Below are 144,179 nucleotides of genomic sequence, written 5' to 3' on the forward strand. Positions count from 1 at the left end.
TGACTTCAGGGCTGGTGCTCTATCCACTGCGCCACCTAGCTGCCCCTAGCACCTGCTTTTTTAACTTCACTTGATACATAGTAAATTTTTTCCATCCTCTCAGTTTCATTTTGTGTCTTTTATTTTTTAAATGTGTTTCTTGTAAGCAACAGATTGTAGAATTTTGTTTTCTTATACAATCTGTTGCTCTTTTTCACTTTATTGGATTATTTAATTCAGTTACATTTAAAGTTATAAATGGTAGGTTTATATTTTCATCCATCTGTCTCTAAAATTGGCATTTTTCAAGTTAAAATTTTTTTCTCTTTCTGCTATAAAAACAGTATTATTTTTCTTCAGTTTCTTTACTATAATCTTTTTTTTTTCTTTAAGGTGGCCTTGTTTTCACTGGGTCTCTTCCCTTTACCCCTGGTCCCCACTTCACATGTTACCTTTTCCCTTTAGGATTTCATTTACTCGTTCTTTTTTCTCTGCTGTTTTAATCTGGTTATGTATTTCTTCTCCCTCTTTTTTCCTTTCTGTTAGTCAAATACATACCCTCATAGTCTCCTCCCCTTTAGCTAGTCTTGTTCATAGTTTTTAAATTTTGTTTTTGTGCCCCTTTCTAAAAAGGATTTCTCTTACTCTTCATTATCCACTTTCTCTTTCTGTTTTCTCTAGCCCCTCATTTTCTGATTCATGCCCCCTATAATTATCTGGTCTCTCTCTTTGTCTATATTCTTCATGTAATCAAAGCTCCTAAGGTATCCATTCTAGGCTGTCCCCTCTGTGGCCTGTGAAAGATGAAATGACTGTGGAAACAAAGGTCCAAAGTTCTGTGAATTTCAATTTATTAAACAATGCATGCCAATTGCTCAACAAACCAGGACCAGGCTTCCTTGGCTTGGGCTGGACCCCAAATATAGGGGTAGACAGACTTTTATACATTAAAAAAATTATTCAAATAAGGCTAATTAATTAAAAGGAACCTCTACACCATTAGGTAATCTGATTTCTAATTAAAGGAAAGATTGGGGATTTTCCAAGTTGGGAGAGGAAAAGTGAACAGCTGCAATTCCCTGAATTCAGAAAAAATGTCCTACTCCCCTAAGTGTCTGTAAACAATCAAAGGAACACAAAAACAATACCTGATTGATCTGTAGGGGCCAGTTTTCAGATAAGACATATGGGTTGTTCGTCATTCTTTGGATCTGAGTTTCTGATCAGCATAACCTAGGTCCTTAGTTAAGGGTCTCTAAACAGCAGGTAGAGGTGGTCCAGTTTCCCAGACACACAGGGCTATATTTAAACAATAAAATAAGGTTTTCTCCCAATTCCCACACTTGATTTTTTTTCTCACAAGACATAAATTGGACTAGACCCATAATTGAATAGAAAGGGAACTGACTTGCTCTAGAACTGAGTCACAAGTTGGAGTCATTGTGGTTCACTCAGTTCTCACAATTAACCACTTGCTGTCCCAATCCCCTCCATTTCCTCACCTCTAGGCAATTTCTTCCACTGCTTGTAGGGTTTAGTCCATGGATTCCCCTTTTCCATTGTGCCTTACTCAAAAACACTGCCAAGTATTGCACGTATCAAAGAGGACACTGCCCCATGGCAGGGCCCCTTCCTCCCTATTGATCTATACCTCTCTTATTGATCCTTTTTTTTCTTCTAAATTTGCCTGAAAATCTCCTCCCTGTGTCCATGCTCTTCCACTTCTCCAGGTGTCAGTTGCCCTTAAGGGTTCCAACTTTCTCCCTCCCAGGACAAGTAAACCTTTAAGCCCAAATCCCCCAGGCTTCATCCATTGTTAAGATCTTCATCTCCTTCACCAACTATCTCTCTTCACCCACAGGAACATTCATCAGTGGAGCCCTTTCCCACCTCCAAAGTCAGGCTTCCTTTCTTTCCCCTTCTTTCAATCTTTCCATCCTACTCCTCATCTACTCCCCTGTAGGCTTTTCTCTTTCTGAGAACAGAAAGGTCACCTTCCCCTCATTACTAGCCCTTGATTAGACCCCAGTCCATTACACACTCTTCTCTATCCCCCCTGCTCCTCTCCCTCTTTTTTATGTACCCTCCTCCCATGTTGTAACGTAGTCCCACAAAAGAAGTATTCACCTGTAGGCAGTGTTGTGAACATCTGTCCACTATGCCCCATCTGCTTCTTCACTGTTGTTACCTCTACCAAATTTCTGCTTTTACAGTCTCCTTGCTTACATCTAAAGAGAAATTTCTTATTTGTCTCTGTTATCACTCTGTTGTTGTTAATTACTGTCCTTGCCTGTTGCATTTATTCACTCCTGTTGCATTTCTGTTGTTTGGAGTGTTTGAGAAGCAAATACTCTTTCAGTTCTGATTTTCATTTTTTAAATGCTTCAAAATATTTTTGTTATTGAACGTCCATCTTCTGTCTTGTATGGTTAAGCTCAAATTTGCAGGATGAGTCACTCTGGACTATTCCTTGAGCTCCATTGCTCTTCAGAATATATTATTCCATTCCCTCCTCCTTTTTCTAGTGGGTGCAGAATAGTTTTGTTATTCAAATGTCCTCTCCTTTTTGAATTTACAAGTATTTCTCCTGATGGGTCCTAGAATTTGTTGTTTCTAAAATGAATTGTTACATTTAACCACTATATGTTTTGGAGTTTCTGACCTAAAGTTGTTTGTTTGTTTGTTTTCTAGAGGTGATCTGTGAATTTTTTCAATTGAAATTTCATTTTCTAGGTTCAGAAGTTCTAGACAGTTCTATTATTTCCTTCATTATGGTGTTTTTTTTTTTTGCCTGCCACATTCTTCTGGAAAACCTATGATCCTTGGGTTGATCCTACACAGCCTGTCTTTCAGATCAGCATGTTTTGCTTGCATATGGAGCACATTCTCTCTTAATATTCTTGCCTTTTGCTCCTCTTCTAGGTTGTCCTTTGCTTCTGTGTATTTGCATTCCCAATCTATTGTTCCCTCTTTTGTTTCTTTGCTGAGGCTTGCCATTGCAGATTCGTTTTCCTATTCTGCTCCTTGTTTTTGTGGAGTAGGGTATAAATTCTGCTCATAATTCTCTTTTAAACCATTCAGGAACAGCACGTTGTGCTTCTCTGTTCTCCTCACATTCAACAGGGTCCTGTGTCTCTTTAAGTGTTGCATCATTTTCCTTTGTTTTGTAGTATTTATCCATGGATGCCTGAACTTGTTTATTATATCCAGAGGCCATATTTCCTTCTGTTGTTACTGTTTTTTCTGTTGATTTATTTGCTTATGTTCAAGGTCTTTGGGATTCCTTCTTCCTGAAATCTTTGGTAGCTTCAGTTCTTTTCCCCCACATTTTCATTATTACTCACTTCCTGATGCCCTTCCCTCTAATTGTGGTTTCATAGAGGGCTTGAGTTCAACAGCCTAGATCTCTGCCCCAAATGACTTTTGGCTGGTCAGCTGGATGCTGGGCTCTTCCCTCAGGCTTGGAAGAATGCTGCACAGTTCCCCAAACGCATGGTGTCCTATCTCGGTGAACTATCTCACTACCTTAATTCCTCAGTGCTCTGGCCTGGCACCACCAGTCTAGAGCTTTGCAGTGCTAGTGCTTCTGGGCTATAGACCCCAGGAAGCCTTTGTTCCCAAAGGGCTGTAGCCAAGCTGCCTGTCAATCCCCAAGCAAACTTCTGCAGCCTGGAGCTGGGGTCTCCCCAGCCTTGGAAAAAGGGAGGGGAGCATGGAGTACAGGGATGGGTTTTGATGTAAGCCTCCGCCATGTCTTGGGTCTGCTAGTGTATCCTCAGTGCTGGTACCATGGGAGGTAGGGAAGGGGTGCTGAGTGAACTCAGGAGTCAGTGAATGTGATGTCCCTTAAGTCTTCTGTTGGATTCTGGGTGTCCTAGCCCTTGGATTCAGCTGAAGTTGCTTTATTTTTGCTGCATAATTTCTGTTTTATAGAGTCCCAAGAGGTTGTGGGGATTAGAGAAACTCTCTAGTCTGCCATCTCGGTATTCACATGACCCAGAGAGAAAAATGCTCTTAAATGATCAATTCTAACTTTCTTAAGTGGCCATTACTGAAAAAAAATCTAAAAATTTTGAGGTAAAGATTGAGGAAGAAAATTAGTTGTTCTTAAAGAGCTGTATTTATATATTGTGTATTTGTAATCTGTTGCCATTTGTAGTCAAATAAGGATGGAACAACTTAGCAGTCAGAGGTTGAGTACTGTTTGTGTATGGGCAGATATTTCTTTGCATTTAAACTCCAAATCATTGGATTTTAATTGAAATTGAAAACTTCTTTCCTCTTTCTCTCTTGAATTTCCAATGAAAGGGATGTACAAACACAGGTCAACATTTACCTCATGCTTTGCAGTTTCTTGTGTATCATTTGATCCTCACAACAATCCTGAGATATAGTTTTAAGCTGGTGTAGTAGACGACTTGGGTTTAAGTCCTGGTTCTCTTCTCTTACCAGTTGTGTGACCCTGAGCAAGTCACTTAACTTCTGATTCTCAACTTCCCCCTCTATAAAATGGGCATAAATATCCTTTCCCTATCTTCCTTAGAGGGTTCTTCTAAGGAAAGCACTTCATAAACTCCAATACATTTTAGAAAAGTGAGCTCAAGCTATTATCCCCATTTTGTAAGAGGAAACAGTTTCTGAGTGATTATGATTTGCCCATGCAGCTAACAGACTTGAACTCAGATCTTCTAATTTCTAGTCTCATATTCTACTTCCTTGGGGGAAAAAGGATAAATGTATGAAACATTTATTGCAACCATATTATGTGCTTTTAAAAAATGCCATAGGGCAGCTAGGTGGCGCAGTGGTTAGAGCACCAGCCCTGTATTCACGAGGACCTGAGCTCAAATCCAGCCTCGGACACATAACACTGTGTCCCTGGCAAGTCACTTAACCCCATTGCCTAGCTCCCCCCCCCAATGCCATACTCTCCAAGTGCTTTGGATGCAAAGGTTAGATAGCATAAACTCTTTTTTATTGTGCTCAGGTATCTAAAGAAAGCACCATCTGTGTAAAAATAAACCCTCAAATCTGTAAACCTCGTTCCCCATTTATTTTTTGTTTCTGAGAAATACAAGATATGAAAATCAGTTTACAGTTCTGGCACAAATGCTCATGAAGCAGCAAGCCCAAGCTCTGGTATGTAACAAAATAGCCATATACACACATCCTTTTCAGTTTAAAAGAGTGTAGAATTTTCACATCAAGAAAAATATAACTAGCTATTCCCTTCTTTTTAGACTTAATAAAATATCAAATCTATTGTTACTGCCCCACACCATGGCTATAAGCAGGGAGATTTAGGATAGTTAGAGTTACATCATGATCAGTGTATACATTAAATGCAATGCCTCCTGGGAATGATAGAGGAACGAGAAAGATACAACTATCAAAAAAAGTACAAATTTTGAAAGTTGGTCACAAATGGACATCCATTTTTTATTGAGAACATGACACAACAAATTGATTAAATCTGTGGTTCAGATAATGGTGGGGGGAAAAAGTTATTTTAGTATCCATTTTACCTGGTAGAGACACACAATCTACTTTTTCTCTCTTTGTATCTTCACCAAAATAATACTTTTGCCATTTAACCTACTGAAAAATCCTCTTGAAAGGCTTATGCAGAAACTGTCAGTAATACACTGAACATAACCAAAGAAAGAATCTGCAGTAAACATGTAAAAATTAATGTCATTAGGATGTCAACCTGCGAAGCTCACAATAATATAATATTTTAGCTTTTCTTCTATCAGCTGTGCAAATTATTAACCTGGACAAAAAAAAATGGTCAACAGGGATTTTTCCTTTAAAAACTAGGAAAATTTTTTTATATCTCTCTCCAAAATGAATGGTTCTCTAAACTTCTTATAGAACTTTTAAGACTGAATGCAATTAAAAGTTTTAAAAATAAATATACATATAATAAAACAATGCAACCCAAACCATTCAGAGCCAAGGACTCCAGAACTGAAATTCTTGTAATAAACTGTTGCAGATCACATAGAGAAGACCAGCTTTTGAGTATAACTATAACTGAATATCTTTTACCATGGGCACAATTTGCCCTATTTGCAGGCATAAAATGAGATCTCTGAAGGAAAGGGACCCTAAGAAGGGGTGCTATCAAAATAATCTGGCTCAGGAAACTTTTGAAAGAAAAAGGCTAATGTTATGAGAGTTATTTGCCTACCTGAGCCAGCTGGGAAAAAACTAGAGCTATAGCCTTTAAAACATTCTCATGCTTTGGTTGAGGTCAGATCCTTTTAATGGTATAGCTGTATGTTACAAGGAATACATATGTAACAAAGAAGCCTGATATTTCCTTGAAATACCACAGATCTGCTGTCATATGCAACTTTGCTTGGTCTAAAAGTCATATCTTTAGACTATCCTGGATGCCACAACTAAGAAAGTATTATTCTCACCTTGTCTAATGTTATGAAGTCACTGCAAGCAAATTACATCAAGCTATCATGAATTAAAGGCATTCAACACCATTTTATTTTAAAATTAAGCCAAGAAGTTCCAAAGATCGAGACCAATATATTTACTTTCCTCCCAAGTTTTGCTACAAGTATATATGTATACCTATATGTATATATGTATATATACACATACATATATAAGATTTTTTAAAAAACAAAATCCTTTCTATGTGACCACTAGAAGAGGCCTATTTCCATAAAAGTGAATACAAATGGCCTCACTACACAAATGCACCTAGGAGAGGATGTTAGAATGGAAATGCAGACAACAGCCCTCCAATTGAGAAGAGCTAATAATGGCCAGTATGAAACAAGCAGCATTTGCTAAAGCTCATCATAGGCACTTACTATGAAAGTCCATTAAATGAACAATGGTCCTGCTCATTGGAAACAGCATTCCTGGGAGCAAGGGGGCTCTTAGAGATAACAGCTTATAAAAGCATTGTGAGGGTAGGTTATGTAGGCATCGTTAACATATGGTGCAAAGGTAAGGCCCTCTCATAGCAAAGTGTGGGTTTTCCTAATAAATTTATAGAAAAGTGTGGCATTGGTTTTGTGTGTTGTCTGGTTTTGTGAACAGATGCATCACAAATCACGGGACTTACCATCTCAATGAATGATACCCTAGGGAACAAAATTTATCTATTCAATCTTCAGCCTTCATGAAAGTTAAGCATATGCCACTGCAAGAATTTCACAACTTGTGTTTTAATTGACACAAATTCTCTTATTAAATTTAATTTTTTTATGTATTACAGTAGTATCTTAGGTAAAAGTGAAAGAGGAAAGGAAATGAATAGGATAAAAGGGAATATATGAATTTCAGGTTATGGCTATTTAAGATATTGTAAACAATGAAGTTTCTAAAATTTTATTTTTTCTTCAAAAAACCATTTTAGAAGACTGCCTTTTCACCATAGGTTAGTAGAGGGAAATTTCCCAAGCATTTTAACCTGGACAGAAATTTTTTAAAACTCTTTAGGAAATACTTGTCTTTTAAATTATGCCTTGTGTTACCACTCTGCTCTCTACCTCCCCTCACCTCCTCTTACCCCCAATTTGTAGCTGTGGTCATATGGCAAAATTTGCTTCCATTTGGGATCGTTGAGAGATAAGGCTGCCATCTAACATTTTTCCACCAGGAGCATACAGAAGCATGATTGCTATACTGTAAACGGGTATCAGTTTAAACCTACTGACAATGGGAAAAAATTGTCATGAATCAAGTAAGCTGAGTTTTGAAAACCACCCTAAAAATTGGTTGAGACCTAAATAATTGAAAAAATCTTCATGACTTTATGTGCCACAAAATTCATTTTTGGTCTCTATCACCACCAGGGGTAGGGGGGTGGGGAAAGAATAAGAGAAAAGAAATACAAGTCATTATTCAGAATTACCAAAAAGTAACCCAGTCCAAATTCCTATTTTCTCCCACTTCTTACAGTCCATCATTTCCCACACCATCTCTCCACCTCAGAACCCAGAGAATCAAAAAGTCTTCATTCTCATATTTGCATAGTATTAATATTTCCTGGAATTGTACTTTTGTCTTCTTGCTTTCATCCAGGTTCCCGAAGAAAAAACAGCTGCTCAAACTCCATGCATACAAATCCCCTTGCATTATAGGTCAGATCTCAGTAAGCAGCAAGCTGTCCAAATTGTTGAATAACCATTCTCTGCTTTTTGGAATGACGATCAAGCTGTTTTGTCCACAGTTTCAGACTTTGCCCTCTGGATCATACATCGTCGGATGATGCTATCAAAACTTCCAAGGTAGAATAAAGCAATAGTTCGGAAAAGACCCATGGTGACTATCTGAAAGAGAAAGTGGAAGGATGGGGTGGAGATGGGATGCAGGGAAGTGACTGAGAGTTTTCAGCTCATTCAACAGATCATTTCAAAAGTATTTTCCCCCCTACACTTAATAGTATTTTATTTTTTTCCAATTACATGTAAAAATAGTTTTCAACATTACTTTTAAAAAATTTTGGGTTCAAAATTTTCCCTCCTTCCCTTTCCCCTCCCCAAAACAGCAAGCAATCTAAGTTATACATGTACAATCATATTAATCATATTTCCACATTAGTCACATCAAAAGTGCTTTTAAGGGCATCCCTACATTGGACTGGATGATTTTCTCAGACACATTCTAATCTGCTTTAAATCAAAGAAAGCTCTACTAAGAACCTCAATTGTAAAAACAACATTCACATAAACTACAATGCATTTGTGACCTCTGGTCCTCTGAGATTCACTGTATCTCCAGATTTATCACCCAATCCCAGTCCTAGAGCTATGAGCCCACAGGTCATTCTACCTCCTTTCTCAAGGAATTCAGTCCCCCAATGTCTCTGTCTCTAATGTAAATCCTGCCTTTTTACCAGGAGATATCCACTCATACTCTCTAATTCCCCAAGTCCCCCATCTCTTCAACTCCTTTGCCTCCCCCCCATTCCACTCTACCTCAGCTCTACAGAGGAATGGTCACAGCCTTCAGCTTTGTCATCACCCACTAGTTTTCCACTTGTATGAAGTAGCTAGGTAGCACAGTGGACAGGGCACTGAACCTGGAATCAGGATGACCTGAGTTCAAATCCTATCTCAGATACTAGCTGTATGGTCCTGGCCCATTCATTTAACTTCTCAAGCCTTAATTTCCTTATCTGTTTGTTTGTTGTTTGTCCTTTGCTCTCGAAGAAGACCAATGACATCAGGATGTGATGGGTGATGTCTTAACTTGTGAGTGAATTAGATTTAAGTGAGGCAGAGCTGTGCAAAGTCATTAGCTTCACTCTCTCCTCCGCAGTCACTGGAGTCCATTGCCAAGGCATAAGTCAAGATGACCGGCAATGGTCCAGCTCATGTTCAAGCATTAAATGCCTGATACATAAGCATGCGTGTTTTACCAAAAATTTTATTTAAGTATTTTTAAAGAGTTGAAGCACTACAAAGGCCAGCTAGGTGGTATGGTGGATAGAGCACTGGCCCTGGAGTCAGGAGAATCTGAGTTCCAATCTGGCCTCAGACACTTACTAGCTGTGTGACCCTGGGCAAGTCACTTAACCCCAATTGCCTCCAAAAAACAAAACCAAAAACTTACAAGGAGCCTAGGCTATCTTTTCACTGTGTCCCCTCTACTTTGCAGCATCTCCCTTTACTATCTCCCTTCTCCCTGTTCCATTAGAATGTAGGCTACATGAAGGCAGGAACTTTCTTGCTTGATTATATTAGGATCAGCAGCACTTAGCACATGGTGCCTGACACATGGTGAGAGCTTAATAAATGCTCTGTCTAGCTATCTACCTTTCCAACCTGTACTCTGCAGCCCAGCCAGATCAGCCTGCTTGCTGCTCCTCACACACAATACACCTTCTATGATTTCTACACTTTTATGCTGGCTGGATGTTCTTCATGCCTGAACTGTACTCCTTCCTTATCTCCATCTATTAGAATCCTTTCTTTCCTTAAAAACTCTGTTCAAGGACCACCTTTTACATGAGGCCTTCCCTGACTCCCTCAAGCTGTTAGTGCTTTTGTTCCAAAATTACCTTGCATTTATTTTCTATATACTTATACACACACACACACACACACACACACACACACACACACACACACACAGAGATGATAGAATATATGTTCCTTCAAGGTAGGACATGTTTCATTTCTCTCTGTATCCCTGGAGCCTGGCACTTAGTAGGAGCTTAATAAGTACTGGTTGATCGTTAGATACACTGAATGAAGTATTAGGGTATTAAAGGCTCATTCTTTTATTGCTATGCCAACCTGTCATGAAGTCCTTCTGATTCTTCTTACAAAATACCACTTGGATTTAGGGGGGCAGCCAGGTGGCACAATGCATAGAGCACAGGGCCTATATGTCCTAGAAGACCTGTGTTCAAATCTGGCCTCAGATTAGCTGTGTAACTACTGATACTACTGTTAAAATAGCACCTACCTGAAACAATATTTGTAAAGTGCTTAGCATAGTGCCCAACACATAGTAGGTGCTTAATAAGTCTGTCCATCTGTCTTTCCTTCCTTCTCTTCCTCTCCATCTTTAGTGATACCACTGTGGTCTAGCTCTCCTAACTGGTTTTCCTGTCCTGGACACTCTCCACAACAATACATCCTTCACATTGCTGCCAAATCAACATTCCTAAAAATACTACATTCACCACAAATACATGATTTATAAGAACCTATGGTAGCTTGCCATTGCCTATGAGGATCAAGTCTCATCTCCTCCATCTTATTTTAACAACAACAACAATAAAAATACATATGGTTTACATATTTATGTATGGTTTAGAATTTACGGAAATAAATTATAAAATTTATATGTACCCACTGTATATATATGTTATCTCATTTGATCCTCACAATAATCCTGGAAGGAAGGTACTATTATATTGTTATCCCCATTTTACAGATGGAGGACATTGAGGCACTGAGAAATTAAGTGACTTGTCCAGGATCACACAGAAAGCTTCTGATGCTGAATTTGAATCCAGGTCTTCCTGACTCCTGAGTCCAATACTCTTATCCACTGTGCCACCTAGCCAGATTTTCCAAGCACTTTATTATCAGCTCCCCATCAAAGTATTCAACCTAATTTTTTTACTGTTCAAACTTAGCCACAGTTAAGCCAATCTCTTCTGGGTTCTCCCAATACAAATTAATTTGCATTTTTATGTCTTCCTAATTCTACCCTCCTTGGTGTCCTCCGTTATCCTCTATCTAGAACCAAATCTAAAAAGAAAACAGTCCCTGCCCTTAAGGAATTGAACCCCCCAGGCTACATAGCACAGAGCTGGATATGTGGAAGGATTCCATACATTTTGTTGTTGTTCATTTCTTTTCAGCGTGTCTCCCTCTTCGTGACCCCATTTAGGGTTTTCTTGGCAGAGATACTGGAGTGGTTTGACGTTTCCTTCTCCAGCTCATTTTACAGATGAGGAAACTGAGCCAAACAGAGTGAAGTGATCTGACCAGGGTCATACAGCTAGTAAGTGTCTGAGGCCAAATTTGAACTCAGGAAGAGGAATCTTCCTGACTCCAGGCCTGCACTCTATCCACTGTACCACCAACCTGTGGCATTCCATACATACTTAATGAATAATCTAAAATCATCTAGTCTATCTTTTCCCCTACTCCTCCAGTCCCAAAGTACATTCCCTTTTGGACAGGACCACACCTCAGTCACTCCCAGTGAATGGAAACTCCCTTTCCCTTTTTAAAAGACCTTCAGAAAAGGGATTCCATGACCACCTCCAGATAACCTATTCCACAGTTTCTTATAATGTTTATTAGCAGTGAATTTTCCCTACTTAATGCTGTCACACTGTAATTTAAACCTATTTCATTTTTACATTCCTGACAGAAACAGAGAAGAGCTAATCTTTCCAATAAGAATCCTTCATATACTGCAAAGCTGCTGTGATTGATGCTTTCCTCACCCCTCAGTCTTCTAGGCTTAAAAATGAGATACTTTCTTTATATACTGACCCATCCCAAACTTACCTGCTGGAGACCTTCCGTAATAGAAGTTACTGGTGACATCCCACAGGTCAGTGAGGACAGCATGTATCCATCTGAGCCAATGGAACTATTAAAATTTCCCTGCTGGAAAATAAGAAAAGGAGAGGTTAATGTCAATAGCAAGAAGATATTCCCTACTCACTCCCTTGCTCAAATTAATGCTGACCTTGGCTGGAGACTGAATTCACAGTTATTGACTCCTACTTTGTTAGGCAAGCTAAGGTATGGACACACGAGCCTTTTATGCAGATAAGTCTTTGGCTGGCTCTGTGGACACTGGCCAAATGCAGAGAACCATTTAGGGTTACTTTAAAACATTGGGACCATTAACCCTACACTTGAAATAAAGTAAGATAAACAACCTCTTTCCCTGCTAAGAAATAGTTCTACTTCTCTTTATAAGTTTTAGCAGTGGTCACCCTTCTTGACCTCTATGCAATGTTGGCAAATCCCTCCTTCTCCTCAATATCCTCTTCCCCTACAGGTGTCATGACACTGCTCTCTCTGGTTCTCTCCTTTCTGACCAGTCCTTTACAGGATTCATCATCCATGGCCTGCCTTCTCTGTGTGGGTATACCCCAAGGCTCCCCTAGCTGGGCCTTCTCTTCTCTCTAGAGCTACACTCTTGATGACCTTATTAGCTGCTTTGAGTTCCACTATCCATATCTATGAAGATGACTTCCAAATCTATATATACAGTCCTCGCCTCTCTCCTATGCTCCAGTTCCCCTTCACCAAGTGCCTGCTGGACATATACTTGGATTGTGCCATAGGCATCTCGAACTTGCCATGTTCAAAACAGAACTCTTGATCTTTCCTTCTAAACCCATCCATTCTACTGACTTTCCTCTTCAGCCAAGGGCATCTCTACCCTTCCAGGCACCTAAGTTTGCTTCAGCATCCTCCTCAACTCTTCACTTCCCCCCCTCACTCACCCAAACACCCCTCCCCTATTTCCAATCCACAAAATCTTGTTAATTCTACCTTCCTAACATCTTTTATATCTAACCCCATTTTTTCCACTCCCACAGCCTTCACCATAGTTCAAGCCCTCATCCACCTCTTACATGAATTATTGCAATAGTTTCCTAGCTTTTCTATCTGCCTCAGGTATCTCCCTTCTCTAATCTATTTTCCACACAACTGCCAATTTGCTATTACTAGAGCTTATGCTGGACCTAGTCACTCCCCTGCTCAAGAAACATCAATGGTTCCCTATTGCCTCTAGAATAAAATTAAAACGCTTTTGTTTGGTATTTGTGGCCCCTGACAACCTGCTTTTAATGTACCTTTCTAGACCAATTTTTTTTTTATTAATTCCCCTAAACATTCCATATTCTAGTTAAACCAACCTGTTTGTTGTCCTCCATTCATGGAAAGCCATTTACCACCACCATATCTTTGCATAGGCTGGCTCTTATTTCTGAAATGCTATCCATCCTCACCTCTACCTCTTGGGATTCCTAGCTCCCTTCAAGGTTCATCTCAAGGGCCACTCCTGCAAAAGGCTTTTCCTAATTATTTCAGTGGTTGGTGCTCCTCTGAAATTACTTTGAATTTTAAAAATTTGTTTTTATTTGTACATGGGCTGCTTTCCCAAGTAGAATATAAGCTCCTTAAGGGCAGGGATTACTTCATTTTTTATTATATATCTATCATCTACTATATTGCCTGGCATAGAGTAGATACTTAATAGATGCATATTGAATGGTACTTTACAAAGAATTCTGGATTTGAAGTTAAAGGATGTGGGTTCAAGTCCCAACTGGCTTTGCCCCTTGGACAAACCACTTAGCCTCTTCAGGCCTCAGTTTCCTGTCCTGTGAAATGGCATTGGATTAGATGACCTCAAAGGTTCTTTCATCCTTAAATCTATGATCCTATGATTCTAAAATGCTGAATGACTCACAAACACTTTCTAATCAATTTCACTGTCTTGATTTTTCTGATTAACTCAAATCCAAGATAATTTGATAGCTATATTACTATAAGCCCTCTCTTAACAGTGAACTAACACCACTACTTTAGAAAACCCATTTGCCAAGAGGAAATGAGATACCCTGAAAATCCACTACATTTTACAATTACTAGTTAACATTCAGGAAAATAGTAATGGACAACAGGAGGAAGAAAGAGGCAGTAGGCTCCTGGTGAGTTAAATAGGACAGTAAACCTCTGAATAATTAAAAAAATGGCTTTAAAAAGGAAGAAGCAGATCTATAACATGTGGCATCTATAGTGTGCATGATTTTTAACACCTCATAAGCTTCTCAAGTTTCAGATTATATGAGAGTCTTTTTAACAAACTTGGATTCTCTAAGGACTATATTGGTAAACTTGCTTTTGATGTCAAGAAACACTGTGCTCAGAATTCTGTTATGAGAGTGTTCAAGAGAGAAAGAAGGAATAGCATCTGACATTAAACATTATGAATTCTATTCCCCTGCTAAGTTAATTCAGTTCCATTAAAAACTGCATATAATTATTTATGTTTTGAAATAAGCTCGGGGCACATATCTTTTCTAAGTGTGTGGTGCTGCCAATCGAAGCAAAAGAAGAAAAAAAGAGAGATTTTACTTACTGTGGCATCTTTGACAATTTGTTTCGCCACTTGTTCTGGTTTACAAAGTGATGAGGTCTCTGAAATAAGCTGAGTCTCTAAAGGCTTAGGAAGAAAAAAGTATATGTGTCACTATCAATATAATACTAATTACATTAAAGGCTGAGATTACTTTTTCTAGGGAAATACTTTTCTAGGTTTTTTAATGTTCCCCTTTTGATTAAGTTCTTATATTCAGGAAAAGGTCTGAAATTTATGAGTGCCTCCTCCTTCATCATAACAGTAAAATTCTCCCGGGGTGGGGGGTGGGGGTAGTAGAAGTAAAGTGATGCCCAGCTTTCTCTAGGACATGTATTTTGTCACCCCAGTTGGAGAGGAAGTACATGGTGCATACACAGAAACCGTCCTTCTCTGGACACACCCCTCTAGGCTGCCAATTGACAGGTAGTACCTTGGACAGAGGGCAGACTGGACTTTGTGGCTTAGAAAAGTTTTGTCTGAAGATTAGCACTAAGGTTCTCATCATCTTCACTATGAACAGGCTTGGATGACAGTCTACTGAGCCTTATCTGTTAGCTGAAGACTTCAGCAAAGAGACAGTTCAGTATCAGTCCAAGGAATCTTATTAGGATTCTTAGGAAATAGGGGAGGAGTCTTCTTATGAATCACTAATCAGTCCATAGGAAACTATTCTTTATCCCTATTCCTATATTAACTGATGAACAGATGACCTAATAAAATTTTAGCTTTTGGGTCTGTCAACAATGAGACAACATATGTAAAAGGACTTTGCCAAACTTAAAGTGCTATGTAAATACTAGTTATCTATAAGGGGCCCATTCTTCTAGTCGAGCACCTTGCTTTCTAGCACATTTAATAATTTAATATAGTCATTAAGTGGTGCAAGTGGGTAAAGAGCTGGAATTGGAGTCAGGAAGATCTGAGTTCATATTCGGCCTTAGACATTAGCATGTGACCCTGGGCAAGTCACTAAGTGGTGTAGAGCTTTGGACTTGGAGTCCCAAAGACTTTGTATGACTCTGGAAAAGTCACTTAGCTGCTCTGTGCCTCAGTTTCCTAGTCTATAAAATAGGAATGATAGTAACACCTCTCTCAAAACTGTGAGGATTAATTGAGTCCATGAGTTCTTTGCAAACCTTAAAATACTTTATAAATGCAAAATAGGGATAATAGCAGTATCTACTCTACAGGAATGTTTTGAGGATCAAATGAGATAGCATATGTAAAAACTCTGCAAACCCTAAAGTTCTACGTATAGTACCTCATGCCTCAGAGCTCCTAGGTTCAGATACCTTTTCCCAAGGACTGTAAGCTCATCAGGATTGAAAAAGATCTCAGAGGTTATCTGGTCTGACCCATACCTGAACAGGTCACCTTGAAAGGCGGTCCTAAGTTGTGACCAAGGTCATTTATTGAGATAAGATATTTGCATGAGACAAAACAAAACAAAACAGAACAAACCTAAGACTACGTATGCTTGGAACGGCATTATTTATGGCATCAGAATCAATCTGATGAGAATACGAACAGGGATGTTTGGAACAGAAATGCCCAACACAAGCACTATGGCACACATACCATTAAATCATGGTGTGCCAAACTCGCAAAAGCAGCTGCATTTTATGATTGAAGGTAACTGAACAATTTGAACAATAACAATGTTCTTTATGAAGTGTTTTGAAAGAGAAAAGCCAAGTCATAGGACTGAGGTAACAATTCCTGAGGTATGGGAATCACACTAAGATTGAGATGCTGGCTCTTTGGAGGGTACCAATCCTTCTAGCTCACTGGCACTAGAGTTAGTTAACTAGTTCTCTAGCACACACTAGTGGTTATGGAGTTAGTTAACTAGTTCTTTAGCAAAACTAGTGACTATAGAGCTAGTTAACTAGTTCTCTAGCACACACTAGGGACTATAGAAGCTAGTTAACTAGTTCTCTAGTAGATACTAGTGGCTGTGGATTGAGTTAACTAGTTCTCCAGTACACATGAGTGGTGATATCTCCCCAAGCACCCAAAGGACCAGTGGAGAATTGTCCTCACCCACAGTAGCTGGTGCAGCATTTTGCTGGGGAAAAGAAACCCCATTTAAAGATTTATCCTGGAGGCTGAGTAAAAATGAAACCATCATGCACTGTTATCCCCATTCCAGGAACAAAAGTCTATTTACCCAATATTATAAATCTGTTTAGCAGAGCTTCTCTAAAAACAGATTAATCTGTTCTACCTTAAAACAAGACATCTGGCTTAAATTTAAATGGTGGATGAAATGAGAGAAAGAGACAGGGACAAAGAGATCAAAGACAGAGAGAGAGAGAGAGAGACATAGAGAAAGAGAAAGAGACAGAGAAAGAGAAACACAGGGAAAAAACTTCTAAACTATAAATATATCTTACAAATGGTGAGGTCATGGCATGTTAAGTGCTAATTTTCTTCTGAAGATCTTAAGAGTTATTAAGCATTCTTTTTTTTTTTGCTTTTCTTGGTTTTTTATTTTTATTTTTATTTATTTATTTTTTTAATATAAATTTATTTATTTTTAGTTTTCAACATTCACTCTGAATTCCAAATTTTCACCCCATCTCCCCCCTTCCCCCACCCCAAGATGGCATGCATTCTGAATACCCCTTCCCCTAGTCTGTCCTCTCTTCTATCTCTCTCCCCTTCTCTTATCCCCTTCCCCTTCTATTTTCCTATAGGGCAGGATAGACTTCTGTACCTCATTTCCTGCATTTCTTATTTCCCAGGAGCATGTGAAAACATTTTTTGTAAAGATATGTTTTTAAAACTTTAGGTTTCAAATTTTCTGTCTTCCTCCCTCCCCACCCACCCTCATTGAAAAGGCAAGCAACTCAATATAGGTTATACATGTGCAGTTATGCAAAACATGTCCACAGTAGACATGTTGTGAAAAACTAACTCTATTTCCCTCAATGCTATCCTGCCCTCCCATTTATTCTATTCTTTCTTTTGACCCTGTCCCTCCTCAGAAGTATTTACTTCTGATTACCCCCTTTCCCATTCTGTCCTCCTCTCTATCATCCCCCTGCTCTCTTGTCCCCTTCTCCCCCTATTTTCCTGTAGGGTATGACAGATTTCCATACCCAATTAAATGTGTATGTTATTCCCTCGTTAAGCCAAATCCTATGAGAATAAGATTCACTCATTCCCTCTCACCTTCCCCTGTTTCCCCTCTACTGCAACAGACTTTTCTTTTCTGTTTTTTTTTTGTGTGAGATAATTTACCCCATTCTACCTCTCCCTTTCTTCTTCTCTGAGTATAATCCTCTCTCATCCCTTAATTTTATTCTCCAGATATGACCCCTTAATCTTCAACTCACCCTGTGCTCTCTATCTATCTACATATACATACATATAATTTTTTTCCTCCAACTACCTAATACTGACAAAGGCCTCATGAGTTATAAATATCATCTTTCCATGTAGGAATGTAAACAGTTCAATCTTAATAAGTCTCTTATGATTTCTCTTTCCTGTTTACCTCTTCATGTTTCACTGGAGTCCTGTATTTGAAAGTCAAATTTTCTATTCAGCTCTGGTCTTTTCATCAAGAATGCTTGAAAGTCCTCTATTTCACTGAATGACCATTTTTTCCCCTGAAGGATTATACTCAGTTTTCCTGGGTAGGTGATTCTTGGTTGTAATCCTATCTCCTTTGCCCTCTGGAATACTATATTCCATGCCCTGCGGTCCTTTAATGTAGAAGCTGCTAAATCTTGTGTTATCCTGATTGTGTTTCCACAGTACTTGAATGTTTCCTTCTGGCAGCTTGTAATATTTTCTCCTTGACCTGGGAACTCTGGAATTTGGCTACAATATTCCTAGGAGTTTTCCTTTGGGATCTCTTTCAGGAGGAATCTGTGGATTCTTTCATTTCTATTTTGCCCTCTGGTTCTAATATATCAGGGCAGTTTTCCTTGATAATTTCTTGAAAGATGATGTCTAGGCTCTTTTTTTGATCATGGCTTTCAGATAGTCCAATAATTTTTAAATTCTCTCTCCTGGATCTATTTTCCAGGTCAGTTGTTTTTCCAATGAGATATTTCACATTGTTTTCTAATTTTTCATTCTTTTGGATTTGTTCTACTGTGTTGTGATTTCTCATAAAGTCACTATCTTCCAATTGCTCTATTCTAATTTTTAAGGAAGTATTTTCTTCAGTAACTTTTGGACTTCCTTTTCATTTGGCCAATTTTGCTTTTTAGGGCATTGTTCTCCTCACTGGCTTTTTGGACCTCTTTTGCCATTTGGGTTAGGCTATTTTTTAAGGTGTTATTTTCTTCAGTATTTTTTTGGGTCTCCTTTAGCAAGCTGTTGACTTGTTTTTCATGATTTTCTTGCATCACTCTCATTTCTCTTCCCAGTTTTTCCTCTACTTCCCTTACTTGCTTCTCAAAATCCCTTTTGAGCTCTTCCAAGGCCTGGGACTGATTCATATTTTTCTTGGAGGCTTTGTCTCTGGTTGTATATTTTGATCTTCTTTTTCACCAAAGTAAGATAATATAGTCTGACTCTTTTTGCGCTGCTTGCTCATGATCCCGGCCAATTACTTGAGTTTTAAACTCTTTGTTAAGGTAAGAGTCTGCTTCCAATGTGGAGAGTGTACTGTCCCAAGCTTCAGGGGTTTGTGTAGCTGTTTTCAGAGATACTTGTAGGGACCTGTAAATTTTCAGTTCTTCCAAGGTGGTATGATAAGGGGCGAGGTGTTTACTCTTTTCCGGGCCCGTGACCACAAGTGTTCCTTTCTGTCCCGTAACTGTGAGGAGGGGCTCCTCTCCACGATCACTACAAGCTCCACCACGCCAGCGCTCCTCCTCACCCCAGCACCCCGCCCAGAACTGTGACCCAGATCCACACAAGGGCAAAGCAAGAGATTCCTGCCTCTGCACTGGCAAAGAGATCCCTGCAGTCCCTCTCTGATCAGCCACTGTATTCCCCCTCAGTCTGTGGGCCGGAAGCTCGGGAAGCAGCTGCCCCCCTCTCCCCCGGGCCACGCTCTTGGGGAATGGAGATGAAACCCTGCCTTCCTCTCTGAGCAGACTTTTCCCACTGACCTTCTAAGTTGTCTTTGGCATTGGTGGATTGAGGACTCTGGAAACCTCCACAGCTGCCCGCGATTCAGTCCTCTGAGGCCTGCTCCTGGTTTGCTGTGGCCTGGATATACCTTTCTGATCAATCATCCAGGTTGTCTTGGGCTGGAAATTTGTTTCACTCTGTCTTTTTGTGGGTTCTGCTGCTTCAGAATTTGTTTAGAGCCATTTTTTATGAGTATTTGGAGGGGTTTGGGGAAGAGCTTAAGGAAGTCACTGCTTTCGCTCCGCCATCTTGGCTCCACCCCCCCTTTTAAGCATTCTTATAAAATAGCAAGGAAACTATCATAGATTCCAGAATCTAAGGTGCTAAGGGCTAATCACTCCAGAATTAACATGGTACATCAAAACATTTAAAAATAAATAAATAAATAAGGGACAGCAAGGTGGTGCAGTAGATAGAGCACTGGCCCTGGAGTCAAGAGGACCTGAGTTCAAATGTGGCCTCAGACACTTGACACTTAATAGCTGTGTGACCCTGGGCAAGTCACTTAACCCCGATTGCCTCACCAAATAAATAAATAAATGGAATGAATGGATGAATGAATGAATGAAATTATAAAAAAAAAACAGAGTTGGAGTCTTGGTTCTACACACTAGTATTTGATTGCAATCAGCTTTAACTCTCTGAAGCCCAGTTTCCTCATCTATGAAACTGGAATGACAATACTTTCACTGCTAACTTCAATAGGATGCTGTAAGGACCCTTCTCACAAATTTCACTTTTTTAAACTACAAAACACAAAGTAAATGCAAATTATAATGAAACACTGAAACATTTTTTCCTTAAAAAATGACACTGCAACTTTCTAATCTCCTCAGACACCAACTGGATTTTTATAGCACTTTACAAAACTCTTTCATACAACCATCAGATTAAGTAGATATTATTGTTTTGGGGTTTTTTTCCTGAGGCTCAGGAAGGCTCCTAATTAGTCACCTAATTAGTAAATGTTCAAGTATGGACTGGAACCTAGGTCTTTTGACTCAAGTGCTGGTTTGTTAGGTTGGTTTTTCTTCCATCATAAGACATAGGTTAGAAATGGGGGACAATTTAGAACTATCAAAAATAGCCTATTTTACAAAAGAATAAGAGAATTTATAAAAGAACAGGGTATTTTTATCCTATGCACAAAAGAACTGTGGCATTTTAAGGAAAAATGGACTCTCTGGAATTCCTAATAGAAGTTCCAGGAATTCTAAAATGGTTCTAGACAATCTGTAAACTGAAGGGAAAGAATCCATTCAGAAGGTGTTAGCTAACCTTAAAGTGATGTATGAAAACTTACACAGTCAACTATGATCCTTTCTAATGATACATGACATTTATACTAGGTAAAAAGGTTATCAGAGATGTGGATGGCTAGCTGGCTTTCCCTCATGCATGACACTATTACACTGTCCCATGTCCTTGCTCACATGGTCCCCCATGCCTGGGAAGCAACTCTCATCTATCCCTTAGGTTCCTTAGCCTCCTTTAAGACATTGTTCAGATTTCCCTTCTTATGTGAACCCTTTCCTGATCCCACTAGTCCTTACTGCTCTCTCCCTCTGGAAATCACTTTGTATTATTTTGTATTACTGGTGCTATCCATTCTAGAGAGATGACTGATTAAAGGCACTGAATCAGACATAAATATTTTTGTATACAACCATGGAAAGACTATGTCTTGCTTGATATTTTAAATATGCATGCTTTGCATATCTGTCATAAGAAATTTGTTTTTCTTTTCTTCTTTTTCAATGAGGTGGAGGTAAGAGGGAGAGACAGTATAGTTATTAATTTTTTTAAAAAAGAAAGAGATCAGGTGGTGCCACAGATGTGAAATGTTGCATGTACTTTCAGATGAGGTCTCCCCAATATTGGTTTAATTTAACTCTTTTACTTTGTTACAAAAGACCACTCAGGAGGTGAGAGTAATCTGTACATGGTTGTAATGTAAAAATTAAACATCAATAAAATAGAACAATAGCCTTTAAAAATTATAAACAAATAAATAAGTATGCATTATTTTGATGGCTTTGAGGTTCATGTTAGAAGTCTGGAAATTCCCTGTTCAGTTGAGGCAAAGTGGTGGGGGCAGACTTTTTTTGTGGCCCTTCTTGTGAAATACTAAGAATAAGTTGGAGCCATCAGGTAGCATGATATCAGTTCTAGTCAAATGTGCCATGTCTGTGTATATGTGTGTGTGTGTGTGTGTGTGTGTGTGTGTGTGTGTGTGTGTGTGTTGTTGTTGTATTGTTGTTCAGTCATTTCAGTTGTGTCTGATTCTTTGTTACCCCATTTGGGGTTTTCTTGGCAAATATACTGAAGTGGTTTGCCATTTTCTTCTCCAACTCATTTTATAGATGAGGAAACTGGGGCAAACAGGGTTAAGTGACCTGTGCAGGGTCATACAGCCAGTAAGTATCTGAGACCCGATTAGAACTTGGATGAGTCTCCCTGACTTTAGGCCCAGCATACTATCCTGATGAATGGTAGTTATGGGTGAATTAATCAAACTTCAGGTTCAGGAACGCTCTAGGACAGGAGTTCTTAACCTAGGGTCCACCAGCTCCCAAGGAAGAGGGGAATCAATGGAAAGATTTAATGAAGTCTATAAATTTAAAAAAAAATTTTTTGATAACTGGATTTCAATATAATTGGCTTCCTTTGTAATCTTTTGTGTTTTACTTTATGCATTTAAAAACATTACTCAGAGAAGGGGTTCATAGGCTCCACCAGATTGCCAAAGGAGTACATGATGCAAAAATAGGTTAAGAACACTTGGCATAGAGCATAGAGAGCCAATGAGCCTTGGAGTCAGGATGAATTATGTTTCAAGTCATGCCTCTGATACACTCCTGGCAATGTGACAGTGGCCAAGTCACTTCACTTTTCAGCAACCCAGGCGACTCTCTACGATGAAGTTACAAAGCTAGTACTGACCTGTATATGCTATATACTATATGGTATAGTATATACTATATATAGTATAGTAAACTATATATAGTATAGCTAGTACTGACCCGTATCTACTATGCAAGTACAGTATATATACTCTCCAATATTCAGGGCCATAATGGCAATATATTCATTCATTCAACAAATATGTGAGTATATAATATAGTAATAACATATTTATAAAGAAATTTACAATTTCCAAAGTGCTTCTCTCACAACAAACCTGTGAGGAAGGTAGTGTATTATTATCTCCATTTTACAGATGGGGAAACTGAGGTCCAGAGAGGTTAAGTAACTGGCCTATGGTCACAAAGCTAGTGAATGTAGGCCAGATTTAAACTTAGATCTTCCCAATTGCAAGCCTGGTGAGCTGTGACACCCAACTGCCCGTGAAAGTACGTTCTAGCCTAAAATAAGAGCACTGGCAAAAGCACAGAAATAGGAAAATGAGAAGTGCATTCAGAGATAGCAATAATAGTACAGTTGAAGTTTAGATGGCACAAAGAGGAGGAGAAATGAAGCTGAAGAGGAAGGATTGGGCCAAATCACGAAGATCCTGGGCAGGTTTTATCTCTTTTAGGACTTTATTCTACAGGCAATGGGGAACCACTGAAGACTTATAATTTCAAGAAGTATTTAACAGGATTGGATTAAAAAGATTAGAATTAAGTTAAAAAGAATAATCTGATTAAGTATAGGGTGGGATGCCCTGGTGGAGACAGATCAGGAGGTTATTACAGTGATCCAGATGAGGTGACAGGAGCCTAAACCTATTTACATGGCAGGAGGGAGAATGAAAAGGCCCAGGGTGGAGCACAGAAACGGCCTCTCCCGAGTTCTGATCAGACATTCACTAGCTGTGTGATCCTGGGCAGCTTCTGTGCTCTCTCTCTCAGAACTTCAGTTTCTTTGTCTGTAAGATGGGGATAATAACACTGGAACCACCTTGACACAGAGTGGTTGTGCACAGAGCTTTGCAAACCTTTGAGTGCTACAAAAATGTAAGTCTGGGAGCTGTAATGGGCAGGACTTGGGCATGGACAGGCTAGAGGAGGGGCAAGGGGCAGTATGAAGCCAATGATATTAAGGAGCCCAGGGGACCAACACAAACAGGGAAGGCAGAAGGAGGGATAGGTGAAAGGACAGAACTGAAATACAGGCATGGGAGCCACCTGTCTGCAGAGGGGCAGCAGAGGAAGCCACAGGAACAAATAAAATTACCAAATGAGAGACTGGGGAGAGAGAGAAGAGAATAGGACAGAGATCTGAAACCTGGGGAGTAAAGACAGTTTGAGGGTGGGAAGAGGAAGAGGCATCATTGGAGGAGACAGTGAAGGAGCAACTCAAATGAGAGAAGAAAACCTCGAGAATTCAGCATTAATTAATCCAAGGGAAGAGTTTCAAGGACCAGATGGGTCAACAGAGTGTCAAAGGTAGCAAAGATTGAAGAATGAGAGCTAGAGCATCCCTTGTGAAGGCTCTGAGCAAATGAATATTTGATTTGTTGTTTTTTTGCTAGGCAATGGGGTTAAGTGACTTGCCCAGGGTCACACAGCTAGTAAGTGTTATGTGTCTGAGGCCGTATTTGAACTCAGGTCCTCCTGAATCCAGGGCTGGTGCTCTATCCACTGTGCCACCTAGCTGCCCCCGAATATTTGATTTTATTGAACAAGCATTTGTTGTATACACACACACACACAGCAACTGCAATATAACTCTGCTTGTACAAGGTATACTTTGCTAAGTGCAAGAGATAAAAAATCAGAACCAAAACAGCTCCCGCCCTCACAGACCACATACTACAAGAGAGATGCAACATGTACACAAATGACTAAATACAAGGTAATTCAAGGAGGAGAAGAGTGTTAAGACTGGAGGAGATCAGGGAAGTAGTCAGGGAGGAGGTGATACCTGAGCTAAGCCTGGAAGACAAGGATGCCAAGAGGCCCAGAAGGAGAGGCTGCATTCCAGGGACATAGGAGCTAGGACTACTTGTACAAATGCATGAAAGCAGGACAGAAACTGCAGGCTTCAGGGAGTGACTAGTAATCCTGTCTGGCAGGAAAGGAGAGTACATGAAGGGGAACAGTGTGAAGTAATCTAGAAAAATGTGGAAGGGGTGTAGCTAGAGCACCGGCCCTGAAGTCAGGAGGACCTGAGTTCAAATCCGGCCTCAGACCAAACACTTGATACTTACTAGCTATGTGACCCTGGGCAAGTCACTTAACCCCAACTGCCTATTAAAAAAAAAAAAAGAAAAGAAAAATGCAGAGTGCCAGAAATGTCAGCCTGAGGAGTCTGTAGTTTATCCTGAAAACTTTTGAGTATAAGAATAACACAATCAGGCCAGTACCTTAGGAAGATTCTTTTAGCAGCTATGTGGATGACACATTGAAGAAGGGAAAAACTGGAAGTGTGGAGAATGTTATAGAAGAACTGACAAGATGTGGCAGCTGGTTGGATTTTGGTGGGAGGGGAATGGGAGGGCCCAAGACAACTCAGAGGTTAAGACCTTGGGTGATTATGAGAATTGTGGTGCCCTTATCAGAAATAGAAACCTTCAGAGAAAGGGCAGGTTTTTCAACAAACACAAACATTTCAATATATAAAGGACAACAAAAGAAGAATATGTATGAAATTGTGAACTTCTGTTACAGTTTGAGGGTTTTGGGTTTGGTTTTTTTTTTGGAAAACAATAATTAAAATTGACAAGGTAGTAACAAAATGGCTCTTTGTGTCCCTTCCTGAATTTCTTTTTCTTTTCTGCTGTGTTTTTAATGTTACTGATTTCTTAAAATTGATACATGGTTTTTTTTTCTTGCATCTCTACTACCCCCAATTAATACAAGATGATATCATATCTAATGCAGTAAGGTGTTTTTTTTTTAAATCAACTATGTAAATACAGGATTATAGGAAGCTAGATCAAAAGCAGTTCATGTGACTTGCCCAGGGTTACACAGCTAGGAAGTATCTGAGGCTGCATTTGAATTCAGGTCTTTCTGACTCTAGATCCAGAACTCTATCCATTGCACCACCTACCTATCAGAAAAACATGGAATCTGCAGCATTATAAAACAACTTCAAAAGGCACATACAAAAACAAATATATTATTACCTTCGTTTTCTTTTCTTCTGCAAAACCTGGGGTATCTGTATCTGGTGGATAGGCAATTGTTATATAGATGTTATATGGCTTCACCTGCATTTTAAAAGACAACATTCATAAGTAAACAGAATATAGTTTTCCAAATTACATGCTGATTTTCATATGCCATACATGAATATAATAAATAAATATGATGATTCTCAAATGATATTCAAGGTTTATAATTTAAGAACTTGGCACTGCTGAACCAAGGTGCCACATCTTCTCTGTGAGGTTCATTATGGACAGGACCATAGAGATGGTTATCATTTGGTACCTTCATTCTTACCTTTTTCACAGAAAACAGCAGCCCCAAAGTACAGAAAAATCACCTTTTGCCAAAACCTTCCTGAAATCCAACAATTTCATCCCCACTCAAGGAGAAATCCAAAAATGGAGAGGAAGGTGATTCAACCACCAGAGGTTTTGAAAGAAAACACATGCACAAAACATAAGGCTCACATACAGACATAAAACCTCATTCCTTCAAACCTCACCTCTCCCTTCACTGAGACCAGATAGTAATACTGCTTACTGACCCTTCCTACCCTCAGGCAACATGCTGGTTTCTATGACTAGTTTTTCCCTACAAACCCACTACTAATTATCATTTTAACTTCATTTTACCTGTATAAAAAAATCTGGAGGATGAGGTAACTATGTCCCAGCCTTCACTGCCCAGGGAATAGCCCTTGTACAAAAACAAAACTGGAGCTAGGTGGTACACACTGTAATTTCTACTACTAAGGAGGCCTTGAACTGGTGAACTGCTCAAGCTGGGGGGTTCTGAGCTACAGTGGGTTAAACTAATTAGCTGTCCAAACTAAGTCCAGCAGCAATGTGGTGAGCCCTAGAAGCAGGGAGCCACCAGGCTGCTTAAGCAGGGCAAACTGGCCCAAGGCATAACTGGAATAGATTAAAATTTCTTTGACAGTCAGCAGTAGGAATTTGCCTGTAAGTGGCTGCTGTGCTTCCAGGCTAGACAAGGCAGGGAGACCCAATCCCCCATACACCCCTCCCCCATAAAAAAGAAATGAAAAGAAAAAGAAAATCTGATATAGCTTCTTTTGATCAGCATACTACTGATCAAAGGAAGAGGAAGCAAGATATAATGAAAAGTCCTAAATGTAGAATCAGCAAAAACCTGGGTTTGAATCCCACTAGCTACATTGATTTTTTTTTAAATCAACCACAGAAGTATAAGGTTATAGAAAAGTAGCTTGAATGTGGTTCACAGACAAGTCACTGAAGCTTCATTTTTCTCATCTGTAAAATGGGCATACTAACAGCAACTACTTCACAGGGCTGTAGTTAGAATCAAGTGAGATAACATAGCTAAAGCTGTTTTGCAGATCTTAAAGTATTATATAATTGCCATGTATTGTTATTGTTGATGTTTTTATTATTGTTATCATTATAGGCCAGATACACATTTCCCATATGCCCCTTGTTGATGCAGAGACACTCACTGGTACACTTCCATCTCTGAACAAATCTTCCCAGGGCCATATACTCATCCTCCAATACCTCTTCCTCAGAGTAAAACCCTGGACCTCAAAGACACCTTCTTCCACACATTCCTGAGGCAACCCTACAGAACAGAAAAGCATATACTATTGTTTCCTGAGCTATTTCTTAACCATAAGGTCTCCTACTTGTTCTCCTCCCTTCCCTGAATCCTATCAATCCAGGGGAGATTATTCCTTCATATAGGAAGAATTTTCATACCCTGGATATTCCCTGGATAGGACATTAGACTACCCTTCTCCAGAACACCTACTTAGAAAGTTCTTTTACACACTATGGAATATGTTACTTAAAATACCTCAAATTCAATAAGAATTTTCACTACAGATGGCCTCTTGACATTTTGCACATCTGAATGGATATATGAAAAAGCATTCATTAAGTGCTTAAAATATGCCAAGCTAAGGGATGAAAATACAAAGACAAAATTGAGAAGTTCCCTGCCTTCAAGAAGCTCACACTCTAATAGGAGAAGGCAAGATGTAAAGGCAACTGGTGGCAAGGAAAGAAGGGCAGGGTATTTGTAAGGGAAGAGGGCAGGGGCGTGAATATGTCCAGGCTGAAGATGAGAAGGCATGATCCTAGGGAGTACAGAATGGGGTGGCTTATGTCCTCTTAAGCAGACTTTCCAATGGTCCAGCTTGAAGGATGGAACACAGCCAGAAACAGAAAGCATACAAGCTTTATTAGTCCTCTAGCTAGTTTCTTTCTTTATTTGTTCAACCTGAACCTAATGAGAAATTTTAAAGAATAAGACTGGCCCCAAAGAAGAGGGTTTCTAAAAATTTTATTAATTTATTTTGCTGAAATTTTTTTCTCTTCTTTCTTTGTCTTTTTTATTTTAATTCTTTATTATAAGGAATGGCTCTCTAGGAGAGGGAAAGGGAAGAAATACAAGGAGAAATCCAGGTGATATAAAGATGAAAGATATCAATAAAAATCTATTTTTAAAAAGAACTGAGCATAAGCCAGAAAGCAAAAGAAGATTTTATATATTTCCTAAGAAATGAGCTAAGAATTAAGAAGGCAGGCTTAGATCCTCCAGAAAGAAAAGATAAAGGACCAAGGAAAGGTCAGGCCAAAAACACACTCCTTACTCTGGGCCTGAGTTAATTTGTTTAAAAAGATTGTGGTAGTTGGGGTAGGGGAGCCAAGTCTGAAAGTATGTAAAGTTCTCTCTAGCTCTAAAATTTTCAAGTTAATTCTGCTTCCCAGAGACAATCTCCTACTTGGGCATCTCCTTCAGAACTTCATGCACCCTGGTATCTTTGACCTAGCAGTGACTTGCTCCCTCGGGTCACAATATTCTAGGTCACCACACTGTGATCTCTTCATTATGAGCACTGTCCTTCACCAAGACAGATCAAAATCCTTCAGTGCTTTTTCAATCTACAATATTCTTGCCCCTGTCCTTCCATAAAGCCAATGCAGAAAAACTACCCAACATACTAGAGACTTTCCTCTGGTTCTTTTACTGTTTAGAAGTCACCAAATGTGATGCTTACATTGCCCGCTTAGTGTCTTTCATTTTCTCTATACGATCAGTCCATTTCCCTTACCATCCTATATGTCCTTGATGATATCTTTTACACCATTCTTTATGACAACGTAACAGAAAAATAAAAACTCAGAGGGAGAAGGGACCTCAGAAATCATCTAGTCCAAGATTTGCCTAGAAAAATATCTCATTTACAACATACTTAGGGGCAACTAGGCGGCACAGTGAATAGAGCACTGACCCTGGAGTCAGGAGGACCTGAGTTCAAATCCAGTCTCAGACCAGACACTTGACATTTACTAGCTGTGTGACCCTGGGCAAGTCATTTAACCCCACTGCCTAGCCAAAAAACAAAACAAAACAACAACAACAAAACAAACAAAAAAAATCCAACATACTTGACAAGTTGTCATCATTGGCAATGTTGTAGCCTATTTATATCCTCCATGTATCTTTCCATTCTCTTCTGGGTCATCTGAATAGTTTATTTCTTTCAGAGAATGCTATTCCATGACTCACAGCTCCATAAAGCCACATCAGTGGAGTGCTTCAATTCTACCAGAGTTCACGATTCATCAGTGTGGGTACTCCTTCCACCAGCACAGATTAACACCTCTCTCAGTGAATGATCTTTAAAGAGTAGCTATGGCCAATACAGTCATGCCTTGTAGCCAACCTGATAGTTAACCTCTTCAAATTAAGGTAGTCTGGTGCCTGGATAACAAGACTGAGAGTTTGATGCTGGGCCCAAATGGTAAGACCTCACAGAGTGTGTAATCCACTGGTGCATCTTTCAAGAATTCAGGGTCAGCACCACATGAAAATGAAAGCATCAAAGATGCATGCACATTAGGGGAGATGTGAATATTGGTGTTAAAGAGATAGGCTTTTGAAGCAGGGCTGTCATCTAGATATCCACTGGCCTGATCTCCTCTTTCTACTCAACTCTGGGACCAACACATGGTTTAGCTGGAATTCCTGATGGATTCACTAATTCCACTGTCTGTCAAATCATATCTCATAATCTGAGCAATATCATCAACTTTGTCTTCCCTTTGTAGACAGTTAAATCAATCTTCTTAAAATAATTACAGATTTCATTGATGAGGCATTGAGGTGTTCTGGGGTTTGATGCAATTAGAAAAATATCATCTGTGAATAAAAGCAAAGGAGGGAGTCCTTCTATTTAGATTCTAGACACAGATCCATCCATGAAACAGATAAACACCTGTTTTTTGCTTCAGATGATGATCATACTCAATGGGTCATTAAATAAAGTCACATCCATTGTCATAGGTCATAGAATCTTGCCTTATTTTGTGCATGGGAGACAGCTTTATTTGAAGATCATTTAAAAGCAGTATTTTCTTCTACGGAATCAAATCATAATGAAAAATGAAGCAGAGTTGTATATTTCACAGGCCTTTTGGTGAGTTATATGATCGTAAAGATGTGGTCTGCTATAAAAAATCATCTGCAAAAGTCTGCTTGTTCTCCTCAGACATAGCCTCGATGTATGCAGTTCTTTTTCTACCATTTTATAGAGATAAGGAAGCAGGCATACGAGGCGGCAGTTGCTGATACATTCTCAATGACCTTTTATTTATTTAGTAAAAGCATCTTCATGCTGCTTTTTATTCTCTTAGAGTTTCTGAGAGATATTTAAATCAATTCCCAAGTGCCTGTAAAAGTGTGTCACTCCAAGTCAAGTCTAGGCAATCCCCCCAACTTTATCATGAAGCATCACTATCATCTGCTCACACAATGTGCTGGGTACTGTGGTGGTTCCACTCTTATCACCAATGGGAACAGATTACAACAGAAATCCTGGCAAACCATTCTCTCACATCAGTGTGCGGCTCTCCCTCAAGTTTCATCTACAAATGTTCTAGCTTATCGGAGGCTCATACCATTCTCTCTGCAGCCTTGCCTCTTCTTCAATTACTTTTCAGTGTTTTGTAAAATGATAACATTTAGCATCTTCCACCATTATCTTCTGTAATGCTTAGCCTAAGTCATCATAGACACTCAACTCATCCCTGCCAGTCCTTTTTATCCTTTTCCTCGGAACGAATACTACTCCAAGGACCTCTTCTACTTTGGGTATAGTTCTCATTCTAGGCCATCCTCCCTCATCTCTATCTTAAAGCATCCAGAGCCCTTGCAGATAGAGATTCCTAATCTGAGACATCTCTCTGAACAGACTCCCAGATATGAACAAGAATAGGGCATGCCATCTTCCACTGTAGCTCCCTTCTTAAAGAAATAATTTCTTATCCTGAGGGAAAACCCTTCTTCCTAGTACTACGCCTCTCATATCTGGATACTATCTCCTATCTTAGAAGCCAAACCCTTGCTCTTGCTACCCTCAATCCCTACTTCATATCACCCATTTCAAGGCACTTCTCAGCATTCTACTCTAAAGTCTTAAAAGACAGTGGGAAAACAAGATACTTCCTTCATAAAATAGCAATCAACCAAGAAGCATTTATTTAAGTGCCTGCTATGAGCCAGGTACTGGTGCTACAGAGACAAAAATGAAACAGTCCCTGTCCTAAAGTACCATATTCTGTCAAGGGAGGCAGAATGTACTCATACAAATGCATGCAAAATAAGTGGGAAGAGAGGTGGAGAGGATTAGTTAGACACTAGAACTCAGTTTAACTCATGAACGCCCTCTCTATCTCCCCAATCCTGAACTCACTTTTAATGGGCCATGATGTGTTTCACCTAAGTCAATCTGCAAGAATTTTAATTTCCTGGAATTGGCAGGTTTATATTTCAAACACCTAAGAGGTCAGGAAGCAGTTGAGCTGCCTCCCAATGGGATGATACCCTTTATTTCATGAGAGGCTAAAAACCCAAAGCTAAAAATTAAAATTTACACTCAACAGCCTCAGAGAATATCCCAGGGCTTGCGCTTATCACCCAGGCCTCCTTCCTCCCTCAGATCCCATGCTAAAAGCCTCTGGAAGAAAATGCAGGCATCACCTGTGGGTAGAAGGTCCTGTATAGCAAGTTTGAATTCTGCAACAGCTAGCTGCCCAGGGGAGGAGAGAGATAAGAAGAAGCAGTCTCTTCAGTTTGGTTCCAGCCCAGGAAGGGCCAATATGACATTAATCATCACAGAGGAAAACATAACACTACCATCCACAAGTTTTCCCTTGATAGGTGGAGCTTAGGGCCTCAACATCAATAGGACCTGCCATTTTAAGGCCCAGTTTATAGTCATAAGTACTTCTGGATCTGGGCCAAGTAGAGAGGATGATAAAAAAGTACCCCATTCATTTCTACTTCTTTCCAGAAGGATGACCTATGGTGGTTCTACTTACTGCCCCTTTTCTTCCATACCTGCCCAAGAGAAAATGATCAAGACAAGTCCAACTGAAAGGAGCCTCCATCCTGGAGTAGTCTCCTAGGACGTAGATCATTCTGGTCCTTTTGAACTTAGTTCTTTTCAAGCCATGACCTTGTACAACATATCATAATATCTAAGGCTGAACCATGTCATAACTATGCTCTCATATCAGGGAAATTAGAAAATGAAATACAAACAAGGTTTAGATTATCATCAAAAGCAACATTTCTCAAAATGGAGGTCATTGTGGAGTTCCAAATGGGCTACACTAAAAAAAGTATCAGAAGTGCAAGAAATACTGTCAGGCTTCATTTATTTGAAACAGAACTCCAGACAAAACAGACAATTCAAATAATTCAGTCAGGGTTTGGAGATAATCTGACATTTCAAGTTAGCTGGGAAATGGCAATTGTTTGGAATCACTCGCTATTCTGAATTAACTAATACTGGAAACAGTATTTAAATTTTATTCATAGGATTTTGTTTTTGTTTTTAGTTTTTATTAGCACTTAGGGGTAGAATACTTGAGGAACTGGTTTTTTTTTAGTATTCCTTAATTTTATTTTTTCCCAATTACATATAAAGACAATTTTTAACATGCGTTTTTAAAAATTTTGAGTTCCAAATTTTCTCCCTCTCTCTCTCACCTCTCCCCTTCCTAAGGTGGTAAGCAATTTGATATAGGTTACATATGTGCAACTATGTAAAACACATTTCCATATTGGTCATGTTGTCAAAATAAAAAAAAAAGACCAAAAGGAAAAAACCATGAAAGAAAAATAAAGTGAAAAATAGTATGCCTAGATTTGCATTCAGACTTCATCAGTTCTTCCTCTGGAGGTGGGTAGCATTTTTCATCATGAGACCTTTGGAACTGTCTTGGATCGTTGTATTGCTAAGAACAGCTAGGTCATTTATGGTCGATCATCACACAATGTTGCTGTGACTGTGTACAATGCTCTCCTGGTTCTGCTCCCTCCATTTTGCGAGAATTGATTATTTAAAATGTGGTATGGAATCCAAGCATGGGTAGAATGGATCCAGGATGCTCGCTGGGCCTCCTTCAGCTAAATGACTAATGAGTCCTCTGTTACAGAGAGGATATGATAAGGTTTTTGATAACATTTTACTCAGTTTTTTCCTTTGCTTATTAATATACTTTGGGGGCCCACATGAACCAAAATGAAGCTATCAGAGTACATAATTTTCCTTATTTCAGTTACCCCAGATGCATTCCTATCCTTGTCACAGTTCCTACTTAATTCAGCTAAGCCTTGCCCCTTCCTGGTGGTCCCTTGTCTTTTTCTGTTCTCCTTTTCTACTGTTATCTTCTGAAACCTTCCCTTTATTTTTAACAAACTCTTTCATCCTAGGTCTATTCATCTCATATTCTTTCTATAATAATCATCATTATAATAATAGCTAGCATTTCATAGTGATTTAAGGTTTGCAAAGTGCTTTACAAATATTATCTCGTTTGATCCTTATTATTATTATTCCCATTTTACAGATATGGAAACTGAAGACAGAAGTTAAATAACTTGCCCAGGGAAACATAACTAATAAGCATCTGAGGCTGGATTTGATTCAATTCTTCCTGATTCTAGATCCAGCACTCTATCTACTGCATCATTGCTGCCTCCTTCTGTCTTCTGGTTATCGAGGAAATCTGGCCATTTTAGAGAGCCATCCCTGACCACCTTCTCTACAGTGTGGATGTCTGCTTTTCTCATGCTCCTCAGCCCGATACTGCAACTTCCAGATCTCCCTTCTCTTGAAATGATTCTGCTACCTCTTCTCCTCTTCTCCCTCTCCATTCATCTATCTTACCCAGATCTTTTTTTTTTTTACAGACTTCCTGGCCCACCTCCAACTTCCTCCTTCCCTGGCTGCTGAATAATAATGAGAGAAAGTCACACAATAGAGATGAAATGGGTCTCCTGTACTCAAATTATCTAATCTCAAATAAGTCCTCATTCCTACATGTTAATCCTTCTATTCTTTCTGGACTACCTCCACTAGTATTTCAAAAGTTCTCTTTTCTCAAGTTGCCCATATTAGCCTCACCCTACTCTCTCTCATAAGGTGACTGCCCTTTCTATTTTCCTAAGGAAAAAAAAATCAAGGCCATCCATTCATCCATCATGAGCTCTGTCAGCTCCTCTCTTTCTACTCTCATAGCTCGCTGTAGCTCCACTTGCCCTCTATGCTTATGATGAAGAGGTAGCCTTTTCCTTTGATAAGACTATATATACTCTGTATAGGCATCCTGGATCCTTGTCCCAGCAATCATTTCCGGTTCTCATTAGTTTCTCCCTTTCCTTGGGTTCCTTTTCTGATGACTACAAACATGTCTTGCTCTCTTTATCTTTAAAAAATCCAGGATTATTTAACATAAAGAAAATTATTAACATAATTGATTATATCAACAGCAAAATTAACAAAAATCATATGATTATATCAATAGATGCAGAAAAATATGGTACTCATTCCTTATTGATAAAATACAATACTCATTTCTATTAAAAACACTTGACAGCAGAAGCATCTGCCTAAAACCATCAGCAAGAATTATTTGTAAAGGGGATAAGCTAGAAGTCTTCCCAATAAGATCAGGAGTGAAGCAAGGATGCCCATTATCACCAATATTATTCAGTAGTGTATTAGAAAGGTTAGCAACAGCAATGAGAGAAACAACTAAGTCATTTTAAGTATTATAAATGTTCAAATCAGCTACAAAGTACCTACAAAAGAAGATGCTATCTACATCCAGAGAAAGAACTGATAAATAGAAGTATGTATAGTATGGTTTTATGTATATGTATATGTATGTGTGTGTTGGGGGGTGTGTGTGTACACATATTAGTGTCTAATGGTAGCAGTCTCTAGGGTAGGGTGGAGAGGGAGGGAGAAAAAGAATTAAAAGTGCACAGCAGAACAAAAGAAAACTTAAAAGAAAGCATAGAAAAGCAATGTAGCTTTGAAAACAATGTCTATTATTTATTATATAGTTTTTTAAAAAATAGGCAGTAAAAAAATGAAATGAAAATTCATGGTTTTATATTGAATCTTCATTTTATATTGTGTTGTGTACATGGAAATGTCCTTTTTTGGTCTCTTTGCATTTAAGTTAAAAATGAATAAGTGTAAATTTTTCAAAAAATCCTTCCTTTGAACCCTCCTCTTCTCATACTACTGTCCTATCTCTTTCTCCTAGCCAGACTCCTAGAAATACTCACTGCATCCACGGCCTCACCACCCAGTCATTTCTTTTGTGTGTGTTTGAGTGTTCTTGTTTCTATTTTTTAAAAGTTTTTTCATTTAACAACAATTTATTTTCTTTATATCCCATCTAGCTCCCCCAACCCTCAATTGAAAAAAAAAAAGAAAAAAACTAAACCCTTATAACAAATATTCATAAGCAAACAAGACAAATTTACAAATTGGCCATTTCCAAAATTGTATGTCTGTCACAGAGAGGCTATGATAAGGTTTTTGCATCTTCTTTTTTCCTCCTTCACTTGTTAATAAATTCTTTGGCCCACAGGAGCCCAAACATCTTGAGTCCATTATCTCTCCATGACTCATGACTCTGATGATTCATGCATCAATCATCATAGGCCCTCATGGATACCCACTCATTTTTCAACCTCATACAATCTAGCTTCTGGCCTTACCACTCTACTGAAACAACTTTCTCAAAGGTAACCATAATATTTTCAGTCGTCATTTCCTTGACTTCTCTTTTGGTTCCATTACCCAACACTCCTCCCACCCAAACCTGTATATTCTCTCCTCCCTCAGCCTCTGGGACACTGCTCTCCCCTGGTTTTCCTCCTACCTCTTTGATCACACCTTTGGCTTTCCTGTAACTTAACCTAACACCAACTAGAAAGAAGCATAAAATAAGGATTTAAGAATAGGAAGAACACTTAGAAATCACCTAGCTTCTCCCTCCTCACCTCCACCTCTTGGAATCCCTGCTACCCTTCAAGATGAGGCTCTGGAGCAACCTCCTGCAGGCGACCTTTCCTGGTCCCCCCAGCTGCTAATGGCTTCCCCTCTCAAGTTATCTTGTCTCTACTTTGTATGTCTCTTGTATAGACCTATAGATAGGCGAGTCTGTTGCCTTCTCTTGTTAGAATGTAAGCACCTTGAGGGAAAATTTTATATACATATGTATATATGTATGTATGTATGTACATATGTATATTCAGAGTAAAGATTAAAAAAAAGTAAAGTAAAAATGTTTTTTTACCTCCATCTGCAGAGCTTCCGCCAATCCTCTAAGAGCAAACTTGGATGATGAGTATGCAGTAAAGCCAAATAACCCTAATTGTCCTGCCTGGGACGACACAAAGACAATTCTGCCCATCCTTCTTTCTTTCATGGTGGTTATCACTGCACGGCTGGGGTACACACTGCCCAAATAATTTATATTCATTAATCTCTATGGGGAAAAAAGGTCACAAGGATTATTTGAAAATTTTCAACCCTCAAGCACTTAACACATTCAATTCAATTAGTATTCATTAAACACCCACCATATGCAAGCTACTGCACTAGGTGCTGGGGATCCAATAGCAAAAATGAAGGAACCCCTGCCCTCAAAGGGCTTATAGTCTATTGGAAGATATAACACATAGACAGGTAAATATAAAACAGCTTTAAGACAGTGGCTTTACTTTAGAGATGAGAAATCTGCCCCTCAGAAATTAAGCAACTTGTCCAGGTCACACAGCTGGTAAATGGCAGAGGCCGGATTTGAACTCAGGTCCTCCTGACTTCAGGACCAGTGCTCTATCCACTGCGCCACTTAGCTGCCCCCTGGTAGAGTACTTGAGACAAAGTAATACAAAATCAGTCTAGAAGATAGATTAAAACCAGATTGTAGAAGGCTTTGAAAGCCAAAGAGGGAATTTACACTTTATCCTAGAAGTGGGAGCCATTGAAGGTTCTTGAGTAGGAGAAAGGCATATGTTAGATCTATACTTTAGGAAAATCAATTTGGCCACTGAGGATGACTTCAGTAGAAAGGGGAGAAACTTGAAGAAAAGAGGACAATTAGAAGACTACTGCAAGCATAAACATTAGCTGTCTCTCAATAAGAAACTCAACTGTGGAAAAAAAAGGACCCTAGAAATTAAACATCACGTCAGTATTCTACCATCTAATACAACACTACAATCTACTCCACTGGCCTAGAGCCATATCCTGGCAACTGAAGTTATTTATGCCCTCAGTAAAAGCTGGCCAAACAAGCTTGCTTCTGATAAACTTAGGTGTGTTGCAAACAATGGTGGGTGGTGATTCTCTTTTTAAAAAGAGAAGTGTTTTGACAAGAAAAAAAAAATTCATTGAAAATCCCAACAACACTAGATCTTGTTCAAAGAAAGACAGATAGGTAAGATTCTGCATGGGAATGGGGAACATAGTTTACTTTTAGATAAATCCCATCAACCTGGCAAAACTTAAGAAATAATCTCTAATCTGAATTTAAAAATCAATCAAGGAATATTATCCCATATATGCAATTTACTATGTAGAAATAGTTGGAATAGAATTTCTTAAATTAAAATAGAAATAAACCACTTAATTTAGAGAATGAATCTAATATGCTATTTGCACCTTCCATATTCATAATAAATCCACATTTGAAGTTCACTATGTCAGAGAATAGCATATTCCCCTCCAGGAAATGCCTGGAGGGGAGTGGAAACAGTACAAGCTAAGCAAGAAACAGAGGCCGCACAATATCAGCCTCTTTTCTGCATTATGGGCATGATCTTTTGGGGGAAAAGGCCTGTTTATGGGAAGATGTAAGAGCTAAAAAGCCATAGGGCCCAGAAGAGGGAATCGGGCTCCAAGGGTCAGCTCTAAGTGAGCTTCCTCACTGAACTTGGAAACCAGGATAGAAGTACGTCTAGGCCAATCTTCCTCTTAACCTATAAAGAACAAGAAGGGAGTTGATGAAAATTAATTTTCTGTGTGAAACTGCGTAATGGGAATTCAATTATTTCAATGGGAATTCATTTTCATCAACTCCTTTTACTTTACATACTTTACTTCCTCAATCATCTTTCCCAAAATCAAAAATGTACACAAAAACACACGTATAATGCTTATATCACAAGGCTATTGGGAAGATCAAATTTTTGAAAGTATGTAAAGTGTTTTGTAAAACTTAGTGTTAGCTAAATGCATGCTATTATTATTGTTTTTGTTGTAGATACTTTCACCACACACACACATTTTAATTTTCTGTAGCCAGCATGTAGACGTGCACATATTTCCCCCAGGAATACAGAATCATGGTCATGGAATAATTTTTAAAGTTCCTTTTTTCCCTTTGTCTCAACCAGTACAAAAGCCTAGCCCAGAGGTGGGGAACCTGCAGCCTCAAGGCCACATGTGGCCTCTAGGTCCTCAAGTGCGGCCCTTTGACTGAATCCAAACTTCACAGAACAAATCCCCTTAATAAAAGGATTTGTTCTGGAAAACTGGGTCTCAGTCAAAAGGCTGCACTTGAGGACCTGGAAGGCCACGTGTGGACTCAAGGCCTCAGGTTCCCCACACCTGGCCTAGCCAATCTCTTCTGTACTGGTTCTTAAATTGGCTATTTCCACAGTCAGCTTCCCTCCCTGCCCTCATCACCTCATGCTTTGACTATTATAGTTTTCTCCTAGATATTTCCTCCCAATCCATTCTAAGTACACAACTACGGGAAAATTTTTATTTCATCAACTCTTTTTTTCATGGGTTAAAAGGATGATGAATCTTGCCAAGTACCCCTTCTATCTAACTGATAAAGTAGCTTTAAGTTACTCTGTTTACTGCCTGATGATTTGACTAAGTAGGAAAGCAGGTGGACGAGGGGTTAGGAGACTTCATCCCTGACCTCAGATCAAGAGAACTGGACTCTAGGTCTCCTGATTTTCTTAGCTGAAACAAGAATATGTAACCAACATATCTCAAAGGAGGAAGAAGTCACTGTTCACACTGGGATGGAGACTTCAATAATACATTAAGAAAAAAAATAAGGTATCAGGTTAAAAATTATACTTTAGAGAATACAAAACTCATATAATAATATTATAGCATATATAATATAACCTAATAACAATAAAACTAATATAAAAACATTTTCTTTTGGGGAAGAAGTGAAACTGTAAATGTGCTTCCATGGTGATAGGTCTATATACAAACTGAGATAAGGGCAGCTAGGTGGCACAATGGATACAGCACTGGCCTTGGAGTCAGGAGGATCTGAGTTTAAATCCTACATCAGATGTTTACTAGCTGTGTGACCCTGGGCCATTGCCTCGGGGGAAAAAAATAAAAGTTAAGATGGCTCTAAGAGCAGGCATTTATCATTAATCCATCCATTTCCCCTAATTCTAAAGGATTCAGGATATAACCTACTGTTCTCAACTAGCCTTATTCCCTCTTAGGCAGGCTTAGAGTGCATTTCACATATTTAATTATTAAAGGAAAAGCATTCTTACTCACTTCAAAATAATTTATTTCAAGATCTTCAAATTTTCCTGAAACCGACGTCCCAGCACAGTTTACGAGCATGTCAACAGGGCCCAGCTTCTCTTGTGCCTAGAAAAAAGGTCATTGCTGCAGATGTCTTGATTAATGAAAGATGTGAAACTCTTAAAAATGCAAGAAAATAGTTGCAAATGCTAACAAGTCTTTCATTTAGCCCAGATAATGAAATAATAAATGTAAAAAGAACATTGATGACCTAGGCCCAGTGGGCCAGAGCTCTTACTTGTTTAATGACGTTCTCTACTTGTCCATAATCTTGAGATACATCAACAGATATACAAAGTACGACCTAAGAAAGAAAGTTGTGAAACATGTTTAAGCACCTGCTAATCTATTTTTAAATATCTTTACTTTTAAAAGAGATAAGCGCTTAATGTGGAAATATGTTTACAAGATTGCACACGTATGACCTATATCAGATTGCTTGCTGTCTTAAGGAAGAGGATGGAAGGAAGGCAGGGAAAAAATTTGAAAGTCAAAATCTCATTAAAAAAAATGAATACTAGAAACTATCTTTACATGTAATTGGAAAAAAATAAAACACTATTTACCAAAAAAAAAAAAGAGGCAAGTTTTTTTTTTCAACAATCAAGTCCAACAAGATATCTGAATACAAGGACTGGCATGGTATTTGAAATGAGCTAAGAGACCATTTATTCAGCTTCCAGGAAAACACGAATGTTAATTTGAGAAACTGAGAAATATTTAATATAATAAAAATATTTTGAGAAATATTTCATGAAATAAAAATATACTGGAGGAAAAAAGTACTCATTCTATATGTCAGGATCCCTTAGTAGGAATCCCACCTCGGACCTAATGATCCAATAAGAAATATTTATTAAGGTTTACTATGTGCAAGGCAAGAAGCAAAGTGCAAAGAGTGAATACAAGAGTAGCCTTTAAGTCAGGAAGACCTGGCTGGCTTATGTGAATAAGAACTAGTCATTTAACTTCTCAGTGTCCCCAGACAACCACCTAAACCTAAAAGTTATAGATAAATTACTGATCTGCATAGGTAGAGGGAGTTTGCACTCCAGAAGTTCCCACTTTTTCCTTCCAAAAATGTACAAAGCACTATGCTAAGTTCTAGAGATACAAAAATGAAAAACAATACAATTCCTGCCTTCAGGGAATTTACAATCTAATGGGGGAGGGGGTAAGAAATGTATACAAATAAGCATATTACAAGGAGAAATATGAAATCTACAAAGGAAAAGACTCCGCAGGATGATGTGAGAGACCTGAGGAGGGAGGGAGCAGCTAGAGAGAAAGCTTCAGAGAGGAGGTGCCACCAGAGATATATGTGTCTGCAGGAAGAGAGATCACAGTGGATTTCAAACAAGGAGGACAAAGGAATGGTGATGCTGTGGAAAGATTGATTTTCAGCTGTATGAAGTACAGACTGGGGAGAACAGAGAGACTTGTTAAGAAGTATTTCAATTAGTCCAGGAGAAAAGGTAATGAGAACCTGAATAACCTTGGTGGCAAGTGGAACAAAGAATAGAAAGTGGTTGAGAGAAAGACAACTGCAGTCTGGGGTAGTCTAGAGAAACTGACGAGTTTATCCAAAGGACCTCTGGACCAGAGGTGGCACAGAACAGGTCACTGAGAGTGACAGGAATCCAATCATACCAGCACAGGCTACTTTGGTACAATAGTGCAATGCAAAGAAACACAGCCTATTCTCTCTCACCAGTCAACCCACTCTGGCCCTTTGTAGGAGGAGAGAAAGGCCAATACTCAATATTTACATGACTTCACAGAGAAGTTTTGGTGGGGAAAGCTCTTTGCTAATGGTGTGGTGCAATATATATGTGTGCGTGTGTGGGGGGGTGTATATAGATATATGAAACTGAGACATATATATATGTAAACTACCGTTATTAACCATTAAAATCTGCTGTCAAAGACAGAAGGAGATGAAGGAGGGAACTCAAAGTTGTTTTTTTCAGTGAGAGGTGGGCTAGGGGTCTATGGTGCAGTATAGCTAGGGAGAAAGAATACTGAACTGGGAAATGGGGAAACTGGGTTCTAGTCTATCCTGGGCATCAAATTAGTAATGTGACCTTGGGAAAGTCACTTAATTTCTTTAGGACTCAATTTCTGTATCTGGGGAATTAGGGGATTGGCCTTTCTAAGATCTCTTAGCATAGTGCCTGACACGTACTTAATAAATGTTTCTCTACTGAGTGACTAATAACTTCTTTTCTTTACAATAAAAGTTTTATTTATCTATTTTTAGCATTAATTTTTTTAAATTTTGAGTTCTGAATTCTCTCCTTCCCTCTAGCTTCTCCCCACCCATTGAGAAGTTAAGAAATGTGATATCAATTTTACATGTGAAACAATGCAAAACATTTCCATATTAGCCATGCTGCTAAAAAAAAAGGCAAGAAAAATAAAGCAAGTGAAAAAATTATCCTTCAATCTTCACTTAGACTCCATCAGTTCTCTCTCTGGAGGTGAACAGCTTTTTTCAAAAGTTCTTTGGAGCTGTCTTAAGTCATTGTACTGATCAGAATAGACAAGTTACTTCACAGTTGATCATTACACAATATTTCTGTTACTGTATACAATGTTCTGATGGTTCTGCTCACCTCACTCTGTATCAGTTCATATAAGTCTTCCCAGGTCTTTTTTAAACCATCCTGCTCATTATTTCTTATAGCATAATAGTATTCTATCAGATTTGTATACTACAACTTATTTAAGCCATTCCCCAACTCATGGGCATCTCCTCAATTTCCAATTCTCTGCCACCACATAGAGAACTGCTATAAATATCTTTGTACAAATAGGTCCTTTCCTTTTTCTTTGATCTCTTTGGGATATAGACCTGGTAGAGGTTTTGCTAGGTCAAAGGGTATGCATCACCCTTTAGGCGCAGTTCCAAATTGTTCTCCAGGATGATTGGACCTGACTGATCTGTTTCAGCCTTGACATTCTATGGTGTAACTGAGGAAAAGTTTTCAGGTAGGGGACCAAATAAAAAGAAAATACTATCACTGGGTATGTCAGATAGGATGCTTTCCCTAGATGAGTCAACCACAATAAATTGTTCTCAGTTCCTAAGAAATCAAGACAGAAACAATTCATTTCCATAAAATAAAATAACTTCAAGGATCAGCCTCAGTTTAACAGAAGCAGGTCTGTTGTGTTTTTTTTTTAATCAACTAGCACAAAATATAAAACATCAAAAGGAAAAGGGATCTGGAAATCACATGATCAATTTTTTAAAAATAATTCTTTTTGCTGTAGGTTATTTTAGATTGGCTCTAAACCATTTACCACAAAGGAAATCCTTTGGCTAAAATTTGCTCATCTACCAGTAGCAAAGAAGTTATGTGAGTACAACGCAGTGATGTAATAAATAGGTTTTCATATCCAGCAATCGGGCTAGGTAGTGTTTTCTCAACCTTGAATCCCTCTATTAATCTCAAGCAGGAGTTGATAATCTTTTTGTGATAATCAATAAGCATTTATTGAACACTTATCTGCCAGGCACTGTGCCAGGTGCTGGGAATACAAAGACAAAAAATAAAATGTTCCTTGCCCTCAATGAGCTTATACTCATTAATAAAGAGATATTCTTGTTTCTCATTTGAAGCCTTTCAACTGATAAGGAGGATAAGGGTGCTTAGTAGCCCCTAATGGGGGAAAACACAGGGACAGATGGGGAAGACCTTTGGGAATAGGAGGTATGCCTAGGAATATATCCTCTGCAAAGCAGCTTCTAACCCAAAACACCCCTCTGTCAGTCATAAACGCCATATGACATGACAGGAGGGGTGGAGAGGACAGGAAGCCTTCTGGCTACATGCCAAAAGAAGCATGTCCTGCCCCAAACTCACAACTTTTCAAGTGCTTGCACATCCAAGCCATAAGAGAATCTGAATAAACCAGATGGTGACCCAAGAAGCAAAGAATCTGTTTTAGGTACTTCACTCTATTGTAGGGACCTGAGTGGAGGCAGACATATTTGAGAGGGGCACTAGACATAGCATGAGGAGGATGATGAAGTTTAAGGAAGGAAAGAGAAAAAAAAAGAAAGAAGGGAAGATCCCTGGATGGTACATAGAAAAGGAATTCACTAAGCACCAAAAAACTTCTATCTTAACTTTCTTTTTTTTAGTAATTGGATATCATACAATGATTTATTTTTTCTTCTGAGTTTCTTTTAAAACAGGGCTGAATATTCTTAGCACTAACTCCTCTCAAAAACCAAAGAAATAAAAAGTCACATCATTAAGAAAAAGCATATACTCCACAATAAAAAAAAAAAGATACTAATTATGGAGGATCCATAACACACTAAGAGCATCTGAAAAGTTGAAGTTTTTAACCCCATCTTGGGGTTAAACCTTCAAATAGTTTTTAGAAGCCAGCTCCCAGGGGTCTCGCCTACCTAGACAGATACCCCAAATTCTAAAATTCCCCTATACAAGCAAAGATATGACCAAGATATACAGTAAAAGAAGGCATTTCTTGCCACCTGCCCCATGGGAGTTTGTGTGGTCATTCATTCAACAAATAACTGAGCTCAAGCCTTGCCTGGGAAAATGGCTCTCCTGTCTGAAATTCTGTTATCTGAACATCTATGTTTCTGTCTATATGTGTTTTCTGTTAATCATTCCAGTTCCAAAACAACTAAAAAGAATTTCAGCCACTTTAAAACAGTCTAACAGGCACTTTAATCAGGAAAATTCTATAAACTTTCAAGTAAGTGTTAGTAGTTGAAGCCACAGTTTTACCTTGGACCAGCCACAGGGTGATTAGTAAACAAAAAGGGTACAGAGAAGTGATTTACCTGTTTATCATTAATAGAGTATTTTTCAATTTCTTTCTTTGCCTGGAGCAACTTGTTCTGAAACCAATGGAAAATAATTAATTTGTGTGATTTCTTTTGTTTCTTAGAAAGAGGGAAGTAACTCATACCATAAACATTTACTAAACAGTTGGGAGGAAAAAAAACCTTAAAAAAGAACAATATGGCCCTCACCAACTCTTCACAATCCTATAACTAGCACATTATAACCAAGCCTCTCTATAATGTTCTGAAATCTCAACAGAATAGCATTTAACCTATTCTCTCATTTATGATTGTTCCTCTAGAACTGTCATTTCCAAACTCTACCCCACACCCAATTTTTTTGTGTTATATTTTCATGGAACCAATTGATATTCTACAGGCTATGCCTATAGAAAGAGCCATTTCTTTTGTCTAAAGACATCAGTTTATTAAACTTACTCCTGTAAGAGAGCAGAAACAAGAAAAAAAAGATTTTTTCAAAGCTTGAATTACAGTGTTAATAGATGAGTGAACATATTGCATATGAATATTTAAATCAGTCCTATTTCATTATGCAAAGACACAAAAGCAAGCATATTGTGACTCAGCATTGCTCAAATTACTATAGATATGAACTTACAATTCCATATCCAGGACTTTACTTTGTATCTTTTGACCTTCTCAGGTTATATACCCTGAAGAAAAATCTCTAGACCAAATGGTATGGATATTTAAGTCATTTTTTTTTTAGCATTATTTGAAACTGCTTTCCAGAATGGTTAGACCAGTCTTATAATTTCCTATCAAATAAGAGATGCGTATTCTTATAAGTCTGCAATACAAAAAAGTCACATATTTTACCCTCATGTACCCGAAAGGCAAATACTGTGAAATTCACTTATATCTCTTCTATTAACTTTGTAAGTTATTGTTTTGCATATGACTACAGAGCAACTGGTGAAATAGTCATGGCTAGATAATGAGAGTATGGCTAGATAATGAGAATACTCTCAAACTCAAATGGATCTGGTATCTAATACATTCAGAAATTCCCTTCCATGATGCAGATCACAACCTAAACATGCCTGGCAATCCTCTGTGACCCTTGCCTCTCTCCTCCCATAAGTTCACACTTCAAGACATCAACCAACCCAAAGTGCTGAAGCCTTTCCTCACTGTCTCCTAATGTAGTCAGGGTAACAGCAGAGCACTCTGTGCATCTGTCAACCCTTGATTTCTCACATGACCAGCCCATCTTCCACCATATGATTCCTTGATGACATCTTTTACTTCTAGTGTTCAGGGCTTCACATTGGTCTTATGGTACCACCTGCTCGTGCCTCAAATGGCCTCTCCACTGCCCCCTGTGTAAGATTCATTTTTACTTCTTCACAGACTATTATACTCCATGCCTAAATGCCATACAGCAACACAGTTTTAAAAAGGATGGACCATTGCTTTCATGGGAAGTTTTAGGGTCAATAAAAAAGCTTTATAATTTCCTGAAAGGCAACCCAAACCATTCTTTTCCTCCCTGCCATCCAATTGTACTGTATTGTCTGTCACACACACACACACACACACACACACACAAAACAAGCCCTATAGGTTGTCCATTCAAATATATGTTATAATCTGGGAAATAGACATTCTCCACCTTTCCTATAAGGATGGGTAGGTCAAATTCTCTCTAGGACTTGATGCAATCAGTAATAAGTCACCTGAAAACCAGCTGTCCTGACTACATCTTGCCATTGGACTCTGATGACTCTGGAGGAGAAAGGAGGCTAATGACTTGGCATAACCCTGCCTCATTCTAATCCAACTGACTTGCAAGTCAAGGCATCACCTTCCTGATGTCATTGGTCCACTTCGAGAACAAAGGATGAACAACACCACTTGAAAACAGGAGCTTTGGAAGGATGGTCACATTCATAGAAAATCCCTCTTCAGCCTGGACACTGAACTGGATTTCTTCCACCACAGAGATGAGCATCACTGGCAAGCACTGATGCCTCACCTGGTGTTTATTATCACAGAGTTATTTCTGTCACGTCTCTCAAGGAATCTTGAATGATTTTGATGGGTGGATGGGAGACATTTTGTTGTAAAAGAGCCTGTAAAGTGGCATTCTCTTCTATCAATCAATCAACAAGTATTTATTAAATTCCTTTTGTTTGCCAGATGCTGTGCTAGGCCCAGGGGCTACAGTTACAAAGAATGAAACAATCCCCATTCACATTCTAATGGGGGAAACAAATGCATATATAAATATATACAGCATCAATATAAAGTGAAAAAATAGAAATATATTACATATAAGGTAATTAAATATAAGATAGCTTGGAAGAAAGAAAAAAAGGAAGGAGGGAGAGAAGGAAGGAAGGAGGGGAAAAGGGAGGGTAGAAAAGAAGGAAGGAATGAAGGAAGAAAAAGAGTAAACAAGCATTTTAAAATTGCAAAAATTTTAATTGTTTTTATTATTATTTTCTGTTTCTTACATCATCATACTTATCCCAAATATGTCTCCCCCAGTCTCTCCCAGAAAGTCATCCCAAATAACTAAAGAGGGGGAAAAACAGCACAACTGAGTCATATACTGAAAAAAATCTGAAAACATGGTCAATCTGTAACACCTGTAGACCTCCCAGCTTCCTAAAGGGGCAGGTTGGAAGCGTGTCCTCTCACATCTCTTCATTTGGGTCCTGCTTGATCTTACATTCACTTTTTATTTTTCGATGTATAGTTGTTCTTTCCCTTGACATTGTTGTAGTTACCAAATATATTGTTTTCTTGGCTCCGCTTACTTTCATGTAGATATTCCCATGCTTTTTTGTACTCATCACACACATCTTTCCTTACAACACAGCAATATTCCATTACATTCATGTACCACAATTTGATTAGCCATTCCCCAATCGATGGGCATATCTACTTTGGGAAACAAGCATTTATTAAGTGCCTACTATGTGCCAGGCACTGTGCTAAGTACTTTAAAAGTAGCATTTTAATTAATTCTCACAACAATCCTGCAAGTAGGTGCTATTTTATGCCCACTTTATAGTAAAGGAAACTGAGTCATACAGAGGTCAAGTGACTTGCCTAGGGTCATACAGCTAATATAGGTAGAAAGTTTATGGATGTTCTCCCAGTCTCCTTTTCCAGTACTAATAAGGTAACAAGATTTTTTTCTCCCACACCTTTTGTAATCTCTTTGTTCAGATACTTTGTATCACTCCTTCAATGTGCTCACAAAGGTATCATCTCCAGCGTGGAACTCTTCTTGTGCGTACTTGGTTCAATCTGGCTGTTTCCCCCATGTTTGTTATTTTTGGTACCATTTCTACCCCACCACATGCACAGCAGGATTGTGACATTAGGGTCCTAGTGTAGAAGATCACTTGTGATCATGATTTTTACAAATCTTCTTGACTTTTCTTCTTTGTTGTATTCCCTTCATTTTCATCCCCCAAAATACTTCAGATGACTTGCTTGGTTGGATATCTTGCCAGGGTGTTGTTGGTGGTGTTTTTAACTTGTTTTATTCTCTATCGTCTCTCTCTGCTTTGGGATGCTGCTCGTGACTGTCTGTTATTTTTTCTTCATAAGATTTTGTAAATGAGTTTACAAATGAGCTTGTAAATAACTTTACAAATGAATGTTGCATTTAGCAGCGATCTCTCTCTGAGAAGTAACTCAGATGTTTGCTAAGATGCCTCCCAGGTACTTTTGGCTTCCCAATTGTAGCAATTCATTTATACTGGTTAAATTTTTGAATAAAAACATTATTGTCAGTGTCAGTTCCACTGTCCAGTACACATTTGATAGGTTGTTTCAATAGTACGCTGTTATCTTTTTCTCACTGTTATACTTTATTCTTGTTTTCAACTAATTCTGAGCTTAGCTCTGACCAGCCGATGGTCTGACTATACACAATGGATTTGAGGCTGTCAGACAGAGGCTCGATACATTCTATGCCTCTTGGATATACAAGTAGCATGTGTAAGCTGATGAGATACCAAAAAACAGCGAGCAAAAGATAGACTTGGGCTATTCCACTCCTGGTTCTGCCAATTACAAGCCATGAGACCTTATTAAAATTATTAATTCATGCCATAACAAAATTTACTGGCTCTCCTTCTATAAACATTCAAAGTATAAGTAAGCCCAAGCAACCATGTTAAGGGCCCTCTCAGACCACTGGTAGTCTGAAAGCAAACCATATTTGTGGACATAAAAGCCATTTTTAGCAGAAGTACATGAAGGTTCCCCCTGTAAAACTTGTGAGTGAATTGCTAAGTTAAAAATAATAAATGAAAGGGGCTGCTAAGTGGCGCAGTGGATAGAGCACCGGCTCTGGAGTCAGGAGGACCTGAGTTCACATGCGGCCTCAGACACAAAACACTCACTAGCTGTGTGACCCTGGGTGAGTCTAATAATAATAATAAATGAAAAATTTTACCTCATCTCTTGCAACCAAGGTGATAAATGCCCCTTGCTTATAACACTCAATCGCAATACATTTTCCAATGCCGCTGGATCCTCCAGTAACCTAAAAACAAACAAACAAAAACAAATGCATGCAATAAGATCTCAATATTTCATTTCCTTTGACGGGACGATTACTTAAGACAGATACTTATCAAAAGATGAAAATCTGGGGCAGCTAGGTGGCACAATGGATAGAGCACCAGTCCTGAAGTAAGGAGGACATGAGTTCAAATCTGGCCTCAGACCAAACACTTGACACTTACTAGCTGTGTGACCTTGGGCAAGTCACTTAACCCCAATTGACTTTAAAAAAAAAGGGACATGAAAAACATGGATACAGTAGAAAACACACTGGACCAAGAGTTGATACACCTGGTTCTATAAAAATGTACATAATAATCCCTGTCTATATCACATCAAACATGAGAAAGTGGTTTACAGACTGTATAACCCCAAACAGATGTAAGGAAGCAACATTGTAAGGGATAAACATTTCAGCTATCTTGTAGTTTCTAGAAATTCCAAAAGTAAAGATGCATTTGATCCTAAATAAAAATGTTTTCAAAAAACACACTGCCAGTCTCAAATTGTAAATCAGACACCTACAACTATTTATCCTTAAGCCCTTTCCAGGGGAGATGTTTTATAAATCTAGCAAACACTAACTTGTTCTGCTTCTGGGCCCAATCTAAATAAATGTGACTCTTCCCCAGCCCTACTATGCCAAAGTCACAAAAGCTCAAGACTAGAAGGGACAGACCAGGGTTATCCAGTCTAGCCTGCTCCTAAACAGGAATGCTCTCCACAACATCCCTGCCTGATTCTACTTGGAGACTTCCAGCAATGAGGTCTTTCCGTTGCCTCCCAAGGCAGCCCCTGCCCCCTTTTGGACAGCACTAGCCAGGACTTCTTTAAGGGGAGCCAACTTCTATTTCTCTGTAAGCCTCCGTTCCTAGGTCTGCCCTCTGGGGCCAGGCAGAAGAATCCCTCTTTCACACGACACCCTTTCAAGTACTTGAAGACACCTGTCCTATTGACAGTAAGTCTTCTCCTGGCTAAACACCCCTACTTTTTTCAACAGCTAGGTAGCACAGTGGATAGTTAGATGTGCCTTGAGTGAAAAAGTCCTGAGTTTGAATCTGGCCTCAAATGTTCGATAGCAGTGTGGCTTTGGGTAAGTCACTTACCCACCATTTGCTTCTGTTTCTTCATCTATAAAAAGGGGATTAGAACAGCACCTACCTCACAGAGCTGTTGTGAGGATCAGATGGGATATATTGGTAAAACACTTTGCAAACCTTAAAAAGCTATGAAAATCCTAGCTATTATTACATTATTGTAAACATTAGATATCATTATTGTTCAACCAACTACCCTTGAATGGCACAGTATCCTGTATAGCATTCTCTTTCCCTTTTATCTCACCTAAAATTCGTACAATTAGAGGCATGCCTGGTTAAATTAGAAAGGCCAGGCACTTTTACAAAAGATCACCATTAGAATTCAGAAGTAGTCCAATTCATTTCAATTAATGATGCTAAGTATCAGTGTCCAGAGCACTGTGCTAAGACACTAGGGAGATACAAAGTTTATATAAAGCACCTTCCCCATTCTCCTACAATCTAGTAGGAGAACAGGAAACATGCGCAAACTTATATATGAAAAGTACACTGGAGAGGTCAAAACATAGTGTGAAATCTAAAAGGGAAAAAAACCATTACTAACTTGTAGAAACCAGGGAAGTCTTCCTGAAGAAGGTGGCATTTAAGTTGAACTTTAAAGAAAGGGTGGGGGGGGGAGGGAGAGAGAGGAGAGAGAGAGAGAGAGAGAGAGAGAGAGAGAGAGAGAGAGAGAGAGAGAGAGAGAGAGAGAGAGAGAGAGAGAGATCTCAGAAGGCTGCTGGATCATTGTAGAGAAGACAGGGCATGATGGAGAAGGAAGATCACAAGGTCACAGTAGAGCCCAGAGAAGAATGAAGAAGCAAACATTGCTGGCCTGGACACTTTCTTAAAATGGCAGTTCCAGAAGGAACTGATTGATCAGAAATGAGTATGAACTTTTCTTGGTAGGCAGCACAGGGGTTTTGAGCAAACTGACTAAATCAATGCATAAGAAACATGTCTGAAAGCAGACTGATGACTGAAGAAGACATTTGAGGGAAGAGCAAAGATGCTATATATAAAGCTATTACAATGGCCCAGGCAGATACTAATGAAGAGCACTATTAGAGCGCGGGTAGTATGAATGGAACAAAAGGAATGAACATGAAAGGTATTATGTACGATTGACTGGATTCAGTAATGAAGAAAATATGAGGGGAGGGATAAGAAAAGAAATCAAAGCTATTACTGTAGTCCCCTGTTATACAGCAAATGTTCCAGACATATGTCTGAGTAAATGAAATCAACTGGGTAAATGATAATGCCTACCCATTGTCTGTGGAAATTATAATACCACTGACAAATAGTGAAAGAAGAGTAGATTTGAGGGAAAAATAAGATCAACTTTGACCTTGAAGTACCAGATGGATATTCAGTTGGAGATGCTGGTCTGGAGGTCAGGTGAGAGATCAAGGTCATTCAATTCAATTCAGTGAATATTTATTATGTTTATTATGTTCCAGCCTCTGTCCTAAGTGCTGAAGATACAAAGAAAAAAAAACATAGTCCTTACTCTCAAGAAGCTTACCACCTTCTATGGAAATATGCAACACAATACAAAGGTAAATACAAGGTAATTCCAGGAGGGAAAGAGGGGACCAGGAAAGGCTTCTAGACCTAGCCCCTGAGCTGCTCTAGATGAAGGAACTTGGACATGATGAGAGAATACATTACACATAGGAGATAATAGCCCTTGAAAAAGGCATGGAGATGGGAAATAGCATACTGATTTCAGGAAATAGTTAATAGGCCAATTTGTCAGGAGTACAGAGTATGTGAAGGAGGAGAACCATAGGATAATTAATCTAGAGGGGGAAGAGATCTTAGACACCATCTAATTTAACCCCTCATTTTACAGATGAGGAACCCCTCTGAGTTGTAGAGAGATGAAGTGATTTGCCTAAAGGAAGGCGAAGGGAACAAGCATTTATAAGGCAGCTATTGATTTTCAGTTGTGTCTGACTCTTCATGACCCCACTTTGAGTTTTCTTGGCAAAGATACTGGAATGGTTTGCTATTTTCTTCTCCAGCTCATTTTACAGATGAGGAAACTGAGGCAAACAAGATCAAGTGCCTTCCCCGGGGTCATATAGCTGGAAAGGTCTGAGGCAGGATCTGAACTCAAGAAGATGAATCTTCCTGACACCAGGTCTGTCACTCTGTTCACTGCGCCACCAGGCTGCCTATAAATCAGTTAAGCATTTTTCAAATTTATCTCACCTGATCCTCATAACAACCCTGAGAGGTAGGTGCCATTATTATTCCCATTTACCAGCTGAGGAAAATGAAACAGACAGCAGTTAAGTGATTTGCCCACAGCTCTAAAGGTCTGAAGCAGGATTTGAATCCAGGTCTTCCTGACTTCAGGCACAAAGCTCTATCCACTCCACCACCTGGCTGCTTCTACAGTAATGCAGATTGTAAGTAGCAGAACCAGTATCTGAACACAGGTCTTCTGACTCCAAATACAAGATGTACTCTATTACCTCAAGCATCCTTAACTTTTTCTGTGTCACGAACCTTTATGGCAGACTGGTGAAGCTTATGGAGCCCTTCTAAGTATAATGTTTTGAATGTATAAGATAAAATACTTAGAATTACAAAGGAAATCAATTACATTGAAATATAGTCATCTAAAACTTTTTTTTAAGTTCACAGATCTCAAGTTAAGAACTTCAGCACTGCACCATGCTGGTTCCAATATGAAACAAGCTTGGAAATGTAGGTGGGATCCATGTTATGGATAAATTTTAATGAATATTTAGGAGTCATTGGGCAGCTGGGGGTGTAGTGGATAGAATGCCAGGCTTGGAGTCAGGAAGACCTGAGTTCAAATCTGATCTCAGATACTTGTTGGATTGTGACCCTGGGAAGTCATTTAACCTGTTTGCCTCAGTTTCCTCATCTTTAAAATGAGCTGGAGAAGGAAATGGCAAACTATTTCAGTATCTTTGCCAAGAAAACCGAACATGGGGTCATGAAGAGTCAGACATGACTAAACAACAAAGGGTAATCATCATAGAGATGACAGTGTCCGCTAAGATTGTCAGAGGAGTGAGTGCAAAGAGAGAAGAATTAGTTGGAGACTGTACACCCTGAGAGACACTCACATCAGGGGATCAGAAAGATGAGGATCCAGACCAGACGTGGTGAGAGATGCAGAAGAGAAGTCTAAGAGTGTGGAAACAAATACTCAAAAGCAGTGCTCAACAATGCGAAATACTGACAGGGCTTCCTGCTTCCATTTTCTCTTCCCTCTAATCATACCAGACTCTTTTTTTTTTTAACATATAGATTTATTCATCCACTTCAACGAACATAAACCATGCACAAGTCACTGACCTAGGTCCCTGGAATACAAACACAGACATGAAAATAGTCCTTCCCTGTCCTCCAAGAGCTTGCACTCCACTCCTCTGCTCTAAAACATTGAATAGCCCCTTTTGCATTCTGAGAAAGATGTAGATTTTTGTGCCTGGTATTCAAGGCACTCCACAATCTGGCACCATCCTACCTTTGCAGCCCTATCTCATCTTATTAACCTCCTACCACTATCCTTCTGTCCACTGAGGTTCCCACCTTCCACGTCATCCTTTACTTCACTCTCAACTCACTTCCAGTCAGTTGCAGATCATGTGGTTTCTATATCTACAACATACAATAATAGCTAACATTTATATAGCCCTTACTCTGTGCTAGACACTATGCTAAATGCATTATACTTACTGTCTCATCTGATCCTCACAACCACCTGGGGATGTAGGTGCCACAATTATCCTCATTTTATGGCAGAGGAAACCGAGGCAAACAAAGGTAAAGTGACTTGCCCAAGGTCACAATGATATTAAGTGTCTGAGGTCACATTTGAACTCAGGTCTTCTTGATCCCACACCCAGTGCTCCCTCGCTGTACCTAGACTTAGCTTCTTTCTATTCACACTGCCACCACTTAAGTTCAGGCCCCTCTTCACCACTCACCTGGATTACTGCAATAGTCTCCTGATTGGTTTCCCTCCTTCAAGCCTTTCCCTAATCCAAACCATCCTGCAACCCAGCTGCCGAAAGGACTTTCCCGAAGAGCAGGTCTGAGTGGCATCAATGCCCATCCCCACCCCCACTCCTCAATAAACTGTACTCCCTCCCTATTACCTCTCCTGATGTCATCTCTTGTGTTTGGGCTTTAAAGCTCTTCACAACCAGTCCTCTTCAGTCTTCTTAATTTTCCTCCCTTCCCCACACTCTGGGGTCCAGCCATATTGACCAACTTGCTGTCCCTCACCCATGCAGCTCCACTTCCATCGGCCTTTGAGCTGGTTATTCTCCATGCTTAGAATGCTTAATCTCCTACCCCCACCTCTTGTTTCAAGAATCAGCTCAAGGGGGCAGCTAGGTGGTGCAGTGGATAGAGCTCCAGGCTTGGAATCAGGAGGACCTGAGTTCAAATCTGGCCTCAGACACTTAACTAGCTGTATGACCCTGGGCAAGTCACTTAACCTTGACTGCCTCACCAAAAAGCAAAAAGTAAAAAATAAATAAATAAAAGTTCAAAAAAAATTGAAGGATGAACAACAGCTTTTAATGCCTAAAGTTATATACTCTGTATGTATCTTTTATATGGAGACATATAATTTATAAATGTAGACATACATATTACTGCATATGTGTGTGTATGTATACATATACATATATGTATATAAATATATGTGTGTATACATAAACATATGTATACAAACACTTGTTGTCTCCCCTTTACAATATAAGCCCCTTGAAGGCAGGGGCTGTTTTTGCTTTTTCTTTATATCTCAGCCCTCAGCACAGTGCCTCATTTATATGTTTGCTGCAACTCTAAGGTGTCACCTCATACCTATCAGATTGGCTGAAAAAGGAAAATAATAAATGTTGGAGGGGATGTGGGAAAATTGGAACACTAATGCATTGTTGGTGGATTTGTGAATTGATCCAACCACTCTAGAGAGCAATTTGGGATTATACCCAAAGGGCTATCAAACTGGGGACACCCTTTGACCTGGCTACTACCATTACTAGGTCTATATCTCAAAGAGATTTTTTAAATGGGGGAAGGTTCTATTTATACAAAAATATTTATAGCAGTTCTTTTTTATGTCAGCAAAGAATTGGAAATTGAGGGGATACCCATCAATTAGGGAATGGCTGAATAAGTTGTGGTAAATAATTATAATGGAATGTGTGCCATAAGAACCTGTGCTATAAGAAATGCCGAGCAATTGGAGTTCAGAAAAACTAGGAAAGACTTCTATAAATAGATGCAAAATAAAGTGAGCAGAACCAGGAGAACACTGTACACAGTAACAGCAACACTGTATGATGATCAATTGTAGATAACTAAATTATTATCAGCAATACAATAATCCAAGACAATTCCAAAGGACTCATGATGAAAAATGCTATCCACCTCCAGAGAAAGAACTGATGTAGTCTGAATGCAGATTGCAGCTTACTATTTTTCACTTTCTGTATTTTTTCCCACGGTTTTTTTCCCCTTCTTTCATAACACAACTGATACGGTACTATGTTTTGCATGACTGAACAGGTATAATCTAGAACAAACTGCTTACTGCCTCAAGGAGGGAGAGAGAAATTTTGGAACTCAAAATTTAAAAAAGAAAAAGAATGTTAAAGGTTTGTTGAACTCTCTACTCTAATCAAACTGGTCTACCCAAAAGAAGTATAGGCTCTCCTATCTCCTATCTTTGCTCACAATATTCCCTATACCTGGAATGTTCTCCTGCTCCATCTTCATCTGGCCTAGATCTCCTACTGATCCTTCAAATGGAAGCCAAATGCCATCTCTGTGCAGCCTTCTCTGACTCACCACTGGGTAACAGCCTACCCCTCTCATACCTTACACAGCATCTTGCTTGGCAGGTCTTTAACATACTCCTTCTATAATGTACGTTAAGTTATGATTGTCTGTAAAACTCCATATGGGCAGAGATTGTGAATTGTCTTCACTTTTTAGATCTTCGAAAGGCATTTGTGATGCAGTAGGAAAAGCACTGGGCTTGCAGATGGAAGAGTTGGTTGGAATCCTGCTCAGCCATTCACTAATGACCCTGAGCAAGTCATTCAGTCTTTCTCTCAGCTTCAGTTTCAGTTTCTTCATCAATGAAATGACCACAATAATTCTTGTACTACCAGTACCTCAAAGAGCAGATGTGGGAAAAGAGCTTTGTAAACCTGAATAATAACTCACATTTATATTGCTCACTTATTATCATTATGTCTCCCTGCATGCCAAGCACAGTGCCCTTCCTACACCCAGTTTATGTGGGAAGTTGAAATGTGAAATGATCTAGAAGGTAAGAGGTACAGGACAGGTAAACATCTAGAGTTCAACAAGAGAGAGGAAGAGACCTTTGGAATGACCGGGAGAGACACCAAGTAGAAGACAGGTCAGAGGGAAGGATGGACAACTGGTGATTCAGCACTAGTAAGGTCAAAGACTACAGAACTACATCACCTCTTCCAAAGATGTTTTCCAACTTATACCCAACTTGCAGCAGTAAATGCTTTCTGGAAAGGTAAAAGCACCTTTGGTTACAAATACTAGGTGCTCATTGGACTGACGTGACCCTCTTGAATACCTCAGGTCCTCTTTTCCATTACATGACACGTTAGAAATCATAGAAAGCTGGGTGAGGTCACTTCTGAAAGACACATTAATAGCAAAATTTTCCAATACAGTTTTCCCCTACTTTGACTCCTAAGATATCAGAGCTAGAAGAGACATCAGAGACACCCTATCTAATCCCTCCATTTTACAGCTGAAGATACTGAGATTCAAAGAAGCAATAACTTTGTTGTTCAGTCATGTCCGACTCTTCATGACCTCATTTGGAGTTTTCTTGGCACAGATGCTGGAGTGGTTTGCCATTTCCTTCTCCAGCTCATTATATAGATGAGAAACTGAGGCAAATAGGGTTAAGCAACTTGCCAGGGTCACATAGATAGTGTCTGAGACTGAATTTGAACTCAAGTCCTCCTGACTCCAGGCCTGGCACTCTATCCATTGTACCACCTAGCTGCCCCAAGAAGCAATTTATCTAACTTAAACTCATATAGCTGATTAGTGAAGAAGAGGTAACTGGAATCTAGGGCTCCTGACTTCCTAACAAGTAGAGCTCTCTTCCCACAAGATTCAATAAATCAGCAGCCATAAATCAACAAAAAAGCAGGGTCTGGGAACCCCTTGAGGTCCCTAAGACCCTTTCAGTGGGGTCCATGAGGTCAAAACTATTTTCAAAATAATACTAAGATGTTCTCATTTCTAAGGTGGTAAATATTGATAGGTAAAAACTCATATTACCAAAAGCTCTTTGGAAAGTGCACAATAATTTTTTAAGAATGTAAGATGGTCCTGAGACCCAAAAGATTGCAAATAGCTGTAATCAATCATAGCACTTCATTGGACTAAGAGCCAGAAGGCTTCAGTCCTCATCTCTGCCCTAGCAATTACTAGCCTTGTGACTTCAGACAAGTTACTAAAGTTACTTTCTGGGGCTCAAATTCTTCATCTGTTAAAAGTGATCAGGGGGATTGCTAGGTGGCACAGTGGACAGAGCACCAGCCCCGAAGTCAGGAGGACCTGAGTTCAAATCCAGCCTCAGACCAAACACTTGACACTTACTAGCTGTGTGACCCTAGACAAGTCACTTAACCCCAACTGCCTAAAAAAAAAAAAGTTATCAGAGGATCAAAGCTAGAAGACACCTAAGGTAGAACAGTGGATAGAAGGTTGGACTTGGAGTCAGGAGGACCTGAGTTCAACTCCTGCCTCAGACACTTACTATGTGATCCTAGAGAAATCCCTTCAGCCCCAATTTCCTCATTTGTAAAAAGAGAGATAATAATAGCGCCTACCTCATGGAGTTGTTGTAGGGAATCAAAAAAATGCAACATGCTTTGCATATGTTATAGTACTGTAACCATTTCATTTTATAGATGAGGAAAAAGGAGTCCAAAAGGGTAAAGAGAACTGCCCATTATTAAATAGGTAACATGGCAGAGCTAAGATTAGAACCTGGATCCTCTGACTGTAAAAGTCACCTTCTTTCCTCCAAAGCAGGATTACAGCTCCGGTTACTGCCTCCCAAGGTTGTGGTGAGGATCAACATGAGAAGGCATGGGAAAGAACTTTGCAAACTGTAAAGCACCATGTAAATGTAAAATTTTGTTTTCCAGCATCTACGGCATTCTCCACGAAATAGGGTGGAATTGCATCACAAGAGTGGATGGCGTTCAAGATTCACAGCTAAGCTGAAAGCTCCTTTGGCAGCAAGCTTAACAATCCCAAGTAATCTTGTCAGCATCCAAGTAAAACTCTTCCTTAACACAGATCTGAGTCGACATAGAGCCTTGAGAGTCAGCCTACAGGTGAAGAAAGAAGCGAGCAGAACCAGGGAAGCACTATACACAACGACGTCGTTGTTGCTGCTGTTGAGTCACAGTGTTCTTCGCTCTTCAGGACCCCATTTGGGGTTTTCTTGGAAAAGACACTGCAGTGGTTTGCCATTTCCTTCTCCAGCTCATTTTACAGATGAGGAAACCGAGGCCAATAGGGTGAAGTGACTTGCCCAGGGTCACCCAGCTTGCAAGTGTCTAAGGCCAAATTTGAACTCAGGAAGATGAGCCTTCCAGGCCTGGTACTTTATCCACTGCACTGCCTAGTGCAACAAGGTGGAGAAGAATCAAAAATGGGAAACTAAATGCTGCCTAATTATCATCACCCAGATGGGCCTTGAAAAGAAATGAGAAAATGCACCTCCTTCCCCGTCTCTGCAGAGGTGGGGGAGTAACAGGTACACAACAATGCATGTGCTGTTAGATTTGGTTGATGGTGTTTGTTAGTATTACTGAACTGCTTTTCCCTTTGAAAATGATTCAAGAATGTAGTAGTAGTAGTAGTAGCAGTAGTAGTAGTAATAATAATAATTCATGTGAAAATTCACATGACATCACTATAAATTTAGCCCTTGCTGGAAAGGAAATGGAGAGGGGTGCATTCAGAAGTCAGTGTTCTATACAAACAAAAGATATCCAAAAACATCATTTTAAAAATCATATTTTTACTATGTTGTTTTAAATGTATAGGTTAAAAAGGGAACTGTTGATGCTGGATTAAAAAATAGCAATTATGCTATTTATTGTTTGAGTTGAAAGACAAAAGATGATGTCAGCTTCAGTTGTACTAAGCACAGGTGATAGACAGTTAAAGGCGATAGTTTAACAGACTTTAAAAAAAAACAACCTCTCCCTCACCATCATTCTGAACTGTAAGATTTTTTAAAAGGTTATTCTTTCCCTTATGCACAGTTTCTGCCTTTTATTAAGGGCAATTAGAAAGGCTGGTTGGCCAAATGGATTCTGTAAAATGAGAGACATAAAGGCATGGTCTCTAAGGTGCCTTCCAGCCCTGACATTCAATGTCCAGGAAAAAAAAAATTCTGATGAAAAGCATGGTTAGTGGAGTGTCTTTCACAGATTGCATCATACTGCTTATTTTCTAATTCTTTCTGAAAAGCCAGCTGTAGAGGTTTTCTAACATTTGCAGACTGTGATTAGTGGAGTGTCCTTCAACAAATCCTAGAGTCCTTCCTGTGCCTCAATTTTACCATTTATAAAATGAGGGAAAAAAATAAACAGTAACAAGGACTATTCTGGGAATGGCTAAGGAAATGAAGATGATGAGCACTTCCATGGATGTAAGAACTAATCTTCTCCATCCTGGCCCTTCCCAGTAAATCTCACAGGGGCAATTTTGCTTTCAGCTTCTTCCCTAATAGAATCTTACAAATTGATGGTAACCTCAGGTAAATTAGCACATCTGTTGTTTCTGAGATTCTTGTGTTATTTTCAGGGTACTCTCCAACTCTATAGATTTGTTCATAAGCGACAGTTAAAATAAGACATTTCTCCATTTCTTTCACAGCAAATATTCAGAGTACACTGCTCTGAATGTATGGGCTACAGTCCAGACAATTTTAAGGAAAATAGGTTTGTAGCTGAAGTCTCTTGAATCACTTAAAACAAGAAATAAAGTGTTGACTTTTCTGACTTAGAACTAATTGCTCCACAAGATGTGGGAAAATTGGAACACTAATACATTGTTGGTGGAGTTGTGAAATGATCCAACCATTTTGGAGAACAATTTGGAACTATGCCCAAAGGGCTACAAAAATGTGCATACCCTTTGACCCAGCAATAGCATTTCTAGGGCTATATCCCAAAGAGATCAAACAAATGGGAAAAGGACCCATATGTACAAAAATATACATAGCAGCTCTTTTTGTGGTGGCAAAGAATTGGAAATTGAGAGGATGCCCATCCATTGGGGAATGGCTGAGCAAGTTGTGGTATATGAATGTCATGGAATACTATTGAGCTATAAGAAATGATGAGAAGACAGACTTTAGAAAAACCTGGAGACTTGTATGGTCTGATGCTGAGTGAAGTGAGCAGAACCAAGAGGACTTTGTACACAATAACAGCCACGTTATATGACGACTAATATTGTTAAACTGAACCCTTCTCAGCATTACGAGGATCTAAGACATCTCCAGAGGCTTCAGGATGGAAAATGCTGTCCACATCCAAAGAAAGAACTATGGAAGTCGAATTGCTCTCACTTATTTTTACCTTCAGTTGAGTTTTGTTTCATCTTTCTGATGGTTCCTCCTATTGGTTTTAATTTTTACTTACAACTTCACTAATGTGAAAATATATTTAATGGGTATGTAAATGTAAAGCCTATATCAGATTGTGCGCTGTCTTGGGGTGGGTGGGGGGGAGGAAGGGGAAGGAAAAATTTTCAACTCAAAAGCATATGGAAGTGATTGTTGATAAATCAAAATAAATTAATAAAAAAAAAGAACTAACTGCTCCACTGATGTCCTCTAGTTCATTCCAGATATAGAGTGAATCCTGGGTTTCTGAAGGCTATATTAGCAAAGCAAAACTCTAGAAGGCCCCTGTTGTTAAGTCATTTCAGTCATGTCCAACTCTTCATAACCCCATTTGGGGTTTTCTTGGCAAAGACATTGGAGTGGTTTGTCATTTCCTTCTCCAGTTCATTTTACAGATAAGGAAACTGAGGCAAATAGGGTGAAATGACTTGCCCAGGATCACACAGCTCGTAAGTGTCTGAGGCTGGATTTGAACTTAGATCCTCCTGACTCCAAGCCTGGCATTCTATCTACTGTTCCACCTAACTGCCCCTAGAAACCCTACCAAGTGGGAAAATCTTCGAGAATAGGACCAGTGACATACTACATCTGTTTTCTGCGGACAGGCCTAGCTGAGTTTGTGAAGAGCTGATCGCTCACAGCAACTCTCCAATGACCATCTACAGATATACAGAGATATATGGGCAATGAAAAATTCCTGAAATACTAAAGTATGATAAACAGTACAAACAGCTGGCATTTACACATCATTTTAAGGTTTGCAAAATACTTTATGTACATTATATTTCATTTGATACAACTCTATAATGTAGGTACTTTTGGGGGGGCTTGAGGGGGAGGAATTGAGGCTGGTGATTTCATTGGTGCCCATGCTTAGAATATCATTAATCCCTCTACAATTTAGAACTTTGGAAAGTTGATTGGAGCCCAAAGAGGGTAAGGGTAAGTTAAGTATGGGAGGTGGGATTTTAACCTAGGTCTCTTCTGGTTCCCAAGTCCAGTGCTCTTTGCCTCATAACAAATTGTCTCAAGAGGATTTGTGGAAGGAATCAGATGAAAAACGAATTAAGGGTCGGATAGGTGGCACAATAGAGCTCCGGCCTTGGAGTAAGGAGGACCTGAGTTCAAACCCGGCCCTAGTCACATGACACTTACTAGTTGTGTGACCCTGTGCAAGTCACTTAACCCCAACTGCCTCACCAAAAAAAAAAAACAAACCTCATTAAGATGAAAAAGCAAGGATAGATTGCAATCTGGAGGAAATATCACCAATGAGCTGATGGATCTATCAAACTATGATTAAAAGTGGAAAAACAGCCATTAAGAAAACACAACTTTTAAAAACTTGGCCCTGAGGCAGGTCTTCTTAAAAAAACTGAAGGATCAGAATTTTTAATTTTTTTGAATTTTTTTTAACCTTTAATTTTGTTTTAACCTGTATCTTTCCTTTTATTTCTCTTTCTAACCAGAGCAGTGGTTGAAAATAAACTAGGAGTTTTATGAAGAAGAAATGTAAAGAAATAAATTTTGCCTCTCACCAGCTCTTGTCCTAATTACAAATATAGACAAAAGTAGGAGAGGTATTTTATAATAAACTGCTAGTACAGGGACTCAGGTTTCAGAGGGCGGAGGGAAGTCACTGCACTCCTCATCTGTATAGTCTGAGAATATCACTACTTTCAATCTCCCTCCTAAATCCTCCTCCATCACACTGTTTATTCATAACTCAGGTTCTCCTCTCTTTATTCTCACTCTTCCAAACTGTCACAGGGCTGTTGTGTAAGTCAAATGAGAAAACAGATGTCAAGGTCCTATAAAATGCTATAAAGATGTGAGGTGATATCATCAGTCATCATAGTAAAGGTGGGAATGTTAAGTCCATCAAATACAAGTTTTAAAAAACAACAACAACTCTCCTCTTCATTTCTAAAGGGACATTAGGATGGCATTTAACCTTTTGGAGAAAGCCAAAATCCTAATCATATTCCAGACCTGAAGACACTATTGGTAGGTACAACAACAGGAAAATAAGGTGAGAAAGACCTCAGGAACCATAGCGTGGATTGGGGGGAGAGGGGGTGTGGAAAAGAAGCAACAACAGCCAGCAGTCACCTACCTCACTGGGACTTGGGGAAGATCCTTCCCCAGGCAAAAGCCCTAGTGGAGTCACTTCCTAGGTTCCTATTGCTTTTGTTACAAGAGAAGGTCCATGGATCTCAGCTACCTCACCCGGTCCTGCCTTCAGTGGCCAGGCTTGGCAAAGATTCTTCTCAATTCAACAGACATTAGCTAAGTGTGCTTTTGCCAGGCCCCTTCTTCAGAGCGGGCCTTGTGGAGTGTAAAGGACAATGCCCCGGCCCAAATGTCAGAAGAGATGAGTTACAGGCCCAGCTGTCCACTGAATGGCTTTGGTGAAATTTTGTTCCATATCTCTCTGTGCCTCAGCTGACTCATCAGTAAAACTGAGGATAAAAATATCTGCCTCCCCTGGTTGCTTCAAGGATGACTGTGTATCTAAAAGCACTTAAGAGGTGAAAGTACTCTAGAAAGGACAAGGCAGTATGTCTAGATAGACAACCACCCTAATGTGTCCCTGGCCATCCTGCCTGGGTCTCTATTACCATACCTCCTCATAATGGCCCCTCCTCCTGCCAGGGCTTAGTTGAACAGGCATGCTGTATGTGTAAGGTACAGATACAAGTAGAGGACCCAGTGGATAATGTGTCACGCTCTGGTCTGTTTCAGGTGAGGGAGGGTGCAAACCAAATCTCCCGGTCCTTCCTCAGCCTCGCTGCGCCCAGGGGGGCAGACTGTGTCAGGTGACCTTCGCAATGGCCCTCCTTTCCATCCCTGCCAGGGCCTGACAGCAGACACTGGCGCACCCGGAAGGATGAGGACGGTATCCCCCAAACGCGGGCTCGCGCCGGCGCACCCCTCTCCCCTCGCTCTTCCAGGGCTTTGCCGACGCGGTCACAAAAGGTCTTCCTGGTATTTGCAGATGCAACAGATGGGGGTGGGGGAGGCTACCTAGGGGCACCTAGAGAACGCTGGATCATCGGGAGGGGGTGAGAAAACCCTCAAGAAGTGGGAAAGGGGCAGCAGGGGAAGGAGAAACGAGGAACGAGGGAAGAGCGGCTGCCCTGCAGAATCCCCCGCCGGAGGGCGGCGGAGCCAGGAGCGGGAGATGAGCCAGGAGCAGCCAGGTGGGGAGGAGGGGAGGGCAAGCAGCAACAGGAGGCGGCGGGGATGCCCCGGCTGGGGGCGCGCCCTCTCCCCCAGCCCCGTCCCGTCCCCTTGGGCTCTCGGCGCACTCACCACTACATGGGCCCCCGGAAGGGCGAGGGGCTTAGGGCTGATGAGCGGAGAGACCATGTAGAGCAGCAGCACGAACGCTACGATGAAGGCGGCCGTCAGGAGCAGCATCGCTCTGGCCGCGGGCGCGGGGGCCGGCGGCGCTGGGGAGCCCGAGGGGGGTGGGCTGAGAGGGGCGCCCACGGCAGGAACCGGGAGTGTTTGGGTTAGCCACGGAGGCTGGCGGAGATGGGAGTAGGACGGGAAGAGGAGGAGCCCGGGGAGGAGGCGCGGCCCGGGCCCGGGCGGGGGCTTCCCGGCGTGGAGCGGAGCGGGAGAGCGGCCCCTGGAGGACATCGCAGCCTCGAGGCTCCATCGCAGGCCCGAGGTCCCCGCGCAGCCCCTGCAGCCCCTCCGCCTTCGGCCCGGGCTGGCCATGGCCACGGCCACGGCCATGCAGAAGCAGGCTCTTGTTTCCTAAGCCTCTGCTAGACTGTGGGAGGGTCTCCTTTGTTGGTTGATTTGATACTTGCTTGATAACTGAATAATAATTTAATCATTCAAAATAATTCAGTTATTCCCAAAGTGGCAAGGGTAGGTGTTTTTTTGGTTTTTTGCACAAGGCAATCAGGGTTAAGTGACTTCCCCAGGGTCACACAGCTAGTAAGTGTCTGAAGGCACATTTGAACTCAGGTCCTCCTGCCTCCAGGCACTACCCACTGCGCCACCTAGCTGCCCCTAGGGTGGGTATTTTTGCTGTGGCCTCTACTTGAGGAGCTCCAAGCCCTCGGGCTCATTCGAGCCTCCCAAGAGCTGGACCCAGGGTGCCAAGAGCTCCTTCCTATAGGAGTTACCCTTTCTCATTACTATTTACCAGTAGTTCCCACTTTTTGGTGGGACACCAGGACCATTCATAAATTAAACTCCCAGGGCATAAAAAAAAGTGAATTGGACCAAGTTTCAATCTCTTCCATGTGTTTATTTTATACTAGAAGTGCTAATAAAATGAATGTGATTAGAGTCTTATCCTTTTTTTAAACTTTTTTTTTTTATCGATTAGAGGTGTAATAGATAAAAGAATGACCTTTAAGTCAAGCAAACTAGAGTTCAAGTCCAGACCTTGATTCTTGTACTGGCTGGTTAGGCCAGTCACTTAATCTCTTTATTGCTCTCTAGGCAACTGTCCTCATTCCAGAGTTCCCTGCTTCAATGAGATCCCAGATCCCTATTTTAATCCACCCAGAAATAAATTATTCAATGCCATTTGTTTTAATTTAAATAACAGTTGTCAGCAGGGACTCAAAGGAAAAAATGGATTTTCCATGAGGGTTACTTAGAAGAAATGAAAGAGACAGAAAATGAAATAAATCTCTGGATGAAAGAATGGAACAGAGAATAAAAAGCTGAGAAGAGAAAGTGGAAAACCTTACAGAAGAAACTGACTCCCTAAAAACATGTCAACGGGACCAAACCGGCCTCTAACCAATGGATGGCCCTAGGGGAACATAGCAGGCTAGAGACAGGAGAGTCAGGAACCAAACAGAAGTTTAATTTCAAAAAAAGGGAAACAGCTTATAAGCAAGCACACACATGCCCCAGGCTGCCCCTAATGGGGGGACCTGAGGCAGTGTGTGGAGACCTCAGTACTTATACCAGTGGATTCTAAGTGAGCCCTAGCCCTGACAATGAGGGGTAACACAACAAGGAGAAAAGTTTGATTCCTAGCAGGGCTTCGTGACCGGAACATGGTTACTTGTCCGAGTTCAGAGAACACCTGGTGCTGGTCTAAGCAATACAATAATTATGTTTTTTTCTAGAGGGTTAGATTATCCAGAGGGTGAGCACAAAGAATTGTTATTATGCCAAGCTCAGTGCACAGCTTGCTTGCTGGGCCTTAGCTCCGCAAAACAGGGTGTCTCCTAGTATTTTGACATAGAATGGCCAAGCAAAAATCAGTGACTCCAAGAGACAGCAAGAAATATTAAAACAGGGGGCAGCTAGGTGGCACAGTGGATAGAGCATCGGCCCTGAAGTCAGGAGGACCTGAGTTCAAAGCTGAACTCAGACTAAACACTTGACACTAGCTGTGTGACCCTGGGCAAGTCACTTAACCCCAATTGCCTTAAAAAAAGAGAGAGAGAGAAATGTTAAAACAAAATCAAATGAGTGAGGGAAAAAAAATAGACCAAAAAAAAAGCAAGATCTGATATCGAAGACAAAATGACTTAGAAAACAGGTCAATGTGAGATCGTTTGAAAACATCTGGAGATTTTGCTCTGTCAATATAAAAGAGCCTATCATCCCTAACTGGGGGTCTTTGGTCATTGAGAGAGGTCATTGACCCCATTTATTGGAGATCACTATCCTTACTAATAAATAGATTATGCTCAGAACTTTGTCTCTCAGAATTTCTATCATGACAGAGGGAAAATAGATCTTTAATGCAGTAGAAGACTTTTAAGCATTTCTGAAGAAAAGATTAGAGCTGAGTAGGTGCTCTGAAATGCAAATACAGGAGTACAGAGAAACCTAGGGAGGTAAATTTATTTGAGCAACTGGAAGGAATTATATAATGATGTAGTGCTAACATTCTAATATAGAAGAAAGAAATTTGTCCCTTTAGAACCTTCCTGCTGTCTAAGGGTAATGAAGGAGTTAAAAGAAAAATAGTCTCCCAGAGGAGGGGGTGGATTGTTTCTGTTCAGAGGGCTTAGAGAGGAAAAAGAGAAAGGAAGATGTAAGGAATATATTACTGTAGAAAGGAGAAAGAAGAGAGTAGAAGTTGCTACTTCTCATAAATAGGGTGCCTGAGGAAAATAAACAAACTTGGAAGAGGGTGTTGGAGGAGTGGACATCAGATGAACCTCATTCTTATATGAAATGGACAAAGAAGGGTCAAACATACAAGCACATGCACATACATACACATAGTTTGGTGTAGAAATACCTCAACAGGCAAACAAATGGCGGAGGATAAGAGGAAGGATAACACTTGGGAGGGAACAGTTCTGAACAAAACAAATTTCCAGATCTTTCAGGGGAATTTAAAAGGGAGGAAAAAGGAAAACAAAGAACTAGAATCTAAGGGGATGGCTTAAACAATTGGGAAATGGCTGAACAAATTGATCCCACTCCAGGCAGACACCCTCTCCAGCCCACAGTTCCATGGGACTTGTCTTGCTCTATTCCTACCCCACTTACAACCACAAACAGTGGCCTGACACCCTGGGACAACTCTGCCTAAGGATGAACCCCTGTGGACAATTATAACTTATTTCAACACTTTCCTGAATGATTAACATATCTCCACTTCATCATATTCACCCCAACCCAGTAATTCTGAACTTCTAGGGACTGCTATTGTTCATGTCCTGGGCTCCATCTCCCACTGACTACTCCTTTATTCCTATCCTCTTCAACACAACTGCCCTCCCCCACCCATCTCCAACTTGGAAAACCACCCAACCCTTCCACTCTATTCTCTGGAGTGCTTGCTCGATAGGTAAAAACTAAATTTAATCTTAAACCTTTTCTTCCTCCTGTCTTTTTTAACTCCCTGAGATCTGGCTCCATCTTGATGATAACAGTTTCTGGCTACCCATTCCAGCACTAGTTGTTTTTCACTCATACTTGACATTTAGTCAAGGTAGGAGAGTTGAATTACTCCTTGCTCCCCACTGCTGCTTTTATATTCTCCCTTTATCATCATCACTCAGTAATCTTTCCTCTTTTGAAATTCATTCAATCCATAGTTATCATCCAATAAAGATTTTGGTAGTTCGACTATACACCTCAAGGACATTCTCCTTTCTTCCTCAAATAGTTCTAAGTCTCGTTCACAGTCTTTTTCTCCTGTCCAACTCCTGCTCTTATACTAGGGGGTTGCATCATATAAATACTCCCTAAAATACTTTTGAAGCAGCTCAGTGGATAGAGAAATGGGCCTGGAGTCAGGAAGATCTGAGTTCAAATCCGGCCTCAGATACTTACTAGCTTGCCAGCAGCTGGCGTGGTGCAAGACAGAGCGGTGAAAGAAAAACGGGAAAGGGAAAAATGGAGAAAGAAAAGTCTGGCTAGGTGAGTCTGAGATTGATGCTCAAGACTAGTTTATTTCAGGAGTTGTCTGATTATATACCCATAGAAAAACAGCTTTGTACCATGAGAAATGATCCACAGGCACTAATTAATAACATACACAAACTAAGCAGCTAAACACCCTCATTTTCTCATGAGAAAGTAGTTTTAATGCCAAAATTCATATCTATTGTTTCCCTGCCCAGTTCTTAGTATTATCTGCCCAAGTCAGCCCCCTGGCCTCAACGCTGGTCATGAGTGAGAACTTAGAATCAACAAACTGTAACAAGTGGAATTGGGCAAGAGTCAAGGAAGCATTTATCCCAGGCAAGCCTCTATACATACTGACCCCTTAAGTCTATAAGAACTTAGAGATTTTCCATAAGGACTGGGCTCCCTACACTAGCTATGTGATCCTGGGCAAGTCACTTAACCTCCGTTTGCCTTCATCCACTGGAGAAGGAAATGGCAAAGCACGCCAGCATCTTTGCCAAGAAAATCCCACAGAAGCTTTATCATGCCATGGTCCACAGGGTCACAAAGAATCAGATACAACTGAACAACAACAAAACCTTCTAACTCAATTTACTCATTTCTCATGAACTACTTTTCCAGCCCACTTCAGCTACACACAGAGAAGGTCATTCTCTTGAACTTGCCTTCGCTCATAGGTGTTCCATATCTGTTCATGAACTCTGAAATTCCTTTATCTGATTCTGCCTCTACCTTGCAACTCCAACCCTTGTTCTGGATCCTGACTGAAACCTCCAACCCCTCAACCTTTCAGGTCTTTCCCAGGCCATCACCCCTGAACTGACTACATTATCTTCCCTTCCCCATCTTGACCCCACAGTAAACCAGTTCAACTCTATGCTGTCTCCATCTCTCAAGTTCCTTGCCCCTTTATCCTGTTGAAGATATTACCCTTCCAAATCCTAGTCTTGAATTACTCCCACAATCTGCTTCCTTTGCTCCAACTCACATGATAGTGAACACAACTAGAGAAAATCAAGAAACTGTGCTAAGTACGCTACAATTTTGTGTTGTCTCATTTGGGCCCTCACTGCATCAAGACAATTTAACACCCCCCTAACTGATTGACTGTCCCACTCACCACAGTAGCTTTCTAAACCTTTTCATCCCTCCTCAAAAATTCCCACAGCTCCCCTTTTCCCCACCCTTTCAGTGGAGAACTTTACCTCATAATTCACTAAAAAGAAATTGAGGCCATTGGTAGAGAACTTGACCTTCTATCCTCCTGCTCCTCTCACATCCCTCAGAGGCCTTTTGTCACTATCCTTTCTTCGCCCATTTCACATGAAGAGGTGGCCTTTCTCCTAGTCAAGGTAAACCTTTCTATATGCACAAGTGACCTGCTTTCTCCTAATTTCACTTTTTAAACAGATTGTTCCCTCTATCATCTCTATTCTTTCATCAATCTTCAGTTACTTCCTATGTACTGACTACTTCCTACTGCCTACAAACATGCTGTCTCCTCCATCCTCAAAAACTCATTGATCCATCCATCCCCATTAACTATCATCCTATATCTCTCCTCCATGTTGTGGCTAAACTCCTTGAGAAAGCCCCTACTCAACCTTTCAAGTCTTCTTACACCTTACTCACCCTATGTACTTCATGATCCAGTGACAGGCCTCCTTGCTGTACCTGGCACATGACATTCAATCTCCCAACATTTTCTTTTCTTCTTTTTTTCCTTTTGCTAGGCAATGGGGTTAAGTGACTTGCCTGGGGTCACACAGCTAGTAAGTGTTATGTGTCTGAGGTCAGATTTGAACTCAGGTCCTCCTGACTCCAGATCCAGTGCTCTATCCACTGTGCCACCTAGCTGCCCCCTATCTCCCAACATTTTCATTGACTGTCCCCCATATCTAGAACACTTTCCCCCCTCATCTCAGCTTCAAGTTCCCTTTGAGTCCTTCAATTCTCAGCTGAAGTCATACCTTTCATAAGAAGCTTTTCCCATTCCACTTAACTCTTAGTATCTTCCCTCTGAGATCACCCTGAATTTATCCTGTATATATCTTGTTGGTACATAGCTGTTTGTTTCCATTTTCTCTCCCCCATTATACTGTGAGCTCCTTGAGAGCAGGGACTTTGCCTTTCTTGGTATCTTCAGCACTTAGCACAGTGCCTGACCCATAGAAGTTACTTAATAAATTCTAGTTTACTAACTGACAGACTGTCAAATGTGGCACATGAATTTTAATGAATATTATTGTACTGTAATGAAAGACATAAGAGACGATACAAGAGAATCCTGGGTAGAATGAACTGAGGAAGAACTAAGTGAGCAGAACCAGGAGAACAGTTTGTAGGGAGTCTTTGTTATTTGGTCTTATCCAACTCTTCATGAACCCATCTGGGGTTTTCTTGGCAAAGATACTGGAGTGGTCATTTCCTTTTCCAGCTCATTTTATGGATGAGGAAACTGAGGAACATAGGAAATCTGAGGCCAGATTTGAACTCAGGAAGATGAGTCTTCCTGATGCCAGGCCTGACACTCTATCCATTGTGCCACCTGGCTACCCCAATAGGGAATCTACTTAAGAGAATTAGGAAGTAATGAAAGTATCTTGGGGTGACTTTGGAACATGCACAGATATTCTGTAACTGATCTGGCCTACTTTTGTTTGTCCATTTTCAAAGAGGACCAAAGACTTAACAGGGTGATGTCTTGACTCCTGTATGAATTGGATGTAAGTGAGGCAGTCACACAAAGTCATCACCCTCACTTTCTCTTCCAGAATCCAGTGGCAGGACAAGTCAAGGTGACTGATGATGGGTTAGGATGCAGTGGATGACTTTGGCATCTTTGATACCTTACCAAGCTTCACAGCACCTGCTTCAGCTGCCTTCATGGTGTTGGAACAAACTGTTCTTATCCACCTTTTTCACTGGGGGAAGTCTTCACTTGTTTGGGTAGCCCCCAACCCACCAACTCAGGTTTGAAACCTTCTGGTTATCTTCAACCTTCAACCTACATATCAAGATGGTCTACTCAGATGTCGCTGCTTTGCATGCTACAGCTTCTCGAAGCCACAGATTAAGTTAAGTCACAGGTGACACCAAAGGTGGATAAGTAGCCCTGAAAAGGGCTCAGCAAACCCTTATGCCAGAGGTACTAGTCCTCCCTGAACACCCCATACACCCCTGCTAGCCATACGATGAAAAGGGGCCTTTGTGATTGGTTGCTGGGAGTACCTTCAGAAGCACCAATCAACCAGAACCTGTCCTTCTTTTTGGCTTATTTCTTCCTGCTAGGTGTTGATCTTAAGAGAGAAAAGAAACAGTGCTATAAGGCAAAAGGACTTAGGCCTTTGACATATGGCCATGAATATTGACCTTAGTTCTTTGCCCCAGGATTTGTTCTTTCACTTTAGGATAAGATGAGAGGCTGTGATCAGCAGCAGGAGCCACCAGGAAACACAGAAGTGAAGTCCGAACCAGTTTGCAGCCAACCAGTCCAACTTTAAATTCCTGATGATCCCTAACATATATACTGGTCTCAATCTACCAGACTGAGTACTCCTCATCAGTTCTAGGGATATCCCTTAGGAGTTGAGATGCCTCTTCTCATGCTATCAGTTGAAGCCTCCATCTGGGGTGTTCTCACTACTATTAAGTTTCCACTGATTTGTACCTTGGTTCCATTTAACTAGACAGCAACATTAAATTTTACAAAGGGATATTTACTTTGAAGATCTAGGGAGACAGCTTCTCCATATCATGGCCCCCAACAATCCAAATACGGCACTGCTGCCAGATGAGTCCTTATCTCAACTGTTGTTGGACTGGTTTCCAAAGGCTTCTCATCAGAATCTCAAAGTTGGACTGACAGGCTGTAAACCCCAGAATAGACTTTTCTCTTATACCTCCTGGTGGCTTGGAGTTAGGGTTAATGCATTTCTTGAATTGATTTTCTGAATTTTATTCAGTACTATTCAAAAAAGATTCAAGACTTAGGGTTGACTGAGATAAGAGAGATGGAATCCCCATCTTGATGGTTATATCCTGACTTACAAGTATGGTGTATACAAAACAAACGAAGGGAAGTGAAGCTATAATTGAAATGATTTAGGCAAAAAAAGTAATTTTGTCCAGAATAGCAAGACAAGTCAATGAGAAAATATTTTACAACCTCCATTATTTAGCTAATGACTCAAATTTGTAGTTTACATGGTATATGGTGACAGACATGGCATTAGAATTCTAATCTGAGTCAGGACAAAGTTAGCCACTTAAATATGTAACATTTCTTCATTAATGAGACTACCATGGAGTGAACCCAAACTTGTCCACCTAGTTAGGCTACTGGGCGGGGTTTAGATGAAAAGAAAAGAGAGAAGTCAGGTTGGGAGTCAGAGAACATGGGTTTAAATCCCAGCTCTGACATTTACTACCTAAGTAACCTTGGGCAAATCACTTAACCTCTTTGTGCCTCTATTTAATGTAAAATCCTACACTTGGGATCTGGGTTCAAATCCCACCCCTAATACATTCTACATATATAACCCTGGGCAAATCACTTCCTCTGAACTTCTGAAGAACAAGATGAAAGAGGGATTGTTATACAACAGTTTGTGTGAAAAAAGATCTGGAGGTTTTTGTGTAAGTTCAACATTAGTCAGTACTGTGATGTGATAAACAAAATGGCCTATTGTAATCTTAGATTGCCTTCAGAAAAGCAATCTAGGGTCCAGGATAAAGGTGGTGATAATTCTATTATACTCTGACCTAGGTTGTCCTCTACTGGAGTATTAGATTCATTTCTGGATGTAATATTTTAGAAAGAATATTGGCAAGCTACACAGTGGCCAAAGGGGAGAGTTAGAACAGTCTGGAACCTCAGCCCAGTGGTATCAAATTCAAGTGGGAATGGGTGCCACTGACCTGTGCATAACAATCCCTGTGAACTGTATATTGACTTAGAAAATCACATATTAGTCTTAGCTGTGATTTGTTGTATTTTTATTTATTTTGTTATATATTTCCCAACTATATTTTAATCTAGTTTGAGTCATATTGCAAAGTGGCAGTAATGGCCCTAGGGCCATATGTTTGACCACTCTGCCTTTTTGTTTTCATTCACTTGTTTCAGTCGTGTCTGACTTTTCTTGATCCCATTTGGGGTTTTTTTGGCAAGGATACTGGAGTGGTTTTCCATTTCCTTCTTTGGCTCACTTTACTGATGAGGAAACTGAGGTAAACAGGGATGAGTGACTTGCCCAGAGTTCAATAGATATGAAGTATCTGAGGTTGGATTTGAACTCAGGTCTTCCTAACAGGCCTGGCACTCTATCTACTATATTACCTAGCTGCTTTAGACCATGGCATACAAGAAATGATTAAAGAAACTTGTTATGTTCACCCGGGACCACAGGATGACAGCTATCCACTCCTGTTTCCAAATCAGTGTCTCCTGCCATAATCGCCAGTGTTACATTTGCCTTGCTTATGAATTGTATACCTTGATCATGGACAGGTAGGTGGTGCAGTGGATAAAACATGGGGCTGGAGTCAGAAAGACTCCTCTTCCTGACTTCAAATCTGGCCTCAGACACTTAAAAGCTGCGTAACCCTGGGCAAGTCACTTCACTCTGTTTGCCTCGGTTTCCTTATCTGGAAAATGAGTTGGAGAAGGAAATGGGAAACCACTCTAGTATTTTTGCCAAGAAAACCCCAAATGGGGTCATGAAGGGTCAGACATGAGTGAAGTGACTGAATAACAACAAACTTGATCATGGCACAGACTTGTAAAATAGCGATGGGATAGAACAACCAGTGAGCCCAGGAGAGTGATCTCAGACTTTGCCAAGGACCATGTCTGTAATCCAATGAGGGGGTAAAAATGACTGTGACACTTTGGAGGATTAATGACTTCTTTGGAAGAGCCTTCTCTCTACTGATTCAGACAACAACTCCCCTGCACCAGAACAGACCATTCTTTGTGGATAGCTGTGTTCCCCGTCAATCAATAAATATTTGTTAAGCACCTACTACATGCCAGGCACAGCACTGAGTGCCGAGCCTTCAGAGAAAGACAAAAGACAGCTCCTGTCCTCATTGAACTTACACAGTCTTGTGGAAAGACAACATGCAGACAACTGTGCTCAAACAAGCTATGGATAGGATAGATAGGAAATAGTCAGAAAAACAAAGGCATTAGCATTAAGAAGGGTGTGGAAGGGCTTCCTGTAGGAGATGGGATTTTAGCCGGGCCTTATTGGAAGCCTAGGAAACCATGAAGTGAAGATGAGGAAGGAGAGCATTCCAGACACGGGAATCAGCTGGTGGAAATGCTCTAGAGATGGAGGGTCTTACCACCAGGTGGTTGGTCTTTTGGTGATGAGTCTCTGACATATTAGAAGCCTTTCTTTCTGACTTGGCAGGACTTTCTTCAAGGGTGGGGAACCTACAGCTTCAAGGCTACACGTGGTCCTCTAGATCCTCAAGTGTGGCCCTTTGACTGAATCCAAACTGCACAGAACAAATGCCCTTATTAAAAGGATTTATTCTGTGAAACTTGGACTCAGTCAAAAAGTCATACCCAAGGACCTAGAAGGCCACATGTAGCCTCAAGGCTGCAGATTCCCCATCCCTGTATCTAGACTGTTTTTTGCTGGTGAGACCTTTAAGAACCCAGAGTTCTGCAGCCATGATGAGGCCTGCATGATAAGACTAAATCATAAGGCTTCAGGAAAGGGTGTGTTGATGACTTATAAGATTATCTCTATCATTTCTTTCCCTAGCTATAACTAAAATCAGGAGTGGACTGAACTTAGGCACTGCTGCTCTAAGCAATCATATGGGATGAAAGGTACAATAATGTTGGTCAAATCTCACTGCTTACTGGGGCACCCTTCTCATCTAAATCTGTTTTTTGTTTGTTTTTGTTTTTTCTAAACCTCTGCAACCGGGCATGTTCTTACTGCTAAGTTTATTTCCTCATGTGAGAGAAAAGCTAATATGTTAGATGAGAGAGTCAAGATGTAAAAAGATCTTAATTATAAGATAGAAGTAGGATATTGCTAAGAATCCATATAGAGGGAAATCCGCTCAATATGAATGTGTCTGGGGTACAAAGTATACTGAAAACTTATGTTGCATTGAGAAGTACTGGGCAGCTAGATAGTGCAGTGAAAGGAAATGGCCAAGCACTCCAAGAAAACCCCAAATGGGGCCATGAAGAGTCAAACACAACTGAACTACAACAATTGAGAAATATGATGTGCAGTGGTCAAGCAACATCTGCAGTATATTGTTTAGTTCTAGGTGCCACATTCTAGAAAATATGCTAGAAAACAGAATTACGTGCAGAAGAGGCTAACTAAAAAAAATAGTGAAGAGAATAGAACTGTGCCACATGAGGAATGGTAGATGAGGATGTTTAGCCTGAGAAAGTGCAACATTTCTTAATGTCTTTTGTCGCACAGGTGTCAAACATGGCATTGTAGCCTGCAAACCTTAGAGTGGGGCCAAAACTAGATTAAAATGTAATTGTAAAATATTTAACAAGATAAATAAAAATACTATAGAACTTTTATCATCCAATTGTTTCAGTCATGTCCAACTTTCATTACCCCATTTAAGGTCTTCTTGGCAAAGATATTGGAGTGGTTTACCATTTCTTTTTCCAGTTCATTTTACAGATGAGGAAACTGAGGCAAACAGGGTTAAATGACTTGCCCAAGGTCACATAACTAGTAAGTATCTGAGGCTAGATTTGAACTCATGAAGATGAGTCTTCTTTACCAGGCCAGGCACTTTACGTATCCACTGCACCACCTTGCTGCTCCGTAGAACTACAGAACATAGATAATGTTAATATGTGGTTTTCTAAGTCACTATGCAGCCTACAGAGATCTTTATGTATGACTCAGTGGCACCTGTTTCTATCTGAGTTTGACACTGCATTAGATGATAATTCCTTTTATCATTCCATCTTTCATGTGCCTTGTGACCCCTACCTCTGTATTTCATTTCTAGCACAACCTCTAATCTGTCCACACACCCTTCAATTCTTTCCCAGGCTTTCCCCTTATTCTGGCTATAGTCCCCTACCTTCCCTATTTTGACCACTTTGTAAATCAGTTTCACTCTACACTATCCTTTACATTCAAATCCCTTGCCAACTTGCCAGTCTCTGATACTTTGCCAGGTACAAACCTTGAATTACTCCCTCCTTTTCCACTCCTATTCATGAATTATTCATCAGAGCCAAAGATACATTTGTGAAACTGGGTCCACTAGAAATTGATGTTACTTCATTTCAGCTGGGGCTTCATTGAAATGAAGCAATGTTTTTTTTACACGTCCCTAAAATGATTTGCTATCTAAATCACCAACGTGGCTATTCCAAACCTTTTCATCACTCCGCAAAGCCCCTACAGCACTCTCTTTCCTAAACCTCTCAGCCAAGGAGCTCACTTCATACTTCACACACACACACACACAAAATGGAGGCCATTTACTGAAAGCTCCCTCTTATTCCTGGCTCCTTGACTCCTATCACTCAGACATCTTGCCCTACTGTCCCATCCAAAGAGATGGCCCTTCTTGTCAAGGCAAACCTCTCCACATGCACTCTTAATTCCATGCTCTTTCATCTTCTTCAGCAGATTGCCTCTACTAGCATTCCCACTCTCTGTCTCATCTTTAATTTCTTCCTATCTTTTGGCTCCTTGCCTGCTGCTTACAAGTATGTTTATGTTTTCCCCAGACTTAAGAAACCTTCACTTGATTCAACCATCCCTGTTATCATTGATAGCTCTCCTTCCCCTCTGAGTTAAAACCTTTAAGAGCTGTCTACAACAGGTACCTTTATTTCCTATGCTCTACACTGTGTAACCTGGGTTCCAATCTCATCATTCAACTGAAACTACTCCAGGCACCAACAGTCTCTTCACTGTCAAATCTAAAGACCTTTTCTTAATCCTTATCCTTCTTGTTCTCTCTGTAGCCATTTTGTCACTTTTGATCACCTTTATCTTCTCCTCCTGAATAATCTTTCTTCTTTAGTTATTCAGGACACTGCTTTCTCCTGACTCTTCTCCTATCTGTCTGAATGTTCCTTCTCAGTCTTCTTTGATGAATCTATCCCTCTGTCTCCCTCCCTCTTTCTTTCCCTCCCTCCCTTCCTCCCTCCCTCCTTCCCTCCTTTTCTTCCTTCCTTCCTTCCTTCCTTCCTTCCTTCCTTCCTTCCTTCCTTCCTTCCTTCCTTCCTTCCTTCCTTCCTTCCTTCCTTCCTTCCTTCCTTCCTTCCCTCTTTCCTTCCCTCTTTCCTTCCTTCCCTCTTTCCTTCCTTTCTCCCTTATATTTATTGTGTATACACTTATATAAGCACATTATTTTCCTTGAGACAATTGTAAGCTCCCTGAGAGTAGAGACTATTTAATTTTTTGTCTTTGTACCCCCACATAGCTTTTTTCTTTTTTATTAATTTTTATTTATGATTTTTGTTTCTTTCATCATCATAGTTATCCTAAGTATCTCACCCCCACTGACTCCTAGAGAGCCATCCCATATAACAAATAGAATTTTTTGAAGAGGAAAAAAATCAGCAAAACTGATTGATACCTTGGAAAAGTCTGAAAACCTGTACAAATGTGTAACACCTTCCACAAAGAGATGGTTTCAGGGTATCTTCTCATATCTCTTCATTTAAGTCCTGCTTGATCTCTGTAATTTTGTTACACTCACTCTTTACAAATTTTATTTATTTATTTGTTACATTTTGAGTTCCAACCTGTTTCCCACCTCTCTCCCAAACCCACATGAAAGAAGGCCAACACTTAACACAGATATAGATATGTATATGTATACATATGTACACATACACACTCAAATATATACACACAGATATATATGTATATACATATACATGTACACACACATATATATGAAAAACATATATATGTATATACATATATATGTACACACATATATATATGAAAAAACATACAATACATATTTCCATATATCAGTCCTTTCTCTAAAAGTTAATATCATCTTCCTTCATAGGTCCTTTGTAGATGATTTGAATATTCATATTACTTAGAATAGCTTCATCATTCACAGTTACTCTTGGAATAACATTGCTGTTACTATATATAATGTTCTCTTAGTTCTGCTTGTTTCACTCTGCATTATTTTATGCAAGTCTTTCCATGTTTTTCTCAAGTCAATCTACTCACTATTTCTTACAAACAGTAGTATTCCATCACAATCATATGCTGCAACTTAGCCATTTCCCGATTGATGGGCATCCCTCAATTTCAAGTTCTTTGCCACCACAAAATAGAAATATAAAATATAAATATTTATATTTATAAATAAATATTTTAGAACATATAGGTTATTTTCCTTATTTCCTGATCATCTTGGGAAGCAGACCTAATAGTGGTATTGCTGGGTCAATGGGTATACACAGTTTTACAAGTCTTTGGGCATAATTTCAGATTGCTCTCTAAAACAGTTGTATCAATTCATAGTTATACCAATAGTGTATTAGTGTCCCAATTTTTCCACATTCCCTCCAACATTTGTCATTTCCTTCTATCATTTTAGCCAATCTGGTAGGTATGAAGTGGTATCTCAAAATTGTTTCAATTTACATTTCTCTAATCAACAACAATTTAGAGCATTTTTTCATATGACTATACCTTTGATTCCTTCTTCCAAAAACTGCCTATTCGTACCCTTTAATCATTTATCATTTGGGGAATGATTTATATTCTTATAAACCTGAAAAAGTTCTCTATATATTTGAGATATCAGACCTTTATCCAAGAAAGCATCCATAAAATTTCCTCCAATTTTCTGCTTTCCTTCTAATCTTGGCTACATTGGTTTTATTTATACAAAAAGTTGTTTAACTTAATGTAATTTAAATGATCAATTTTACATCTCACAATGCTCTCTCTATCGTCTATTCATAAATTTTTCTCTTATGCATAAATCTGATAGGTATATGTTCTATGTTCTTTTAATTTAGTTATATCTCCCTTTATGTCTATGTCATATGTCCATTTTGACCTTATCATGATAAATGGTGTAAAATATTGGTATATACCTAGTTTCTGCCAGACTTTTCCAGTTTTCCCAACAGTTTTTACCAAATAGTGAATTCTTATCCCCAAAGATTAAATCTTTACATTTATCAAATACAAGGTTACTATAGTCATTTACTATGTATATCTGTTCTATTGCACTGATCCACTATTCTATTTCTTAGCCAGGACCAGATAGTTTTGATAATTATCACCTTATAATACACTTTAAGATCAGGTACTGCTAAACCTCCTTCCTTTACATAATTTTCCATTAGTTCCTTGGATATTCTTGACTTTTTGGTCTTCCAAATCAATTTTGTTCTTATTTTTTTTGAGCTCGATAAAATACTTTTTTTGGTAATTTAATTGGGATGGCTCTGAATAAGTAGATTAGGTAGAACTGTCATTTTAATTACATTGGCTTGGCCCACCCATGAACAATGAATATTTCTCCAATTATTTAAATCTGACTTTATTTGTACAAAAAGTGTTTTATAATTGTGTTTATATAGTTCCTGGGTTTGTCTTGGCAGGTATATTCCCAGGTATTTTATATTGTCTATGGTTATTTTAAATAAAATATCTTTTACTATCTCTTCTTATGGGGCTTTGTTGGAGAAATGCTGATTAAGTAAATTCTTCTTATTGTTTTAAGGAAAATCCATTTATACCTATGCTTTCAAGTGTTTTAATAGGAATGAATGTGGTATTTTGTCAGAAGTTTTGATTTTTGTCACTTTTGTTATTGATATAATTAGTTGTTACTAGTTTTCCTTATACTGAACCAGCTCTGCACTTCTAGTATAAGTCCCACTTGGTCACATGTATAATCTTTGTGATATATTGTTGTAGTCTCCTAGCTAGTATTTTATTTAGAATTTTTGCATTAGTGAATTTGTGAATTTCATTAGTGAAATTGGTCTACATTTTTTTTTCTCTATTTTTGCTCTTCCTGGTTTAGGTATTAGCACCATATCTGTTTTATAAAAGGAATTTGGTAGCACTCCTTTGCCTACTATGCCAAATCATTTATTCAGTATTGGAATTAGTTATCTTTAAATGTTTGGTAGAATTCACTTATAAATCTATCTGGTCATGATGCTTTTTTTTAGGCAGTTTATTTATGGCCTGCTCAATTTCTTTTTCTAAAATAGGCTTATTTCTACATTCTATTTCCTTTTCTGTTAATCTGAGCAGTTCATATTTCTGTAAGTATTCTATTTCACTTAAATTGTTAAATTTATTGACATATAATTGGGCAAAATAACTCCTAACAATTGCTTTCATTTCACCTTCATCAGTGGTATATTCACCCTTTTCATTTTGATACTAGTGATTTGGTTTTCTTTTCTCTTTTAAAAAAATCATATTAACCAATGGTTTATCTATTTGATTGTTTTTTTTCATATAATCAACTCTACTTTTGTTTACTAATTCAATGGTTTTCTTTCCATTTTATTAATCTCACCTTTAATTTTCAGGGTTTCCAATTTGTTGTTTAATTATGGATTTTTAATTTATTTTTCCTCATAGTTCTAAAATTGCATATCCCATTCATAAATCTACTCTTTCTCTATTCTCATTCTCTTTAATAAAATTATTTATTGTTTCTATGGCTTGTTCTTTAACCCACTCATTCTTCAAGATTGGGCTATTTAGTCTCCAATTAATTTTTTTTAAGGCAGTTGGAGTTAAACGATTTGCCCAGGGTCACACAGCTAGTGTCAAGTTTTTGATCTGAGGCTGTATTTGAACCCAAGTCCTGTGCTCTATCCACTGGGCCACCTACCTCCAATTAATTTTTAATCTGTTTCCATGGTCCTTGGATTTTTGCATTAGTGAATTTGTGAATTTCATTAGTGAAATTGGTCCATAATTTTTTTCTCTATTTTTGCTCTTCCTGATTTACATAGTACTGTTATTTTCATTATATTGACAAACCTAGTCAAAAACACTGATTTTTCCAGCTATGTAAGTTCTTAATTTCTTTGAGGAGCAACTTGTAATTGAATCTATACAAGCTTTGTGTGCTTTGGTAGTTTGATCCCTAAATAGTTTATATATTTTGTAATTATTTGAGATGGAGTTTACCTTTTTATTATTACTTCTTGTGTTTTGTTATTATTATATAGAAATGTTACTGATTTTTGCAGATTTATTTTGTAGCCTACACTTTGCTAAAGCTATTACTTGTCTCATTTAGTACATATGCTGATTCTCTAGTTTTCTTCCCCAAGTATACCATCATATCATCAGCAAATAGGGATTTCTCTTCTTTTTACCTGTCTTGATGCCTTTGATTTCTTTCCCTTGTTTTGCTGTTGCTAGCATTTCTAGCCCTATTTACAATAATAGTGGAGAGTGGGCTTCCTTACCTCACTCCCACATTTATTGGGAAAAGGTTCTAGTGTATCCCTGTTGCACGATTTTTGGTTTGAGATAGATGCTGTTAATATTTTTTTTAAAGTCCCTCTATGCCTACGCTTTGTAAACTTTTTAGAATATTGTACTTTGTCAAAGGCTTTTTCTGTATCTATTGAGGTGATCGTGTGGTTTTAGATTTTTTAAAAATAAGATTATGTTGATTGTTTTCCTAATGTTGAAATAGATTTGCATCCCTGGTATAAATCCCACTTGGTTATAATGAATGATTTCTTGGGGGACATTGTTGTAATCTGACAGGATTTTGTTTAAAATTTATGTCAATATTCATTACTGATATTGGCCTATAGTTTTCCTTCTGTGTTTTCTCTCTCCCTGGTTTAGGTATTTGGACTATATTTGTCTCATAAAAGGATTCTGGTAGGGTGTTTTCTTTCTAACTTTTTGAGAATAATTTGTGAAATACGGATATTAATTATTCTTTTACAGTTTGATAGAATTCTCCTGTGAATCCGTCAGGACCAGTTTTTTTTTCTTTTGTAGTTCATTTACAGCTAGATCTCTTTCTTTTTCTGAGATTGTTTTAAAAAATATCTACTCTTCTGATACTTTCAGTATTTTATATACATATATATACATATATATGTATATATATATATATACATATATATATATACACATATATATACATATATATATGTATACATATATATATACACACACACATACATATATATATATATATATGTATACATATATATATACACACACACACACACACATATATATATATATATAATTATATATATGTGTGTGTGTGTGTATGTACGTATATGTATATTTTAGGCAATGGGGCTAAGTGACTTGCCCAGGGTCATTTAGCTAATAAATGTTAGGTCTGAGGCCGCATTTGAACTCAGGTCCTTTTGACTTCAGGGATGATGCTCTATCCACAGCACCACCTAGCTGCCCCCAGTATTTTATATTTTAAAGTTACTCTATTACTTTTTGTGTTTTCAGCTTTGCGAGTATATCTAACTGTACGTGTTCTGATTCTTCTATTTCTTCTGTTTTTGCTGATTTCATTTTGCTCATTTGCTCTTACATTAATTTGATTTTCTACTCTCCTTTGTGACCAGATTAGATAAGGGTTTATCAATCTTGTTTCAAAAAAATCAGCTTTTAATTTTATTTCTATAGTCCCCCCCAATTTATTAATTTTCTCTCTAATTTTTGTTATTTTCTCTTTTGTGCTTATTTTAGGTTTGTTTACTTATTGGTTTTCTCATTTTAAAAAATGAATATTTATTAATCCTCTCTTTTTCTGTTTTATTTATGTACATTTGTAGGACTGGGGACTACTTTAGCTGCAACCCAGGAATTTTGGTATATTGTTTCATCATTATAATTTTCTTTTATATAGTTATTGTTGCTACAATTTGTCCTTTGATCCACTCATTATGAGATTTAATTATTAAGTCTCCATTTGTTTTTGCTGTGTTACGGCCTGTAAAGGGTGTATTACATCTTTCTGTCTTTATACATTTGTTTGCTATATCTCTGTGCCCTAGCATGGCCAATTTTTGTAAAACTTCCATGTGGTGCTGAGCAATACTTGTATATTCTTTTGCCATCCCATTTAGAGGATGCCTTATGTCTTTTCACTTGTTTCCAGCAATGTGTTCAGTGCCATAGTTTCCCTTTTGTTTATCTTTCTGTTTTGGAGAGGTTTGAGAGGTCATGTGGATTGAAGAAAATGTCTAGACCTCCATCTTGTTGCTCCTGTGAGCACATGCAGGTTCTTAATAAATGTGTAAAGCCTCTGTGAAACCACCATATTCTGGCTTTCTTCCTGCATGTCTATTCCTTTTCCTTTAGCCCCAATTAGAAATTTTTATACCTAGGACAAACACAAACCATGCCCTCAGGCAAGATAGAATGTAAGGCACCCAAAGCATGATGTGCGATAAGGCAGACACAACCAAATGGTGAGGGGAGGCAAAGACTCCAGGCCACTGATGTGAAAACTCCTCCTCTTCCCCCAACTTGAGTCACTTGGTAGTTTCCTATGTAATCATTCTTGTTGTTCAGTTGTTTCAATTGTGTCTGACTTTGTGACCCCATTTAGGGTTTTCTTGACAAAAACACTAGAAAGTTTGCTATTTCCGTCACCAGCTCAATTTTAGAGAGGAAACTGAGGCAAACAGCATTAAGTGACTTGCCCAGGGTCACCCAGTTAGTGTTTGAGGTCAGATTCGAATTCAGAGAGATGAGTCTTCCTGACTTCATGCCTACAACTCTATCCATTGCATCCATTGCCTAATCATTCTTCCTAAGTGCCAAATACAGTTTTTTTGTTTCTTCACAATTGCCATTTAAGAAGCCTGATTACTGAGGGCTAGGGTGAAGTGATGACCCTTAAAGAAAATAAAGGATTTTGAGAACACTGTTAAAAGCAGGAATAAAAACCTAGTATCTCCTTTATTTTGTGGAGAAGAAAAGTGGATCACTGAAAAGAGTTAAAAGAGAAATCAGATCTCAGATTCAAAGACTTAGAGCTGGCTGGAACCTTAGCAATCTCTTTGTCTACCCTCTCCATTTTACAGAGGTGGAAAAGGCTCAGATTTGCATCAGAGCATGGATTATAACCCAGGTCCATTTGACTCATAGGCCAGCTGGCTATTATTACTGAGACATGGCCTTTCCCTTTGGTTTGTGCCCACAGCAACTCAGGGTTTAAATTCCAATCTGTAGGCATTCATTGAGGCTGTCCACAAAACCATATTCCCTTTTTAAATTATGTCATGGAAATGTGCTTATGGGTTTGTTCTATCATATTTGCTGGTCTGTTATTCCAAGATAGGCATAATGCTGTCATATAATTCTAGGAAAATTTTTAGGCTCATAAATCTTTGTAATGAATTAGGATCAGGCTTGAAGGCAAGGATCTTGAAAATCTAATTCTAAGGTCCAATACTTATTTTAGCCAGTAAACTTACATGCTATCATTTTTGGACAGTAGTATTCACTCATGTCCAAAGTAAATGTGGCTTTACCATAAATTCTAAAATTGAACATTACAGTATAAATTTGTAAATTTTCTATTAACTACATAATTGCAGTAACATGCTATAGTTTGAGACTATGAACATTAAAAGCATATAATATCTTATGCAAAACAATCTCTCCCCGCGCCCCCTCCCCCCCATATTAGGCTGTCTGCTAAGGTAACTCTCATGCACAGTACAAAAGCAGTAATTTGAAAAATAAGAAGAATGTTTACATGTACATAATTTTAATGAACAATTTTACAGATTTCCTTATGTAAAGGATTTGGGTTCATTTTCTTGGAAGCTCCAAAAGAGACTAAAGAATATAGCTGATGGTGTATCATCATTTGACTTCATGTAAGAACAGCATGTTTCATCAAACCTAGGATTTCTAAAAAGTACACAAAAACCTGTACATAAAAGAAAAAACCCAAAGACAACCATAATGCATAATATTTGAAATGTGCAAATATTTTAAAGTTGTTCTAAAGCATTTCTAAGGTAGAGAACTTTATAATAATCATGGAATGTACTGCATTCTATATAATTCAATGATCTTTTTAAAAATTACAGCCAAAGAAACTTACAAGGCACACTCAATGCTGATGCTAGTGTTGTATCTTACAGTCTTTAAAATCCATACTTAGATGGTTATTAGAAATAACCAAATGTTGCTTTTATAATTAATAATTTGATGACATCAGCCTAGTTGCAAAATTTTGATTAAATATCACACTGATATGTATAAAATGGGGGTACGGCCTAAATGACCAGAGCTCTACTACTCTAATATCACTGGAAAGAAAATTATACACATAAATGTATAATTTTATATATGTGCATATATATAACACACATGTACATATGTGTGTATGTATGTAATCTATATGTATATTTACTGATGTCATCACTTACAAATGAAAGGCTGACCACTCTATTACCTTAAAGCTTCCCATAACAGTATTTCATGACATGGTATTCCAAAATTACAAATATATTTAAAATCTGTTTTGGTCAATTCTTTCTATAAAAAAGATACTGGGATAGAGAAGATTCTTCTCCAGGGTAAGACGATGTCAAGTCTATAAGTTTTCCAAGATTGCACAGTGAAAGGTTCCTATCAACTAGTAAAGTTAAAAACAAAAGCTTAATGCTTTTTTAAGGCAATATTTAAATACACACAGAGAAAAAACCCAGTACGAAACTCATCAGTGTTCAATATGAGTACTGGTCATCACATAATTAAAAATCTTCTAAATCCAATCATAGTGTTCCTTGCTTTTTACAGTGATCTCTCCACCAAATTTTAATTTTTTTAACAGTAATTTTTCTAGGATAATCAATTGACTTAGACAACAAAAATGATGTTGAAGATGATCTCTTCTCCAAAGCACATGCCACAGTTCATTTTACGTCAATTCTATGTGACTGTATTTTATGCCAGGTACAAAAAAAAAAAAGTAATATTCATTACTGCTTTTCATGTAAGAACTCTAATATCTACCACTCAGTATTTTTGTTTTTTGTTAAACAGGAGATACTTAATACAAATTGGAAGAAAAATAACATAAAGCTAAAGGAACTTTCAAAAGAGATCTTCATTTTCCTGGGGAGAAGGAAAAAAAAATTTTTTTGAAAAATCCACAAATATTTGAATGCCATCCCCAAAGAGGCAAGAGTGTCTAAGAAAGAAAAAGTATAGCCAATAGTCTCCCGGCTGTCTTTGGTTTAGCCTTCTTGACCAAAATCTTCTGTAAACTTCTTTAATTTTAGCAAGTCATGTTCATTAACAGTTGGTTTTATGCTAGCTAATGACCGTAACATATCAGGCTGTTGAGAGAAAAAAGGAAAAGCATCACTAAGCTGAATAAGATGAACCACAGTATTTTTATTAACCAAGTAATTTACTAAAACTTTAGGAGTCAAAATTATAGTTTATCTACCAATGTTATATACTTGAATGAAAAAACCAATATGCTCAAATGATCAAGATATTTTTCAATGCACTTCCCTCTGGGAAGAAAATACCAAACAGTAAGAGAACAAACATCGCAGATTTTATTTAAAAAAAAAACCTCCTAGGATATTATCTGCAGTTGTTATTAACACTACATTCTAGAGCTAGACAAATTTCCTGTATTTCCTAAATCTACAATAGTAAGAAATGAACTTCATAATGATAACCCCAAGTAACTATCATTCAAAGACAGAGATGTTCTAATTTCCTTGAGATCAAGAACTATGTCCTACTGACCTTTTTATCCTGCACAATATCTTGTATAACCTAGCAGGCACTTTAAAAATATTTGTTAAATGAAGGAAATTGTGTTTAGAACATTCTACTTAAGGCCACAAAGGGCACTAATATATTTTGTAAAGACTGTCAATTAACAAGGGTGGTAACAAAAAGGAATTAATTTTTGACCCTAAGATTTAATACTCCATTACTAGACATTCCATTTAATTGAGTTTTTGGCATTGATTTTTTATATATTCCTCCACAAATTAAACAAAGGAACTCTTTTCCCTGAACAAAGGTATCACAAATATAGTTATAACCACATGTGTGGATAGTTCCATAAACACTGTTTTCTTTGGAAAGGACCTGTAATTTTATCAGAATATGATACTCCCAGTGATAAAATTCCTTTGCCAAAGCAGATCAATACTTGCTTTTCAACTTAAAGTGCACAATGCCTCTCTTCCATGAATGTAGCAAGTAACTAATGTCAAATCAGCTAATATCCATTACTAGACTGAGGTCCTTGAGAGAAGAGACTGTGGCATATCCTTAAAAAAAAAGAAAAGAAAATCCACCACATTTCCAAATACATAGTAGCTACTCAACAGATAGTTTGTTGACCGTTATTATGATCAAGTTGATTAACAAAAGTCCTGCTCATATTTCAACTATAAAGGGTTATCCTTTATAATTTATTAAAGTAAAATCCTGAGAGGCAGCATGACATAGTGGTCAGAAGAAGGTTGTTGTTAGACTCAGGAAGGCTCTGGGGCATCCTGGCCATGGCCCTGGACAAGTCATTGAACCTCTTAGCAGTGTCTCCAACAATACCCCAAAACTAAAACTTTCAGAGATGGTGCCCATTTGTATTGATAGAGGAAGTTCCTCACCATGAGCTGCCTGTACCAACAAAATCATGGATCTGTTTAAGAAAAATGCCCACCCCTCCCCCAAAAATAAAGGTTCACTGAGAAATATGAAGCAAATGGTAATGAAGACAGACTCTGGGGGTCCAGATCTGTGATTTGATCCACGTAGACAACATGGTCTACAGCCACAGTAAATTTCTGCTGATCTGAAACACAACTTAACTGTAACTCGCAGTGACTTGCCCATGGTCAATTATTTATATGTCAGAGACAGAACCTGAACCCAGGTCTTCACTCCAAGGCCAGTCCTGTTATCCACTATGCTTCCTGCCCCCACTTTTGTCTTTAAAAATTATTTAAATTCAACAAATATCAAGCATTTACTGTGTGCAAAGCATTGTGATGGGTGAAAAGAGAGAAAGAGTGTTTAATTAAGAACTAGCAAATGCTCCTGTGGAGCTTACAATCTAGTAGAGAACTGCAGATTAAAAGATACTGTGGGCAATGATGTTCAAAAACAAATATCCCTTATATAACAAAAAAGGTAACAAATATATGGTCTACAGGCCACATGCAGCCCAAAACACTCCCAAGCAAGCCAAACCAGTTTAAAATTTAACTGGGGAATGCTGACCAAAATAAATAAAAATACAATAAAACATAGATAATATTAATATGCGCTTTTTAAGTCAGTATGTGGCCCACAGGGATCCTTATATATGGTTTAGTGGCCCCTGTTACTATTTGAGTTTGACACCATTGCCTTACATTGTAATGTTCAAGAAGTGATTGCAAATAAGAGTAACATAGTTTAAAGACCACATTTAATTATACATTCAGCCATAGCCAACATAACAAAATCCCATTATGCCAAATGTTCAATTACACTTTAAATCATGTCTTTCTTTAGGGCATTTTCACACATACTAAACTGAAACTGCCATCATAATAACTTTTACTATAGCCTTCACGGTCCTGTTGACCAGAACACTCTTAGTTTTATAAAAAATTGTGTCTTAATATCAAGAAAGTTACCAATTCATTTCATGAAGATTGTTCTCTGACAGAATTCTGACTATAGATAGATAGGTGCAGAGTTTGCAGTTTTTACAATTCTGCTTCTGACTTTGGCCTTGGTTAAAAAAGAGCCATCTCATTTCCAAGTATTTATATTTCAGTCATTTTTAAGAAGTGCTATAAAATTATACTATGGAATTTAATCTCATTTTCTCCCATGATGGCTTAAATGGCAGTCTTACCTTATGACTGTTATATACTATGAAAATTTAAGTTTGAAAATCTGAGTTGAAATGGTAAAAACACACAGCTTACTTTATTCTAATTGACAGCTATTTCTAATAACAACAGAATTCATCTGGAAGAACAAAAGGTAAAGAATATCAAGGGAATCCAAGAAAAAAATTGTGAAGGAAGGTAGCTTAGCAGTACCAGATATCAAAATTTATTACAAAGTAGTAATCATCAAAACATTCTGGTACTGCCTAAGAAATAAGATGAAGGTGGAAATAAGATAAGGTGGATTAGTGGAATAAATTAGGTACACAATACTAAATGACCATAGTAATCTACTGTTCAACAAACCCAAAGATTCAAGATTTTGGAACAAAAACTCACTATCTGACAAAAATTGCTGGGAATACTGGAAAGCAGTTTGATAGAAACTACATATATACCAACATCGCACACCATATACTGAGATAGGGTCAAAATAAGTACATTATTTAGACATAAAGAGTGATATCATCAAGTTAGGGAAGCATGGAATATTTTACCTGTCAGATTTATGGATAAGGTTAGAATTTATGACCCAGAGATGGAGAGCATTACAGGATATAAAATAGATAATTCTGATTACATCAAATTAAAAAACTTTTGCCAAACAAAATCTACGCAACCAAGATTAGAAGGAAAGCAGAAAAAATGGGAAAAATTTTTTACAGCAAGTTTCTCTGATAAAGGCCTCATTTCTCAAATATACAGTGTACTGAGTCAAATTTATGAGAATATGAGTCACAGCCCAATTGACAAATGGTTGAAGGGATATGAACAGGTAGTTTTCAGAAGAACTCAAAGCTATCTAGTCATATGAAAAAATGATCTAAATCACTATTGACTGGAGAAATGCAAATTAAAACAACTCTGAGATACCACTTCACAGGTATCAGATTGGCTAAGATGACAGAAAAGGAAAATAATAAATGTTGGAGGGGATGTGGAAAAATACACTACTGGTAGAGTTATGAACTGATCCAACTGTTCTTAGAGCAATCTGGAACTATGCCCAAAGGGCTATAAAACCGTGCATACCCTTTGACTCAGCAATACCACTACTAGGTCTGTATCCCAAAGAGATTAAAAAAAGGAGGGGGGAGAGGGCAGGGAGGACCTATATGTACAAAAATATTTATAGCAGTTCTTTTTGTGGTGGCAAAAACCTCGAAATTGAGGGGATGCCCATCAATTACGGAACAGCTGAACAAGTTGTGGTGTGGATGGAATACTATTGTGCTATAAGAAATAATGAGCAGGGTGCTTTCAGAAAAACCTGGGAAGACAAATGAAGTGAGCAAAACCAGGAGAATAATATACACAGTAATAGCAATACTGTACAATGATCAACTGTGAATGACTTAGCTATTCTGAGCAATACAATGACCTAAGACAATTCTAAAGGACTCTTGATGAAAAGTGTTATCCATATCCAGAGAAAGAACTGATGGAGTCTGAAAGCAGATTGAAGCATACTTTTAAAACTTTATTATTCTTGGTTTTTTGGTCTGTGTTTTCTTTTGCAACACAGCTAATGTGGAAATGTTTTGCATGACTGCATATGTATACTCTATATCAAATTGCTCAAGGGGGAAGGGAGAAAAGGAAGGGAGTGAGAGAATTCAGAACTCAAAATTTTAAAAAACAAATGTTAAAAAATAACTTTTACCCTAATACAAATTTCTTTTAATGCTTTATCTAAACATATGCAGATGGAAATAGCTGTACATCTCCACAAACATATAAATAAACTATGATGTGTAGATTATATTCTGAATATTAATTCTCAGTAAATATTAGTGTTTTACTTAAGCAAATTAAAAACTATAATCTCCAAGAACCACATACAGGACTTCTGTTAATTTAATAACTATTCCTTGTTTTATCAATCATAGGATCATCACAGAATCATAGATTTAGAGCTCGAAGACACTTGAGATGTCATTTACTCTAATCCTCTTTCATTTAACAGATGTGCAAAGAGTAGCTCAGAAACATAAAGTGCCTTCATCAACAAAGGTAATAAGTAGTAGAGTCTGGTTTCAAATTCAGATTCCATGACTCCAAATGGAGGCCTCTCAATCAACATAACTAGTAGTGTCAGAAGTGGGATGTGAACTCAGCTGTCTTTCTGACTCCCACTCCAGCACTCCATTACACCATGTTGCCTCTAATTCTGAAATATAACTCACAAAATACTTAAAACAGGGGCAGTTCGGTGGCACAGTGGATAGAGCACCGGCCCTGAAGTCAGAAGGATCTGAGTTCATATCCGGCCTCTGACTAAAACACTTGACACTTACTAGCTGTGTGACCCTGGGCAAGTCACTTAACCCCAATTGCCTAAAAAATAAAAAAATTTAAAAAAAAGGAACAAAATACTTAAAACAGTTCTCAAATTTATGAACATGTAATAACTAAACTTTTTTTTAAAAAGACAAAATAAAAATTCAAACCATGGAAACAGTTGGCTCCAAAAGTTTATCCCCAGAGACATCCACCCATGTCATTTCAATGGCATCAGGATCACCCGGAGAGCACGGAGTAAGTAAATCTTCTACTATGACATTAGGATTAGTGGGTGAAGGACCCCTAACCTAGAAAAGATAACAATATGGATTCTTTTAGTTAAATGAAAAATAAATGAAACTTCAGATTAGAGCTATAAAAGTTAAGAATACGAAGAAAATACTTTGTCTGTGAAAAATAAGTAAAATTTATCATTACGAATCATTAAACTATTTGCCTCTTAGATGGCTAAAGGCTATGGAGCCTGGTTCCACTGATGCAACTGTCCTTCAATGATGCAGATGGCAATACATCTACAGCTTCTCATCCTCAGTGATTCTTGTCCATGTTACCCAATAAATCCTCCACAGAAACCCTATCCAATGTTCTGTAATTCTGTCCCCCTGACGAGGATACTGAGGAACTGCATATATATATAGATGCATAGCCTGTCTCATATACTCTAGAGAACAAGACTATAAATTCTCTTCTAGATTTGCCCCATTACAAATTTTGAGCAGGATCAAGCTGGCATTACATCCTACCAGTTCCAATCCTAATGTAAAGGTCAGTTCAAGGCAAGTGGTAGCACTGAACTCAAAATTAGATTGAATCATAGGTCACAGGGCTAGAAGAGGTCTAGAAGATTATCTCATTCAACATCTTCATTTTATAGGTGAAGAAAGTGAGATCCGGAGAGGGAAAGTGGCTTGTCCAAAGTCAGACAAGCTCTAAGGAGCAGGGTCAGCATTTAATATAAAGTGCCAGAACATAGGATGACCTTGATAATCTAGAAAGTTCTCTGAATCCCAAAATTTGTCTATAGTGCCAGTGAAGGCAAGATCCAATTCCAATGGCCCACGTGCCCAAAGAGGCCTTGGGTTTTGAGCTTGTTATTGTTTTAAATATAGAAGCTAAACAAAAATCTAGCAACAGTTTTAATCTTATGCTGTCAATTTAAAAGGAATTGTCAGATCCTAAAAATAGCTGATAATTCAAACTAGAAACACTTTTAGGTTTTTTTGTACTTCATTTATACAGATGAAATTTTACTAAATTTTACCTTAGGCCTTCACACTGGAACAAATGTATCAATGTTAATTATAAACACTGTGATTATTTAAAAAGTAATTTCATAAAGAATAAAATTAATTTTTAGAAATATGTAGCCATTAAAAAATTCCTAAATAATACTGTTATCAAAAATGGTCTTAAATAGATTACAGGTCTGACCATGCCATGTACCCTACTCAGTAAACTCCAGTGATTCTCTGTCATCTCTAGGATCAAATATAATAATCAAATTAACTGTTTTATAATTTATAATAGATAATTTATATATATGATAAATGTATATAAATTATGGCATATAATTTATAATATAATAATAAATAAAAATACTTGGGACTATACCTGTCAAGACAAACCTGTGTTTGGCATTCAAAGTCCTTCAAAATCTGGCTCTCTCTACCCCCACTTCTTTCCAGTCTTTCTTATACCTTATATACTTTCACATTTTCTACTATCCAATGACACTGGCCTCCTTGGTTGTTCCTTAAACAAGACCCTCCATCTCCCAACTCTGGGCATTTTCATTAGCTATTTATTCCTAATGCCTGGAATGCTCTTCTTCCTCATTTCCATTTGCTGGCTTCCCTCCAGCCCCAGCTAAAATCACCTTCTATAGGAAGCTTTTCCCAATCTCCACTACTTCTAGTGTCTGTTATTTCCAATTTATCCTGTATATGACTTGTTTGTACTACTTTTTTGCACGCTATCTCCCCCACTAGACTGAAAGTTCCTTGAGAGCAGACTGTCTTTAACCTTTCTTTTATCCCCAAGCATGTAGCACAGTGCCTGGCACATTGTAGATGTGCTAGGAACAAATGTTTACCAGCCGTTTGGATCCAACTTATTTTCTATGAGTGTGAAAGTTACTTGCATTAAGGAAATTGCATTTTAAAGCATTTAATCCAAAGTGAAAAAACAAACAAACAAACCCAGGACAGCAAAAAGTTCATGATACTATCATATAAACCATGAGACACAGATACCCAGCTATGAAATATACTGAAACCATGTTCTAGACATCGTAAAGTACCTGGGAGTATACCTGTCAAGACAAACCCAGGAACTATATGAACCATGTAATTATGAAACACTTTTTATACAAATAAAGTCAGAGCTAAATAATTGGAGAAATATGAATTGTTCATGGGAAGGCCAAGCCAATATGATAAAAATGACAAATCTCCCCAAACTAATCAACTTATTCACTGTCATCCCAATTAAATTACCCAAAAATATTCTGAGGTAGAAAAAATAATAGCAAAATTAATTTAGAGGAACAAAAGGTCAAGAATATTAAAGGAATTAATGAAAAAAAGGAAAGAAAAGTAAATTATATTATGAGGTAATAATTATCAAAACTATCTGGTACTAGCTAAGAAACAGAATGGTGGTTCAGTGTAATAGGATAGATATACATAGTAAATGAGTATAGTAACTTTGTGCTTGATGAATGTAAAAATTTAAACTTTCAGGATAATTCACTATCTGGCAAAAATTGTTGGGAAAACTGGAAAGCAGTCTGGCAGAAACTATTGGTACAGACCAATATTTTATACTATTTACCAAGATAAGGTCAAAATGGATACATGACCTAGACATAAAGAGATCAAAGTAAATTAAAAGAACATGGAATATATTACCTATCACACTAATGGATAGGAGAAGAATTTATGAATAAACAAGAGACAGAGAATACTGAAAGATATAAAATGGATATTTTGACTATATTAAATTAAAAAGATTTTATACAAATAAAACCAATGTAGCCAAGATTAGAAGGAAAGTAGAAAACTGGGAAAAAATTTTAGAAAGTTTCTCAGATAAAGGTCTCATATCTCAACTATATAGAGAACTTTGTCAAATTTGTAAGAATGGGTCATTTCCTAATTGATAAATGGTGAAAGGATATGAACAGTTTTTGGAAGAAAAAAAACAAAGCTATACAGTCATACAAAAAAAAATGGTCTAAACCACTATTGATTAAAGAAATGCAAATTAAAACAACTTTGAGATATCATCTCAAACCTGTCAGATTGGCTAAAATGATGGGAGGTGAAAATGACAAATGTTGGAGGGCATGTGGAAAAATTGAGACACTAATACATTGTTAATGGAACTGTGAACTGATCCAACCATTTTGGAAAACAATCTGAAATTATGCCCAGATACCACTATTAGGTCTGTTTCCCAAGGTGATCAGAAAAAGAAGAAAAGAACCTATAGGTTCTAAAATATTCACAGCAACATTCTTTGAGGTGGCAAAGAACTGGAAAATGAGAGGATACCCATCAATTGGGGAATGGCTGATTAAGTTGTAGTATATGATTGTAATGGGATATTACTGTGTTGTAAGAAATGATTTAGAAAAACATAGAAAGATTTGCACAAAACAACAAAGAGTGAAATAAGTAGAACCAAGAGAATGTTGTATAAAGTAACAGCAATATTATTTGAAGAATAACTGTGAATGACTAAGTTATTCTGAGTATTATAAATACAGAATCAAGTACAAATGACCTATAAAGGAAGATACTATCTACCTCCAGAGAAAGAATTGAGATATGCGTGTGTACGTACGTACGTATGTATATATATGCATGAAACGCTGGCCTTTTCTAGTGCAGGGTAGGGAGGGAGACAGTTTGGAACTTAAAACATACCATGAAAAAAAAAAGAAAAAAGAAACCATGTTCTAACAGCTACAGTGCTCCATTTGACTTACTCTTTTGAAATGAGTAGCTGACTGAACTTTCCTCACAGGCTGCATCAGTGCATCTCGTACAATGATACTGATGTCAGCCCCTGAATAGCCATCTGTCTTCTTCCCCAGTTCTCGGAAGTCTGCTTCTGATAGGCTGTTGTGTGTGGTCCCCAAATGTAATTTAAACATTGCTGCCCTGGCATGATCTTCAGGTAAAGGAATATAAATACGTTTCTCAAATCTGAAAAATATGAGAAGGAACATAAAATATACTTACAAAAAAAATCCAGAAAATAAGAGCTAGGCAGGTGATAATCTTAATTACATATGTAAAGTTTGGCTAAATAAATTTTTTAATATGCTGAATCTGGCAGTTAGGTCTTGCATTTGACTATTTCATTTTTCTTTGCAGAAAATGTCCATGAAACACCTTTTTAAAAGGATAGTCAAGTTAATCATCTGATATCCAAAAAGCCCCCAGTTTGTTTTTTCTTTGTTATTTTTTTTTTTTGGTGAGGCAATCGGGATTAAGTAACTTGCTTAGGGTCACACAGCTAGTCAGTATCATGTGTCTGAGGCCAGATTTGAACTCGGGTCCTCCTGACTCCAGGGCCGGTGCTCTATCCACTGTACCACCTAGCTGTTCCAAAAGTCCCCAGTTTTCACCATGATATGTCATAAAAACAGTTCACCTTTTCTCCTATAAATGATCTATGTCATAAGAGCAAAGTCAAACTACCATTCAAAACAGTAAAAACAAATTCCAAATGTGAACAGATGGATATGAAGATACTGTACAGACAGAATATGCAAGGTGCTTCAAAAAGAAACCAGCTATCTTCCCCCCAGACCTTTGTTTTAAGAAATATTAACAATGCTACTAATGTAAATTTGACAACTTCCCTGCAACTTAAAGTTTAGGGAGCTGCTTGGGGTAGGAAGAGGGTAGGTAATTTGTCCAGGGTCACTCAAGCAGAATGTGGGAGAGCTGGGACTTGCAGGGATACAACACAAATAAAAGCCACTACATGTTTATGAATTTAATTTAACACTAGTGCCAGCTGCAAAAAAATCTGTAAACCTTAAAGTACCACGTAAAGATGAGCTTTATTTGCCTATGTATAAATGAGAAGGGTTTGGGGGATGACTCGGTGGTTCAGGATTATTTTTTGAAAGTTGTGAAGTTCAAAATCATTCCACTGATCTTAAGTGTTCATTCAGAATTAGACTGTGCTTTTCAAATACATCCTATATTTATCCACTCTTGCCAGGTTTCCTGCTGAATGAATTAGATGAATGCAAAGAAAACACAGATTTATATTAGGCAATGTAGAATATCATCAAGTGAACAAGAAAGTGGCATACTATATATTTTCCTCCCACACCTGAAGACTCATGGTTCAATCTGAAAGTTAGAGAAATAACCTTTTTTTTCCTATTTGGAAACTAACCCAGTTTGCCTTTTACCGTACTTGTGAAAAAAAAAATATATACATACACACACACACACACACACACACACACACACACACACACACACACACACACACACACACACACACACATATACATACATATATTTAAAAAGAATATTCTAGAAAAGTCCATGACAGAAAATAAAATGCCAATTAAGGTGCATTGGTAAAACTCTAGTCTATGGCATATGTACCTGGTCAGTCAGTCAATGAACATTTATTAAGCACTTACTATATGATAGACACTGTGCTAACTAAGCATTAGGGATTCAAAGAAAAGTAAAACCACATTTTACTAAACTTAATTAATAACACTATTTGGTGAACATTAAGCAATGAAAATTTCCAGTACATGAAAACTCAGATGAGCATGCAAGAACTGTAGCCCTGCAAAACATAATTAATATTCTGTCTCTCATTACAAAAAAAGGGATATTATTATGTAGTGGCTGAATCTTTAGTGAAAAGCAGGATGGTTACAATACCTTCGCCTGATAGCAGAATCCAGAACCCAGGGTATATTTGTAGCTCCCAGTACCAAAATTCCATCATTGTCCACACCAACCCCTGCACCAAAATAAAGATTATATTCAATAACTTCTTATCTTGCTGTTCTTCTAAATCATACCTACATGTATGCAATATGTCATGCCTAGAAAATAGTACTTTGCAGATGATTTATGTTATGTCAACTTTCTTTTCTTTAAAACTATTCCCTGACTGGTTTAATTGCTGAAAATGAAATTGTTTTTAATAGAACATATCTATATTACTAAAATAGTTGTACAAATAGCCTCTTAACTTGAATCTTTCAGCAAGCTGTGGACAATTTGACATTTATAATATATACTTTACAACAAAATAAATACATATTGTGAAATATTTTATCTCTTACTCACCATGCTCACAGTATGTCACAAACTGATTAATCATCTTGCTACTGAGTTATTTGAATAAGTAATCCTACCTTGCATTTGAACTAGAAATTCTGTTTTAATTCGCCGGGCAGCTTCACTTTCATTTTCACTTCTAGAGCCACATAGAGAATCAATTTCATCAATGAAGATAATAGAAGGCTTGTTCTCTCTGGCGAGCTGAAATAAATTCTTAACTAGCCTGAAAATAAACAAATATTTTCAATTCAATTTTATAATTTTACTTAAGAGATATTAATGGAAATAATGCTAAAAACATACAATAATGGGAAATTGAACTCCTTATTTTAAAGAGAAATTATTTTTAAGTTTATAAAACTTTTTGAAGAAAAGGCACAAGAAACATAAACATCTCCAAGAAAGGATGAGTGAGTTTTTAACATGCCAGACATTTCACTTTCTAATTTAGTAAGATAGGCACTAATTTGGTATTTGATATCTGTTCTTTGGGGGAAAGTAAGGAGGGGCAAGAAAAAAACAACATAATGTTTTACACGCAAGAAAAATAAAGAACATAGGTTGATAGATTAAAGAGACAGAAGGGACAATCCTAAAAAATAAGCAACACTACAGAGGTAGCTGGTGGCCCACTTGTTAAACAGTGCGGAGCCTGGAGTCAGGAAGATTTGAGTTCAAAGTCTCAAACACTTAATTAGCTGTGTGACCCCAGGAAAGTCACTTAATCTGTTTGTTTCAGGTTTCTCAACTATCAGATAGGAATAATAATAGCACCCACCTCCCAGGGCTGTTGCGAGGATCAAATAAGATAATATTTGTAAAAAAACCTTTAGCACCTGACACACTGTAGGCACTATATAAATGCTCATTCCTTTCCCTTCCATTCTCTTCAATGATTTGTTAAGATGTTCTAAAAAGTTTATTTGACAACAAAAATATCTCCATTATTTCATCTCTCTGAATATCTATTACTGATCAAAGATCAAGTACTCTCCTCATAACTGACTTTGTTTTTTAATGTGAGGGTGGATGGGTCTTAAACTGTGAGTTCATGGCATAGGGAATTTGAGGGGCAAGACTCCCTCCAACAATGTAGACTGGCAACTCATCTCTAATTCATAGTCTCAGAAAGTTGCTTAGGGCACTAAGTTGTTAAGTGACTTGCTCAGGGTCACACAGCTAAGATGTGCCAGAAACAAGACTTGAATCCATGTCTTCCTGACTTCAAGGCAAGTCGTCTGCTCATCATACCATGTTGCCTCTCTGACATTCATTCATTCAACATGCATTTAAAAGTACCCAGGTGCCAGGCACTAGGGATACAAAAGACAAAAATGAAAGAGTGCCTGACTTTAAAATAATTATAGGAGCTATATAAATACTAATCACAAAACTTTCATTTTTTTCTATTTTTTTTTCCTATGGTGACAAAGGAACAACTACGGATAATGGTATAAGCAATAATATAAAACATTTTACAAAACTGACAAGGAAAAATATTGTTGTCCCCAGTAGTATTCTGTCCAAACAAGATCTGCTAGTTAATTTGACCTAGTGCTATAATAGTATTATGCAAACAAAGCCTATCTAATAGAAAAATACTGGGGTTTTTGTCTGTTTTATATAAAGTAAGTCTTGATACTTGTGGTTAAGGACAAAGTGTAACAATATGCTACAAAGAGTTTTTGTTAACATTTTGCCTTTTGAAGGAAAAAAAGGATTATTCAAATTCTCATAATGTTCATAGCATTATAGATTTTTGGAAGGTATATAATCTAGTCCAATCTCTTCTCTTTACAAATGAAGAAACTGAAACCCAAAGAAGTTAAATGATTTGTCCCAGGTCACAGAGGTCACAGGTGGTTAGAGCTGGCATTTGAAATCAGGCCATCTGATTCCAAATCACGTACTACTTTTGATGTAGATGTGTCACATAATAAAATAAGGAGACAAAAACAATCTTTGGTGTTACTATAAATACATTATTTAGAAAAATCCTAATCTCTACAATTCTCCTCCTCATCCTCTGCCAAGATCTCTGAAGTACGAGCTAAAGATCTTCACAATTTTGAGGAATATTTCTCTTTATAAAATCTGCTGATCCTTAGGAGATTTGGCTAGGCAACTCTATTTAAAAAGAAAAGCCTTTTCATCCTATCTCTGTTTAGATCTATTCTTCTTACAATTACACTTTGAAAACAAATACTTTAGTTTGTCTTGTTCTGCCATTTTCCAGAAAGAAATGTACTATAACATGTAAGTGTGACTCTAATGTAACACTACTATTTTTAAACAAACTTTTTACATGAAAAAAGTGCCATGTAAATGAGTTTACATCTATGTTAAAATACCAGATATAACTTGCACTGATACCATTTCTCCAGCTATTTTTGGAGTTGTCTTCAGAACCAGTCATAAGTTAATAGGAGAAATCAGTCTAATCATTACTTCACAGTGGTACCTTGGTTTTGCCTCCCCAAACTGCTTTACCATCCTGATCACCCATCTTTATTCTCCACTCTTGGATATGAATGACTTCTATTTGTTTCTGGACATCAAATCCACCCTCAAAGATAGAGCTTTTGCCACCACCGAGGACATCAAAAGGATGTGCCACAGAATCTGAAGAAAATTCCAAAAGGAGTTCCAAAAATATTTTGATTCATAGTAGCATTTTTAGATTAAGTATATATTCTCCCTCAATGAATACTGTAATGAAGACAACATTCATTTACTTGTACGTATAAGTTTTGGCATATTTGTTAAACGATTGGACTCAGTTATACTTGACATTTTAAAATCTAAAATAAGCCAGAGTAATTTGCTAGTCCATCCTTGTTGATATCTTTTGATTTTATATAACTTTCTTTTCTGAATATATTCCCTTTCCAGCAAACTATTTCTTAAATATATAAAGAAAAAAAAAGGAGTTTAGCAAACTAACACATCAGCCAAGTCTGACAATATATGCAATGCTCTCTGACCTCTTGCAAAGAAGGGACTATTTCCACCCATATTTTTAATAACTGGTTACTATGGAGATGATGGTTGGATTTTTCCCAAGCTTCAGAAAGATCCCTAAAGGGAAAAATTCAGCTAATTATCTACAAAAAAAAGTTACTCAGTTTTTATGGCAGGCTAAAGTCTAACTTAGGTTCTTATTTACTATAAATTGTTTTTAAAAAACCGTAAGAATACATTGTTTACAAATGTTATGAAAATTATCTTGAGCAAGATCTCTATGCTGAAGGTTTGATGTTTTTTTAATGAGAGGAGTTAAGACCTAGGGAAAAAGAGAAGGAGAGAAACAGTCTTTTTCTTATACCAAATTAAGTAATCTTCTCGGCTATAACAAAGAAAACACTGTTGGTTTATGGTATCTGAATGCGCAGACACGCACATACTCACATATAGAAATATAATGCACCTTACTTTACACAGTAAATATTTTCTTGGAAAATTTCGTGTAAATCAAATCACATTTCTCCATTGGTTTATAAGGTAAAGAAATTTTACTGTTTTACAAAGAAACTTTACTGTTTCACTTTGAATTTGAGTTGATAGTAGCTTAATTTAGTGTAAAGTTCTTGTACCCTACTGCCTCTAATAAGCAGCATATGATTTATAAGAAATTCTGAGTAGATTATCTTGTAAAGAATTAGCCCCTAATTTATCTGTTTCACAATTTTAGATTTTTTTGAATAGAGTATTTTATTATAGAGATATCTCCAATGCACAGTCTAAGTTCTCCCACTGTGACCTCTTAAGATCTGTACAAATCAAAACAGGTTTTGCTCATGTTCAAGCATTAAAGTTTCCATGTCTGACCAAAAAATCTACCTAAGAATTTTAAAAGGGTTGTAGCATTGCAAATATTTTTTATTTTCATTCCTCTCCAGGTTTCACTGCTGACTCATTTCTATAGGACTTTCTCTACCATGCCCACATTCCTACTTTCCAGATTCGTTTTATGTGTTGGCTTCCCCCACATCAGCTCCCCTACATATGCCACATAAGGGCAGGGACTGTTTCTGTGCCTAACTGTATTCTCCAGTGCTTAGTATAGAGCCTAGCACATAGCAAACATTTAACAAATACTTGTTGACTTCACTAAACAAATCTAAAGTCACCTTCACACTGGAGATTTTTAGTACCAAATGGGAAATAAGTTGAACAGAGTTAATTTTTTTTAAAAAGCCTATCTGAAACTAAGTCCATGCACAAATACAAAAATGTCATGGGTTTTATTTGGTTTTTTTTGGAGGAGACTAGATCTCTACCTCACCAAAGCTCCAAGTGCAGCTGGCACTCATGGATCAGATCCCACTGCCAATGGGCCCCAGGAGGGGAACTACTTCATTAGTACCAAATTTAGTCGGATGCCCAATCTGCTTTAGCCCAATTGCAGCATAGAACTCTTGAACTCAAGTGATTCACCAGCCTCAGCCTCTCCACTAGCAGGGACTACAGGTATCCACCTGTAGTAGATACATTGCCTGGTAAAATGTTCTGCTCTTAAAAAAAGGTCACATCAACCTTCTACACTGTTCCCAATGGCATTCATTTTAGCCATCTGAAAAAAGTTTGGGTGCCCCTTTTGTGCAGAGAGGCAGAGTGCTGTGGTAGACAGAAAGCCAGCCTCAAGTAAGGAAGACATGAGTTCAAATCCCACCTAGGACACATGCTGGCTGGTGACCATGGGCAAGTCAATGAACCTCTCAGTGTGCTAAGATACTCTCTGCGACTAAAAATTGCAGAGAAATTGCCAAACTGAATTGGGTGAAGGATGTTCCTCACCCAAGAGGTCAGGAAATGAATGAAATCACAGGTCCAGGCTGTATTCCAATGTCTACATGTGAGGGCTGTCTATAGGTTTGAAGAAACAAAAGGCAAAATACTGATATAACAAAGAGCACTGTTTCTTAAAAAAATAAAAGGGGGGGTACTTTCTTGTAGATGGCCTAAGCTTCTACACTTACTAAACACAGGCAACAAGGCTCACATTTTCCACACAGCTTCTTTCTGTTCTATCTTATAAAACATTAAAGATTTGAGGAAATAAATAATAGCAGTAAGAAAAAGGACCTATTATAGTTAAGTACTAGTAATAATAACAAATGCTATAGCTTTTAATAAGTCTTATAATCTGTAAATATAGTTTCATTTGAACTCTACAGATTTTACCTGACAAGTTTTGTCCTAAACTACCCAGGAAAATATTCATTGGTATTAGATTAGAATCAATTAAAATTTCATAATTCTTAGATAGAGTTAAATAACAGTAGAAAACCACAGTAATTACGATGTGACATGTCTCTAAACCTGCTGCTTAAGATTGCAACCAAAAGCAGCCAATCCCCATTTATGCAGAATGCATGGAGAACAGTATGTTCCATTTAGCTCACCAATATCATACTAGCTTAGTATAAGGGGGAAAAAGTCTTTTAACAAATAGAAATACCTAACATTGGAATAGGCTACCTTAGGAGGTAGTAATTTCTCTATCACTAAAGGTGTTTGTTGTTCAACCACTTGTTAGGCATGTGATAAGAGAATTTATTTTCAGGTATAGGTTCAACTTCTCAAAACCCCACTAACTATGGATTCTAGAAAACTTCTGAGTCCTCTCTAACCCAGATTCTGTGACACATATAACATACATGAACTGCTAATTTAAAAAATTAGAATAGAATACTTTTAATATTAAAAACTATAATTTAATCTCAGATTATTCAGAAGGCACTTGAAATATACAGTGCCTCAAAGATATCATTATAAATATTAAGAACACTGTATTTGGAATACTAAGTGGCTATTATACGAATACATCTGTCTTGGGTAGACTTGGATTCAGGGACTCAGAATCGGTTGAATAATCTTACCCCTAAATAGTTATTAATGAATCAATTTCAGCCTAGAAAGACTACTCTAGTGGAGGGTGACCCAAGGGTCTTTGGCCCTATGCTGTTTAACATTTTCATCCATGACTTGGACAAAAGTACAGATGACAGGCTTATCAAATCTGCAGATAACAGCCAAGCTGGATAGGACAGATTACAGAATCCAAAAATATTTTCACAAAAGTAGAATCTTGGGTTGGATTTAGCAGGATGAAATTCAAAAGGATTAAGTTAAAGTTCTACATATGGGAACAAAAGTTCAATTTCACAAAGATAAGAACAGAGAGGTGGGCCAGACAACATACAACAATTATCTAGGGGTTTTAGTGACTGCAAGTTCAACTAGTAAACAGTGTGACATGGCAGTCAAATGAATTACTGCAATTTTAGCTTTATTTAATAGAGAAGTAAAGGGTCTAGAACAATGCAAGATTGTCCTACTGCATTTTGCCCTGATCAGATCACCTCTGGAATATGTGGTTTTGTTCTGGGCACTCCATTTTATTTAGACCAATAGTCTGGAAAAGTACCTAAAGGATAGCAACAAAAATGAAGAAGGGTCTCATGACAGTGCAATGAGAAGACTGTTGAAAGAACTAAAGATGTTTAGCCTGAAGAAAAGACTTAAGAAGCATCGGATAACTATCAAGTATTTGAAGGACTTTGTGTCATATGGAGGAAAGGGACTCCTTGACCCTAGAGAGCAGACCTAGGTTGACTGAGCAAAAGTTTCAAAGAAGCAGATTTAGGCCTTATTATAGTATGTGTTTCAGGGGTGGGGATGGCATGAAGTCCTGCCTCATAGAGGCCTGAAAGCACATCTAGAGTCTACCTTACTCCCTCATGGAATACTCAAGTAAGAAAGTGAAGGTTTTACTTTGGGCAAAGGTGAATAGTATCAAGGAGAAAAGCCAAGGATCATACTGGCATCAGGGAACTAACTTCCCCCCTTTGCTTCTTCTAGTTGCTTTGCTCTTTTTGCTGCTGTGAGTTTGCACTGCTTTTCCTTTACTGTGTTTTGGCTCTGCTTCAATTCCTGTTCTGCTTTTTTTCTCTTGTTGCTTCTGCTGCCCATTTCAATATGGGTGGTTCAGTAGCTACTTCAATTCAGGGGTCTTGCTTTGAAGGGCTGTCATGTGGAAGAGGCAGCATGATGGAGAACAGATAGGGAGTATGATATAAAGAGCAGTGGCTTTGGACATAGGATAAAACCAACTCCTCCCATTAACTTTCCAAGAAGGAACTATTTAGTTGCAATTTCATTTTATCTTCTGATTTCATTGCCAATTTCACTCCTAACTTGCACTCTCCAGTCCTCTTTTCCTCCCTGAGGTCTCTAAGACCAGAGACTGAGTCCTACTATAGAAGTTCTACTTTTCTGCAGAAAGATCTTTATTAGTGAGCTCATGGAACTTAAACAAAAGAAATAAATTTATTACTTAAATGTTCTCCCCTCCAAAGGTATCATGCTTCGACAACACCTTAGTACTAATTATCTAACTTAATAACCATAATACAAGTAAATACTCCAAAAAGCAATTAGCAAAAGCATGACAAATTTCTGAACTCTTGTAGGAGTGGCATTTTATAACAGTGATTATTACCAGATAATCCTTGAGAATTATGAAGGAATATGTCTTAATAAACTCTAGTTGATGACTTACTTTTCACTTTCACCTAGCCATTTGGAGACAAGGTCAGAGGAAGATATTGAAAAAAATGTTGAGTTGTTGGCTTCTGTAGCAACTGCTTTGGCCAAGTAGGATTTCCCTGTTCCAGGTGGCCCAAAAAGAAGGATGCCTCTCCATGGGGTTCTTTTACCTAAAGTTTAGAGTAGAAAATATGAATTTTAAGACTGCTAATTTTGATACAGGATTATAACCAGATTCATTATTCAAAATTTAAACTCTGGTGGTAAACAATGCTATGGGATACATTTACAAACAAAAAAACCACTTTTGACCTGTGGGACACAGAAACCCTGCAGTGCCACAGCGTAAAAACACTGAGTCAAATCAGTCTTATACAGACACAAATTTGAACTATTTCACTTTTTATTTTTCAATACAGGATATCTTTTTTATTCCTTTCATCATCATTTTATAGATAGATATCATTCTTACTTACTTTAAGTTGTTTAGTGAATCACTTCCTGACTAAATATCAAGTGTAATGCATTTTACTAAGGTGTCATAGGGATATATCCCTTCTTAGGGGAAAAATATTTGGGTAATAAGTATATTTCTATGATTTCAATCACATGTGGTTTTGCTCAACTCTGGTTTCTAGGAAGACTATGTGTATAGAGAGTTAGGTTTATTGTTTAATACATAATTATATTAAATACCACTTGGAGAGAATGCAGAAATTAAGAATTTAGGCTTTAAAGCAAGCTTTACTGCTTAATATAAAAACTACCAAATTAATATTTTTGTTCATGTTTGCTTCACTATTTAAATGAAAATTGCCAATTTGCTTTTCTGGGTTAAATGAGTACTTAAAACACAAATAATCAAAAATTCATTAAAGATTATTATTTATGTAAAGGATTTGCAAAACTGAGGAAAACTGTAAAGCTATCTGGCAAAAACTGGGTCTAAAGCCACACATAATATGCTGCTGTAACTTGCTCAATTATCTAAAAAATCATTAAAATTAAAAGAATTTATCTTAACTGTGGAAAAGGGGAAATTCTCAAATAAATCAAGAATATATTATAAATACAAATACACATAAATACAAAGAATACAAAAATGCAAATAAATAAAATAAATATAAATAACATGTACAACTATAAAGATTAAAAAGATATTACATGAAAAAGATAACAATTTTAAAATATAAGGAAAAGAAAAAATTGGGGAAAATATTTGTGGTGAATAGATCTGATAAAGAGCATGACAACCAGGATTAATTTTTAAAATAAATATATTTACATATAAATATAATTAAGTGTTTATATGTATATATATGCATGAATGTAAGGATATGATACACATGAGAGAAATAAATACTCCTCACTTCCCAAATGGAGAACCGGTCAAAAAACATGAATCCTTTTTGAAGGAGGAAATAAAATTAACAACCACATGACAGCTGTTTATTTTCAGTAATAATTAAAGAAATGAAAATCAAAAATCTCAAAGATGGTACTTCATATCTATCAAGAAGCAAAAACAGAAAAAAATGATAAATAATTTTTAGCAAGGAAGGATGAGTACTTTTGCACTATTGTTGGGATAGGCAAACTTTCAGAAAATAATTTGGAAATATGCAATGAACCATAATACTGATCATACCTTTTGACAATGTGATCTCTTTTCTGGGACTATATGCTAAAGATATCAATAAGGGGAAAAGAAGAACTATCTGCACAAATAATATTTATTATTGCTTAATTTTTAATATTAAAAAACTGGAAAACATTCCCAATGACCAAGGAATGGTTAAATTATAACACATTGAGATAGAATGTCATGCTGTAAAAAACGACAAATACAAAGATACGGAAAGTACTGTGCAAGCTGATGCAAAGCAATTACGAGCAATTTTTTTTTAAATCGGCCAAAACAAAAAAACAAGTTCTGATATTCTGTAAGTTCCAGAATGTCCAGAATGCAGAAATGTCCAGAAGGCAGAAATGAGTTGGTAAGCTCACCTGTAAAGAGATGTGGAAACTTAATGGGCAATATCACAGCTTCTTTAAGAGCTTCTTTGGCTCCTTCAAGACCAGCAACATCACTCCATTTTACGTTTGGTCGTTCTATAACAATGGCACCTAAAATAGCAATTATGTTATAAATCAAATTAAGAAAGACTATGATCTCATTTAATTTAAAAGCTGATAACCTGAGACCCTCCACCAAAGTACTACTCCAATTCCTCACTATGAGTGTGGAGGTAACAGGCTCGTGGAACATAAAACTGTCTACGTGCAAACTCTAGTAATTTTACCAAGGAGGGAAGGCTTGGCAATATGGGCTCTTTGATGAAATGCCAGCTGAGGACTATCCTAGCTAAATCCTGACAGGCTCATAATAGGTTATCAGCAAGGTGATGTATTTTTTGGCCACAGAAAATATTGAAAGCTGTTTAAGTCACAGCAATTGCAACCTTCATTACTGAAGGGAATATACAAAATCACAGATCCCTGAGATAATAAAGTGTGGAATGGAAAAACTGAAAATGTGCATTATAAAACTACCTAGAAAGGCTAGAAATGTTATTTGATAAATAATGTGACAAAGTGAAAGACTGGACTTATGAGTGAGGAGACTTGGGTTTTGTCCTCACTTGATAACAATTAGCTGTGTAAATGAGAAAGTCACTTAATCTGCCTATGTCTCAGTTTCTTCAAAGATATGATAGTATAATATAATAATAGCTTGTAATTCTACAGTGCTTTAAAGACTACAAGGCACAGCAGAGAAACAGTATAACCTACAAGTTGTTTTTTTTTGTTTTGGTTTAGTTTTTTTGGCCCAGACCAGTCATTAGTGTAAGGCAGACGTGTCAAAGACTTCAATAAAAGACAGATAATGTTAACGTGTGGTTTTCTAAATCACATTAGGCCTGAGGAGATCCTTTCTATTTGAGTTGGATACCACAGATGTACGAAATTCTCCTAAGAAATTCTCTGTATCAGAGCAATCAGCAACTGTTCTCTAATCAAAGTATAATCTTAGACAATTGTCCAGGACACCTAAGAGGCTGGGTTTTGGGACATCCTCACACACAGAAAATAACCAGATCGTCTCCAGTGCAAAGGGATTTAAAGAACTGTTTTGTTGAAGGAAGAGAAACAGAAAGAAAACATTCTCTATAAAGGGAGGCATTGTTATAAAAGTTAGACCTACATATAGACTGCAAATAAAAATGGAAAACAGAACTGTTATCAGCAATATTTTTACCTATTTTTCAAATTTAATTTTCACCCAAATGCCAACTTTATGTCCTTATTTATTAAATCAGTAGTTTAAAGTATTTTTCTTCAGAGGAGCAAAAATTAGGCTAGAATATATTAACTGGTAAGGCATGAAAAAAAGAAAATGTAGTTTCCATTTCTTCCAAAAGTGAAGACATCAGTTTCTGTAAATGTCTACTTCATGAGAAATAATACCATAAAATAAAGAAATGGAAAATGTTTTGCCACTAATATAGAGCCATAGTAGAGCACTGGACTCGGAGTCAGGACACCCAAGTTTGGGTCCTGGGTCACTAGCTGTGTGACTCTCAGAGAACTACTTAAATCTTTCTGAGAAGTCTCACCAAACATAAAATAAAAGGGTTTGGAATAGAAGAGTTTTCAGGTCCTTTCATTCTCTAACATTATGGGATAATTAAATTCTATGTCACATGGTACTGACTGTCCATATTTAGTAAATGCATAATCATTACAGGAGTGACTTGCTTCTAAGTACTATTTTGCTGCTGTCATTTTTAGCTGTGTCTGACTCTTCGTGACCCCATCTGGGATTGACTTGGCAAAGACACTAAAGTGGTTTGCTATTTCCTTTTTTAGCTCATTTTATACATGAGGAAACTGAGGCAAACAGGATTAAGTGCCTTGCCCAGGGCCACACAGCTACCAAGTGTCTAAGGCCAGATTTGAACTCCAGAAGATGAGTCTTCCTGACTCCAGGCCTGGCACTCTATCCATTGAGCCACCTAGCTGCCCAAGTCGCATTTACATTACCTGCAACATCTTTGGGATATAGAAAACAAACACTATCCTCATTTGTAAAAATAAGCCATGAAGGTTACAATGTCTTGCAGATCCTACAGATAGCAATAGTCAAGACTGAATCACTGATTTAAGAAGATAATTAAAGATTTTTATAGGAATAGAAGGTAAGATGAAGAAGGGCTAAGGAGAAAAATATCTGTGGGTATTTTATAAAGTGATAAACTATTTGCAAATTATTTACGAAGGTAAGTAGAGATTAAGAAGAATAAGGCTGCAGCAAAAGAAACTATGGCAATAATCAGAATAAAGTTATTTTTAATTTGTTCTGCCACTGGGCCTTTATACCTAACGGCTGAAACCTCCTTTACATTTTGCCTATTCCTATTAGAACGTAAAGTCCTTGACAGCAAAAACTGTGTTGCTTTTTCATTTGAATCCCCAGGGCTTAGCACAGCGCTTCTCACATAAAAAGCACTTTTTTTTTCATTTTGCCCAAATAATGGTTTATCTATTCCTTTTAATTGTCTGCTAAAATAGTAAGACTCATAATCTTTTATTTATAATCACTAGGTACATTGTCACAGCAGTAATATGTTTGAAGTATTTATCTCTAATCCACCTGACTGAATTTTGCATCATTAATGTCCACATAAGAGTTACAGATCTCTGACAGATTTTTAATTTAGCTAATACAGAGTCAAGGCAGAAAATAAAAAAGAAAATAACTGTAAGTCTATCACTTACTGGGGAAACAAAAAAACAATTGTTGTTATGTGAAAAGCCCCATCAATAGTTATCAGAGGGGGAGATTCCTTTTTAATGTTCTAAATCAAAACATTTGCAGATCATTTTGATACCAATCTCATTAATACTTATAGAATTTTGGCTCTTGAATCTCATTCAAATGTATCATTTAAATTTGCCAGTTAATTATGGATTTATTTTTAAAATGCAACAAATTTAAGTGGGAATTCTAAAGAAACCTTGAAGTTGATTCTGCAGTTTCTTTTTTTCTGGATCATCTGATTCTCCATCCCCATCACTGTCATTCCTAATAAAAAGAATTAAATAAAATGATCATTCACTGATAGAATATAAAATAAGACAGATATCAGTAATAAGTAGAAAACTCAAATTTTAGATGCTTACAATTTTAAGGGGGAAATTTCAAAATATGTATATTATTCATTAAATGCTGAAAGTAGTTTGTCATTTTGTGTTAACAGATTAAAATAAAAAGTATCAAAACATCAAATCCATTATATATATATATATATGTATATATATATATATATATATATATATATATATATATTATATATATTGTCAAATGATCAATCTTGAATGAAAAAGAAAAGATTTAAGAAACCCTGAACCAGAGCTCCAAATTCTAGTTAATTGTCTTTCACATATAGCTTATTAGACAACAAACTTTGGTTTGCTTAATTTACCTTAACAGACTACTAATTTACTATTGACTTATAAAATAATTTTATTTTTTATAAAGTTACAAAAATATATTAAAAAAACATAATTTATTTTACAGTTAGAAAATATTAGAAAAGCATTTAATCTTTTCTCTGAAAACGTTTCAAGGATTTTTTAAAATACTCTGTTGTTTGTTCTATCTTTATAGTTTAAATATAAAGAATAATTGTTAATACTTATTTCATAAAAAAAGCTTCCTTTTCTTTTTTTTTAAGAGGGCAAAAGAACTAGAATATATATTGTTTCTTCTTGTTTTTCTGTACTTGTACACTAACTCCAATTTACTCAAAAATAAACTTTAAGACTTCAAAACTTTTAAAGACTTTTAACTTTTAAAAGAAGAAATTTATATATGCCATAAAGCATTTTATAAAAAAACAAAACAAAACAATCTGAGGCCTTTTACATTTATATAATACAAAATCTGAAACTATAGGGAAAAATCAATTATTTTTAAAAATTCAATTAAAATATTTATTAAGCTCCAACTGTACATGGCATAATGATGTATTCAGGAGACAAAATAATGATGAAAAATTATATTTTCTAATCTGTATCCAGAGAAAGAACTGATAAAAAGATGTATAGAATGATTTTATGTATGTGTGTGTGTATATACATGCATACACACATATTTATGTCTAATGGTAGCCATCTTTAGACAAGTGGAGAGAGGAAGGGGAAAAAAGTTACATAATAACTTTATTATTATTTAACAGGAATAGCAAATTGTACATGATAGACTTGCAGTTTCATGTGCAATCACCTTTTTTTTCTATTCTAATACATTATGGAAATGCTTGTTTTATTTCTTAAGTTAAGAATAAATAAATAAAATTTTTAATAAGAAAGAAAAAGGATAGTTTCTATCATCCTCAAGGAGCTTATAATCTGGAACTTAAAATCTAGTAAGCATGTACATAAATAACCATAAAACAAGTCAAAAAATTAGTAAATACATACGAGATAATTTTCTATGAATTTTTTTCCCTCCTGTAAACTATGAGGATGGGCCAAGTAACAATTTATTTATTTGCAGTTTAAGAGCTCAAATATGACTAATTTAATATATACCACTCAGCACAGTAATGTCAAGGTCTATATTTTTGTTGCAAGTGATATAATACTGATCTTTTAAACTGGAACTTAACAACTAAAAGATAAAGACGAGAGATCATTTTCTCAGTGAACTTCATGATTCTTTTTAAAGTCCACTAGTGATGACAGCAGAGGAAACCGGTCCCAGGCAACTACTAGAAAACATGGTAACCGTGAAAATTAATGGTTCCATTTGTGGAAGCTACCACTCCTTTTCTCCAGTTTATTTAAGGAAGATTTTTGTTTTATCACTACCTAAGATTTTAATGGTTTTAAACAAATAATTTTTATCTTGCGTACTCGATCCAGAAAATAAAGGTTTTAATAGCTGCCTACAAGACGTACCCCTTCTCATCAGTTGGGCTGGATTGTCCCTCTTTCACTGGCTTCTGTGAGGCTTTCTCTTTCTTTTTCAGGTATTCTTTTAGTTTCTCGGCTCTATCAAGATATTCTGTACACTTTGCCCTGATACTTTGCTTTGCTTTGTCACCTTGTGCTTCATCTAATTAAAAAGAGAGAGAGAGAGATTCTTTGTTAACAACTTAAGTAGAAGATTAAGTGAACATTTACCTGTGTTTTCTGCTCTGACATTTCGAAGAATTCAGGATTTCAATGGCGTGGGTACACTCTCCATGCCTTAGACCTTAATCCTTGTAAATACTTTTCTTTTTACTTTGTGACTTTTATTCACATTTTTCCAAAAGAATCTGTCCAATGTGGCGTAGAGCTTTTACTTAGTACCTTGGAGATAACAATGTTCTATCCAAGCTGACTATCCAACCATACTTTTTAAATTATGAAAATAGCATTTGGGGATCTGAAAGATTGTCTCTACCTCAGCCAATGAATTAAACTAAATTAAAGTCTTTTCTTTAAAAAAAAAATAAAGATGGGTACAAGACACCAATGGAGTACTTAAATCACTGTGACTGAGTTTATGTATAAATATATAATACGTATATAAAAATCAAGTGTGTAAGTTTACTTATCTAGTGTCTATATAATATATACCTTTTCTCCATTTAGAGGAGATAATCAACAGCTCCCTGTTCCCAATAAAACCACTTATGAATAAGATAAATGAAAATCACGAGATATTAACCATTTCTCTTATATCCAAAATCTTTACTGATAACAATTACTACATAAGCATTAAAGATAAATCTTACATCTATCACCTTTACAACAAAAAAGCACTAGTATAATTTTGAAATGTGAATGACAGAAATACATACTGTACACTAAACTGGCCAGACACAAAACTTCCTGAAAAAATAGTACACATTAAAATTAATCTTTCATCTATCAGCTTTGTAACAAAGTGAAAACTGGAGTTTAAAAGTTTATATAATACAAACACTCATTTGTTGGATTTACAAGTAATTGGCATTTACCAACAATTCTTAATTCACAAAGTTCTTATTCCACCTATTTTTGAAGGAAATTCCTTCTAAATACATAGGTACTGTATTTCCAAATTTTCGTATTTCCAAATGTCCATTTTTCCATATTTCCAAACATTCTTAGAAAAAATTTAAAAGTTCATATAATAAAACTCATCTGAGTTAGCAGCTTAATTTTCAAAAATTATATATACCAATTCCATGAAATTTAAACACACTACCACTCACACATCAAATACTATATTGTAGATGTGTTTGTTACCTAAGCTTGAGCGCTCAATATTGGCTCAGATGATACAAATTTTCAATTTAATTAAAAAACATGCAGAGCATTAAACTGGGCTCTGAGGATATACAAAGTTTAGATAAAATACAATCTCTGCTTTCATGGAAGATGTATATGACAACGTGCTCATACTTCAAAACAGAAATAACTGTAATATATGATTATATATATATATAGATATATCTATATATATCTATATATAGATATATCTATATATCTCTTAGAAAGATAAAAGTGCTACATGTAATCTCTAAGAGGTAGAAGAGTACTACTGATTGGAGAATAAAGTGTGATTTCATGAAAGAGACAGTATTTGAATTGAGCTTTAAAACATGGATAGGAATAAAATGGGGAATGGGGACAGGGTAGGGGAGACCTCAGGCATGAAAACAGTACAGACAAGGGTGTGGAGACAAAGCACAGGGAAAGTTGAGGGCAGTGATGTATAGCCAAGAGTGTTAAGAGTTGGAGCCAGGGAAAGACCTGGGGTCCAAGGATCAATTCTGACAATTAGGAGCCACATGATTATGGGCAAGTTACTTCATCTCTATAAGTCTCAGTTTCCTTATCTGTAAAATAAAGAAAATATTACCTACAGACCTATTTACTAGACTGCTGTTAGAATGAAGTAAGATAATTTATGCCAAACAGTTTCTTTACTAACTTTAAAATGCTTTATGTTAGGTAAAATTAATCTTATATAGGGGAAAGCCAATGAGTAGTCATTTCAGCTAGAGAGAATAGTTAAGTCTGGAAAGGTAGGGTGATGGAATGGAAGCCTGCTGATGCCAGGCAGAGAAGTTTAAACTTTACTTAACAGGCAAGAACTAGTGAAGATTTCTGAGTAAAAGGAATGACAAAACATGCATATCTGGTAATAGCAAGTCCTGAAGACCATCTGCAAAAGCATAGAGGGGACTGTGATATGCATTAATGGAGAGAGTATCCACAACGATGCAATCAAAGATCCCTGAAGTATTATAGTATCTTTCTTTTGTTTTTAAGAAAAGTTAAAGAAAAAAATGATTAACTGGCGAAATCTTACATTTAACTACATGGAGAAAATACTGTACAGCATTTTGATATAGATTGAAGGCTTCTTCATAGTTCCCTGCTTTATCTTCTTGTGCTGCTTTGCTAGCAAGGTCTATTGCTTTCTGCAAGAAGACACATATAACCAAGTAATGAAAAACAAAGTAGGATGATTATAATGTAAGCAATATAAAGTCAAATCGATTTGGAAAATCTTCCATAAAACGGTCAAATTATCTTAAAACAAACCAAATTCTATTCATGTTTTCTAAAATCCAACTGTTTTAGTTCAGTGAAACAAAACTAGTAACAAATTACAAATACCATCTAAATATAATACTTATCTCATAGCTATCATGAATATTTCTACACATATTTAATTCAAAAAACAAATCTTGGGTTCTTTCAAAATCACCCAATATCAAAGAACAATTCTAAAAAAATACAAAAAGCAAATACTGTTCAATTTAAAGTATAGCAGCCAAGAATTAAGCTTTCAATTTGAAGTAATAAAACCAAACTCCATAAAAAACAGTAAGAATTCAAATATTACAAGAGAAAGGAAAAAGATAAATTAGACAAATAGGGGGGAAAAACCATGTTTATACCTACTGTAAACAAACTAAATGTTATCTACTGCAAGAACCACCATCCATTATTGGGTAATATTCTCTTTATTTTCTTCACTGTTAACTAAACAGGAACCCATTCCATCAATAATTGTAAATGTTTGGAGTAACTGACTAATTAGCAGTTATAAGTGACATCACCTCTCTGGGCCTAAGTTTGGGTAACCTATGAAATGAAGGGGTCAGATTAGATTTTTTTGAGATCTGAAATATCATTAATTTTCATAATTTTTTATGGTATCCAGTAAAACCCAAATATTTTCTGCAATATGTTACAGCAGAATCAGAGAATTTCAGAGGTGGGCAGAACCTTATAGATCATGTGGGCCAATCACTTCTTTTCACAGATACTCAGATCCACAGAGGTGAACTGATATTTGTCCACTTTCACAGAGGAAATTAGTTGCATCAGGAGGACTCATATCCAGGTCTCCATAAATCTAACTTCAAGGTTTGAAATTCCCATTGTGTTGGCAAAGTTAATACAAGAATTTGTTTCCTTCATTTCAAACAATGAAAATCCAATTAAAAAAAACAAGAGGGAAAACAGACTGAACAAGTACCACTTAACACTTCTACCAATAAAGCAAGGATCTGTGATTGTCAGGTTGGGGATTCCCTTTACCAGTCCAGAAATTTTTTCTAAAGAGGCTCAGAGAAATGAGACTGCCTCATCAAATAGTGTCAGAGGTGAGATGTAAACCCACACCTTCCTGACTCTAGCATTCTATACAACACTGTCTCTAGCTGTTAATAGATAAGGAAAAATTGATTCCAAGTCAGTAACTTTATGGAATCAACTGAAAGGATTTTTCAGGCCAATTGTTGGGCAACAATTGTTAGACAACTGTTATGCTGTTAAAGTTGGTTTTAAAAGAACATTTAAAATCAAGCAGATAGAGTTGTACAGTCTAAAGGAAAAAATGCATGTGTTTCTTTAGTCAAACTTATGCAAACTTCCTTGTGCTTATAATCAAAATTGTATTTCTGTTTTTCACATTTGGGAATACCATAAATATAGGCAAGATACTCTGTATTACTAATATCAATAAAACAATTATATATACATCATTTGCTTGTATGCAGGTAAATATAAGCTACCTAATGGCTGGAATGATGCTCTACTCTAAAAGGTGTGTGTAAGTCCTGTCCAGCTGGAGCTATATAAACACACATCAGGTTATAAACCAGGTTGTCACATATATTCATAAGAAACCAAAAGCCAGTTCTAATCCAAAAAGTCCAGGAAACTGGATCTTAAGGACTAACCAGAGGGGTCCTGATCTAATTTAAAGGGAGGGGCCAAAAGCCAGTGAAATCTACCTCCCCAAATTGACACTTAAGTTTATGAGTACCACTGCTTTTCAATACCCTGATACTCTACTGTAAGAGCCAAACCTGAAAAGTTTCTCTCATTCTCTCCCTCCCCCTCTCTCCCCTCTTTCTTCTCTTCCTTCTCTCCCTATCCCTCCCCCCATCTCTCTCTCTTCCTGTCAGTCTTTCCCTCTCCCCTCCCATTTCTCTCCCTTCCTGTCTATCTTTCTCTCCCTCCTCACCCCAACATCTTCCATGGGATGGTGGGAGGAGTCCTCAAAGATCTGGGGAGCCTGGAGACCTGAGTTGTTTTTGTTCTGCTAAGGCAATTGGGGTTAAGTGACTTGCCCAGAGTCACACAGCTACAAAGTATTATGTGTCTGAGACTGGATTTGAACTCAGGTCCTCTATCCACTGCGCCCCCTAGGTGCCCCAAGACCTGAGCTTTTGCCCTGACTTTTCCAACCCCAGCTGTTGAGCTTTGGGCAAGTCATTCCTCTGGGCCGGTTTCCTCATCAGTAAAACGGAGTCCCTAGTGGCTGATGGCCAGACCTCCCCCCCCCACTCCAGTACCAAACGAGGGCTGGGCTCTCGAAGCCCACAATTAGATTAGCAGCTTTTTTTTTTAAGGCAATGGGGATTAAGTGACTTGCTCAGGGTCACACAGCTAGTAAGTGTGAAGTCTTTGGCTTGAGGCTGGATTTGAACTCAGGTCCTCCTGACTCCAGGGCCGATGCTCTATCCACTGTGCCACCTAGCTGCCCCTAGATTAGCTGCTTCCTGAGGGCAGGGGCCGGTTTTATTTATTATTGTTACTTTGCCTTTCTGCGCATCCCCGGAGCTCAGCACCTGGCACCACAGGTGGGCTTCTGGTCCACTAGGCCCGGGCTGCGGAGGCCCCCGAGTCCCACACAACGGCCCCCAGCACCGACCACAGCCCCAAACAACCCCTCCTCCTCCTCCCCCTCCCCTTCCCCCCGCCCCGGGCTCGCGCCCCGCCCCTTCCCTCCCCTCCCCCAATCCCGCCTCGTGACCTCGTGACCTCGCGCCCCCTGGAGAGCCGGGGCGGGGGTCCGGGTACCTGGAGATTGATAGATGCCATGGCGGCGGGAGGAGTCCACAGCCAGGGAAGAAGGGTGGAAGGCGAGAAGCCACAACGGCGTCGGGTCCGCCGCGGGTATAGAGGCCGGACAGCGCCTCTCAGCTCCCGCGAAGACGGTATCTCTTCCGGTCCTTCTCCGGCAGCTTCCAAGGGTCCCGCGGGACCCCTCCCCCCAACCTTCCTCACTACTTCCTCAAACCCAACCCCCCCAATCGAGTTACTGTCCCGCCCCCACTCAGTAGGCACTTCCTTCTACGTCACCCGCAGCGCGCCGTGACGTCAGCATCCCGTTCCTGCTTGGGAATGCCTGGCCCAGTTCAGGAGGCGGGGCTGTCCGGTCCTCCATAGGGTTAGGTGGGGAGAGTCCGAAGGGAGGGAATAAGAGCGCAGGCGCACTCAGATGACTGGTGGGAAGGGCCGGAGTGGAGGCTGCTTCCCCCCTCCCTCTTGAATACCTTGCACAGTACTCAGTAGGTATTTAATGAATGCACACTTGTAGGAGCTTAGTGGGGTTTAAAAGGTAGAACCGTGGGGCTTCGCCTAGGGTTTCGATTAGTCAGTGGCTCCTGGGCGCAGAAGCAACCCTGGTTATTTTAATCAGACAACTTATCTTGCCCGAGTCATTTAAGCTTCCCTGGGTGGAAGGGCGTGAGCTGTGGAGAACGGCAGGAATGAGGATGTGTGCACCAGCAGAGGAGTAAAGTTTCAGGGTTTTGTTACTGCCTGGACTTGTGACATCCTTCATACACAGAGCGATAACTGGGCAATACTTTATTGTCTTAGAGTGACCTGAGGCATTCCTAGTATGTTGTCAGGGGTAGGACTTGAACCCAGTACTTTATGACTACTTACCACTATACCATATCGCCTCCCAAGAGTCACATACTTAGGTCCAAGTAGCATTTTGGGTAGAATTAAATTTGTTATATTTCTGTAATTTACAGTGATTCCAAGAATCAAGATGATTACAGACCATATTGGCTTGAACTTCAATGTTTGTGAATCTGGAAGTCACTTTTAACCAAAATAATCGTCATTGCCCAAGTGATAAAACTGACAGGAGTAAAGCATGAGGTGACCTAGGGGTGAGGAAGATTATAATCATTGCATGTCTCTAATATGGACTTAGCATGATGAAAAGAATGCTCAACTTGGAGTCGTAAGGAACTTTGATTCAAAGTCTGCTTGTTATTAGTTGCTGTATTATGAGCAAATAACTTAATATCCCCAAATTTCATCTTTAAAGTGGGGATAATAATTATAGTACTTTACAGGGTTGTTGTGAGGATCAAATGACATAGTTTAAGTAAAATCTTTATTGAACTTTAAAATCATTATATAAATGTCAGTTTTCCAGATCATTATTTGATTTCCCAATCATTTGAGCTCTTCTCAATAGAATGTAAATTCTATGAGTTAATGAATGAATGAATGAATGAAAAAACGTCGAGCTTACTATGTGCAATGAACTGCTAAGTGCTGGGGATACAAATAGATACAAATAGTCTGATCTCAAGGAGTTTACCTGCTAAGGGGAGAAAGCGTATAGAAAAGTTCTATGGCACATCACATGGAAAGGCCCAGTGATTCTTCAGTCACAAAACAGAGTAAAATACATCCTGTCTTTTTGTGGTTGAATTTGACAGGCCAGGGATTTGTGTCGTGAGCATTTTCTTTTCTGAGTTCCTTGCAGTGGGTACATCATCAGTCTCAAAGCTTTTGAGAGGCCCATTTTGAGAGGCCCATCTCCACAAGACTTGCTTACCTGGATGATGGCTCTGAGAGCCAAGCTGTAATCAGGGCTGGTTTTCTGGGGGGGGCCACTCAGGGCTCCTAGGTTTAGGTACTCATTAAAGGTAATTAACTAGTTGTTGGTAGTAGTCACTCCTGGAGGGGAGAAACTGTTCCTTTTTTCCTCCCCTCTTTGTTATCCTTAGTACCCTAGGAGGGCATCAGTATCGGGAAAAATGGTTGGTGCTTAATAAATGCTTGTTGCATTGCATTATTTTGAATCCCTGTTTTATAGGTGAGAAAACTCAGGTTCAAAGACATTAACTGCCTTTTCCAAGGCAATGCAAGAGGCCAGTGGCAAGGCTATTGATTCTGCTACTCTTTTAAATGCTTTTCCTCCATAGCTCAGAAGTTCAAAAGACTATTCCGTATTTCTAGTTTTTAATACCTTGGAATCTTTCAAAGTTCATAAATTACTTCTAAGGCACTAAAACCCTAATCGTTTTTCCAGTATTAACTCCTTGACCTTTTTTGTAGTATTTAACACTCTTAATCAAGGCCCCTTGGAGCTCGACTTCTATGACATTATACTGCTGCCTTCTACCACGGATCTAATTGTTATCTCTACCTCTATTATCTGCATTAGTCTAGTTGGTTCCTACCTTTAAATATCCAGTCCCAGTCTCCTCAATCCCCTGAGCTTCAGTCCCTCAACTGCTTATTAGAGATTTCAAACTTGATGTCTTGGAGACATCTCAAGCTCAGCATATGCAAAACATCACTCCTCCTTCCTGCCCCACCCTTTAGCCAAACTTTCCAATTTCTGTCAAAGCCAGTACCATTCTTCTAGACCCCAGGTTGTAACCTTAATATGAGACTCTAGGAGGGATAGATAAGATCAAATCTCTTCCTTCAGTCCACCCAGGGAGATAGGACCTTAGACAATAATTATAATATGAGGTTAGAAATGTCCCACAAAAAATTAAAAATGTGGCACAAGTCAAGATTACAAATTTGGATTTGAGTGTTATCTATGTGGAGTCATAACTGAAGCTTTAGTAGGGTCTGAACTAAGTTGGTGGTTGTGTGAGTACAGAGGAAGAGTTGGATATGAAGGATGTTATAGAAAGAGCAAGAATTAGCACCTGGTAGGATATATAGAGTCAGGTAGAATAAGGAGAAGAGCCTGTTAACATGAAAATTGCTTGTGACAAAGAAACACAGGAATTTATATCACAGATCTTTGTGGACATAGCCCAAGTTTGTTGTTAACTTTAGAAAGTATTCCAAGTTGAACTTAAATTTGTGTGGGACAGCGACCCTAACCCAAATTGAACTCAGAGACTTCTCAAGGTGGAAAGCAAAGGTTACCTTTATTACAGTCTCTGGAAACAGCTGTCTGCTCCTTCAATACACCTAGGACAGAGAGACTGGTATGCAACAGGAGCTGCCTTATAAACCCTAATGCAAACAAGTCCCCACCTACCACTATCCCTTATTCCCCTTATCTGGGGGGGTGGGCTTACATTCTAAGCTCGAATTTCAAAGACAAGGAAATGGGGTATAGCCAATCCAAGCACACATACTACCATTCAGTGAACCTGATGCTGGCGTATCAAGAGGGGGCGAGGGGTTTAGGGTCAAATTCCCAAGAGCTAGGCAATTCCTAGGAAACTGAAATCCTCCCCAATCCCCCCTTTCTTCCCTATCCCAGAGAGGAGAAAAGAGGCAGGAAGCGAAGGGCAAATGGCTCAGATTGGGGGGGGCAGGGCTTATTCTTTCTGTTCCGAGCTTAAAAACAGGGTCTGAGTGGGGAAGGATTTTGAAAGAATGATCAAGAATTATGGACCTTTTGAGGAGGTTTCACTTCTGAGAGTTCATCTCTCACAGCATCTTCCTCTTAAAAACCTAACTTCTCTATTTCTGATAATGGTACCAGCACTCTGAGAGTTCTTCCTTGAACCTCACCTCCTATATCCATTCAGTGGCTGAGAAAACTGTCCATTCTGTTTCAGAAATCTCTCTTACTTGGGTGGCCCTCTTTCCATACTCACTGTATGATCCCATTTCAGTTTCTCACTAATTCTGACTTGGCTATTTAAATAATTTCCTAATATCTCCCTATCTCCAGTCATTTTCCTTTCTGATCTATTCTTTATATGGCCACCAAATTAGTCAATCAGCAAACACTTAATTATCACGAGGAGGTGAAAAGATAGAAACAAACCATTGGCCCTCCCCCCAAAATTTACAGCCTAACACAGGAGACAACATCCTTATATAGGTGTATTCTAAACACAGACAAAAAAAGTACAGTATAACCTTAGGAGAAGCATTAGCAGCTGGGAAAATGAGGAAAGGCTTCACGTAGGAAAGGGGTACTTGATCTGAGTCTTTATGGAAACTAGAAAACCCCAGCTAAATTAGAATATCTGCTGTTCCTTGACTATGACTCTCACTTCCCTAGCTGTTTGCCTTTGCTCATTCTGTACCTTTTGCTTAGAATACCCTTCTCCTTGGAATTCCCATAGTATTTTTTTTAACCTCTGATTGCAATATCATATCCTACTTTGCATTCTAGTTATGCTTGGAAATATAAAACTATTAGCTTTTTAATGCCATGTCCTTTTTTTTCAATTTAATTAAAAACCAACATTAAGTGCTTTCTATGTGCAAAGCAGGGGATTTAAAGATGAAAACAAAGGTGCCCTTGAGGAGTTTGCCTTCTGCCAGAAAGAGACACTTGCAAGTAGTTCAATATAAGATAATTTGAGGGGAAAGCACTCAAACCTGGGGGGAATCAATACCATAGAATTATTTAGAAACTGGAAGGTACCTCGGCAGCCATCTGACCCAACTCCTTCCCGAAAGGAATAACATACCTAACAAGTAGTTGTTCAGTCGGTCTGAAGATTTCCAGTGAGGGGCAGGGAGGTGGCCCTGGAGTTAGCAGGACCTGAGTTCAAATCCAGTCTCAGACACTTGACACTAGCTGTGTGACCCTAGGCAAGTCGCTTAACCCCAGTTGCCACACCTAAATAAATAAACAAACAAATAAATAAAAAGAAAAAAAAGACTTCCAAATGATGGGAAGCCTACCTTCTCCTAAGATGGCCCATTTGACTTCTGTACAATTGTTAGGAAGTTTTGGTTTTTTGGTGTTTTTTTTTCCTGATAAGCCTAAATTGGCCTCTTTACAACTTCCATCCGTTGCTCTTGGTTCTTTCTACCCTTTAGGATCAAACACAAGTCTAATACCCTTTCTGCATGACAGTGCTTCAAGTTCTGGAAGACTGCTATCATCTTCCCTCCGAGTATTCTCCAAGCTAAGCACCCCTATTTCCTTTATTATATTCTCAGTGCCATTGCCTGTAGGCCCTTCACTATCTTCGTTGCCTTCCTCTATACACTCTAGCTTATCAGTGTCTTTTACAAGCTAGCACCCAGAACTAAACACAATGGTACAGATGTGATCTGACCAAGACAGAGTACAGAGGAACTACCAATTCATGGAAGTTATGCCTTTTAATACAAGTTAAGTCAACAAGCATCTGTTAAGCATCTTTTATGTGCCAGGCACTGTGCTAAACACTGGGTGTACAAAAAAGCTCCCCAAAATAGATCCTGGTCTCAAGGAGTTCACAGTCTAGTGGGGGAGACAACATGCAAACAATTACATACAAGCAAAATACATACAGGATAAATTGGAAGTATCTTAGAAGGAAAGCAATAACATTGAAGTGTGTTGGGGAGGGCTTATTGCAGTAGGTGGGACCTGAAGGAAGCTGGGAGTCAAAGATGAGAAGGAAGAGCCTTCAAAGCTTGGGGTACAGCTAGAGAAAAATCCCGGAGCTGAGAAAGGAGAGAGAATTTCAGGCATGGAGGACAGCCAGTGAGATGCAGAGTAGAGAGAGATGGAATGCCCTGTGTGAGGAAGAACGAACCTCACAAACAAATGCAGGAAAGGGGGGGGGGTAGTAAAAAAGTGGTGGGTCAAAGAACAAATCACAGAGACAATAGATAATTAAAGATAATATCACCAATGAGAGAATGTAGCAAAAAAATTTCAGTGTTGCCAAAGCAGTCTTTAGGGAAAAATTTACATCTCCAAACACTTGAAACAAAAAGAGAAAACAGATCAGTGAATTGGAAATGCAACAAAAATACTAGAAAACCAGCAAATTTGAAAATCCCAATTAAACAACAAAATAGAAATCCTGAAAATAAAAAGAAGGGATTACCAAAATTGAAAATACTACAAATTGAATTAATAAAAGTGGGAATTTTTTTTAATAAACCAATATCGTAGATCATTAATTTGATTTTAAAAAGAAAACCAAACTATAAGCTTAAAAAATTAAAAAGAATTTTCAACAAATAAATAAAAGATATTTATTAGGAAATATCATTTTGCCAAACTAAATGCCAATAAAACAAAATAAATTAATATTTGCAAAAATATAACATAGAGCAAAAAATAGAAAATTTAAACAGCTCAGTTTAAGGGAAAGAAACTGAACAAGCAATAAATGGGGGGAAAAAACCCACTCCAGGATCAGATAGATTCACAAGTGAATTCTAGCAAACATTCATGGAACAAGTAATTCCAGTGTTACATGAATTGTTTGCAAATATAGCAGAAGCAGGTATCCTACTAAATTCAGATATTCTAAAACAACATATCATAAATTTTATACATTATACATTATGACCAGACTGGGTATATATATCACAAATTCAGGGCTGGTTGAAAATTAGGAAGGCCATAAACTTACTTAACCATGTTAATAACAAAAACAAAACTCGTATGTTTATATAAAAAGATATGGAAAAAGCTTGTGACAAAATACAATACCCATTTCTGTTATAGAATAAAAAAAACACACACTAGAAAACAGGAATAAATGGATGTTTCTTTAAATAACAAATAGTAGATATCTAAAATCAAGAGCCACTATTGTATGGAATGGAGATAAACTGGAATCTTCACTTAAATCAGGAATGAAACAAGAATGCCCAGTGACATCACTTCTCTTTGATATGCAATAGCAGTAGGACAAGAGAAAGAAATTAAGGGAATAAGTATACATAAAGGAGAAATAAAATTATCTTTTTTTTTGCAGATGATATGTAGTATGCTTCAAGAATCCTAGAGAGTAAACTAAAAAGCTAATTGAAACAATATCTTTAGCAAACTTACAGTCTGCATAAATCAGCTGTTTTTTTTATAATGAGGGAAAAAAAACAACCCCCCAGGAAGAGATAGAAAGAGAAAGTCCATTTAAAATTACAACTACAAAGTAAATACAAGAATAAAGCAAGGATGTCTACTTCCCCCATTATTATTTGAAATAATTCTGAAAGTGATAGCAATAATAGTAAGACAAGATGAGTAAATTAAAGGCATAAAATTAGATAAAGAAGAGGTAAAACTATCCATATTTGCTGATGATATGGTGTTTTACTTAGAAAATCGTAGGGAATCAGCAAAAATAATCATTGAGACATTATTTTTAGCAAAGTTTCAGACTATAAAATAAGCCCTCAAAAATCAACATTTCTACATAATAACAAAATCCAAGAGAAAATAATAGAAAACGAAATCCCATTCCAAATAATCACAACAGTTACAGGGTATTTGGGAATCCATGTACCAAAGCACACAAAAGACTGATTGAATTACAAAGTGCTCCTAACAACAACAAACTTCAGAGTGTATAATGTGCTGAAGGAGACAGGGGGATGTTGTTATGGAATTTGTTGGTCATTGGAGGAGTGGAGACTTTTCCTTCTGTCCTTGGGAAGGATATTGTGTAACCCCCACATTATCACAACGCGCTATGGAGCCTGGACCACGCTGGAGAGAGAGAAGTAAGCAGATTTGGCAGTCTTTAGAGGGGTCCACTGCAGCTCAGGGAAGGGAGTATTAACACCACCCACCTCCAATTAATTCAATGAGTCCATGATACTTAAGCAAGAGATGGGAGTTTTTTGTTTAGTTTTTTATTTTTAAGTGAGTGACAAAAAAATTGAGCCCACCTTTGCTGTTCCCAGAAGGTAAAGAGGCACACAAGATGTCAAGAAGAATGAAGTATATTGATAAAGAAAACTGAAGTAGCTGGAAGAAAATTCAGTATTCATGGCTGAAATGTGCTAATAGAATATAAGTGAATATGTTACCAAAGTTAACTTATACTTTAAATGCTATGCATATCAATTTGACAAAGGGAGATTTTATAGAACTTGATAAAATAATAACAAAATTAATTTGGAAAAATAAAAAAAGCTAGCAAGAGGAGTATTTAAAAGAGGTAAGAATGAATGGGGAATTGGCCCATTCCATACCTCAAACGATATTATAAAAGAGCAGTAATCAAAACCATCTGGTATTGGTTAAAAATGGTGAGGTGAATCAATGGAACAGAGTAGGCAAGGAGAATCAGAAACAATGCAGCTCAATAACCCAGTGTTCTATAAATTGGGAAACATAGTACAGAACTCCTTATTTGTTCAAAATAAAACAACTCCCCCCACCCCCCACCAAAAGAAACCCCAAAACCAACAAACCTGGGAAAACTGAAAGGTAGTCTAGCAGAAGTTAGACTTAGACCAATACTTTACATCATCTTCTATGATACATCCTAAATAGACACTTGATCATATTAAAGTTATACTAACAAAAAAATAAGGACAGAAGCAGATCATATAACTCACAGCTATGGATTAGGTATGTATTCTTAATCAAACAAGAGATAGAGACAATTACAAAAGATAAAATAGGTAGCTTTGATTACATGAAACTGAAAAGCTTTTGCACAGGAAAAAAATGAACCTAAGATAAGAGGGGAAGCAGTTGATAGGGAAAAAAAATCTTTGTATCAAATTCGTATATATACATATGTATATGTAAGCATACATATATATATATATATATGTATATATGCTTATATGTACACTCAGATATGTATATGCACACACATACACAACCATTCCTCAATAGAAAAGTGGTTAAAAGATAAGAACAGTTGTCAAAAGAATTGCATACAATTAAATACCACATAAAATAATGCTCGAGATCACTAATAATAATATAAATGCACAACAAAACAACTCTGAAGTTTCACTTCACACCGTGTAAATAGGCAAAGATAACTAAAGATCGCAATAGTTAATGTTGGAGGGGTTGTAGGAAGATAGACACTTTTAACACATTGTTGGTGGAGCTGTGGATCAGTACAACCATTTTGGAAAACAATTTGGAGTCCATACTCTTTAACCAAGAAAATCCATTACTAGACTTATAATCCAAGTGGGTCATTGATAAGAAGGAAGTCCTTATATACAAAAAATATTCACAATTACTTTTTGTGATTTCAAAGAATTGGAAACAAAGTAGATGCCCATCGACTGGGGAATTATTAAACAACTTGTATGTAGTACATAAATATTTCTGTGCTATAAGAAATGATGAATGTGATGAAAATTGAGGCAGAACTGACACAACGTTAAGTAAATGGAACCAAGAAAACAATATAAGAGCAGTAATCACAAAAATGTAAATTGAAAAAAAAAAGCAATGAAAAGGTCAAAAGTGAGCGTTTCAAAGTGACAAAGAGGGGCAGCTAGGTGGGACAGTGGACAGAGCTCCAGCCTTGGAGTCAGGAGGACCTGAATTCAAATGCGACCTCAGACACGTAACACTCACTAGCTGTGTGACCCTGGGCAAGTCACTTAACCCCATTGCCTAGCCAAAAACAAAACAAAAAAACAAAATGACAAAACATGGGCATTGTTAGGAAAAAAAAGGAAATGGAAAGATAGTCCTACTCCTTTGTACAGGTGGGAAGTCCACAAGTGTTGTATGCTGCACACATTTTCAAACTTTTTTGATATATTGATCAGTTATATTGATTTTCTTCTTTCTTTTGGTCTTAATACTATTTCTATGAGATGACTTTTGGGTGAAGAAGGAGAGGGTTACAGAGAGAAACTGTGGTGATGTAAAACCAAAAATCATCCATTAAAAATTTATTTTTTTTAAAGAAAAAAATCAAACCACTACAGAATACATAAAATACTTGGGAGTTTGTTTTCTAAGATATACACAAGAACATATAAAAACAACTATAAGCCACTATTTACAGGAAAAAAAGACAGTTAAATAATTGGTAAAATATTAATTTGCTCATGGGAAAGACAAGTCAATATTTGAAAAATGACCATACTTCATAAGTTAATTTACTTATTCAGTGCCATACTGATCAAACTACCAAAGGCTTACTTTATAGAACTAGAAAAAAATAATGAAATTCACATGGAGGTTAAGAAAAAGTCAAGAATCTCAGGGAAAATAATGAAAAGAAGTGGGAACTGAAGGGACTTACCAGTGCCAAATCTCAGACTATGCTGCAAAGCAATAATTCTCAAAAATAATTTGGTTCTAGTTTAAAAATAGAGAGATCAATTAGTAGAACAGATTAGCTACACAATATACAGAAGCAAATGTATTTACTACCCTAGTTTAGATAAACAGAAAGATCTCAGCTACTAAATAAGTGGCTAAAAGATGTGAACAGTTGTCAAAATAATTGCAAACTATTGAATACTAGATAAAAGAATGCTCCAAAACACTAATAGTTAGATAAATGAACATTGAAACAACCTTGAAGTTTTTGGAAAAAGTACTTGAAAAAACTGCTGGGAAAATTGTAAAGTAGCATGTAGTAAATTAGATTTTCACATCTTATACCAAAATAAGTTCCAAATGGGTTAGTGAAGTAGATGTAAAAGGGCACATCATAAACAAATTAGAGGAATTTGGAAAACATTAACTATCAGATCTATGGATAGGAGAAAAGTTCATGGCCATAAAAGGGATAGAGAGAATCACAGAAAATAAAATAGATAACATGAAGTAAAAAAGTCTTTGCATAAATAAATCCAATAAAGCTAAGATTAAAATATTTTAAATGGGACAAAACCTTTGCAGTAAATATCTCTGATAAGGGTCTTGTTTCCAAGATACATAAGCAACAGATTCAAATCTATAAGAAAAAGAACCATTCCCCAATTGACAAGTGATCTAAGGCCATTTGAACAGGCCATTCTCAAGGACAGAAACCTAGGCTATTAATAGCTATATGAAAAAAATGCTCCAAATCATAATAGAGAAATGCAAATTAAAGTACTTCCAAGGTTTCTCATCATATCCATTAGATTACAAAGACAATACAAAATGAAAATTATAAATGTTGGAGGAACTGTGAGGAAAATAAGGACACTGGTGTATTATTGGTGGACTCGTGGATGGGTACAATCATTCAAGAAAGCAGAACACATCAAAAGTTAATAAATAGTATATGTCCTTTGACCCAGATATATGTACTGCTGGTAAGCCTATACCCAAAACAGATCAAAGAAATAAGAAAAAGGTCTTGTATGTACAGAAATATTTCTATCAGTACTTCTTGTCATGGCAAAAAACCCAAAACAAAACAACCCCTGAAAACTAAAGGGATGCCCATCAATTGAGAAATGGCTGAATACATTGTGGCATATGAGTATGATAAAAGTTTTTAAACAAGCATTTATTAAATACCTACTATGTTCTAAGTGCTTTACAAATATTTCATCCTCACAGCAATCCTGGGAGGTACTGCTATTATTATTATCCCCATTTTATCGATGTGGAAACTGAAGCAGACAAAGGTTAAGTGACTTCCCGGGGTTCATTTGCTCTCAGCATCTGAAGCCAAATTTGAACTCAGATATTCCTATTAGAGTCCGTGACTCTATCAGTTATGCCACCTAGCTGCCCACTGTTGTGCTGCAAGAAATGAAGAAGTAAATAATTTCAAAAAGACATGGAAAGACTTACATGAACTGCAGAATGAAGTAAGCAGAACCAGAACAATTTATACTATAACTTCAGTGTAAAAATGAACACTCGAGGACTTTTATATACTAATGAAGAATGAAATAAGTAGTACTCAGAAAAAAAATACGATAAAAACATAATAACGACAAATGATTTTGAAAGCTATTAAGAGCTATCATTGATACAATGACCATCTATGATCCCAGAGGACTGGTGATGAAACCTACTATCTGCTGTCTTGACAGAGATGTCATAAATGTATGATGCAAAATGAGACACACATATTTTTGTGTATAGCCAATGAAGGAATTTGTTTTGCTTAACTATGCGTTTTTGTTACAAGATTTTTTTTTCTTCTCTCTTTTCAATGGGGTGTGGGTTGAGTAGAAGAGAAAACAGATTTCTATTGATTAATTTTTTTTTTAAATAAAGGGGTGAGGGGAAGGTGGAGATATTTGCTACAGAAATGGAATGTTACATAAACTTTCTGATGAAGTTACTGTATTAGTTTTACTTAACTGTTTTCTTTATTACAAGAGACCCTTCGTGGAGTTGGGGTAATTATGTAAGATTGAATTTGTGGAGTTTATTTTTATTACTCAAGTGTAAGACTTTAAAAACATATACACACATGCATACACACGTGCACACATACATATTTCCTTACTGAATTTCATCCTATTAGATTAAGTACAATGTTAGACAGGAGTATAGTCTGTCCAAACATTTTAAGATCCTGACTCTATCCTTCCTAGCTTCATATCATCAGCAAATTTGATGAGCATACCATCCATGTCATTATCTAAGTCCTTGATAAAAGTGTTAAAAAGCCCAGGGCCAACCAAGTACAGATCCCTTGGGACCCCACTGATTCCTGCCAAATTGATATTGAACCATTAATGACTAGTCTGAGTCTTGTTATTCAACTAATTCTAAATTGATCTAATTATATTATTGCCTAGGGCACACACGTGCGTCTTTTACACTAGAAGAGTGTGAGATAGTTTATAAAATGCTTTTTAAAAAAACTCTAGGCAAATTTTATCTACAGCATTCTCCTGGTCTCCTCATTCTGTAATCCTGTTCAAAAAAGAAGTAAAGTTAGTCTGTCGTGACTTGTTCTTGAAGTTTTGTAGTTCTTTATAATCGTGGATTCCTTTTCTAGATGTTCACCAATGATACCAATATTCACTTTCTAAGGCAATTAAAATCAAGGTCACTGACCTATATAGTTTTGTTGTTGTTTTTTAAGGAAAATGAAATGATTTTTTAATGAATGCATGTGACAGTAGAACGAATGCAATATTGAAAACCATTCCTTTTCAGGTTACACTCTGGACTATCCTCCAGACTTTCTCTACAATCCCATAGAAACTTCTTTATCCTTGAAGTTCACTGCACCCCTAGATTTTACTCGTTGAAAGTACCCTACACATTTAAAAGTTTTTGTACAAACAAAACCAATGCAACCAAGATTAGAAGGAGAGCAAGAAACTGGTCTGTAGTTTTTAAAATGTGTTCTATCCCCCCACCCCTTTTTTTGGAAAATTGGAACAATCTTTATCTTTCTCTAGTCTTGCAGTATCTTTCGCATTTTCCGTGATCAAATCAATAAGCATTTATTTCAAATATCACTGACCATGGATCAGCAATCAGAACTGTCAGTTATTTCAGTACCCCAGATTTTAGTTAATCTGTGCCAGCTGACTTGAATTTATCGGGGACATCTAAGTATTTTCTTACTGCATTCTTACTTCTCCCAATAATTCATTTTTGCTCTCTGTCATCTCTAGTGCAAAGATCATTCCAAGCGTGGAAACCAGAAGCAAATTAAGGATTGAACAGCTTGGTCTTATCTTTACTGTCATTTGTTATTTTCCTGGCAACCCCAAACAGTGGTTCTGTCCCTTGTTTGATCCTCCTCTTTCCCCCAAACCTTTTGTTGTTCTTGTTGTTCTTACCTTTCCTTGACAGCTTGGGCTCTTTGCTATTGCTGACATTTATTTTTATGGGACTATATCTTACCTTTATACTTTTCCTTCTGGTGGAAGACATTGTTTCCACCTTCGGTATGTGTATTTGTTAAAGTCTAAGTTGTTTGGTGAATCTATACCACTCTGTTGAGACAAGTCACATTTTTCCTTCATATTGGGATTAATTATTTGCTGCTTTGATTTTGTCAGAGAGAGGGAGAGCTCTGGTAGATATTTGGACAATTCAAGTCTCACTCTAATTTCATACCTCTAGCCACAATTGTAACCTGTTTCCTATACTATTTATCTATTTTTCCCTTACTGTCTAGGTTTTCATTAATATACCATGATGACATAATTGCTTCTGTTTCTCTTTCCACTGATTTCTATCCAAATTCTCTTCACTATTCTTCTCTACTCTTTCCCAGTTTTCTCTCATAAATATACTTTGTTAATATATAATGTCACCTCTCCTTCCTCCCCCTTTTACCTACTCTGTTGCTTTTGCTGTGTTCCAGATGTTTGTTTCCTTTTTCCAAATCTCAGTGATATTGCTGAGGTTAGATTTGTCTCCTTTCATTAAGCCCTCCAATTCCTCTGGTTTATTGCCTAAACTTGGTACATATTTATATGTAAGTCCATGGATTTTTACTACTGTCTCCTTTCTTGGATTTTTGACACCTTTGAACTTTCAGGTGTCTCAACTGCTATTCCCTTACTGTAGCTACTTGCTATGTAATTTAGCTTAGTAGAATTGCAGAGATATCTTTCTGTCTCCTTGTCCACTTTAGTTTAAGTCCTCTTGATGCAATTTGTAAGGCATTCCTATCAGCCCTAGAGTCCATAATCCCTCTATTTGAAGCTGTGGCCCATGCTCTTTTTTTAAGACATCATCTTTTTAGCCAAATGTTCACTTCTGAAATGAACTTTGTCTTCTCTTCATGCTTTCCTTCAGGGAGATACAACAGTGGTCCTATGGTCTTTAGTTTCTTGGAATAACCTTTGGCAATACTTTTTAGTTCCTTCGAGCAGTGTCATTTGTGCTGATATGACTCACCAGAAGTGGATAGTAGTCATATATTTTGAAATGTCTTGAGAAGTTCTATTTTATCTTGGCTACATGCCATGGGAAGACAAAAGAGCTCTCTATTGTTAGCAGGTCAAGTCAGTAGCTGCTTTAGATTACTTAAGCATGGAATCACCAGTCACCAGTGCTCATCTCTTCATTCTCTAATTTTTTTGGATGGTTTTTCATATGGTAGCAATGGCTCCCTCACTGATATTCTTTGAGAGATCATAGATTTTGAACTGGAGGGGACTTTGGAGGTTGCCTTGTTAAACTCCCTCATTTTACAGAAGAAGAATCTGAGGCCCAGAGAGGGTAAGTGATTTAACCAAGATCACAGAGGCAGTAAGCAGCAGAGCCAGAATTTGAACTCAACTCTTGCAAATCCAAATCCCAGAGTACTTTCCACTGTACCACATCACCTCCCAAGAAATGTGTTCCTTCTCAGATCCTCCAGCTCTTTCCTACATCTTTTTAGCTCCAAGTATTTGTCCCTCCTTTTATTGGTGGTGGTGTTATATTAGCTATTCTTTTCTTCTCTTGCTCCTTTGTGTGACATTCTTCCATTCTCCAGCCTATTAACAAGTGCCAAATCTCTTCTCCTCTACCTCAGATCCACTTTTCCTTCCTCATTGAAGCCCCACTGCCATTTCCTTTAGGATGGCTTCATTGTCCTTAACAGTGTGAAGTGTGGAGAGTCATTCCTCTTGTCCAGGGGTTCACAACTTTTTGTGTTTCAGTGACACCTTTGACAGTCTGATGAAACCTATGGACCTGCTCTCAGAATGTTTTATTGCCTGTATTCGTAATTGAAGGAAATACTATCAGAGGTTAGTGAAAATAAAAATGTAATTTTTTTCCCATCTAAATTCGTTGATGCTCTGAAATCTATCCATGGACCCATGTTGCAAACTCTTGTTCTGTTTCTTCATCTTCTCTTCCTGTAGAGAAATAAATCTACACTTGGAAAGGAAGTACTTCAAGAAGGGCTTCCTGTAGGAGGGAACACCTCAGTTGAAACACCTTGAAAAAAGCTTGGGATTTTAAGGGGCAGAGATGTAGAGGAAGTGTATTCTAGGCATGGGATACAACCTGTACAAAAATATGGAGAGAGGTTAGGGAGTTCAGCTTGGCTGAAATATAGTGGTGAGGGAAAATAATAATTAATAAACCTGGAAAGACGGGTAAGAGTTTCTGGAGGGTTTTAAATTCTAGAATAAGGGATTTATGCTTTATCCTTCAGGCCATTGAAAATTTTTGATCATGATCAGACCTCTATTTTAGGAATTTTAATTTGGAAGCTATGCAGAAGACAGATTGGAGGGAAGAGGAACTGGAAACTAAGAGACCAACTGGATGATTTTTAACTGGGAGAGGATTAAGCCTGAACTAGGGTAGAGGCTGTACAAGTGAAGAAAAGGAGAGGGCTATCACAGGTATTGGGAAAGTGCTTTGAAATTCCATTCATAAATTCATAGTAATTAGAGTTGCAAGGGACCTAAAGTGAATCATCTATCCAAACCCTCTTATTTTATAGATGAGAGAAAAGGCTCAGAGAGATTAAGTGATTTCCTTGAAGTCACATAGGTAATAAGTGGAAGAGCTGGAATTTAATTCAGATCTCCTTACTAGATTGAGGATCTTCTCACAGTACCAAGATGTTTGTGTAACTAAACGGAATAGCTGCTAAGCCTGGAGGCAGGATGGCGTGCGTGCTCTCTCTCCCTAAAGGGGCTACTAGTCTTGGACCCACATCCAGGGACCATGTTCAGTCCTGGACTATGGCCTCTGAAGGGAGGAAAAGAGGACTACACATTTATTAAGCTCTTACGATGTACCAGACATTGCTAAGTGCTTTACAAACATTTGATCTCCTCCAAAGAGGGATATTACAGGGATGTGCTGGTACACATTTAACAATTGGCTCTCTGGTGAAAAAACATATACATGACACACTTTTAAGTTTAATCTGAATTGTTAACATTTTCTCTATAATTTTCTTAAACCTATACATTCAACAAAACAATAAATCAAACCTTGATTTGTGGCATTGCAGATTTCTGAAGTGTAGATGCTCACATTGAAAATTTAATAGCCATCTCTCTAGCCAGTATGAACTGGCTGCAGCATACCAGTTGGTCAGGATCTTTTTTCTTGTACTTTCTGGTTCTTCACACTCTGCCCTCCATCCATGAGCCCCAAGAAGAGTTACTTAAAACTTGGATTTGACTCATATCTCAAATTTCCCCCAAAAGGGACTAGAAAGATACTCAATGTACAATGTAGATCAGGTCTAGGGCAGTTACTTATTCCTCCACACAAAATAAATGCTTAAAATGTAAAAGACTCATAAGCATGCATTGATAAAGACTTAATCATGAAACAACTCCTTGTAACTACTACTATGAAACTGATGGTTGGTTGTTCTTTGTTCTGGAAGAAAACCAAAATGGCATCACTATGTTATAAAGTCAAGTTATAGGGCATCCGACTGTGGCTGATCAGACCAATGTGAGTTCAAAATGCTCTACCACAGATTGGGCACAAATAGTCCATGTGAACATTTGGGGTTGATTCCCTAAATTTGTGTATCTCGAATTTCTTTTGAGCTACTTCAATTCTGATTTGCTTATAGAGCCCAGCACCTTCTCTGATGAAGGCATGCCATGCTGGGCAGTCCTGTGCAGTGTCTCCCACGTCACATAATCAATCCCAAAGTTCTTAAAAGATACCTTGAAAGTGTCCTTGTATTGCTTTTTCTGACCACCATGTGAAAGCTGGCTGTGTGTGAGTTCTCCATAAAATAGTCTTTTTGGCAAGTGTATGTTTGGCATATGAACAGCATGGCCGGCCCTCTCTACCTGAAGTTCCAACTGAAGAAGAGGTTTTGAATGCCATTAGACTCCTTTTGTGTGGCAAAGCACCTGGTGCTGATTCTATTCCAGCTGAGATTTACAAGATGGAGGAGATCCCATTGATCATACAAAAGCTGACTGAAATTTTCCAGGTTATATGGCAAGAGGAGATTATCCCCCAGGAGTTCAAGGATGCTTCCTTTGCCCATCTCTATAAAGGTAAAGGAAATATATTGTCCTGTGACAATCATGGTGTGTGTGTGGGGGTGTGTCTCTCTTAGTTATTGCTGACAATTTTTTTTTTGCGTGAGGCAATTTGGGGTTAAGTGACTTGCCCAGAGTCACACAGCTAATAAGTGTTATGTGTCTGAGTCCAGGTTTTAATTCAGAACCTCCTGAATCTAGGGCCGGTGTGCTATCCACTGCACCACCTAACTGCCCCCTTGCTGAAAATTTTTTGGCCAGAGCCCTCCTTAATAGGCTGATCCTTCACCTGGTAGATGGTCATCTACCTGAGAGCCAGTGTGGCTTCAGAAAGGGCCGAGGAATGGTTGATATGGTGTTTGTTGCCTAAAATCTCCAGGAGAAATGCCAAGAGCAGAGCAGAGGTCTGTACACAGCGAAACTGATACTTAAAGCATGAAGCACCCAGTCCTTCATTTCAGCTCTACACTGCCTGAATTTCTCTCTCCAAGTCCATGACCTCTGCCAAGGTAGGCCAGAAGTTGTATTTCATTCTCCTGAGCTCTCTTAAAAGCACTTTAGTAGCTGCAGGGAAGTCAGGGCCTGAAGTCAGGAAGACTCGACTTGAGGAGCTCACAGACGAATGAGGAAGACAACAAGCAAAATAGGAAATAATTAACAGAAGGCACTAGAATTAAAAAGAATTGGGAAAAGAAGATGAGATTTTAGTTGTGCCTTGAAGGAAGTCAGGGAGTCCAGGAGGCAGAGATGAGGAGGGGCAGCATTCCAGATATGGGAGAGCCATAAAAAATGTCCAAAGCCAAGAGATGGAGTGACTGAAAGGCAAGGAGGTGGTGTCACTGGATCAAATGTAAGAGCAATCCCTATTTCTCTTTGAGAGTGCCCCTGTCCCACCCCTCACAGGAAGTTTCAGAGAAAGCATGTTATATAAAATGCTACAGAAGGGGCCTAGTTGCAGCAATGTTCCATGGGTTATACTCCAGCCAGAAGTGATCAAAGGTTTCCCTGTTTATTGTATAAAGCTCTTTGCTGGGCACTGGGGGAAATAAATAGCTTAGGTAAAAGATGGCCTCTCCCTTCCTGGAGCTTATGCTTTAATAAAACACATTATAAACATAATTAAAATATATAATCACACATAAGTTCATGAGAGAAATACAAAACAAAGTTCTGTATAAAGTCTAAGGTAGGCATGTGATGCTAATGGAGTATTGTGGAAGCTTTCATGGGATCTTTTATTGTTTCTTTTCTTTTTTTTTGGCTAGGCAATGGGGGTTAAGTGACTTGCCCAGGGTCACACAGCTAGTAAGTGTCAAGTGTCTGAGGCCAGATTTGAACTCAGGTCCTCCTGACTCCAGGGCCAGTGCTCTATCCACTGCACCACCTAGCTGCTCCTGTGGAATCTTTTAGTTTCACTTTAAAAGATGCCATTTAACAGATGATGAGGGGAAGGGAAGACATTTCGTGGATAGTGAGAGTATCAAGAAGGGCAGGATATGAAGATTGTGTTTGAGGTCAGAGGAAGAACCTGAGTTTGACTATAGAGAGTACATGAAGAGGAATAATTTAAAATAAGCTGGAAAAGTCAGGAGACGTTAGATTACAGAGGCCCTCAAATGTTGGGCAAAAGTGCTTGAACTTTAGTTTGTAAGTCAAGTCACTGAATGTAAATTGCCTTGAAGATGCTTTAGCAAAGGAATGGCATGATCAGGCATAGTAAGTTCTTTTTCTAGATTTTTTTATGTCTTTTGTTTTAAAATCACCTAGATTTCTCTTGATATCTCTGCCCCCTTTTCCTCCCAGAGAACCATACTTTATAACAAAGGTTTTTAAAAAAGAAGGAAAAAAAAAAGTCAGCAAAACTGATCACCACAGCCAAAATAAACAAACAAAGCTGTTTGTTTAATAAGCTCTTGTTGTTATTGCATGAAAAGAGTGGAAATAAAGGATAGACAACAAAAAGAGTGGAGGTATTTCCACCTGGACGCACCCAAATGACTCAGCAATCAGATCCTTGGTCAGCAAAGACCCAAAGCCAGGGGTAAGGAATGCAATAGCCTGGCAGTGCTACTCATGGAAAGGAAGTGACTCACAAATTCTCAAAAGGAAAACCTGTTTGGTTATAGGTGGCAACATTCCTCTATACGAATCTTCAGAACTACCCAACAGCCAGGTCTTTGCTTGTTCTTTATTCATATTAACCCATATCCCAACTGTGGAGCTTGTGTTACTTAAATATGAAGTCGTCTCAATCATAGGCTCATGGTGGAATGTGTAAAGGAAGTATTACATGCTTGGAAGATCTGGTTTATTGATGCCTTTTATCTTTAACTCATGGTCCTCCCCTCCCGCCATTGAATCCAGCCTGGTGCTGAAGAACAGGTAAGCAAAATACCAAATACAGAGACCATCTAACATCATTAGTTGTTCCTCACTTCTCAGTCATGAGAGAAGAGATATATTTTATTATATTTTCTCTGAAATATTGTTTCCCCCATTACTTTGAATTCAAATTCCTTTTCATTTACATTTCATTAGTATTGTAGGCGTATGTTGTTCTCTTTAGTTCTACTTTCTTTACTTTTGCATCAGTTCATACAAATCTCACATTTCTCTGAATTCTTCATAATTCTCTTTTACATTCATATACCACATCCCCAATTAATGAACACTCATTTTATTTCTAGGGCAGCTAGGTGGTACAGTCGTTAGAACACCGGGCCTGGAATCAAGAAAACCTGAGTTCAAATCTGGCTTCAAACATTTACTAGCTATGTGACCCTCGGCAAGTGACTTAACCTCTTTTTGCTTCAATCCACTGGAGAAGGAAATGGCAAACCACTCTAGTATCTTTGTCAGGAAAACCCCAAACAGGGTCACAAAGAATTGGACGTGACAGAATAACAAAGTTATCATGAGCTTCCATTCTGATGTGTTTCTACCACCGAGAGTCATCCGTGATTAGTACCCCATTTCCTTTAACCAACTAACAATAATCAGGTTTTACAAAGAGATAGTTGCTTTGAAGATATAACAAGACCAGTAGTACAAACCTTTCTCCCCAACACACGGAGGTACACTTACCTCTCTACTCACCTCAGTCTCTGGGAGAATGTAGAGAAACACATTTCTTACATAGCATTTGCTCCACTGAGTTCACGTCTGAGCTCAGCATAGCCATAGATGGATAACTTCACCCCTCTGCTACAAATGGACTGGGCCAGGCAGATCCCCTTCCTAATACTTAGCACAGTGTCTGGCTCATATTATGTGCTTAAAATAAATGCTTATTGACTAGTTGACCACACCAGTTAATCTTCTCATCATTGGACCTGCCCATTCCCCACTATCCAAGCTTTTGCATCAGTCAACAACTAAGCACATCTGGGCTGGCTATGCTACCCAATAGTCAATGTGAGGAATTGTACCCTCTGGTGGCTTTTCTCTATCATCTCCTTTTTTTCCTGAAAAAAGGATTGTGAACATGATACCCTTATTTTTCCTTTGTCTTATGTCACAGCTCTCAGTTTTAATCCTGGCTCTGCTACTCACAAACTTTGTGATCTTGGTCAAATTGCTTAACCTATCTGGGCCTCAGTTTCTTCATTTGTAAAATGAGGAAGTTTGTTTGCCTAAATAATATCTAAGGTATCTCTTAGTTCTTAAGTCCTATGATCCTAATTCTACTTTAGATAATCCATTTTAGACTTTCTTCCCCTTTCTTTTTCTTCTGATTCCTGTCCAGTAACCTTAAGAAAATCTCTCTCCATTTCTATCTGTTCAATTCAGCAAACATTTAGTATGTATAAATATTATGCTATGTACTGGGGACAAAGACAAATGAAATATACTTTGCTCTCAGGAAGCTTAGAGTTCTACTAGGGGGATGATATTTACCCAGATGAATATGATGATGATGATAGCTGACATTAATATAGCTTTTACTAGATGCCAGACACTGTTGCTAAGCATTTTACAATTATTATCTTATTTGATTCTCACCACAACTCTGAGAGGAAAGTGCTATTATTATTTTCCTTTTATAGATGAGGAACCAATGCAAATAGGTTAAGTGACTTGCCTAAGGTCACACACCTAGTAAGCATGTGAGACCAGATTGAACTCAGGACTCCCTGACTCCCTGCTTGACACTGTTCACTGTGCCACCTAGCTGCCTGAATATAATATAAGGTAGGGAGTAAAGCAGGACAAGAGAGAATACAAAGTGTTTTAGGAATTTTTGAGCAAGAGAATTAACAGCTGGAAGGATCTGGGAAAGCTACATAAAGAAAGGAATACTTGAGGTGAAGTTTGAAGGAAAATAAGGGATCTCAAAGGAGTGAGATCCAGGCTGGTGGGGTAGAGTGGGGCCAGCCTACTTGAATTATGCAGGTAGAGGATAATAGGATCATAGACTGAGAGTGAGAAAAGACCTCAGGGGCTGTCTAGACCAGAAATGTCAAACTCTTAGGCTGTGATACTCCCCAGTGTGACTGAAGCAGGTAAAACTGTAATTGGGAAATGTTTAGCAAAATAAATAATGATACACTAAAACACAGACGATGTCTTAAGTCAATATGTGTAGAATCCTATCTGTGGAATCATGATCCTTGGCTGGTAACAGGAGAATGAACTCAACAGCAGGCACATGCCCTCACTTTTTCTTTGGTAAAGATGGGAACCCTCTTCCCAACTGAGAATCATAACAGTCTAGAACCTTTAAGGCAGCACCTCCGGGCCAGGCTGAACCATTGATTCCTCCCTGCTGACTTTTGTGATTCAAGGGGTGGGAGGAAGGAAGGTATAAGGTACCCCTCCTCTTATCCTAGATTTCCATCCCAATTCATAACAATGTTTTTTCTATCCATACGTTTTGTTTGGGTGCACCTATCACTTCCTAACTAAAACTTTCTCATAAAAAAAAATAAAGTTAGGAAATAGCAACTAATATAGAGACTGTGACTGGTAGCATGTTTATTTCTGTTTTTTGTGGTTTACCATTTGTTAACAGAAAGGATGTGGTCTTGACCTATGTCTTGCCACTGGACTCTGATGGAGAGAGTGAGGCTGATGACTTTGCACAGACCTGTCTCATTTAAATCCAATTCACTTGTAAGTCAAGACATCACCCTCCTGATGTCACTGGTCCTCTTTCAGAACAACAACAGAAAGGATGTATTTTTTCACTTTAGTAAGTAAAAAAATCTAAGGTTGTCCACTGAATTTTCCTGAGTTTTATTGCTTTTTAAAACCATTGGCTTCATCTGTACATAGAAATAGGCATGATGAAATACTAGTGCTATTAATCTGTGAAACCTTTGAAAATGCTTAGAAATTCCTTTCAGAATCTCTACAGAAGGCTGTCTATCCTTTGAAGTAAGCCAACACTTCTTCAAGAACAAGCATTCGAGATCAAAAACCAACCTATTTCTTATCCAATTTGTTATTTTTCTGTTTTAAATGGTAGTATTGCACGTTATGGTTTCTATCTTTTTATTGAAAATATTTACGATTTCAACAATTCATTAAATAGATTTTCGTGATGATGCAGTGCAGTGTACACAGTAGGAAGGCGGAATTTGAGTCAGTGGTTCAAGTCACAGCTTTGTCACTTATTAACTGCATGATCTTGAGCAAGTTAGTGTCACTCCTTGGCTCCCAGTATTCTTATCTTAAAATGAAAAGGGTTCGACCAGATAGTTAGTAAGGTCCTTTCTAGTTCTGCTATTTTGTGACCTTGACTAGCCTTGGAATTTAACTACCATTTAAAAAATTGCTTCTGTGGGAAGATGTGATCCAAGTTGCAAGCATTTGACTTGCAAATGAATTTTTGGAACACAACACATTTGTGATTTTTTAAGCACCAGAAACAAAGATGTAGACATATTAACACATAACAGAAATATGTAAACTTCTACATCTACTCCCAACTTCAGCTGTATGGACATATACAAGGTGGTCAGACAGGCAGTGTATTCATTAATATGGCAAAGAAAAAGAGGGCAGTTAAATAGAGAGACAGAAACAATTGGGGATGGGGGTGGGGGTGGGAAGAGCTTTAAAAGGCTCCAAGGAGGTAATCAGAATTTAACAGTTGTTGGAAAAGGAGGTAATTTGGGGGAGTTATATCCAGAATTTCAGGACATGTTGACCAAAACACTTCCTGGTAAGAAAAATCAGAGTAGATACATTAGATTTTATGCAATCCACCAAGGGCACTTGTAAGGTCCAGAATTCCCCTGACTGGGGAACCCCATAATCATGGGGTGTTCTTTTGATACCAAAGGAAGAGGCCAAGTATCTCCAAATTGATTATAGGTAGTAGTTTAATCAATCATTATAAATACTTACAAAATAGGGGCAATCTTTGGTCAGACCGTTGAACCCCCAAAATCTCCATAATAATTATAGAAAACAGACAAAGGGAGGAGGACCTATTGAATGCATCACTACCGATTGGTAGATATTTTTGGTTTTCTACATAGTAATGAACTTGGGAGTTAAGCCTATGTTATGCCCAAACATAAATTTGTGTATCAATCATGTCCTGGTCACATATAGGTCAGGAAATTCTTGTTATGGCTTTCATAGGTCATATTATCTTAAGTTATGACTCAGTGTCTAAAATATAATTCAGTATCTAGGTTATGATTGTAAACAGATCATCATGTTCAGGCTTCCCAGGCTTCCACCTTTCACAGAGTTTAAGTTTTTATGGCTTTTCACTTACTGTATTTTATAGCTTTCTGCCAACAGGAACATACAGCACTTTTTGCAAAGTGAGAGTTATACCATGTCTTCTAATGAATAAGACACCAGCATCGCCAAGATGATCATGGGGAAATACTGAACCAGTTCCTGTTTTTCTAATTATATATGTCACTCTGCTCTTTTGCAGAGGTAAGAGGTACTACACTGTGGTACACTGAAAATATTTTCAGATTTTTTCGATTAATTCAGTATTGATCAGTTTTGATGATTTTTTTTTCTCTTTTTCTTTTTTCTCCTTTTTTCTTTAAAAATATTATTTGTTATATGTAATGGCTCTCTGGGAGGGAGGAAGAAGAATGATATTGGGTAAAACTTTGGTGATGTAAAAAAGGACAAAATTTATTTTAAAATAAATATATATGTTTTGTAGGGAGTTATGGCAAACCGGATAAAGGACTGGTGTTGGTATCAAGATTTGGTTTCTAGTGTGACCTCACATACTGAGCCATCAACTATAAAGTAGAGATGAACTGGCAATCTTCACTGGTGGGGGATATTTCAACACTGAAGAAATCATAGTTATAAACAAAAATAATAATAAAGCCACTTTAATGGACTGATATGTGGAAAAATATTTGGAAGAAATGGCAATTAATAAGTACTGTGATTAAGGAAGGAAAACATAGGTTTAATGTCAAGGAAACACCTAGCACTCATGCATATATAAAACTATGCAGTTACAAAGATCAAATATTGTGAAGACTAATAGTTTCCTCTATTAGCTCAACAACTTATCATTTGATTTTGAAATACTTCACTAGAGAATTTTGCCTTGCATAGAGCATATAAATATGTATAGAGTAATAAATACTTGTGAGATTAAATTGTTTATTGACTTTATTTTGTTCAGTCATTTGAGTTGTATCCAACTCTTTGTGACCCCATTTGGGATTCTCTTGGCAAAGATACAGGAATGGTTGGCCACTTCCTTTTCCAGATCATTTTACAGCTGAGGAAATTGAGGCAAACAGGGTTAAGTGACTTGTCCAGGGTCACACAGTAAATGTCTGAGACCAGATTTGAACTCGGGAAAATGAGTCTTCCTGATTTTAGGCCCAGGACTGTATCCACCCAGCCACCTACTTGCCCCTTGACTCTCTATATCTACATATTTAACTGACTAGCATTGTAAACAGTTAGCTTTCAGAGCCCTGGGACTGATCAGATTCTAGGACCCCAGAGAAGTCTGAAAATGAATGGTGATGTCCCAGCAAGTATAAGTTTATTGCCAGAAACTATCCTGAGTCAAAGTTCAAGGCACTCACAAAACAGGTCTAGCTATGTATAAAACCCTAGTTATAGAAGGAACAGCTCCACTGTTCATCTTTAAACCCATATCACATAATTCCTGCCACAATTACCTTTCATATGAATAAACATATCCTTAATCTAGAAAACACCCAAAGATAATGGAGTACTGTGGTTAAGGAAGGAAAATACAGGTTTAATGTCAAGAAACATCTAGTACTCATGGATATATAAAATTATGCAGTTATAAAGAGCAAATATTATAGACTAATAGCTTCCCCTATTAGCTCAAAAGTTTTTGTTTTGATTTTGAAACACTTTACTAGGGAATTTTGCCTTGCATAGAGTATATAAGTGTGCCTTAGAGTAATAAATGCAGCTTATCTTAGGAGTGCATCCCTCAAGGTTTGACTCTGTCTCAAAGTCCTTATCAGGGTGTGGGTTGGTGCTGGAATGTGAATTTTTGCTTTTGCTTCCCTTTCAAATAGTCTAGAGCTAGCAAGCAAGCAGGAATGGTACAGGTTAATAATTAAAGTAAGTGAGTAAAAAGTTTTTTCAATAAGTACTCAACAAGACTCAGGTAAAAGAAAGACATTGGGGAAATTTACTTACAAAAAAAAAAGGAAATCCAGTGGAAAGTAGTGATTATACTTTTTTAGAATAATTTTACCTGCTCAGAATTTAGCATTGCACCATTGAT

General features: G+C 37.9%; 2 protein-coding genes across 2 annotated transcripts; both read right to left on the reverse strand.

The window, feature by feature from the left end:
• Positions 1 to 5,013: 5,013 nt before the first annotated feature.
• Positions 5,014 to 64,456, reverse strand: KDSR (3-ketodihydrosphingosine reductase). The gene is made up of 10 exons (XM_020995749.2): positions 64,211 to 64,456; positions 48,984 to 49,073; positions 44,540 to 44,596; positions 39,953 to 40,018; positions 39,685 to 39,780; positions 36,434 to 36,625; positions 25,763 to 25,846; positions 14,590 to 14,673; positions 11,991 to 12,092; positions 5,014 to 8,282 (listed from the first exon to the last, which is right to left on the reverse strand). Exons 1-10 carry the CDS (start codon positions 64,316 to 64,318, stop codon positions 8,163 to 8,165), a joined length of 999 nt encoding a protein of 332 aa, XP_020851408.1. The 5' UTR covers positions 64,319 to 64,456; the 3' UTR covers positions 5,014 to 8,162.
• A 20,539-nt stretch (positions 64,457 to 84,995) lies between these two features.
• VPS4B (vacuolar protein sorting 4 homolog B) lies at positions 84,996 to 117,851 on the reverse strand. The gene is made up of 11 exons (XM_020995748.2): positions 117,734 to 117,851; positions 114,723 to 114,834; positions 112,334 to 112,490; positions 110,386 to 110,453; positions 107,375 to 107,494; positions 105,381 to 105,537; positions 97,891 to 98,039; positions 97,409 to 97,490; positions 95,470 to 95,689; positions 91,625 to 91,765; positions 84,996 to 86,597 (listed from the first exon to the last, which is right to left on the reverse strand). The coding sequence occupies exons 1-11, from the start codon at positions 117,752 to 117,754 to the stop codon at positions 86,496 to 86,498; spliced, it is 1,329 nt and encodes a 442-aa protein (XP_020851407.1). The 5' UTR covers positions 117,755 to 117,851; the 3' UTR covers positions 84,996 to 86,495.
• Positions 117,852 to 144,179: the final 26,328 nt, after the last annotated feature.

The sequence above is a fragment of the Phascolarctos cinereus genome, unplaced genomic scaffold (genome assembly GCF_003287225.1).
Source record: "Phascolarctos cinereus isolate Bilbo 61053 unplaced genomic scaffold, phaCin_HiC Scaffold_4;HRSCAF=312, whole genome shotgun sequence".
Lineage (NCBI taxonomy): Eukaryota > Metazoa > Chordata > Mammalia > Diprotodontia > Phascolarctidae > Phascolarctos > Phascolarctos cinereus.

Bases quoted from the DNA above. Each gene is read 5' to 3' on its own strand.
- VPS4B (XM_020995748.2), bottom strand. From the start codon at position 117,754: ATGGCATCTATCAATCTCCAG. The intron at 114,835-117,733 runs GTACCCGGACCC...GTCTTCTTGCAG, and splicing joins TGGCATCTATCAATCTCCAG to AAAGCAATAGACCTTGCTAG. The intron at 91,766-95,469 runs GTAAGTCAAATG...TATCTTTTCTAG, and splicing joins CAGCTACTCATTTCAAAAGA to GTTAGGGGTCCTTCACCCAC.
- KDSR (XM_020995749.2), bottom strand. From the start codon at position 64,318: ATGCTGCTCCTGACGGCCGCCTTCATCGTAGCGTTCGTGCTGCTGCTC. The intron at 44,597-48,983 runs GTAAAATTTTTC...CATTGGTTTCAG, and splicing joins CCTTGGTTGCAAGAGATGAG to AACAAGTTGCTCCAGGCAAA. The intron at 40,019-44,539 runs GTAAATCACTTC...TTTCTTTCTTAG, and splicing joins ACTCTATTAATGATAAACAG to GTCGTACTTTGTATATCTGT.